This window comes from Scyliorhinus canicula, chromosome 2, assembly GCF_902713615.1.
Source record: "Scyliorhinus canicula chromosome 2, sScyCan1.1, whole genome shotgun sequence".
Lineage (NCBI taxonomy): Eukaryota > Metazoa > Chordata > Chondrichthyes > Carcharhiniformes > Scyliorhinidae > Scyliorhinus > Scyliorhinus canicula.
In genome coordinates this window covers 27,711,204-27,855,382 of record NC_052147.1, presented here as the reverse complement: position 1 = coordinate 27,855,382, position 144,179 = coordinate 27,711,204, and the positions used below count along the sequence as shown (strand labels likewise).

General features: G+C 47.0%; 1 protein-coding gene across 3 annotated transcripts; it reads right to left on the bottom strand.

The window, feature by feature from the left end:
• Positions 1-22,598: 22,598 nt before the first annotated feature.
• galcb (galactosylceramidase b) lies at positions 22,599-101,406 on the bottom strand. 3 transcript variants are annotated; one of them, XM_038774754.1, is made up of 17 exons: positions 100,995-101,406; positions 99,142-99,210; positions 96,579-96,642; positions 95,333-95,446; positions 91,119-91,258; positions 87,286-87,324; positions 78,048-78,175; positions 63,315-63,470; positions 62,486-62,610; positions 57,421-57,548; positions 49,779-49,868; positions 47,432-47,521; positions 43,574-43,718; positions 40,837-41,017; positions 36,160-36,323; positions 27,486-27,562; positions 22,599-23,326 (listed from the first exon to the last, which is right to left on the bottom strand). In XM_038774754.1, the coding sequence occupies exons 1-17, from the start codon at positions 101,256-101,258 to the stop codon at positions 23,183-23,185; spliced, it is 2,118 nt and encodes a 705-aa protein (XP_038630682.1). In that variant the 5' UTR covers positions 101,259-101,406; the 3' UTR covers positions 22,599-23,182. The 3 variants fall into 3 exon arrangements, with proteins under 3 accessions (XP_038630682.1, XP_038630677.1, XP_038630688.1); XM_038774749.1 differs by lacking the exon at positions 78,048-78,175 and adding an exon at positions 71,023-71,153; XM_038774760.1 differs by lacking the exons at positions 78,048-78,175; positions 100,995-101,406 and adding exons at positions 71,023-71,153; positions 100,937-100,957.
• Positions 101,407-144,179: the final 42,773 nt, after the last annotated feature.

Genomic DNA, 144,179 nt, shown 5'->3' with positions numbered 1-144,179 from the left:
CACGCAAAAAACAGTGGTAGAATCACCGGGTCCGTGCTGGTCACGCGCAGGGCTGACAAGCTGCAGCCGTGCATACACTTACACCCCCCCTACACACGCACTGATTGTACCCGAAAAGATGGCGCCGCTTACCCGTCCACCCTGACCCCACAGCCCAGCTCCCGGCCACCCCCCAGCCCTGGCAGAAGCCACTCAACCAGCGGCATGACTGTTGCCGAATATGGCGATGCTGGACACTGTCCGTATGTCCTCTCTCTCTCTCCGTAGCTGCCACGCCAGGCTCACGACTGTGGCCCACGCCGGCGGGAACCTGGCCCATCGGAGGCAGAGCATCGCAGGTGAACCCGATAATGAGGTGCGAACACGGTTGTAACTGCGCGGTGTGCGTTGCAATGACGCCGATTTGGAGGGGGCGGATACATCGCGATTCGGCACAAAATCGCCGCCTGCCGTGATTTCGGTGTCAGGAGCTATTCTCTGCCCGATCGTCATTCACGATTTTGCCGTCGGGCTATAGAGAATCCCGTTACCGCTCGCAATAAACAAATACATCCCACTTGTCTTCCTAATAGAATGATAGATTGATGTGGTACATTGAGAAGGAATGGAGGAAACCTGTGTGGTTCCTGAACACTGGTGTGTGCTGCAAATACTTGGAATATTTAAAAACATTTCACTCATGAAATGGATTCATCAAGAAAAAGTAAGTCACCTTTCGGGAGAAAAGATTTGCATTGATGTGACACAAACAGACTCGGCTCCTCGAGCCTGTTCCACCATTCAATAAGACCGTGGCTGATCTAATTTTAACCTCAATTTCCATTCCTGCCGACGCCCGATAGCCACATTGCTTATCAAGAATCTGTCTACTTCTGCCTTCAAAGAAATTCAAAGACTCTGCCTCTAACACCTTTGGAAGAGAGTTCCAAAGTCTCACAAACCTCTGAGAAAAATGTTTCTCCACATCGCTATCTTAAATGGGTGACCCTAAGGGCAGCACGGTGGCACAGTGGTTAACACTGCTGCCTCACGACACCGAGGTCCCAGGTTCAATCCCAGCTCTGGGTCACTGTCTGTGTGGAGTTTGCACATTCTCCCCGTGTTTGCGTGGGTTTTGCCCCCACAATCTAAAGATATGCAGGGTAGGTGGATTGGCCACGCTAAATTGCCCCTTAATTTGAAAAAAATAATTGGTGACTCTAAATTTATTTTTAAAAAATGGGCGACCCTTTATTTTTAGTTTTGCGTTCACTCACATCCTTTCCACAGCCACCTTGACAAGTCACCTCTTACTCCCAACGGATAGAAACATGGCCTGACCAGCCTTCCCTCATAAGATAACCAGCCCATTCCACGTATTCATATGGTAAACTTTCATTGAACTGCTTCCATTGCATTTATATCTTTCCTTGAATAGGGAGGCCAGTGCTGTACACAGTGGTCCAGATGTGACTTCACCAACACCATCTATTACAAATCCAGCATTATGCAAAGGAAATTATGAGGAGGCAAGGGCGATACAGTTTAGAAATATCAGAAATCCTTTAATGGTTGGTGGAGTATTGAAAGGTTACCATATTGGCTGGACTCCAGGCAGAGGGTTCTTAGATCAATCATAAGAAGCACCCTCTCCAGAAATGATAGAATATTGGGCGTCGGAATAAGTTACGTGCTGTCATGGATAATCTATCTGCTGAAGCTCAAAGTTCAGTTTATGTGACCACCCCTTCCTTCAAGTTTCCCCATAGACTCATCAGGACTTGCGAAAGGTTTGTTTTGACTGGATAATTCCTTGTCATGCTGCTCTCAAAATCTTTTCAGATGTTTGGAAAAACATGAATTTGACCAGGTTCCAACATGCTTTTGAGTGTAGAGAAGCTAAGGATCTACTCCTTTTATTTTGACTTTGCTGAAGACTCGTCAATGATCTCGAGTGAACCATTACGTTAATGGGCCACATGCTTTCAGTGATTAAATTGCTTAATTCCTTTAGCTCAGGGGTGGGCAAACTTTTCCGTGCAAGGGCCACATTCAGAAATTCACAATTTTAAAGGGCCGCATAGTATATTAAGTAAAATAATTACTTCACCCGGTTATGATTCTGGGCGCCTCATATAGAACATAGAACAGTACAGCACAGAACAGGCACTTCGGCCCTCGATGTTGTGCCGAGCAATGATCACCCTACTCAAGTCAACATATTCACCCTATACCAGTAAGTAACTCAACAGCCCCCCCCCATTAACCTTAAAAAGATAATTAAAAATTAAAAAAAAAAGATTAAAATTTTTTTTTTATTTTTTAAATGACTTGGTGGGCCGCATAAAGACCTTTGGCGGGCCGCATGCGGCCCGCGGGCTGTAGTTTGCCCACCCCTGCTTTAGCCTGTCATCCAAATTAGTTCCAACAAATTTAAAAACCTGGGGCCTGTCATTGTCAGAGCAGTTGTATGTTTCAAAATGTTCATTCTGGTGATGATAGTCATTTTGCACACCGACTGTGTAAACGTCCCTTAAATCGCTGAATTCATACGAACCATTTAAACTATCACTACCTAGTTCATTCAGAAAACTAAATATACATCATTTAAAATTTATTTCCTCCATAAAGCTATTTATCTTCTGCTGATGATCAAAACGTTATAACATTTTATCACATACTCACATTTTATCTGCCAACCACGTAAGTAATAAATAACATTTTAATATCGTGGTTTATAATAATCTTTTGGTCATCTACTTTCTTTATAAAACCCTGATAGAAAACGCCTGTTTAAAGTGAGGACTGTTTCCTTTTCATGGATGATACTCATGTACTTGTTGTTGCAGGACAGGTTGGATGTGCGTTAACGCAGAAAAATATTTTAATTGCCAACATTTCGCTTGAATGCGGCTGTTTAACTTGTTCACCACTTTTACTTACCACCAAACAAGATTGCTGGTTCCACAAACCATGACAAAGTCCATGAATAAAATCAAATATTAACTAAAAACAACCACCGGAATGCGTATGGTCTCTGTTAGTGCAACAAAAAAATATCCAGTAGATGGCATATCCCAGACACCATACTTATCAGACGAGGTTAACTTGCAAAAAGGAGTCACCTGTGATTGAAGTACTGTTTTGGAGAAATTGGGTAACTACAAAAAGAATTATCCGAGCGTTCATTCTTTCGTAAGCAATCTGTAATATCCCGCATGGGACCTGCAGGGTGGGAATGCTTGTCTTCCCGGGGTGGGGGGGGGGGGGGGGGGGGGGGGGGGGGGTGGTTCGGGGTGGATCAGGGCTGACTTACCCAGGCTGCCCTGAGGAGATCGTGCAGCTTCTTCCTGCACTTTCGTTTATAAATTTAGAGTACCCAATTCATTTTTTCCAATTAAGGGGCAATTTAGCGTGGCCGATCTACCTAGCTTGCACATCTTTGGGTTGTGGGGGCGAAACCCACGCAAACACGGGGAGAATGTGCAAACTCCGCACAGACAGTGACCCAGAGCCGGGATTGAACCTGGGACCTCGGCGCCGTGAGGCTGCAGGGCTAACCCACTGTGCCACCGTGCTGCCCTTCCTGCACTTCTGCCCAGTGCGAGGCCTACAGCACTCATGGCTCTGCTACCTGCACCCAGGCTCGGTTGACATCCGTGGGTGGCAGCCTCCTTCCCGGTCTGGGAAAGGGCGTCCCGCCTCTCCTCCATGACATGCAGCAGTGTCTCGAGCTCTGCATTGGCGAACCTCAGGGCCACTCTTCATGATGGCATCTTCTTGGCTGGAATGAGAGTGTGTGGGGAATGGAGTGCTTATATGCAGCTCCAGCTTGCCAGGCTCTCGAGTGCCAATCCCGCCAGCAGGGAATCCACTTCAGTGTCGGTTGGAATTGCACTATTTCCACATGGTGCATGTCTTGAATTTCTCCAGGACCGGCACCACTATTGGGATCGTAGAACACCACCGATTCATTCCCAGCGTCAGCTCTTAGACCCCAGACAGAGAATCCAGCCCTGAGAGTTTCAATACCAATGGATGGCACAGTATGTAGTTCTGCTGCCTCAAAGCACCAGGGACCCAGGTTCAATTCTCGCCTTGGGTGACTGTGTGGCGTTTACACATTTTCCCGGTGTTGGCGTGGGTTTCCTCCGGGTGCTCCGGTTTCCTCCCATAGTCCAAAGATGTGCAGGGTAGGTGAATTGGCCATGTTAAATTGCCCATTAATGTTAAAAGATGTGAAGGCTAAGTGGGGTTATGGGGATGGGGAGGGGGGGGGGGGTGGAGTGGGCGTAGGTAGGGTGCTCTTTCAGGGCGTCAGTGCAGACTCGATGGACCAAATGGCCTCTTTCTGCAATGTAGGGATTCTCATTGAAAGTGAGGTAAGGCGACTTCCGGTTGCGGCTATGCCTGGGTAGGTAGCACGGTCGGCAGCTCCCGCCGATAATGGACTTTTGGGCCCTTTTCAGCGGCATTTGCTTGACGATTCCCTGTGTGGGAAGGTAGCAGTGAGGGTCCCCTAGCACTGTATGAAGTGGACCAGGAGCGGAGCGGTCAAAAAAGTGGCTTTAGAGCAGAGAGGAGAACGGGCGCGAAAAAGATGGCGGCAGGCAGGGACCAGGCAGCGTGGGCCCAGTGGTCTCGGGAGCAGCAGGAGTTCCTAAAAAGCTGCTTTGCTGACTTGAAGGCGGAGATGCTGGCCCCTTTGAAGGCGTTGATTGAAAGGTTGGTGGAGACCCAGAAGTTGCAGGGGACGGAGATTAAGGAGGTGCAGCAGAAGGTCTCTGACAACGAGGACGAGATTCTAGGCCTGACGGTTAAAGTAGAAGCGCATGTGGCGCATCACAGAAAATGGCAGGAGAAGCTGGAGGACCTGAAGAACAGTCCAAGGAGGCAGAACCTGCGGATTCTGGGTCTCCCTGAAGGTGTGGAGGGGTCGGATGCTGGGGCGTATGTGACCACGATGCTGAGCATGCTGATGGGTGCGGGGACTTCCCGAAGCCCCTGGAGCTGGAGGGAGCGCACAGAGTCCTGTCAAGGAGGCCGCGGGCGAACGAACCGCCGATGGTGGTGAGGTTTCACCATTTCAGCGACAGGGAGTGTGTCCTGCGATGGGCAAAGAAGGAGAGGAACAGCAGGTGGGAGAATACTGAGATCCGTATCTACCAGGACTGGAGTGCAGAGCTGGCCAAGAAGCGGGCAGGATTCAACCGGGCTAAGGCGATCCTCCACGGGAAGGGGATGAAGTTCAGGCTGTTACAGCCGGTGAGACTGTGGGTCACATACAAGGACCGACACCACCGTTTTGATACGCCGGATGAGGCGTGGACTTTTATCAAAAACGCGAAGCTGGACTTGAATTAATGGTTTGCAGTATGTCATGTGGGATGTTGGTGAGGGAGTGGGGGCGATGCCTGCCGAGTGGGATTTATTTCTTTTTTTTCCCTGAAGCGGGGGGGGGGGGGACGGGACGGAACTGTGTTTGCATTGGTCTATGTGGGGTGCGGGGGGGGGTACTTTCAATACCCCACTTTGGTGAGGGGAGGGTGGGTGATTTGGATGGGAAATCCAAAAGGGGATCGGAGGCAGAGGCGGGAGCAGCCGGGGTCAGCATGAGTCAGCTGACTTGTGGGAGTGCAATGGGGGGGGGGTAGGGGGGTTAAGCAGTTGTTTGGCCAGGGAAGGGGGGGAGTTGGGGGGGTGGATCTGGGGTTGCTGCTGTGCTGATTGAGGGAGAGTTGACGGTAAGAGGGAGAGTTGGGGTGGGGAGCCTCTGCCTGGGGGGCTGGAGTGTGCGGGAGTCATGGGCACATGGCTGGCCTGAAAAAGGAGATGGCTAGTCGGTGGGGGGGGGGGTTAGCTCCCCGATCTGGCTGATCACGTGGAACGTGAGAGGCATAAATGTGCCGGTCAAGAGGGCCCGGGTGGTGCTGGTGAATGTGTATGCCCCAAACTGGGACGATGCAGGGTTCATGAAGCGGACGTTGAGTTGGATCCCGGATCTAGAGGCAGGTAGTTTGATAATGGGGGGGGGGGGGAATTCAAACGGTTCTGGACCTGACACTAGATCGGTCTAGAATGAGGTTGGGTAAGAGACCGGCAGCGGCTAAGGTTTTGAGGGCGTTTATGAACCAGATGGGGGGAGTGGATCCGTGGAGATTTGATAGGCCAAGGGCGAGTGAGATTTCCTTCTTCTCTCATGTACACAAGGCTTACTCGCAGATGGACTTTTTCGTGGTAAACAGGGCGGTAATTCCGAGAGTGGAGGGGGTGGAGTACTCGGCCATTGCGATCTCGGACCATGCCCCACACTGGGTGGACCTGAAGATGGGGGAGGAAAGAGGTCAGTGCCCATTGTGGCAAATGGACGTGGGACTACTGGCGGATGAGGAGGTCTGTGGTCGGGTCCGTGGGTGTATCCGAAGATATGTGGAGGCCAATGATAATGGGGAGGTGTCGGTGAGTGTGGTCTGGGAGGCGCTGAAGGCGGTGGTCGGGGGGGGGGAGTTAATTTCAATCAGGGCCCACCCAGAGAAGAGGGGGAGGATGGAGAGGGAGAGATTGGTGGGGGAGATACTGAGGGTGGATAGGAGATATGCGGAATCCCCGGAGGAGGGGCTGTTGAAGGAGCGCCGGAGCCTCTAGACGCAGTTTGACTTGCTAACCACGGGGAAGGCTGAGGCCCAGTTGAGGAAGCTACAAGGAGCAGTATATGAGTATGGGGAGAAGGCAAGCCGGATGTTGGCACATCAGCTGCGGAAGAGGGAGGCGGCCAGGGAGATTGGGGGAATTAGAGATAGGAGGGGGAACACGGTGCGGAGTCCAACTAAAAGAAACGAGGTCTTTAAGGAAGATCTCGGAGCTGTTGGGCCCGCTGTTGCTGAGAATCTTTAACAAGGCCAAGGAAAAGGGGATCCTCCCCCCCCCCGACGATGTCGCAGGCTTTGATCTCGCTTATCCTCAAGCGTGATAAGGACCCGTTGCAATGCAGCTCCTATAGGCCAATTTCGCTTCTCAATGTAGCTGCTAAACTGTTGGCCAAGATCCTGGCCACTAGGATTGAGGATTTTGTCCCGGGAGTGATTCATGAGGATCAGGCGGGGTTTGTGAAGGGCAGGCAGCTGATTGTGAATGTGCGAAGGCTCCTGAACGTGGTCATGATGCACTCGGAGGGGGGGGGACGCAGAAGTGGTAGCAGCAATGGACGCGGAGAAAGCCTTCGATCAAGTGGAGTGGGAGTACTTGTGGGAGGTGTTAGGCAGGTTTGGGTTTGGGGAGGAATTCATAGGATGGGTCAAATTGTTGTACTAGGCCCCGGTAGTGACTGTTTTGACGAACCGGCTGTGGTCAGAGTATTTCAGGTTATATCGTGGAATGAGGCAGGGGTGCCCTTTGTCCCCCCTGCTGTTTGCACTGCCGATTGAGCTGCTGGCCATAGTGTTGAGGGAGTCCCGGGGGGAGGGAGGAACACCGCGTTTCACTGTATGCGGATGACCTGCTTTTGTATATTGCAGATCAGGTGGAGGGGATGGGGGAGGTTATGCAGATTCTGAGGGATTTTGGAAACTTCTCGGATACAAGTTAAATGTGGGGAAAAGCGAGCTTTTTGTGGTGCATGCGAGGGGCCAGGAAAAGAGATTGGGGGAGCTACCGCTTAAGATGGTGGAGAGGAGCTTTTGCCATTTGGGCATACAGGTGGCTAAGAGTTGGGATGCCCTGCACAAGCTCAATCTAGCGCGCCTGGTGGATCAGATGGAGGAGGACTTTAAGAGGTGGGATGTGTTACCACTCTTCCTGGCGGGTAGGATGCAGTTCGTAAAAATGACGGTTCTCCCTAGGTTCCTGTTCGCCTTCCAGTGCCTGCCTGTTCTCATCCCCAAGTCCTTCTATAAGCGGGTAAATAGGATAATTACGGGATTTGTGTGGGCAAATAAGACCCCGCGGGTTAAGAGGCTGTTCTTGGAGCGCAGTCGTGAGGGGGGTGGGTTGGCACTGCCGAACTTGCGCAGCTATTACTGGGCAGCGAATGTGTCTATGATTCGGAAATGGGTAATGGAGCAAGAGGGGGGCGGCGTGGAAACGGCTAGAAGCGTCGTCCTGTATAGGCACTAGCTTGGGGGCACTGGTGACGGCACCGTTGGTGCTTCCACCGACGCGGTACACCACGAGCTTGGTGGCGGCGGCGACATTGAGGATCTGGGGGCAGTGGAGACACCATAGGGGGGAGGTGGGGGCCTCAGTTTGGACCCCGATATGGAACAATCATAGGTTCGTTCCAGGTAGGATAGATGGTGGGTTCCTAAGTTGGTATAGGGCAGGAATCAAAAGAATGGGGGACTTGTTTATTGATGGTACCTTTGCCAGTCAGAGGGCGCTGGAAGAGAAATTTGGGCTACCCCAGGGGAATACCTTTAGGTGCATGCAGGTTCGGGCGCTCGTGAAAAAGCAGGTGCGGGAATTCCCACGGCTGCCTGCTCGGAGAATACAGGATAGGGTGGTCTCGGGCGTGTGGGTTGGGTTGGCAAGATATCGGAAATATACCAGGAGCTGCAGGTGGCAGAGGAGATCTCGGTGGAAGAGCTGAAAGGAAAGTGGAGGAGGAGCTGGGCGAGGAGCTGCATGTGGGCCTGTGGGCTGACGCCCTGGGCATGGTCAATTCCTCCTCATCTTACGCCAGGCTTAGCCTGATTCAGTTTAAAGTGGTGCATCGGGCGCATATGACAGGGGCGAGAATGAGTAAGTTTTTTGGGGTAGAGGACAGGTGTGTGAGGTGTTCAGGGAGCCCAGCTAATCATGATCATTTGTTCTGGGCGAGCCCGGCGCTTACGGAATTTTGGAAGGGTTTTGCAAAGGCCATGTCCAAGGTCTTGGACACTTGGGTAAAACCAAGCTGGGGATAGCGATATTTGGGGTATCGGAAGATCCGGGAGTGCCGGAGTCGAAAGAGGCCGGAGTTCTGGCCTTTGCCTCCTTGGTAGCCCGGAGAAGGCTCTTGTTAATGTGGAGGGACGTGAATCCCCCCCCAGCGTGGAGGCTTGGATCAGTGACATGGCGGGATTTCTCAGGTTGGAGAAGATAAAGTTTGCCTTGCGAGGGTCTCTGCAGGGGTTCTCCAGGCGGTGGCAACCGTTCCTTGACTTTCTCGCGGAACGATAGGTCGAGGTCAGCAGCAGCAGCAACCCGGGGTGAGGGGGATTGGGGGGGGATGGGTGGGCTGTTTTCACATTATTAGATAGGGGCAGATGCCCTATTTTGTTTTGTAAAAAATTTTTGAAAAATTTGGGTAAGGCTATGAAGGAACTAATGGGAAAAATAGTGGCTAGTATTCAACACAATTGTGTTCATGCCAGAAAGGGGGTGGAATAAAGGCTAGCATGTGGAGATATTGGTGGGAGGTTAACCGTGGAATATTTGCCAGTTAAGTTAAAAACAATTCTTACTCATCCAGTATTAATGCGAAATAGGCAGTTAGACAGTACATCAGTGTTCTGGAGTTGGGATGGAGGCAGGGAGGTTGAAGATAAGTAGAACAATAAACTAATTTAATTTCATTCTTTCAGAGGAACTACATGGTCTATGTGCATAAAGCCCTAAATTGTGCTTTTAAATAAATGAGACATAGATTTTGATAGAATAAAAAATGATTTAACTCGATCACTTTTCTCAATTCTTTTGTATTCATCATGGGATGTGGGTGTCGCAGGCTGTATCTTTATTCAGTATCTTTATTCTAAAATATTGTTACAAAATTAGGGTCTTGCTTTAGTTAGTCTCTCTTCCACCAGTTCCAGCCATGCGTGGTCTGAATGGCTTTTGTTTAACGGTGCATCCATATTGTCCAACATCTAACTGTACAGTCGTGTAACGCAGGAGTGTAACAATGGTATCCTCTTGCGATTCGAATCAGGTCTTTGTCCACCAACATTCCTCGTCAATCTCGTTGAAGATGGACTAAGAAAATACTTGGTGGCATGATACCAAATATAATCTGTGAAGGTGCTTTGTTTCACAGCAAATGAACATACAATGACAGTGATAATCAGGTTAATTTAAGTCAATCAGTTTAATTTTCCTTCACATAATACAAAATTATGAACATGCTACGCTCCTCCACATTACTTGGTTGCCTTCAGCAATTAACTTCCAACTATTCTTGGGGGCAACTCTTGACATCGGGCATGATAAAGATTTGCATTAAAACTATAATGATGCACATGTTTTGCCAATTTAATTCAACATTATAAGTGGTCATCGTTAAATATACATGAATCTATGTCTAGTAGTCAAAATGTGCCAAGATGCGGATATGCTTGTTTTTCTTTGTCTTGAAACAGAATACATATCCATCATTTGATCTCCTCTGGTAAATTGCCTGGTTCAGGCGTGCATTCTTTATAGGTAATAATCAATAGTTACAGTAACATCTTGCAGATACCTTAAACTTATGCTGAGGAATTAAAGATGAGTATTGAACAAGGCTGCTAAATCTGAGTTGCCACCAGTTTTATTACTGGTGAATGTTATGATGAAATTACAGATTTATAAGGATAATTGCGAAGAGGCTTATGATAATGATCAATTTTAGGTCATGATGTAAAACACAAAATTGGTGAATCCTGCATTTTACTTTAGTATAAGATTTGTACATGCAATGCTTAAACATCTATGCAAGAAATGTGTTAAAACACAACTTCTGTTGTGGGCTGCATGTGAAAACAAATTATATTGACATGAATCCTATTGTTACTGGGATCTGTGCTTTCAAATACCTATTAAATCTTGCATGTAAGAGATGTATATTTATGTTGCATTTTAATCAGATCACAAAACATTTCACATACAGTCAATTACTCCAAGTACAATAATGTAGCAGGTACTGCAGTTTTTAAATGTGAACGGGGTCCCATAGATGCCATAAACTGAATAATCTTGTTTTATTTTGGTGCTGCTGACTGAAGAAGCAATATTGCCCACGACTGCTTGTTCTTCTTTAAGCGGAATCTTCAATATTCATCAGGACAAGCAGGTGGGCCCTCAGGTTATTTTTGCTCTTCAAAAGGTGGCACCTCCAAACCTCCAGTCGACCTTCAGCATCACCTCAGTGTCAGCCGAGCCTGTTGCGTGGCGGCTGAGTCACTTGTTACAAGTAATAATTTGTTCAGCGTTTCATCGATTATTTGGATAAGTGTTATATACTTCAGCACTTACAATCTTTCTCACCAAAGAATTTATTCTCTGTTGGCAACCGCATTGCATTATCTTTCCTCACGAGGGCCCATAGGCAACTGAAAACATTGTCTACACCTGACCATATTAGGGCTGCTCGGGCCTCACAGAACCTGCACAGGAGTCTTGAATGCAGGACTAGTAAAACCAGGGTACAGAGGCTAGAAGTATATTTTCAGACGTTCTGTAGAAATTGTAACAGTTTATCAGGTGCGAGCTAACTTTTAATTAGTGTACTCATATTCACAGAGCTAATGGTGAAGAAAAGACTAGCATTTATATAACGCCTTTCATGATCACAGAGCGTCGTGAGTGCATTCAGTTAATGAAGCATTGTTGAAAATTTTGCAGCACTGTTACAATGTGGGAAATACAGCAGCTCACTTTACACAGCAAGGTCCGACTGACAACAATGAAATAATGACCAGATAATCTGTTTTGGCAAACCCCCTGATGTTTTCTTTTTACAAAATAGTTCCATGGGACTTTCTCTGTTCACCTGAGGGTGCAAGGGACCAGAGTTAAACAACTCTTCCACGTACTGCCCATCCAGAATTATTGTGATGGATGAGCCAGCTGAAATCCTTAGCGTGGAACCTGAACCCGTATCCTTCAGACTCGCGGGCAAGAATGCTACCAACTGAACCAAGGCTGACATCAGAAGTTGTGGAAGCAGGTTTAGAGTTATAGTCATAGCTGTTTACAGCATGGAAACAGGCCCTTCGGCCCAGCTTGTCCATGCCGCCCGGTTTCTATCACTAAGCTAGTCCCACTTGCCCGCATTTGGCCCATAACCCTCTATACCCACCCTGCCCATGTAACTGTCGAACTGCTTTTTAAAAGACAAAATCATACCCACCTCTACCACTGCCTCTGGCAGCCCGTTCCAGATGCTCACCACCCTCTGTGTGAATACATTTCCCCCTCTGGTCTCTTTTGTATCTCTCCCCTCTCACCTTAAACCTAGGCCCTCTAGTTCTGGACTCCTCTACCGTTGGGAAAATATGTCAGCTATCTATCTTATCTATGCTCCTCATTATTTTATAGACCTCTATACATTCACTACTAAGCCTCCTACGCTCCATGGAAAATAGTCCCAGCCTATCCAGCTTTTCCTTATAACTCAGACCACCAAGTTCTGGTACCATCCTCGTAAGTTTCTTCTGCACTCTTTCTGGTTTAACAATATCCTTCCTATAATAGGGTGGCCAGAACTGAACACAGTATTCCATGTGTGGTTTTACCAATGTCTTGCACAACTTCACCAAGACGTCCCAACTCCTGTGTTCAATATTCTGACCAATAAAACCTGGCATGCTGAATGCCTTCTTCACCACCCTGTCCACCTGCAACTCCACTTTCAGGGAGCTATGAACGTGTACTCCTCGATCGCTTCGTTCTGTAACTCTCCCCGACTCCCTACCATTAACTGAGTAGGTCATACTCTGTTACAATCTTATATAACCTTCTTGACCATCCACCATGCCACCAATCTTGGTGTCACCTGCAAACTTATGAACCATGCCGCCTACATTCTCATCCAAATAATTTATATACATCACAAATAACAGTGGACCCAGCACGGATCCCTGAGGCACACCGCTGGTCACAGGCCTACAGTTTGAAAAACAACCCTTTTGACTTTGGGCGCCAGGCCTATTTTGTATCCAATTGGCTACCTCGCTCTGGATTCCGTGAGATTTAACCTTATGCAACAACCTACCATGCGGTACCTTGTAAAGACCTTGCTAAAGTCCATGTAGACAATGTCGACCACACTGCCCTCATCTGCCTTCTTGGTTATCCCTTCAAAAAGCTCAATCAAATTCGTGACATACGATTTTCCCTAACTAGCCCTTGCCTGTCTAAATGCCATATGCATGTTTCAGAAATTCCTTTTTCAAGCAATCAATTCATGTGGAATAATATATTGCCGCCATTTTTTAATCATCGATCGTGATATCAACCAAAATAGCTCAATTATATTATTCCTGTTTGTAACTCTTAGCTCTGGGTGCATCACCGACAGATGAGGGAACATTTTGAAACGTATTGATTAAATGCTAAATAACCTTGCTCTTTTAGTTAAATATTGATGCGAGATGATGTCTATATTTCTTCCATTTTGCAACCTGGTTAACCCATATGTAGACAGAGCTGTAGATCATGGAGGAACTCGTCAACTGGAATCAAATATATCCCAAGATCTCAAAAATGTGGTAATTAACTTCCCCTCTCCTTCCTTCCTGTCGTGCAACACAGGGTTCACTTACTAAAAGCACAAAGAGTTAGCCTGTTTCTAAAGTCCTCCAATATCACTCAGCCACAGTTTAATGCAAAGGAATAAATGCTTTTGAATCATCAGTCAATTTTCATCGAGGATTGCTTTTATTCATGTCCAAGATGAACAGACTCAGAATCCAATACACTGCGAATCATATACAATTAAACTTATGTCCTATGAAACTTGTTGAAAATTGGGAACTGTTAGTCTAATCCATAGTGAAACAATGTGAGGTGAATATGTAAATACATCTCATGGGATGTCCGGTGATGTCATGTAACAGCACGAAAAGTGGCTTTCGGCAGAGCCTTTGTTTTTGATCCTTTTAACCTGTCCTTTTGGGGGTTTCTTGGTGTCCAAGCACAATTTGTTGAGTGGGTGGACTCTTTCCTGATGGAGGCATATTTAAAACGTTGCCGAAGAAGCTCAATGAGAAAATGACTCAGGAGAGAAGCCCGTTGAAAGAGGTTGGAGGGAAGATGGCCGCCGCACCCATTACACAAGACACATTGGCCATGGTGATGGCGCAGGAGCTGGAAGAATTAGGCAAGCAGATGGATCGGCTGTACGAGCGGCAGGGCCAGGAAATAAAGGAATCTTTTAAAGCCACTGTTGAAGAGGCTGTGGGCCCGACTCGTGCACAGCTGGTGAGGACCTTGAATGTGGTGAAAGTGCAAGGCGAGGGCTTGTCACAGCATGAGGACTGATCATCTCGTTGGTGGCCGAGTTGCTGCTTGTGGCGGAGAGAAACAACGGCCTCAAGGATCTCGAGAACAGGTCAAGGTGGTTAAACATTAGGTTGGGGCGGCTGCCGGAGAGAGTGAAGGGCTCGGAGCCGAACCAGTATTTTTCGGAGATGTTCTCTCGACTGGTGAAGGGGTTGGACAGAGCTCATCAGGTTTCACCGCTATCAAAGGAGGGTCTTGGAGTGGGCGAAAAGGATCTGGAACATTGATTGGGATGGGCACACAGTGTGGCTATACTAGGACATTGGGACAGAGCTGGCGAAGAGGCAGCCTTCAACAGGGCTAAGGCAGTGTTTTACAGCAAGGGCGTGCAATTTGGGGTGATGTACCCAGAACGGTTGCTGATCATAATGGACTCAAAAAACTACTTTATCAACATGCCGGAGCAGACGGAGGCCTTCATCAGAGAGAAGACTTTGGGGCCAGTGTGAGGAGGACTGTAAGGTTCTGTACATGGAGGGGGGGAGGGCGGGAGGGGGAGGGTTGGTGCAATGTACTTATTCCATTGTGTTATGGTTTTTGCTCTGTTGGGGATGGAGGTGGTAATAAAAAGGGATTGTTTTGTTTACTTTGGAGGGAAAAGAGGATTGTTGATGTTGTTGGGGCTTGGGCATGTCAGTGGAGGGAGTGGATCAGGAGGGATGGAGGGGTTGTTTTTGAGGGGATATTGGAGGGGGGCCCTGGGTGAGGGGCACTTTGCTAGTGATGAGGAGCAGGGGGGCTAGTGAATGGAATGGAGGGGGGGTGGGCCAGTTTGGGCGGGGTGCAATGCATCTAGCTGTTTGTTTGTGTGGTAAGAGGAGGAGGTATATGGGCGCTAGGCAGTCTGTGGGCCTGGAATGGGGGGGAAAACAATGGGGGGGGGGGGGGGGGGAGAACAAAATGTGGGCTTTTACTTTGTCTCCCCTGAGGGATGGGGATGATGGCTAAAAAGAGTACCCTACTTAAGTTCATGCCGCCACCCTATCCCCATAACCCAGTAACCACACCTAACCTTTTGGATACTATGGGGCAAGTTAGCACGGCCAATCTGCACATCTTTGGGAGGAAACCGGAGTACACGAAGGAAACCCACGCAGACACAGGGAGAAAGTGCAAACTCCACACAGTCACCCGAGGCCGGAATTGAACCCGGGTCCTTGGAGCTGTGAGCCAGCTGTGCTAGATTCACCACCCTCTGGCTGAAGAAATTCCTCCTCATCTCTGTTTTAAAGGATCATCCCTTTAGTCTGAGATGGTGTCCTCTGATTCGGGTTTTTTCCTACAAGTGAAAACTCTCCACATCCACTCTATCCAGGCCTTGCAGTATCCTGTAAGTTTCAATAAGATCCCCCCTCATTCTTCTAAACTCCAACGAGTACAGACCCAGAGCCCTCAACCGTTCTTCATACGACAAGCTCTTTATTCCAGGGATCATTATTGTGAACCTCCTCTGGACCCTTTCTAAGGCCATCACATCCTTCCTTAGATACGGGGCCCAAAACTGCTGTCAATACTCCATTACATTACACTTGGTCCCCAACTCCAGATCATGGGCGGGATTCTCCGACCCCACGCAGCGTCGGAGAATCGGCGGGCAGCGGCGTTATTTCCGCTCCCGCAGGGTTTTTAAATCTCCCACCGGCCAAAAACAGGCGTTGTGCAAATCCCGCCGGCAGCCTCTGAAAACAGCTGGCGCCGGCGGGATTTCATTTTTTTTTAGTGTCCACAAATCTCCGGCCCGGATGGGCCGAAGTCCCGCTGACGTGGCCACGGGTCACGTCGGCGAAAATCACAGTTGCTTTAAAACGGCGTCAACCATTAATGATGGTTGACGCCGTTCAGTGTCGGGGGGTTTGGTTGTGGCATCGGGGGGGGGGGGGGGTGGGTTGCGGCATCGGGGGGGGGGGTGGGTTGCGGCATCGGGGGGGGGGGGGAGTGTGTTGCAGCATCGGGGGGGTGGGTTGCGGCATCGGGGGGGGGTGGGTTGCGGCATCGGGGGGGGGTTGCGGCATCGGGGGGTGGGTTGCGGCATCGGGGGGGCAATCGGGGGGGTTGCGGCATCGGGGGGGGTGGGTTGCGGCATCGGGGGGTGGGTTGCGGCATCGGGGGGTGGGTTGCGGCATCGGGGGGTGGGTTGCGGCATCGGGGGGGGGTTGCGGCATCGGGGGGTGGGTTGCGGCATCGGGGGGGTTTGGGGGCAGCGGCGTGCAGAGAGGGGGGCTACGGATGCCCTGGGCCAACGCACCGTCGCCCCCCCCTCTGAACGCCGCTGCCCCCTACCCCAACCACCCCCCCCTCACCACCCCTACCTCCCTCCAACGCCCCTACCCCCCTCCCCACCACCCCTACCTCCCTCCCCACCACCCCTACCCCCTCCAACGAGGAGGAAGGAAGGGGGGGAGGAGGAAGGAAGGGGGGAGGAGGAGAGGGGGGGAGGGGGAAGGAAGGGGGGAGGAGGAAGGAGGGGGGAGGAGGAAGGAAGGAAGGAGGGGGGAGGAGGAAGGAAGGAAGGAGGGGGGAGGAGGAGGAAGGAAGGGGGGAGGAGGAGGAGGAAGGAAGGGGAGGAGGAGGAAGGAAGGGGGGGAGGAGGAGAGAGGGGGGTGTGTGTGGGTACCGGCCTTCAGAGGGAGGGGGACGGGGTGTGGGTACCGGCGTTGAGGGGGGGGGACACCCGGCGTTGAGGGTGGGGGGTTGCGGCGTTGCGAGCGTTGGAGTGGGGTAGGGGTGGTGGGGAGGGGGGTAGGGGTGGTGGGGAGGGGGGTAGGGGTGGTGGGGAGGGGGGTAGGGGTGGTGGGGAGGGGGGTAGGGGTGGTGGGGAGGGAGGTAGGGGTGGTGGGGAGGGAGGTAGGGTGGTGAGGGGGGGTGGTTGGGGTAGGGGGGGTGGTTGGGGTAGGGGGCAGCGGCGTTCAGAAGGGGGGCAGCGGCGTTCAGAGGGGGGGCGACGGTGCGTTGGCCCCGGGCATCCGTCGCCCCCCCTCTCTGCACGCCGCTGCCCCCAAACCCCCCCCCCCGATGCCGCAACCCCCCCCCCCCCAAATGCCGGAACCCCCCCCCCCGCAATGCCGGAACCCCCCCCCCAAATGCCGGACCCCCCCCAAATGCCGGGTCTGTCTCTCTCCTCCTCCTCCTCCAAAAAACGCCGGGTCTCACCACTTCCGCAGCTGGTGAAACTGACGCGTATCGCGTCAGTCAGCTGCTGGCCCCTCCGGGAACGGAGAATAGCGGCCTTAAAGAAGGCCCCGACGCCGGAGTCATGTACACCGATTTTTCTCGCCGGAAATCGGCGTTACGACGGTCTGCGGAGAATCCCGCCCCATGTGGGTAAATTGTAAACAATTGCGGACCCAACACTGATCCCTGAGATACACCACTAGCCAACCAGAAGAAACACCCATTTATCCCCACTCTTTGCTGTTAGTTAACCAATCCCCTATCCATGCTAATACATTACCCGTAATGCCATGTGCCTTTGTCTTATGCAGCACCCTTTTGAGCAGCATCTTGTCAAATGCCTTTTGAAATCCAGATACACCACATCGACTAGTTCCCCCTTGTCCACCGCATTCGTAATGTCCTCTGTGGTCAATCGCAAGCACGATACCCCATCTTCCTGCCACTTGGCATTTCAATTCACCATGTTGCTCTCATACCTTTTTTTTTACACCCTTGGCCTGCTGCAATGCTCCAGTGAAGCCCAATGCAAACTGGAGGAACAGCACCTCATCTTCTGATGAGGCACTTCAGAGCTTTCTCGATTCAACACAGAGTTCAACAACTTCCCACCTGGTACTGTCTCCTCCATTGTGATCCTTTTTTTCTTCTTTTTTGCCCCAACCCCTCTCCCCACACAGGGAAAGCTTGTAACTAGTTTTTATGTTTTGCACATGTTCTGACATCAACAGATCTGCCACCTGACCATTAGGCCACTATTAGCACATGCTTTAGTCATTAGCAGTACCATCAACACTCTCCTTGTCTTGTGTCTGTGACACCTTTTTCAGATCTCTCCTGTGCTCCCACCCTCCCTGGCCTATTTTACTCCACCGCTTCCAAGGTGTAAAGTCCATCACGTTTTTAAATCTCTCTTCAATTCTGAAGAGTCACATGGGCCGGGATTCTCCCCTACCTGGCGGGGCGGGGGGTCCCGGCGGGACGGAGTGGGGTGAACCACTCCGGCGTCGGGCCTCCCCAAAAGTGCGGAATTCTCCGCACCTTTAGGGGCCAGGCCCGGGCCGGAGTGGCTCCCGCTCTGCCGGCCGACGCAAACGGCCTTTGGCGCCCCGCCAGCCGGGGCCGGCCGGCAGAAGTCCGCGCATGCGCCAGCTGACGTCATACCGGCGCATGCGCAGGGGAGGGGGTCTCTCCCGCCCCCACCATGGTGAAGGCCAATCCCGCCGGCAGCAGACGTGCTTTGATTCCCGCCGGCGAGAAAGGCCCGTCAGCGGCGGGACTTCGGCCAATCGCGGGCCGGAGAATCGCCGCCGGGGGCCCGATGACCGGCGCGATTCCTGCCCCCGCCGATTCCCGGGTGGTGGAGAATTCGGGACACAGCCGGGGTGGGATTGACGCCGGCCCCGGGCGATTCTAATTCCGCCACAGGACTCAAAACGTGAACTGTTTCTCTCCCTCCACGGATGGTTCCAGACCTGCTGAGTTTTTCCAGTATGTTGTTTTTATGTCTGTATTCCAGCATCTGCAGTATTATGCGTTTGCTATGCCCACAAAGAGGGGGATGGCATAACAAGGTAAGCACAATCCGTCAGGCAACAATATCTAGACTGAGAAGCTGGGAGTTATCAAATTGCTCAGGCAGAACTAAGTATTGTGCACTGAAATTATCAGGTGGCACCAGTTACGTAAATGATTCAGCAGTGAGCCAAATGTACATCCAACAATCAGCTCACACCCCCCCCCCCCCCCCCCCCCCCCCCCCCCCCCCCCCGCCCCTGGGAAAACAGCACTGGAAAGAACCGTGAACCATGCTGTAGACTATGCTCACCTTTCGCAAATGCCAGGGAAGCAGCAGAGCACAATGCACCCTGAAAAACTGGAGAACCATTTCTCAAGTTTGACTGCTTGTAAAACATTGCCATCTAATGCCAAGAATCCCTAATGACCTTACAGTAGGCAACACACGTTTATATAGAAAAGCAAAATATCATGGGTGGGATTCTCCAATCCCACGGCAGAGTGTCCATGCCGTCGCGTTTTAAGGCTCCCAGGACTAATTCTGGCCCCTTCAGGGGGCCAGCACGGCGCTGGAGTGGTTCGTATCGCTCCAGCTGCCGATCCCGGTGCGAACTGTGCGCCGCGGGATCCGCCCCCCCACAGGTTACACACTTACCTGGCGCGCCATGTTCACGACGGCAGCGACCAGGTGTGGTTGCTGCCGTCGTGAACAGGTCGGGAACGGCAGGCCGCTCGGCCCATCTAGGTCGGAGAATTGCGGGCCGCCGTGAAAAACGGCGGCCCGCGTTTCTCCGAGCGGCGTGTCGCAAAACCGGACACGCCATTTTGGGGGGCATGGGAGAATAGCAGGAGGTGCGGGAGCGGACCTCCCACTATTCTCCCACCCATCGTGGTTACGGAGAATCGCGCCCATTATGTCTGGATGTCTGTGAATAAATAGTTCAGGGAATGAGCCATTCACACTTAAAATGATTGTCCTGTTGGGCTACTACGAGACAGCATAACTCCTTTCCGATAGCTTGGCCTTGCAAATTACAAACCACATACATGCTTGTCCATTTTGAGTTGCTATATATGTCACTTAAAAATATTTTAAAAATGCATCCTATGGTTCTAGCTCACCGAATAAATAGTCATTTTGATATTATTAACAATAGCTGCTATCTGTAAAAATGGAGAGTGGAGTAGAGAACGGCTGATGATCTGAAATTGTTGAACTCAATGTTTAAATTACCAAGGTCAACGCACTGATTTTACATTAGCCAGTTCCAATGTTGAATAATGCTGAAAAACAGAGTTCAGAGTATGACACAAAAAAATAGAATTCAGGAACAGTAAGTGTAGGTCAAAGAATACTTTTTGTTCTTGGTATACAGGCAACAGTAGCACATTTATATTAAATATGTAGTTGATTTCCTGTAGGTTTTACACAGGAAGCTCCAGTGTATCCTGAAGCTGAAGAGAGTGGAAGATAATTGGATCAGCTGTGCAGACATTAATCAATCTCCATTCTGTTCATATTTTTATATATTTCTGTTATAATTCTATGGTCAGGTTTAGAATTGAAAATGCATGTGTAAACTTGTCACACTGTAATTACACCCGACCAGTGGTTCAACTCGCTGTGGTTGCAAGCATCTTCTGCAGGCCAAATGTTGGACAAAGAGCTGTCGTTACTGCTTTTCTTACATCTGTATAAACTCACCTCCAATATTGTGAAATTGCGATTGTTCAAGAGGTCTTCTTGTTCTGCGCACTATTTCCTTGGATCCTCACATCAATCTAACTGATCACTGGATATATGGTTGGTTTCATAGAATTATACAATTTACAGTGCAGAAGGAGGCCATTTGACCCATTGAGTCTGCACCGGCCCTTGGAAAGAGCATCCTACTTAAGCCCACTTCTCCACCTCCATCCTGTAGTCCAGCAACCCCACCTAACCTTTGGACACGGAGGTGCAATTTATCATGGCCAATCCTCCTAACCTGCACATCTTTGGACTGTGGGAGGAAACTGGAGCACCTCGACTCTAGGTCCTAGAGGAAACCCACGCTGACATGGGGAGAAAGTGCAAACTCCACACAGTCACCCGAGGCTGGAATTGAACCTGGGACCCTGGAGCTGTGAGGCAGCAATGCTAACCACTGTGCCACCGTGCCGCTCCTCGGAGAATGGAGACCAATTCCCAAAACCTCATTCTGGGCCTTCGAGGTTGCAGAGCTGCCCCTGTAGATTGGAACTTGCAACTATTATTTATGTCAGATATTTTATTTTGGTACAACAGGGTTACACTGTGGGGTTGTGGGAGGATGAGGGGTTTGGGGGGGGGGGGGGGGGGGGGTGGAGGTGGAAGTTGCGGTCTGGATGGGAGGGAATTCATTAGTGGGAGAAAGACCTGTTGGGCTACTGGACCAGACCCCAGCATTTGTTAGGGTACAGAACAAGAACCCCATTTTGTTTTTATTTGAAAAACTATGAGGAAAGGATACTTCACCCCAGGAATGATGATTCTGACCAATAGGTATCTTTTATGTTAAAACAAACTTTAATTTAAACACATAACTAACCACATTAACATCAAAGAAAATAGCTTTACAATTATCAATTAAACAGTTTTTAAACAAATGAAAGACTTGAACTTCCATCTATACCTACTACTAACTCCAATTAAGCAACCTAATGAAGTTCAAATGCCACTTATAAATAAAGTTAACAGTTTACTTGCTTTGCTATGTAAAGGCTTTATAGAGCGTTCTCTTCAACCTCACCTCCCCGGACAGGTGCTGGAATGTGGCGACTAGGGGCTTTTCACAGTAACTTCATTGAAGCCTACTCGTGACAATAAGCGATTTTCATTTCATTTCATTAATAACATTTGACAAAACTGCTGTTCAACTTAAAATCCTTCTGTCTTGTCAGTTCAAAGCCTATGGCAAACTGAAAATCTCCAGACAGACCTGGCTCCTCTCATTAATTATATAATCTGTAAGGCACTAAGATGTCATCTGACCTAGGTGCGAGGACTAAATACAACCTCATAAATTATCTACTCTTCAGGGAATCTCCAGTAATCATAACAATGTTCCATTAGCCCTCTATATGTAAACAAGTTAATGGTTATCATGATTACCTCACTTTTTTATGACTTCTTCATTACAGCAGTAGCACACACACTGTCTGGGTACCTTAACCTAGGTTCTTTAATAATATTACTGCAAAAAAAAAAAATGTACCTTAACCCAGGCTTTAAAAAACTTTACTGCAACAGAAATAAATAAAATATACATCAATCTACATTCGGCACAGGGCCCTGCTCTGACAGTCGCCAACACATCAAAAAAGTACCTAGAATTTATCTGTTATTGGCTTTAAACCTCAAACCAGTTGATACGATCCATCCCCCAACATGCAACACCTGTGGATTGCCAGGTAACTTAAATGAGTAAAATCAGGTTTAGAGGTGGCCAAGTCGGGTACTTGTGAAACGTACAGCACCAAGTTGGAGCAAGGCAGATGGGAAGGGAAATCCGAGACCCATATTGTTTGGCAATGACAAGGCTCCACCTCCCAGAAAATACAGATCCGTTGGACTGTTGGGATAATACTTGAACTACAGGTGTAAAATTAAAACATGCATTAGATCTGTAAAATCAAAACCAACAACAAGGACAAAAAATACACTGCAAGAGTTAGATCAAGGTACCTTTATTGTTTGAAGGAAAATCAGTTTTTAAAAAAGTGATTGGAAGATTGATATCTTAATTGTTGAGCTATGTTTGCATTAGAAAAAGGAAGTTGGAAATCCATAAAAAGGCCAGATTTAAAACAATAAATTAAAAATAAATTACAAGGGCTAAGATGTCAATGTGAAAAAGTGAATAAAGGAATTACAAATTCAATTTTGCAAATTGAATTCCTGGAGCAAAGAGTACCAACCCATTGTTCTGCTGAAATTCCTTCTCAGTTATACACTTCAGCCACATAGTTAAGCAGAAATGTTTGATTGAAATGGATTTTTTTTATATAAGTTGAATTCCATTAGTTACATTAGCCTGTATTTCGCAACAGTTATCAGCATTGGTTACAATATCGATATATTATACAATGTACAGTATTGAGTATCAAGTTTAGAAGCCCTCCCAAATATTTAACTGTACAATTGCGGAGAAACATACTTCAATGTCATTCATTTAAGGACTTCAAAATTATGAATGCAACAAAAATAGCTGTCTTATCACACACTTAAAGTTTGTTGGAATGGATTTATTTGCATCTAACTCGCCTGTACACGAAAGTTATCAAACTGAGCCAGCTCAAAGGTATGTGTTCCAATAGCTGCCCAGCCATTGTGCGGTTGGAGCACAAGGACACCATTCCACAGCAGATTACCATTCAATAGTCCATATGCTGAATTGCCCTAGAGGGAGAATGAAATTAAAATGTGAACTATTGCCTCCTCACGGCAAACTTATAATAGGTGTAAATACAATTTCTGGTTCATTATGAATACTGGTGATACATTTTAAATCAAACATTTGGAAAGTGAGAGTAGAATCCGACAAATGTCTAAACTTAAAAACCATGGTGATATATTTCCTGCCCAGAATAGCTCCAGATTTCTCATATCTCATTTTCATTGAACTGTTATGGCAGCATCTGCAAATGGCAGTGACAGTAAATTTGCAAATAGCTCCAGAAAATCCAATTGTTTAATTGCGTTGATTAGATAGGAACAAAGGAGGAAATACGGTATTGATAACATCTTTACGTTGGCTGCTAGATTTGCAATAGCAATTACTTAAACTGGAAGAGATGTTTTGGGAGGGGCAAATAGTAGTTGGGGGGGGGGGGGGGGGGCGAAATCATGGAGGTACTGGGAGATTTTGGGCGATTTTCAGGCTATAAGCTGAATATAGGAAAGAGCGAGATGTTTGTGATCCAGGCACGGGGGCATGAAAGGAGATAGGGTGTTGCCTTTTAAAGTGGTAGCGGGGACTTTCAGATATTTAGGGATTCAAGTGGCTAGGGGCAGCTCCACAAGTTAAATCTGGGCAAAGCGGTCGACCAAATGCAAAGGGATTTCCACAGATGGCCCATGCTCCCTCTGACACTGGCGGGAAAGGTCCAGACGGTGAAGATGACAATCCTCCCAAGACTGCTTTTCTTTTTTCAATGCCTTCCGATTTTTATCCCAAAGGTTTTTCTTCGAAAAAATAAACGAGGCTTGGAGGGCCGAAGGGCCTGTTCCTGTGCTGTACTTTTCTTTGTTCTTTGTTCTGGGCATGTCCAAAGTTGAGGGGATTCTGGCAGGGATTTGTGGACGTTATGTCAGAAGTCCTGGAAGGGAGGATAACCCCGAGTTCAGAACTGGCAATATTTGGGGTATCGGATGATCGATGTCCTGGCCTTCTCCTCCCTGGTGGCCCAGAGATGGATTTTGCTGGGCTGGAGGGACTGGAGCCCCCAAAGTCAGGCGTGTGGAAAGTCAGGCGTGTGGAAAGTCAGGCGTGTGGAAAGTCAGGCGTGTGGAAAGTCAGGCGTGTGGAAAGTCAGGCGTGTGGAAAGTCAGGCGTGTGGAAAGTCAGGCGTGTGGAAAGTCAGGCGTGTGGAAAGTCAGGCGTGTGGAAAGTCAGGCGTGTGGAAAGTCAGGCGTGTGGAAAGTCAGGCGTGTGGAAAGTCAGGCGTGTGGAAAGTCAGGCGTGTGGAAAGTCAGGCGTGTGGAAAGTCAGGCGTGTGGAAAGTCAGGCGTGTGGAAAGTCAGGCGTGTGGAAAGTCAGGCGTGTGGAAAGTCAGGCGTGTGGAAAGTCAGGCGTGTGGAAAGTCAGGCGTGTGGAAAGTCAGGCGTGTGGAAAGTCAGGCGTGTGGAAAGTCAGGCGTGTGGAAAGTCAGGCGTGTGGAAAGTCAGGCGTGTGGAAAGTCAGGCGTGTGGAAAGTCAGGCGTGTGGAAAGTCAGGCGTGTGGAAAGTCAGGCGTGTGGAAAGTCAGGCGTGTGGAAAGTCAGGCGTGTGGAAAGTCAGGCGTGTGGAAAGTCAGGCGTGTGGAAAGTCAGGCGTGTGGAAAGTCAGGCGTGTGGAAAGTCAGGCGTGTGGAAAGTCAGGCGTGTGGAAAGTCAGGCGTGTGGAAAGTCAGGCGTGTGGAAAGTCAGGCGTGTGGAAAGTCAGGCGTGTGGAAAGTCAGGCGTGTGGAAAGTCAGGCGTGTGGAAAGTCAGGCGTGTGGAAAGTCAGGCGTGTGGAAAGTCAGGCGTGTGGAAAGTCAGGCGTGTGGAAAGTCAGGCGTGTGGAAAGTCAGGCGTGTGGAAAGTCAGGCGTGTGGAAAGTCAGGCGTGTGGAAAGTCAGGCGTGTGGAAAGTCAGGCGTGTGGAAAGTCAGGCGTGTGGAAAGTCAGGCGTGTGGAAAGTCAGGCGTGTGGAAAGTCAGGCGTGTGGAAAGTCAGGCGTGTGGAAAGTCAGGCGTTGTGGAAAGTCAGGTGTGTGGAAAGTCAGGCGTGTGGAAAGTCAGGCGTGTGGAAAGTCAGGCGTGTGGAAAGTCAGGCGTGTGGAAAGTCAGGCCGTGTGGAAATAAAAGTCAGGCGCTGTTGGGAAAGTCAGGCGTGTGGAAGTCAGGCGTGTGGAAAGTCAGGCGTGTGGAAAGTCAGGCGTGTGGAAAGTCAGGCGTGTGGAAAGTCAGGCGTGTGGAAAGTCAGGCGTGTGGAAAGTCAGGCGTGTGGAAAGTCAGGCGTGTGGAAAGTCAGGCGTGTGGAAAGTCAGGCGTGTGGAAAGTCAGGCGTGTGGAAAGTCAGGCGTGTGGAAAGTCAGGCGTGTGGAAAGTCAGGCGTGTGGAAAGTCAGGCGTGTGGAAAGTCAGGCGTGTGGAAAGTCAGGCGTGTGGAAAGTCAGGCGTGTGGAAAGTCAGGCGTGTGGAAAGTCAGGCGTGTGGAAAGTCAGGCGTGTGGAAAGTCAGGCGTGTGGAAAGTCAGGCGTGTGGAAAGTCAGGCGTGTGGAAAGTCAGGCGTGTGGAAAGTCAGGCGTGTGGAAAGTCAGGCGTGTGGAAAGTCAGGCGTGTGGAAAGTCAGGCGTGTGGAAAGTCAGGCGTGTGGAAAGTCAGGCGTGTGGAAAGTCAGGCGTGTGGAAAGTCAGGCGTGTGGAAAGTCAGGCGTGTGGAAAGTCAGGCGTGTGGAAAGTCAGGCGTGTGGAAAGTCAGGCGTGTGGAAAGTCAGGCGTGTGGAAAGTCAGGCGCGTGGAAAGTCAGGCGCGTGGAAAGTCAGGCGCGTGGAAAGTCAGGCGCGTGGAAAGTCAGGCGCGTGGAAAGTCAGGCGCGTGGAAAGTCAGGCGCGTGGAAAGTCAGGCGCGTGGAAAGTCAGGCGCGTGGAAAGTCAGGCGCGTGGAAAGTCAGGCGCGTGGAAAGTCAGGCGCGTGGAAAGTCAGGCGCGTGGAAAGTCAGGCGCGTGGAAAGTCAGGCGCGTGGAAAGTCAGGCGCGTGGAAAGTCAGGCGCGTGGAAAGTCAGGCGCGTGGAAAGTCAGGCGCGTGGAAAGTCAGGCGTGTGGAAAGTCAGGCGTGTGGAAAGTCAGGCGTGTGGAAAGTCAGGCGTGTGGAAAGTCAGGCGTGTGGAAAGTCAGGCGTGTGGAAAGTCAGGCGTGTGGAAAGTCAGGCGTGTGGAAAGTCAGGCGTGTGGAAAGTCAGGCGTGTGGGTCAGCGATATGGCAGGGTTTCTCAGCCTGGAAAAAAATCAAGTTCACTTTGAGAGGATCAACTCAGGGGTTCGCCCAGAGATGGCAGCCGTTCATCCACTTCTTCAAAGAAAACTGAACGTCATCAGTAAGGGGGGGGAAAGAAAATAGAAGTTATGGCAGTGTTAGATAAGGACAGGGAACTCAGTATACATGTAATTAGGGAATAGGGCGTGGGCAGGAGGGGACATTGTTTTTTAGCTTTTATGTGTGCGTCGGCCCACGCGGGTGTTTCTTTTAAGAAATGTTAATGTGTTAAACTGTGAAAATTACAAATGTTTCAATAAAATATTTTCTAAAAAAAACAACTTTATTTTAAAACCTTCTCTCTTCCCTCTCTGCAATTTATGAATCACATAAGATACTGCAAAATTGAACAAATTAAAATGGTCTTGTGCATGATAGCAACCATGGAAGTCAAGCAAAATATTTTGTGTTAGCAATCCTGCCATTTTGACAAAACAATTCCCTTAACAATTATTACATTTGGCTGCTTAGAAATGTTAAAGCCTTAATCTTCTTCATTGCAAATACAAACGTGGTTATTAGATTGCCAGTTTAGAAGCAGAGAAGCGGTTATTGAATGTCAATATTGAGAGTGACAAGCTAAGAGTGTTAAAGTCGCTTAACAATGGTGAACCACCTCTGAATACTAAATATATGGGCCTGATGTTACTAAGATTGAGCAACTGCTTAAAGATAATTCTTAAGGATTGGAACTAAAAAAAAAATTCTGTATTCTGCTCATCAGCCAGTCACCAGAAATTTCCTGGGTTTAATTTTCCTTTGAAAGACAAATAAAATTTGAAGTTGTGGATATGATGCAGAACTCCATAAAGGAACAAGCTAATTTTTAAAAAACCTATATTACCTGAATACTAAGGGTGAGAGTATGCCATGTTCCTGCACGTGTACCCGACAGACCTGAAGCCAACACTATTTGACCAGCTGCAAGATAAAAGTCATATGTTAACTACCGTCAAGAATGCAGCAACTGCCAGTTATCAGCAGCACATTAGTCTCAAGACAGTTCTGAGACTCCAGTTTTGTTTTTAAAAAATATTTCATGCTAAACATTTCCAATAATGCTCATAGAAAAGTCTTTAGGTCGGGATGCAGATCGTTAGAATGAAAAGGGACTAATTCCCATTTTTCTCTTCATTAAAGGTCAAGAATACAATGGCACATTTTACTCCCATGCTTTTGTTAGTGGATCATTGTTAATGGAGGGGTAATAAAGGCACTATTTTTTGTTAAAAAGGAAATCCATTGCTTTAGTTCATTACCAGTCAGCAGCAATCGAACATAACATGGGACATAGTTTCTCAGTCGTTTAGAAATATCCTTTTACGAGACTTCCGGTTGCAGCTATGTGGAGCTAAGCCGCACGTTCGGCAGCTCCCGCTAGAAATGGACTTTTGGGCTCTTTTTAGGGCCCCCAGCAGTGCTTGATCGACGATTCCCGACGTGGGAAGGGGTCTGCAGTAGATCCCCAGGGTTCTATGGTCCGGACCAGGAGTGGGGCGAGCAGAAAAGCGGTGGCAGCGCCTCTGGAAAAGCGGGGGAAGGAAAACAAAATGGCGGCCAGCGGAGCCCTCGAGGAGTGAGGCAGTGGGCGAAGGAGCAGAAGGAGACTCTTCAGTGCTGCTTTCAGGAGCTTAAGGTGGAGCTTCTGGAGTCGCTGAAGACTACCGCCGGTAAGCTGCTGGAGACTCAGGCAGCCCAGGGGGCCGCAATCTGGGAGCTGCAGCAGCAGGCCTCCGAAAGAGAGGACGAGGCCGCGGCCCTCGCGGGGAAGGTGGAGATGCACGAGGCACTCCATAAAAAGTGGCAGGAGTGGTTCGAGGAGATGGAGAACCGGTCGAGGCGGAAAAATTTACGGATGCTGGGCCTCACGGAGGGGCTGGAGGGGTCGGACCTGGCGGCTTATGTGGTCGTTTTGTTGAACTCGCTGATGGGAGCTGGGGCCCCTGGAGATGGAGGGGGCCCACAGAATACTGGCCAGGAGCCCAAGCCGAATGAGCCGCCGCGGGCGGTGCTGGTGCGGTTCCACCGGTTCGTTGACAGGGAGTGCGTGCTTTGGTGGGCCAAGAAGGAGCGGAGCAGCAAGTGGGAGAAGACGGTGGTGTGGATCTACCAGGACTGGTGTGCGGAGGTGGCTAAGCGGAGGGCCGGGTACAACCGGATGAAGGCGGTGCTCCACAGACAGAGTGTGAAGTTTGGCATGTTGCAGCCGGCGCGTCTGTGGGTCACCTACAAGGACCGTCACCATTATTTCGAGTCCCCGGAGGAAGCGTGGGCCTTTGTGCAGGCCGAGAAATTGGACTCAAACTGAGGGTCAGGGATGGGGGTTTTGTATGTAAATGTGACTGTGTTTATTTTTTGGAGGGCAGGTTCTCTGTTTCATGCAGGATGTGTGTTGGCTTCAGGGTGGGTGGGGCAATATCTTTTTGTATGGGTCTGGTGGACGGGTTCGGGCAGGGAGGTAAACTGGGAGTGCGGGGAGCTGGTGGTGGGGACCGGCAAGGGGAGTTGCCCTAGAGGAGGCGGGGTTGGGCAGGGCAAAAGCGTGGGCTTTCCTCTTGTTTCCCGCGCTGCGGGGTGATGGGGGCGGGGTCGGGGCTTAGAAGTGCGGGCCTTTGCTTGTTTTTATTTTCCCGCGCAAAAGCGGGAGGGAGGAGGGCCTGCTGATGGGCACGGGAGGTGGAGTAGTCCCACGTGGGGAGGGGTCGGTGGTGTGGCGGGGGTCGCCGGGGTCAGCAGAAGTTAGCTGGCTCACGGGAGCGCTATGGAGGGGGGGGGGGGGGGGGGGGGGGGGGGGGGGGGGGGGGGGTACCGGGTTGCTGCTGAAATGGCCAGGAAGGAGCTGGAGTATGCAGGGGGTGCTGGGGGGTTGCCGCCGTGGGGAACAGGCTGAGCGGGGGGCGCTGGCCAGTCGCGGGCAGGGGATGGGTTATGGCTAGTTGGCAAGGGAGGGGGGCAAGGAGCCCTCTGATCCGGCTGATAACTTGGAATGTGAGGGGGCTGAACGGGCCGGTCAAGCGGGCCCGGGTATTTGCGCACCTGAAGGGGCTGAAGGCGGATGTGGCCATTCTCCAGGAGACGCACCTGAAGGTGGTGGACCAGGTTCGACTGAGGAAGGGATGGGTTGGCCAAGTATTTCATTCAGGGCTGGATGCAAAGAATCGGGGGGGGTGGCGATCTGGTGGGAAAGAGGGTGTCGTTTGAGGCGTCAAATGTGGTGGCTGACAGTGGCGGGAGGTATGTGATGGTGAGTGGTAAGCTGCAGGGGGAGCGGGTGGTGCTGGTGAATGTTTACGCCCCGAACTGGGACGATGCGGGGTTTATGCGGCGCATGTTGGGCCGCATTCCGGATCTGGAGGCGGGGGGCCTGATCATGGGGGGGGGGGGGGGGGGGGGACTTCAATACGGTACGGGATCCCCCATTGGATCGATCCAGGTCCCGGACGGGTAGGAGGCCGGCGGCGGCTAAGGTGTTGAGGGGGTTTATGGATCAGATGGGAGAAGTGGATCCCTGGAGGTTTGCGAGGCCAAGGACCAGGGAGTACTCGTTTTTCTCCCATGTGCATAAGGCCTATTCCAGGATTGATTTTTTTGTCCTGAGCAGGGGGCTGGTTTCGAGGGTGGAGGATGCTGAATACTGTGCCATAGCCATTTCGGATCATGCCCCGCACTGGGTGGACCTCGGGCTGGAGGAGGACGGGGACCAGCACCTGCTCTGGCGCTTGGAGGTGGGGCTGCTGGCAGACGAGGAGGTGGCCGGGAGGGTTCGGGGGTGTATTGAGAGGTACCTTGAGGCCAACGATAACGGGGAGGTCCAATTGGGGACAGTTTGGGAGGCATTAAAGGCGGTGATTAGAGTTGATTTCCATCCGAACCCATAGGGAGAGGGGAGAGCAGAGAGAGAGGGAGAGATTGGTGGGGGAGATGGTGAGGGTGGACAGGAGATATGCAGAGGCTCCGGAGGAGGGATTGCTGGGGGAGTGGCGTAGCCTTCAGGCCAGGTTCGATCTATTGACCACCAGAAAGGCGGAAGCTCAGTGGAGGAAAGCACAGGGAGCGGTGTATGAATACGGGGAGAAGGCGAGTAGGATGCTGGCACATCAGCTCTGAAAGAGAGACGCGGCCAGGGAGATTGAGGGAGTGAAGGATAGAGATGGGAAGGTGGTGCGGAGGGGGGGGGGGTAGACGTTAATGGGGTCTTTAGGGACTTTTATGGGGAATTGTACCGGTCTGAACCCCTGGTGGGTGGGGGGGGGGGGGGGGGGGAGAGAGAGAGAGAGAGAGAGAGAGAGAGAGAGAGAGAGAGAGAGAGAGAGAGATAGAAATGGGGCGTTTCTTGGACAAGCTGAGATTTCCGAAGGTGGAGGCGGGGCAGGTGGAGGGACTGGGGGCGCCGATTGAGCTGGAGGAGCTGGTCACTGGGATTGGCAGCATGCAGTCGGGGAAGGCGCCGGGGCCGGATGGGTTTCCGGCCGAATTCTATAAAATGTATGCGGACCTGTTGGGCCCCCTGTTGGTTCGGACCTTTAACGAGGTAAGGGAGGGGGGGGGGGGGGGGGCTTTGTCCCCAACTATGTCACGGGCGCTGATTTCCTTGATCCTTAAGCGGGACAAGGACCCCCTGCAGTGTGGGTCATATAGGCCGATCTCGCTGCTAAATGTAGACGCCAAGCTGTTAGCGAAGATCTTAGCTACAAGGATAGAGGATTGTGTGCCGGGGGTCATTCACGAGGACCAGACGGGGTTTGTAAAGGGAAGCCAGTTGAATACCAACATACGAAGGCTTCTGAATGTCATTATGATGCCGGCTGTGGAAGGGGAGGCAGAGATAGTGGTGGCATTAGACGCGGAGAAGGCCTTTGATAGGGTTGAGTGGGGGTATCTGTGGGAGATGTTGGAAAGGTTTGAGTTTGGGGAGGGGTTTGTCCGTTGGGTGAGGCTGCTCTATGAGGCCCCGAATGCGAGTGTAGCCACGAATAGGAGGAGGTCGGAGTACTTTCGGCTGCACCGGGGGATGAGACAGGGGTGTCCCCTGTCCCCTTGCTCTTTGCGTTGGCAATTGAGCCCCTGGCCATGGTGCTGAGGGAGTCGGGGAACTGGAGGGGCCTGGTGCGGGGTGGGGAGGAGCATAGAGTGTCGCTTTATGCGGACGACCTGTTGCTGTATGTGGCGGACCCGGTGGGGGGAATGTCGGAGGTGATGAGGATTCTCAGCGAATTTGGGGGCTTTTCTGGGTATAAGCTCAAACTGGGTAAGAGCGAGCTGTTCGTTGTGCACCCAGGGGATCAGGAGGAGGGGATTGGTAGACTCCCACTGAAGCAGGCAGGGAGGAGATTTAGGTATCTGGGAGTCCAGGTGGCTAGGAGCTGGGGGGCCCTGCACAAGCTTAACCTCACAAGGCTGGTGGAGCAAATGGAGGAGTTTAAAAGGTGGGATATGCTACCGCTGTCGCTGGCGGGTAGGATGCAGTCCGTCAAGATGACGGTGCTCCCGAGGTTTTTGTTCCCGTTCCAGTGCCTCCCCATCCCTATCCCGAAGATCTTTTTTTAGGAGGGTCAACAGGAGCATCACGGGGTTTGTATGGGCATACGGGACCCCGAGGGCGAGAAGGGTGTTTTTGGAGCAGGGCAGGGATTGGGGGGGGGGGGGGGGGGGGCTGGCGCTGCCCAACCTGTGTGGGTATTACTGGGCTGCCAACGCAGCAATGGTGCATAAGTGGGTAATGGATGGGGAGGGGGCTGCACGGAAGAGGATGGAGATGGCGTCCTGTGTGAATATGAGCCTGGAGGCGCTGGTAACAGCGCAGTTGCCGCTCCCTCCAACGAGGTATACTACGGGTCCGGTGGTGGTGGCTACCCTGAAAATTTGGGGGCAATGGAGACGGCATAGGGGGGAGGTGGGGGACTCGATGGAGTCCCCGATACGGGGGAATCACCTGTTTGTCCCGGGGAGCGTCGATGAGGGGTTTCGTAGCTGGCACAGGGCAGGTATAATGAGGTTGAGGGACCTGTTTGTAGATGGGAGGTTTGCGAGCCTGGGTGAGTTGGAGGGGAAGTTTGGGCTTCCCCCGGGGAACATGTTTAGGTACATGCAGGTTAGGGCGTTTGCTAGGCGGCAAGTGGCGGGGTTCCCTGTGTTGCCCCCGTGGGGGGTTCGGGGCAGGGAAGATTTTGGACGTGTACCATGTTATGCAGGAGGTGGATGAGGCCTCGGTGGAGGAGCTGCAGGGTAAATGGGAAGAGGAGCTGGGTGAGGAGATTGAGGGGGGGACGTGGGCGGATGCCCTGGAAAGGGTGAATTCCTCCTCTTCTTGTGCGAGGCTTAGCCTCAAACAGTTCAAAGTGCTGCACAGGGCTCATATGACCGGGACGAGCATGAGCAGGTTCTTTGGGGGCAAGGATAGGTGTACTAGGTGCTCGGGGAGCCCAGCAAACCATGCCCATATGTTCTGGGCATGCCCAGCGTTGGGGGACTTTTGGAAGGGGGTAGCAAGCACGGTGTCGAGGGTGGTAGGATCCAGGGTTGAGCCAGGCTGGGGACTCGCGATATTTGGGGTAGCAGTGGAGCCGGGACTGCAGGAGGCGAAAGAGGCCGGTGTTCTGGCCTTTGCGTCCCTAGTAGCCCGGAGTAGGATTTTGCTTCAGTGGAAGGATGCGAGGCCCCCAAGCGTGGAGGCCTGGATCAATGACATGGCGGGGTTCATTAAGTTGGAGAGGGTGAGATTCGCCCTGAGAGGGTCGGTGCAAGGGTTCTTTAGGGGCAGCCTTTCCTGGTGGAACGGTAGGGAAATAGGCGGGCAGCAGCAGCAACTGGGGGGGGGGGGATTTGGTTCGGTGGGAGGGAGAATTGTGTACAGGGGTTTGTTGGATGTGGAGGGGGCGTTATCTCTCTCCTTTTTGTTGTTTTCTTTTGTTTGTTTTTGTAGTTGCTGGGTGGGGGGGGGGTTGGTTTTTGTTCTTTGGTTTTTACTATGGTTGTTTGGTTAATATTGTTTAGTTGTTTATATTTTGTGAAAATCTTAATAAAAATTAATTTAAAAAAAGAAATATCCTTTTACCTCTCAAGTTAACGTCTAATCAAACTCTGACCGAGGAAGCAAATGCATGTAGTCCCAGATATTTTACGAGTTTTAAAATAAATTGTGTGAGTGAGAGATCCCTTGAACAGTTGTGCCCCTAGGCAAATAAAATTATAGGCAACAATAGTGGCTGATGACGTAAATGGAAACATTTCAAGGTTGTAAGTAGGTCGTGTGAAAGGTTGTGAGAAAACTTCAGCGGTGGGATTCTTTGTTTCTGAGACTAAGTGTTGACGTATTGTAAGCTGTCAAAGGGACAGTGGAGAACTTCAAAAGAACATAGAAAAGTTGCTGGAGTGGGCAGATATATGACAGATGAAGTTTAATGTGGCAAGTGTTAGGTGCTGCATTTTGGTAGGAAGAACATGGAGAAACAATACAAGATAAGGGGTAAAATATTTGTAAAAGTGCAGGAGCAGAGGGACCCGAGTGCATAACTACATAGATCAATGAAGGTGGCAGAACAGATAGAAAAGCAGTTAATAAAGCACATCATATTCTGGGCTTTGTTGACAGGGGCATAGAGTACAGGCACAAGGGAATCATCCTATACAGACAGTAATCAGACCTCATCATGACTGCTCTGCAAGGTTCTGGGCACCACATTATAGGAAGGATGTGAATGCAATGGAGAGAGTGCAGAAGAGGTTTACAAGAATGATGCCAGGGATCAGAAACTTCAGTAATGAGGATAGATCGGAAAAGTTGGGACTGTTCTCCTTGGAGAGAAAGCAGTGAAGAGGAGATTTGATAGAGATGTTCAAAATCATGAAGGGGCTGGACAGGGCAGATAGGGAGAAAGCGCTCCCGCGTGTAAAAGGATCAAGAGCGAAAGAGCACAGTTTTAAAGGTGATTTGTAAAAGGAGCAAATGTGATGTGACAAAAACCTTTTTCACACGAGTGGTTTGGTCTGGAATGACTGCCTGAAAGTGTGGTGGAGGCAGGTTCAATCGAGGCATTCAAGAGGGCAATAGATGAATATCTGAACAGAAACAACGTGCAAGGGTATGGGGAAAAGGGAGGGGAATAGCATCAAATCATGATGCTCATTTGGAGAACCAGTGCAGACACAATGGGCCAAATGGCCTCCTTCTGTGGCTGTAACAATTCTGCTAATGAAAGCTGCTGAATTCGGGGCATCTAATTTTTCTATAGATCTTGTTTAACAACAGATCCATCATCTGAACTTTACAAACATCAAAGAGACCTTTATTTAAATTAACCTCTGGAGTTTGAGAAAAATAAAAAAAGCACCCAGAAGATAGGAAACAATAATAATGTGTCTGAAAATAAAACAAGAGAGTTACAGGTGGACAAAAAAAAGGATCACGTGAACATTAAAGTGTGAATAAAACCTAATCAATATCCACAACATTAATACCCTACCTTTACTTCAGATATGCTGCTGGGCCTGCTTTGCACTGCTAGTATTTTCTGAGTTGTTCTTTTAAAGTTTTTTGGGGGGAACTGGAACTGATGATAATAATAATAATCATCGCTTATTGTCACAGAAAGAAAAGATGTCCAAGATGGCTATGAATAAAAATAGCCTGAAATGGCAAATTAGGGTGAAAAAAATATCCTTGCCTCTTGACAGCAGGCATCTTGTTACAAAAACTCAGAATATTGTGTTGTTCTGAATGGATTATGGCTTATTCATTTGTGCCATGGATATGGTGATACAGAAAAAAAGGTTGTTGAACTGAAAAAAAAGAGTTGAAGGATTTTTAAACTTTAGGAGCCACAAACAGGAGAACGCTCCGACTGAACTACAAATGGAACTCCCCGATCTTCAATGTGACACGAAGCTGAAGGAAGGGTTTGCAAGGGTGAAAATCCAGGAGTTTTATGGCTACTTGGGAGAGAATTATATCCAAATGAAATTGTATGCCTCAAAAATACCATTACCTTTTGGCACAACATAAATTTTGTGAGAGCAGCTTTTTCATTAATGGATAGTAACAAATCCAAACTGTTTTAATTTGACCGACAAATCTTTGAACGCTATACTAAAAGCTGCTTCCACTCAATCCTTGGAACTGGACACCGAGAAGTTGGTGATGGAAAATCGCAGTCAGGTGTCTGGTGCAGACAGATCAACTTAATAGTTAATTTGTTACATTTGTCATCGATTCTTTCTTTGATAGTTAAATATTTCTTAATTTTATTTGCAATTCCAGAGCTATTGTAATGCACATACTCAGTGTGTTAAAGGTCTTAACTAGAATATCTGGGTCTCATGATCTACATCTTTGACGATAATTCTTGTAAAACAGCGTCGGGCACGCTACTGCTTGCCAAGAAATCTGGCCCTTTGCATCACTGGGGTTTGATATCCCCGATTCATGGAAGGAGGGTGTATGAACAGGGAAGCAATTTTCTTGAATGAGGTGATGAGGATTATAAACAAGCCCAACTACACCAGAAGTTAAAGTGACTTACGGAGATCATTTGTAACTTTGTACTTCCCGTTTGCAAAGATCCAGAAGAATAAGCCTGGAGCATGTCGCACATCTTGGCCTCCTTTGTTTACCCTTCCAGCAACAAACACACCTCCCGTGTTGGCTTTCTCAATGAGTACGTCACAAGTTACATTCAGGTCTTTCCTAAAAAAAAGTTGCAGTTGGCACATCAATTAAAACAAATAAGATCGCTGATTGCAGCAACACGGCAGTCAGATTTAAAGATGTGTACTTGTCATGGTTGCATCACGGGCACCAACAATTACAGTTACAGATTCTTTCTCAAGTACATGTGACAGCATTTTTTTTAAAGATCATTAATATAATTCTGGTATCACCTCAAAAATATGCAGCTTTATATAGCTGCATACATATACTTTAGTATATTCAGTGCGACACGGTAGCACAGTGGTTAGCACTGTTGCCTCACAGCTCCAGGGTCCCTGGTTCGATTCCCGACTTGGGTCACTGTCTGGGCGGAGTCTGCACATTCTCCCTGTGCCTGTGTGCTTTTCCTCTGGGCGCTCTGGTTTCCTCCCACAGTCCAAAGATGTGCAGGTTAGGTGGATTGGCCACTCTAAATTGTCTTTAGTGTCCAGAAAAGGTGGGGGTGCTGGGTTACGGGAATGGGGTTGAGGTGTGGGCTTAAGTGGGTGCTCTTTCCAAGGGCCGACTCAGTGCAGACCCGATGGGTCGAATGGTCTCTTTCTACACTGTAAATTCTGTGATTTTGTGTTTTGACAATAGCAATAAACAGAACACACATCTTTTTTAAGCATCAAAAAATCATGTTGTACATGCAATGGCAATAAATGATTATTTATTGCATTGGCTTGTTCTTCGCAGGGTATATAGGGTTACAATTAGTTACTACTCACTATTTCTGCAGGTAGCAGAGAATACATCAATTGCAAGTTAATGATTGTCGTCGTGGACAACGGGATTGTTTAATAAGGTGTCTGTTGAGTACGCAGTCATGCTTGTAACTTTGTCCATCAATGTCCCTAATGTAAGATGGGCAATGCTAATTTCCAACAAACATAATTGTCTAAATATTGTACAGAGTGTTGGATCAGGAGAGAAAAGCTATGTGAAACTCGCCAGCTTCACAGACACCTTTTCTTACCTAATTTCACAGCACTGTGCAATTTCAAAGCGCTGATGAGGATCACAGCCAGCTGGAGGGGTGGGGGCTAAAGAAGCTGGCAATCTGAGATTGGGGCACCATTTTTAAAGGGAGCACGAATCTCAAAGTTTAATTAAAGTTTAATCCCAAGGACATCTGCCACCCATCCCCAACCCCCACAGGCATTGGATGCCCTTCCCTCCCCCTGGTTGGATAAGGGGAACACCCCCTACATGCAGAAGCGGACTCCCCCAATGGAGGAGGGCAATCCACCATTCCAGTGCCCTCTGGCATTACTCCTGGCAGTGCCAAGGTGTACTGCCAGGGTGCCATGCCCATACATGACCCTCAACCCGCAGGGGCTACAGGCACCTCTGTGCCCCGGGCATGGTCATCATGACTGACTGGTGTGCCGTCACGCCACTGGGGGTGGGGAGTGGAGTTGAGGACATGACGTGGGTGTATGTTACGGCGTCAAGTCTGATAATTATGTGCTAATATATTAAAACATATGGAAATCAGGTTCATGCCTTTTCTGGGTGTGAACCTGATAACGTTACCAGCGGGGGGAGGCAGGGAAGATCTTAAAAACTGAAATGTCGCTGGCGGAAATCCAGTTTGTGGCTGCTGCTGCCATGAATTAGCGGTCGTTACAGGATTTGCAATCAATGAGCTGGACGATTCCGCCTATTGAAACAAATCAATGGGCCAATTCAATTACAAACATTGTGGGGGTTATTTACAATACTAATTTGTCAACGATATTTACGTAAAGTAATGCAGTTTTGAATCCTGCAAATGGCTATCTAAATGCAGTTTTGAGAAATACTTTCTTTCTGATGAATTACAGGCAGAAAGTAAACAGCCTGAGGCCTTTAGGCATACAAATCGAATCAGACACATTAGAATCTTTGGGCTTTATCTGTGCCACAGACCTCTTTAGTCCAACACATCTGCATCAGTCAAAAACAACCAGCTAACCATTATAATCCCATTTTCCAGCACTTGGCCCATAACCTTCTACGCCTTGGCCTCACAAGTGCACATCTTAAATGTTTAGAGGGTCTCTGCCTCCACCACCCTTTTCAGGCAGTGAGTTCCAGACTACCACCACTCGCTGGGTGAAAAGGCTTTTCCTCACATCCCTCTAAACCTCCTGCCCCTTACCTTAAATCTATGCCCCCTGGTCATTAATCCCTCCATAAAGCGGAAAAGTTTCTTCCTGTCTACTCTATCTATGCCCCTCATAATGTTATACATCACAATCATGCCCCCCCCCCCCCTCAGTCTTGTTTGCTTCACGGAAAACAGTCTATCCAATATCGCTTCATAACTAAAACTCTCCAGCCCAGGCAACATCTTTGTAAATCTCCTTTGCACCCTTTCCAGTGCTATCACATCCCTCTCATAATGTGGATTCCAGAACTGCACACATGGCTGTGGCCTAACCAACGTTTTATACAGTTCCAGCATTACCTCCCTGCTCTCAAACTCTATGTTTCAGCTAATAATGGCAAGTATTACCATGACTTCTTAACCACTTTATCCACCTGCCCTGCTACTTTAAGGGACAAGTGTACATGAACACCATCTCTAATCCTGTATTGTATTCATTTGCCTTGTCTGTGCTGCCCAAGTGCACCACCTTACTGTACTGTAGATAATGGCACCTATTATTCATCAATACCATTGTAATTCAATTGTATTACAATCACTTAACTGAGGTCCATCTGACAAATAGTATCCTCAATCCTCATTATGATGAGGCTGACTGGGGTTATTGAGCATGTAACTAACAGGATAGAGAAGGGTGAACCTCAGAGCCAGAAAGCTTTTGATAAAATACCACGTAAGAGGTTAGTATACAACATTAAAGCACACGGGACTGGGGATAAAATATAAGCATGAATGAGAATTGGTTAGCAGGCAGGAGGAATACACCCCCCCTCCCCCCCACAAAAGTGGCAGGTGGTGACTAGTGAGGGATCAGTGCTTGGACCCTATTTATTCACAAATATATATCAATGATTTGGATGAGTGAACCAAAAATAATATTTCCAAGTTTGATGATGACACGAAACTTGGTGGGATGGTGAATAGTGAGGAGGATGTTAAGAGGCTTCAAGGTATTTAGCCAAGCTAAGAGTGGGCAAATATGTGATAGATGCAGAATAATATGAATACACATGAAGTTGTCCACGTTGGATGGAGAATCAGAATGGCTGAGTATTACTTAAAAGAGGCTCTTCGGCACATCACGTCTTATCTAAGAAAGGATATACTTGCCATAGAGGGTGTGCAGCAAAGGTTCATATGAAAGCCAGTTAAGTATTCTAATTTTCTCTGAAGAAAGCACTTAACTGCCTTTGATGTGGTCCAAGAGCTGTCAATCATAGCTAGATGTGGTTAGTTTCAAGCTGGCTGCTTAAACGCCACTCAAGCATGAAGAGAAGTGAGATTAAACAATCCAGTCAGCAGGCTGTGTGCGCGAGCTGTCAAACACAGCCTAGTAAAATCAATTTCACACTTTATACGAATAAAAGCCGCGCAGATCAAAGATCGGAGGGGATTTATATCCAGCTGATGTGGTTTTCCCTTTTTAGTAATTTACAAGTGCTGCTTTCTCTGCCTGAACCAGGTGTATTGCACAGTTGGGTTCAAAAACTGATTTATTTTCACTTTCTCTGTCTGTACTGCTCTCTATCTTTCAAGCAGGTGTCTCTAGAATGGGGGGGGGGGGCTTCCTGGCAGGGGACTCTGTAAAGGGGGTTTTCTGGAAGGCCTCTGGTGCAGGTCTCTCTTATGGGAGGTATCTGGCGGGGATCTCTGTAATGGGGAGGTTTCTGGTAGGGGTCCTTTATGGGGTTCTCTGGTGGCATCTTACTTCTATGGTGGGGCGGAGGGGGGGGGGGGGAAGAGACGGTTTCTGATGGGGGGGGGTCTCTGTAAAAGCAGTCTCTGGTAGGGGGTCAGGTCACACTCATACTTGTTGGGGTGGGGGGAGGGGGGGCGGCTGGTGACCGGAAAATCCCATGGTGAAGGTGGGTGGGGGGTTGAGAAATTCTATTGTGGAGACATTGGACATTGCTATTGGGCCGCAAGCTCAAAATGAAGGCGCGATAGCGGGATTCGCGATGGAATCCCAATCATGCAATCCCAGCCGTGCATAAATCTGCATGGCAAGGGATAGTGAATCGCCACTGGATTCTCACTTCCAGCGCGAGTGGAAATCAGAGGCGATTCATCTCTGGCAGAGGAAGAATAGTCGTCCAAAGGGAGAATTCCGACCAGACAAAACTGTCCAAGTTGATAGTGGCAGATGGTTGTTAGATGAGCATATCCACTGACCCTCCATTGCACCAGGACAAGTTAATTCACTGAGATAGTGTAAGGCTTAAATAGATTGTTCAGGAATCGGAGCGCAATGAAAAGTTTAAGTGTCAACAGAATTTAACAACCAAAAAGATTATGCATGCAAAGAATGTTTTGTTCGTATTCATGTTTGGATATTTTAACAAAATGAAGCCTTACCATTTGTAGTCACCAATAATACTAATGGTTTGATCAGCATCACTTGCCCAAGTTATAGGTCTCTGCGTTACAACCTGGCGCAGGGTAAACACATGATCACCAGGATCTTGGTAGTTTATGAAGTATTCAAACACTCCTGTCTGGTCAGCAAAATTAGGTGCTTCACTGAATGGTGGAGTCTCTGAATCACAGGTAATTTGAACAAGATAAGGTTTATTTTTGAAATGCCATCCATATCAACATTCAGTATTCTAAAACCAAACTAACTTCAAGCTAATTGAAAGTGATACAATGATTGCTTGAAAGAAATTAAGAAAAACACAAAAGCACTGGCCTATGTTCTGCTGCATCTTGTATAAGTTCAAGACGCTAACCCAATACATCAGACCACTGGTCACACTTAAACAAGTGTTATTAAACTTTTAACCATCACCAACTTGTTAATGTATATGGCAAGACCCGTCTCCATGCTTAAAAACAATTTTCTGAGCTCAGCCTCCAAGTTCCATACGCGTTTCGCAGTTGGATTTAGCAGTCTTATGAAATTAATTTGAAGTAAGGAAAACTTAGACACCACTGTCGAAAATTACATTAAGATTAGTATGGCTGGAGACTACAGGCTATTTCCTCAGGTTTATTTGTTCATGAGCAGAGGGATCGTGATTAGCCTGTGTCTGGTCCCACTGAGGACTCATTTCACTGATACCAGTGTGCAGCCCAGCACCTATCACACTGCTGGCTAACTGCATATTCAACAGTGGGCTCAGCAGTATGTGTGGTTAACATGCAGTTTAGCAAATCTGCAGCTCTTGAAGGCACCTCCTCTGTGCTTACTCCTCCAAGGTGGTCGCTGAATTCCTGGTGGCAAGAGCTGCGCCCTCATGATTGCAAGGCTGTGGAGGATGCAGCAGATTATGACACCCTTGGACACCTATTCTGATGTACACTAGGGCCCTGAGCAGTCGAGGCAGCAGAACCTTTGCATCAGTGCTCTGATGGGCTGTTGCACAATATTACTTTTGGCTGCCCAAAGTTGGTATGAATGGCTGTCTGTCCCAGAGAAGTAGGTAATGTGCTGCTGTCAGGTGTGTAGGTATTTCATCAACATGATGATTGGTGTATAATTGCACACCAACAGTACATTGATGGAGTAGTAGGCAGAGAGCAATATCAGAGACCTCTCCCACCCAGGCATTGCCTTCTTCCAGATCCTTCCATCAGGCAGAAGGTACAGAAATCTGAAGACCTGCACATCCAGACATAGGAACAGCTTCTTCCCCACAGCTACAAGACTCCTCAATGATTCCCCCTCAGACTGATCTGTTCCCTGTAAGAACACTATTCACGACGGCCTATGAATCTCTTGCTCATGTATTTGCTTTGTTTCGCCCCTTGTTCTGCACTGTAACCAATCACTGTTTGTTGATGTACCATTTGTCAATGTACTCTGTTGATTATTCTTTTTGTCGACTATGTACGTACTGTGGACGTTCCCTCGGCCACAGAAAAATACTTTTCACTGTAATTCGGTACGTGACAATAAATCAAATCAAATTAAATTACACATTAAATCAGCTAAAGAGACCCTTTGATGTCATAATCTCCATATTCTGCAAGCCCATACCAGCGCACTCAAGCATGGTACACTGAGCAGGGTGCACTAGTTGTGTCCAGAAGTAGTGCACCTGCCAGCTTGATCTGCTCTAGCTTCCATAGCACTGGCTCCACTGAATTTTGCAGCCTTTGTTCCAAACCTTGGCAAGGAGAAACAGATCACATGCCAAGACCAAAGACCCTTAAACTGGAAAGAAAATAAGTTTTTCACAACTGTATCGATCCTGCAACGTTATATGAAGTGCTGGAAGAATTACATGTGTGTGTGTGCGTACTAAGGCTAGGGGCGCGATTCTCCGCTCCCCACGTCGGGTGGGAGAATCGCGGGAGGGCCGGGCGATTAATTTCACGCCCCCCTGGCGCCCCCCACGATTCTCCCACTCCCCGCTTGGAAGAATCGGCGCTCGCTGTTTTTCACGGTGAGCGGCGATTCTCTGACCCAGATGGGTTGTGCGGCCTGCCGTTCGCGACCGCTTCACGACGGCGGCAACCACACCTGGTCGCTGCCGTCGTGAACATGGGCGCCAAAGGCCCATTTGAAGCTTGTGGGGGGGCAGAGAGGGGAGTGAGCACCACGGCCGTGCTCGGGAGGGGACTGGCCCGCGATCGGTGCCCACCGATCGTCGGGCCAGCGTCTCAAATCGACTCACTCTTTCCCCTCCGCCACCCCGCAAGATCAAGCCGCTACATCTTGCGGGACAGCGGAGGGGAAGACGGCCACCGCGCATGCGCGGGTTTGAGCCGTCAGCCGTCGTGACATCAGCCGCGCATGCGCAGGTTGGAGCCGGCCAACCTGTGCATGCGCGGCTGACGTCACATAGGCGTCGCCGTCGCGTCATTCTCGGCGCGCCGCCTTGACGCAAGCGTCAAGGCCCGGCGGCTGAGAATAACTGAGCGCCGCTCCTAGCCCCCCGGGTGGGGGTGAATACGGTGAGAGGAGCGGCCTCCGAGGCCGTTGTGAAACTCGGCCGAGTTCACGACGGCCTTCACGATTTTTCCCGGGAGCGGAGAATTCCGCCCTAGGTTTTGTTGGAAATTACCAAAATATGCCGAACTCCTAAAGTGTGCAGAGTACAAAATACTTCAATGTTTCAATCGTATTTATCTTACTATGTCCACTTACCAACATTAAAATCATCGCTATACTCTTTTGGAAATGGCTTGGAGGCTGGCGGCTCAGGAAAACTGCCTCGATTTCCTGTACTGATGGTGGTTATAGTGCAAATTTCATCCAACTTCAATTGCAGTGAAAATGATCCATTGACTAGCTGTCGAATTAGAGCAATCAACTTTAAAATCAAGAATTTCACGAATTTGCAGTAAGTCTTAGAAAACAAGGATTTGGACGTTCAACTGTGTACTTATCCCGGATTCTAGAAGGTAGAATGCTGAATATTTAACAAAATAAGATCCGAAGGGAAGAATTTCCCCCCTCCACCCTCCCGCAGTGTGTTTTTTGAAGCCAGGTGTGGTGACGTCATTGGCTACCAACGGGATCTTCCGATACTCTATGGTACTTTGCATGGTTCGCCCCCTCCATCACCTAGGGGGGGGTACTTAAGGTTGACACGGCAGTGGGTCCGGATGAGATACAGCCAAGGAAATTGAAGAAAGTGAGAATGGAAATTGTAGGGATGCTGGTCATAATCTTCCAATCTTCTCTCGACTCAGGCAGGGTGACGAGGACTGGAGAATTGCAAGCATTATACTGTTGTTCAAAAAAGGCTGTAAGGATAGTCCCAGCAATTACAGGCCTGTCAGTTTAACATCTGTGGTGGACAAGCTTCTAGAAAGGGTTATTCGGTTTAGAATAGTCACATGCAAAAACATAGGCTGATTAGGGCAGCCAGCATGGATTTCTAAAGGGAAGGCATTGTTGCTAAGTTTGCAGAAGGTACAAAGATATATAGAGGAACAGGTTGTGTTGAGGAAGCAGAGAGGCTGCAGGAGGACCTGGCCTAGCTACGGGAGTGGGCAAAGAAGTGGCAGATGGAATACAATGTGAAAAAGTATGAGGTTATGCACTTTGATAGGAAGGACAGAGGTTAAGACTATTTTCTAAATGGGAAAAGGCTTCGGAAATCAGAAACACAAAGGGACTTGGCAGTCCTAATTCAGGATTCTCTTAAGGTTAACAGGTTCAGTTGACAGTTAGGAAGGTAAATGCAATGTTAGCATTCATGTCGAGAGGGCTAGAATATGAGAGCAGGGATGTACTGTTGAGGCCGTTTAAGGCTCTGGTCACATCACATTTGGAATAATATGAACGGTTTTGGGCCCCATATCTCAGGAAAGATATGCTGGCCTTGGAGAGGGTCCAGGGGAGGTTAACAAGAATGATTCCTGGAATGAAGAGCTTGTCATAGGATGAGCAGTTGAAGATTTTGGGTCTGTGCTTGATGGAGTTTAGAAGGATGAGGGGGATCTCATTGAAACTTACAGAATTGGCCTAGATAGAATGAAAGTGGAGAGGTGTTTCCACTAGCAGGAAAAAGGAGAACCTGAGAACAGATTCAGACTGAAGGGAGGATCTTCCTTTAAGACAGAGATTCTTTAAGACAGAGATTCTTTAAGACAGGGGATTCTTTAAGACAGGGGATTCTTTAAGACAGGGGATTCTTTAAGACAGGGATTCTTTAAGACAGGGATTCTTTAAGACAGGGATTCTTTAAGACAGGGATTCTTTAAGACAGGGATTCTGGGGCAGCACGCTGGCACAGTGCGTTAGTACTGCGCCCTCACGGCGCCGAGGTCCTAGGTTTGATCCCGGCTCTGGGTCACGGTCCGTGTGGAATTTGCACATTCTCCCCGTGTTTGCATGGGTTTCGCCCCCACAACCCAAAGATGTGCAGGGTAGGTGGATTGGCCACACTAAATTGCCCCTTAATTGGAAAAAATGAATTGGGTACTCTAAACTTATAAAAAAAAGACAGAGGTTCTTTAAGACAGGGATTCTTTATTAATAAGGGGATCAGGAGTTATGGGAGCAGGCAAGAGAATGGGATGAGAAACATATCAGCCATGAATGAATGGCAGAGCAGACACGATGGGCTGAATGGCCTAAAGTCTGCTCCTTTATCTTATGACTTATGGACACAAAACCTGGATATCTCGTAACTGTGAAGAGAACAGTGTAGAACCTCAAAAGGACGTAGACAAGTTGCTGGAGTGGGCAGATAGGTGGCAGATGAAGCTCAAAGTAGAGAATTAGGAGGCAATGCATTTTGTACAGAAAAACATGGATAGACGCTACAAACTAAGATAAAATTCTTAAAGGGGTGCAGGAGCAGAGGGACCGGATTACAGGGATCTGGCAGCACGGTGGCACAGTGGTTAGCACTGCTGTGTCACAGCACCAGGGACCCAGGTTCAATCCCAACGTTGGGTAATGTCCGTGTGGAGTTTGTTCATTCTCCCCACGCCTGCGTGGGTTTTCTCCGCTGCTCCAGTTTCCTCACACAGTTCAAAGATGTGCAGGTTAGGTGGATTGGCCATGCTAAATTACCTCTCAAGTGCCCAAAGAAAATAGGTTTGGTGGGGTTAAGAAGATAGGGTTGGGGCTTGGGCCTGGGTGGGGTGCTCCTTTGGAGAGCCGGTGCAGACTTGTTGGGCCACATGGGCTCTTTCTGCACTGTAGGGATTCTATGATTCTATACGTGCAGAGGTCATTGAAAGTGGAAGGACAGGTGGATAGAGCAGTTACTAAAGCATTTCTGGGCTTTATTAATAGGGGCACCCATACAAGAGCAAGGAGATTTTGCTGAACTTATATAAGACACGAGTTAGACACTAGTTCCTATCCTGGGTGCAATAGGAAGGATGTGAATGCATCGGAGAGTGAAGTGGAGGTTTAGAAGAATGTTCTCGAGTTGAGAAACTGCAGTAATGAGGATAGATTGAAGAGGTTGGGGGTGTTCTCCTCGGAGGCAAAGTCAAAGCAGATTTGATAAAGATGTTCAAAGTCAAGACAAGGCTGGACAGAATAGGTAGGGATAAACTGCTCCTGCGCATAAAAGGATTGAGAACGAGAGGGCACAGATTTAAAGTGATTTGCAACAAAACCAAATGCGCTGGGGAGAAAAACCTTTTCACACAACGAGTGGCTCGGGTTTGGAATGCACTGCTTGGAATTGTGGTTCAATCGAGGACTTGAGGGCATTGGAAGCTTATTTGAATAGAAACAGTGAGTAGATGTACGGGGAAGATGTAGGAGAATGGCACTAAGCCACAATGCTCATTTGGAGAGCAGGAATGATGGGCCGAATGGCCTCCTTATGAGCCGTAACAATTCTTTGAATCATAGAATTTACAGTGGAGGAGGAGGCCATTCGACCTATCGAGTCTGCAACGGCCCTCCGAAAGACCACCCTACTTTAGTCCAGACCTCTACACTATCCCAGTAACCCAGTAACTCCACCCAACCGTTTGTGGACACTAAAGGCAATTTAACATGGCCAATCCACCTAACCTGCACATCTTTGGACTGCGGACTGAAACCGGAGCACCCGGAGGAAACCCACCCAGACACGGAAGAAAGTGCAAACTCCGCACAGTGACCCAAGCCGGGACCCAAACCTGGGACCCTGGAGCTGTGAAGCAACTCTGCTAACCACTGTGCTATCATGCCCCCATGCTTTGTTGATTCTATCTAAATCATTCTTTTTTTAAAATAAGTTTAGAGTGTCCAATTCGTTTTTCCAATTAAGGGACAATTTAGCGTGGCCAATCCACCTACCCTGCACATCTTTAGATTGTGGGGGGGAAACCCACGCAAACACGGGGAGAATGTGCAAACTCCACACAGGCAGTGACCCAGAGCCGGGATCGAACCTGGGACCTCAGCGCTGTGAGGCAGCAGTGCTACCCACTGCACCACCGTGCTGCCCTTATGTTAATCATTCCAATATAAAACATCGTACTATAAAATTAGAATTTAAAAGTCTAGTATTAACTGTACAAGAACAGCAAACACATGAATTACCTTGATTTCATTCAGCTGCGTAAAGAAATTTGATGAATTCTTGAAAAAGTCAAATTTTGAATGCCATACTTTCAAAGTTTCAATGTGTTTCTGAAGGAACAGTTACACGTACGTTTAAATATAAATGCAAACATTCCTAAGCTTAACCATCAAAAAATGCTACAAGCGAAAAAAAGTGATACTTCTCTTCTAAAGTTGTTATTACAATCAAAAAAGTGTTATTTCTCTTTTAAAGTTGTTACTACAATCCCAACAAAACTATCTTAAAACAAGTATTCCACTCCAAATTTAATAAGCAATGTAGGCTTCGGTCACAGATTATGCCTTAGCCGTGTTAATACTATCCCAGGAGTTCACTTCTCATTGAATGGATCAGTCTCTCATTTTGCCAGTTACACCTGCATCCTAAATCAGAACCCTGACTGAAAGCCATTAGAGGTGCAAGGGACCTTGTTATAATAACATGTTTTCACAATAGCACACGCTGATCCATGTGCCTTAAATGTGGCTACAAATTCGAAACATCCCAAAATGATTCAATTTTGAGAAGTGTCAGAAACCATACAATTTTGATTCATTTAAACTAAAATACATTCGTACAAAACAAATGCACTTTGTTACATTTCCTCTTTTCATTGGTAACAGAATTGAGGAACGTTACTGGGAAGTAAGTTTCATTTCATTTACCTTCGTGAGAAACCAGCTCATTCCCAATCTGGCAAATAGACCGATTTCTTATTAGAGGAAGCGAGATTGGAACATATGAAATAGGAGCAGGAAAAAAAGAAGCCATGCAGCCCTGAATCTAACTTATAAATCCAGGCACCTGCTCTGCCGTTCAATAGGACTGTGGCTGACCTTGGACTTCACTTCTATTTTCCCACCCACTCCCTGTACCCCTTGATTCCCTGACACACTAAAAATTTATCTACCCCAACCTGAAATATATTCAATGGTGAAGCATCCAGAACCCTCTAAATTAGAGAATTCCAAAGATTATCATTTGAGTGAAGTAGTGTTTCTTCATCTCAGTCCTAAACGATTGGAAATCATGAGACTTTTTAGAATTCCCTGACCAGCGGGAACAATGTCAGCATGCACTCTATCAAGCCCTTTCAGAATTTTGTAGGGTTCAATGAGACCCTCCTCTCATTCCTAAACTCAAAGAGAACATAAATGCAATTTACTCAACCTTTTCTTATAGGACAACCCCCTCATCACAGCGATTTATTTAGTGAATCTTTGCTGCACCCGCTTCCAATGAAAGTATATCCTTTCTTAAATGTGGAGGCCAACACTGCACACAGTACTCCAGATGCAGTCTCACCAGTAGTAAGATGTTTTTACTCTTGTACTCCAATCCCCTTGTAATAAAGACCAACATGTTATTTGTCTTCCTAAAGGCTTGGTGCACCCTGCATGCTTACGTTTAGCGTTCCTTGTACAAATACACCAAAGACTCTTTGAACATCAATACGCACAAGTTTCACACCATTTAAAAATAATTTGCCTTTTCTATTCTTGCAACCAAAGTGACTAACTTCCCTATACCCCTATATTTGTGCATTCCTGTTGCTCACTCATTTAACCTGTCTGCATTTCTTTTCAGTCTCTCCTCCGCACAGCTTACCTTCCCACCTAGCTTGGTATCATTGGCAAACTTTGATATATTACTCTCTTGTCTCTTCATCCAAGTCATTAATATAGATTGTAAATAGCGGAGGGCACCAGCACTGACCCTTGCAGCACCCCACTATTCAACACTTGCCTTCTTGAAAAGCCCGGTTTATGTCCACCTGCTATTTTCCATTTGTTAATCCGCTACCCATGCTAAAATATTACTCTCAACTACATGAACCCTTATCTTGCCCATTAACCTTTCGTGTGGCCTTTTGGAAATTCAGGTATACTAATTCCACTGATTTCCCTTTACTCAGCCGACTAGTTACATCCTCAAAATTTCTAATACATTTGTCAAACAGGATTTCCCCAAGTAAAACCATGCTGATTTGTTGCGATCATACTTTACTTTTCAAAGCACCTTATTAAGACTTCCTTAATAATAGAGTCCAGCATTTTCCCAACAACTGATGGTAGACTAACTAGATTGTAGTTCACTGTATTAGAGCTATTTTTCAGTAATATTTGTGACTTTGGGCACAAGTAGATTGAATCAGAATATTGCTGTCACATTATTTTCTATCTTTCTCAAGATAATGATTTTCTACATCACTCATAACTATTATTGAAATGGTAATGACAAAGTGTAACTATAAAATAATTTCCACTCTCTCTCCCTCACATGCACAAAACAAACAACATGCATTGATTAACTATTGGTACTTACAAATGATCCTTGTAACATAAAAGTTACATTCTGCTGAGAGACATTGAAAGTTGGCAGTGTAGGCCGGATACATATTGAATGATCATGAGTCTAAATTTAGAAAAAAGACGCTTTAACATGCTGCACAATGTTAAAATGCATCAATTACATAAATGAGAAAAGGTACAGAGAAATGTCTGAACTTCAGGAGTATAAATGCAGATTTATGAAGCTATTAAAAACTCAATCACTTAATTTTTCAGTATCACAGAAACAGGACATCCAGCTCAACAATTCTCTGCACGCAGCCAAACAAGTCCATGCTAATACATATACTCGACATGAGTCTCCTACCACCCTTCTTTATTTAACCTCATCAATGTATCCTTCTACTTCTTTCTCCCTCATGTTTTTATTTAGCTTCACTTAAAAACACTTCCTCAGCTATTCCTTGTGGTACAGTTCCACATTATAACCATTGTTTGGGTAAAAGATTTCTCACCAATTCCCTGTAGGTTGTAAGAATGATTACCGTATAATTATGACTGCAGTTCTGATCTCCCCTACAAGGGCAGGCATCTTCTCTACACTCATCCACTGAAACGTATTTTGCAATCTAACATTTATAAGATCACCCCTCAGCCTTTTATTTTGGACAGAGAACCCTAGCCTGTTCAATATTTCACGGTAAGCATAGCCTTTCACAGTTCTTTCACTGTCTTCAGTGCCCCCAAAGCCTTTTTGTAATATGGAAATCAGGTTTGTTCAGAATACTATGAGCATGGTCGAAACCAAGCTTTTATATAAGTTTTATGTTTCTCTGCTTTCCAATTTGATCCATCTAGAAGATACCCACACTGTCCATTTTGCAATTTTATGTGTTTATTAATCTGTGACCCTATCTCCAGTAATGTTTCAGTTTCATTTCCTCTACTTCATTTAAACACTCATCATTCAAGGAGTGGCACGGTGGCACAGGCGTTAGCACTGCTGCCTCACAGCACCAGGGATCCAGGTTCAATTCCAACCTCGGGTGACTGTGTGGCGTTTGCACCTTCACCCAATATCTGCGTGGGCTTCCTTTAGGTGCTCCGGTTTCCTATCACAGTCCAAAGGTATGCAGGTTAGGTGGATTTGCCATGCTAAACTGACTTAGTGTCCAAAGCTGGCTATTGGGTTATAGGACAGGGGAATGGGTACAGGTAGAGTGCTCTTTAGGAGCGTACACGGTACAATCTTGGAGGGCCGAATGGCCTCCGTCTGCACTGTACAGACTATGATTCTAAGATTGTGAGATCTTCTTATTCTTTCTTAGTTCGGAGAGAAATTCAAACCACCTCAATTAGAAATCAAACAGGGACCAAACTTACTAAATGAAACAGTTAGTCAGATTTCAATCTGCAGAAAAGGCACCTGATTTTGAAGGAGCCCCTGATAATGTTTACAATTTCTACAGTGCAAAATATCTGTTTCCAGTGGCAGGCCCTCTCAAGTCTTAATTGGATTCGTTTATTGTTACGTGTACCAAGGTACAGTGAAAATCTTTTTCTGCTTGCAGTTCCATCAGATCATTTAGTACATGAAAAGAAAATACGTAACAGGGCAACACCCAAACTTTATTAACTATCTGAACTATTGCTATAGGTATCTCTAAATATGCAGGTTGCCTCCTTGTTTCCCGACGGACATTAACTTTGCCAGCACCTATTATTGTGTAGAATTAAAAATGATGTCACCATTCTAATTTAAATTCCAAGCTCAGTTTTAAAGAAGGGAAGTGAAATATGTAATCTAGTTAATAATTACAGCTCAGATTTAGGTATCCAGTGCTTTGAAGTGATTTATAACATGATACAAGAAAACGTTTGGTGATAATATTCATACAAATAAGGCATTCATAAGTATAGATAACAAAAAATTTAAATTATATTTTTATTAAAGATTTTCCATTTTACAAATAATGCAACAAACCCTCAAAACTGGTATGGTACAGTATAAATGTTACCATATACAAGAATACAGAAAAAGACAAGAGAACGCCAACACAATTGGTTCAGCTTAATCGTTAAACTTGGTGTCTCCGGCTATTTAATAAAAAAGAACATTGAGCAGATAAGGTAAGAATAGGGGAGAAGAGAATAAAGCCATGCAAACATGGCAGTGTGGCGCACAGCATCTGGTATAGCAAGTTCAAGATGGTGCTATAAAACGTATGGAGAACCAAGTCAGACATAGCCGAGCCTTTACTTTTGAGAAAAGGATCTGTATACTTTTCAGAAAGCATTAGATTTAGAATAGAGCACGCAAGTTAGGAACTCCACAGGGATACACTCCATGATCAATTATGCTAATTCTGAATTGAAGGATAATCGTCGCTAATCCATGAACAAAGGATGTTCTTCCGTGCCGCAAAAGGATAACAGCCACGCCTTTCTGGTCCCTCTCTGGAGCCAGAAATTCTTGACCATATAACTGCCCATCAGCACTGCCACTAGAGGGCTTTTATAAAGCACCTGTATCCACTTAACATAGTCCCCTCCCAATGGCTTCCTACTGCACTGTAAATTCTATGATGCTATGATTCTAACCCAAACATCTGCAGTGCATAAAATAAATAATTGCACTCTACCCGATCAAAAGCTTTCTCAGTACTTCAGGAGACTGTCACCACCTCCTGGGCTAGTGCACAGTGAATTCCAGGCCCACTTAACAGGAGTCACAACAAGAGTAAAATTAGATGTTATGTTTAAATACCTGAGGACCCTGGCTGAGCCCAATGAACTGCAGTCACCAGGTTTGTAAAGTTTAAACACAAGTAACCTTTTATTATGTACATTATTAAACTGTCAAAAATCTAACTATCTATTACCCCTTTCCTAACCCTTCCCTTTCTAACTGTGCCCATTCTCTACAGACACATACAGACAAACAACAGAGGCAAAAGGGTGGTTGAAATGTAAAGAAAATATTAAAAGAAAAGGATCTTTGATGTAGTGGAATGACTTCCAGTTAGTGTCTTTTGGAAGTTCTGCTTTCATTTTGCTACTTCTTTCTTTTAGGCATGAGATTTTCTCTGTAGATTCAGCATAATTTCAAGTTAACAGCAAAAATGTGCCAGGCACTCACTGGTTTTAGAACAATAATGTTCGGTAGCAAAAGAGAGAGAGAGAGAATGAGAGATAGACAGTTCCTTGCACTTCCGAGGTCCAAAAACTTCTGCCAAGCTGCCTCAAAAGCATCATGCAGGAACCAATCACTGACTGTTGTCAGGCAGAACACTGAGCCTGGCCATACCACAACCTGCCAGCCAGCCAATCAAACCGACTTCCTCATAAGATTCCCAAGATCCACTCAGTGCCAAAGTGTCTGATTCTCTTTTCCAATACACAAAACCTAAAACAAAATGTCCTGACAAGCAGGCTGATTCAGCTTCGGTCTTCTGCTCAAAGGCACATTCCGAATATGGATCCATGGACCAAAAATTATTAAAGAAAAAAAAAAATGGGAACAAGGGAAATAAACAGGAAGGACTCTTACAAAATCTCTATCCCACCTAACGCCTGTTTTGAAATACCGGAATAACATTCAGTAATCTCCTAACGAATACCAGCCCTTTATGAACCCAGTCTGATCGGCCTTCATGAGGAAAGGGAGTATTCCCTCCAGGCACTGTTAACACTTAAGAAAAATTTCAAATCTACATTCAGAGCAAAATTGACCTATAGGATACACACTTCTCAGGATTCTGGTCTGTCTTCAGAATTATGGAACTATTTGCTTCTTGGGAGTGTCTGCAGCAGACCTGCTTCAAATGAGTGACTATACATGCCAATCAGTGGATCCATTAGCAAGTCTTTAAATTCACATCCAAAATCATCAGTCCCTGGGGCCTGACCAGATTAAAGCTCTGGCAAGCCAAGAGCCACTTTGCCTTTAGGAATAGGAGCATTCAGGCCATCCTTTGGTTCTCAGAGATTGCTGGGAGCTTAAAAGAGAATAAGCACTTCATTAGTGTCAGTGTATCAGCAGACTGGTCGGATTTGTATAAATCGGTATAAAAAACCTTAAATGCTTTGCTGATATCCTCGGTTTTAATCCGTCTATTACTCTTGTAATCTAGAATAGAAGGAATAGCTGGAGAGTCAGCCTTCTTCCCAGTCAAACTGGCCCGTTACCTCCTTGTTTTGTTTCCAAATTCATATAACATTTATTTCACAAATGTTAAATTCCTCTCAGCCTGCTGAGTCAGCAAGGAATCCAATCCAACAACAAGCAGTTTAGGGATCCTGCCATACGCCCTCTGCGCTTCAGCCAATTTTGCTTCCAACCAATGCTGCCGCTCGAGCATTTTACACCTTTTGTTGGCAGTATGTGAAATGACTAGACCCCTAGTATAAGTCTTAAAGTTTTCCAGAGGATAGAGGGGCTCACATCAGAGAAGGAATTGACTGAGTAGAAGATTTTAGATTTAGATTTATTGTCACGTGTACCGAGGTATAGTGAAAGGTATTGTTCAGTGTACAGTCCAGGCAGATCGTTCCATACATGAAAAACATAGGACATATGATAAATACACAATTTAAAAGAGGTCAAATTCTGTCTTAAAGTAGGAGGTAAGAGAATTAACCCTGAGCAGAGACGCATCAAATCTTCACAGCCTGGTTGTCGGGGGGCTGGGGAGCACACATTCAAGTATCCCACCTCCTCGCAAACCGATGCTAGTGCCCTTGCCTGTCGGGGGGCGGGGTTGGTTTCTGGTTACTGGGAGTTTATCCATCAAGGGGCTAAGGTGACAATTGAAATCGCATCTATAAAGAAATTAGCCAATGCAAAGTCAGCAGTATCTATGAAGACTTTAGTCACAAAATCAGGGGAATAATTTGGTGGATCAAACACATTCATTACAGAGATAAATTCCCCATATAAAAGTCCCTTTGCAATCACATAACTACCCCTCTTTTCCTTCACACAATTCTCTACTTTGAAAGGCACATTTTTGTTGACTAATACTGCGACACTCAACTACTGGTTGAGAACGAGGCAAAAAAAAAAAAACAACTGCCCCACCCAGTTCCACCTCAACATTGGGTTCCTTGTCATCTAAATGAGTTTCCTGCCACAAAGCTATGTCAATTTTCTGTTCTTTAAGGAACGACAATTGTTTTTCTCTCTTAATACGATTATGTATTCCCTGTCCATTCCGGGTGCAAATTTTTAATGTTGCAAAAACCATTGCTCAATCAGCCAGAAAAAATATAGGATAAAGTTTTCGAGTCACGTTCAGGCGAGTACCAAAACATACCTCCCACATCTCCAGTCGGGCCAGAAGTACTCCAGATACAGTATAACATCTTACCCTTGGAAAAAGACTGGATACACCATTGCAGGATCCAGCTAACAATTCTTTTTAAAATAAATTTAGAGTACCCAATTCATTTTTTCCAATTAAGGGGCAATTTACCGTGGCCAATCCACCTACCCTGCACATCTTTGGGTTGTGGGGGTGAAACCCACGCAAACACGGGGAGAATGTGCAAATTCCACACGGACAGTGACTCAGAGCCGGGATTGAACCTGGGGCCTCGACCCCGTGAGGCAGCAATGCTAACCACTGCGCCACCGTGCTGCCCAGCTAACAATTCTTTAACCCAAAAATGAAAAACATACAAAAAATTTGGTACAACACTAATTCTAAGGGAACCTTCCTGAACACATGGGAGGACTTGTAGGGCTATCCCTACAACTATTCCTTCATTGCACTTAGGAGACAAACTCCCCAGAGAAGAGGAGAAAAGATATGCCAGAATGAGAATAGGAGCCAAATGCCCCTCTTGCATTTTGATGCCACACATGAGGACCTAAGTCACTCGCCCAACTCACAGCAATGGTGCTATTCATACTTACGATTAAGGAAGCATAAAGCATAGATTACCATGATAAATGTACAGATAAGATGGCGACGGATATCTATAATGCAGCTCCACTGTCATACCACCTACACAGCACATCCATTAGCTAGAAGGAGCACGCAAATGGCTGTTTTCTAGTCAAGATAAATGGAAGTCCCCAAGATTTTCAAGGGTAAAACATTCAGTACAGTACTCGATTGGTAACATATCCCTGCTAACATGATAAATAGAAACACAAGATAAATTAGGAAGCTTTGTAACCAAGGATAGAATTTGGATTTTACATTGAGTTGCAGATTGTTACTCCCAAGTTTTGGCTTCCGTGGAATTCAGATAAGCAAAGGCCCGAGCTGGATTGTTGAACGTCTTTACGGAGTTATCAGATATCACCGTCATGATTCGCAGGATAAAGCAGGGCATAATTCACTCTCGACAGCCTCGAGTCCCTTTCTAACTTCATTGAAGACTCTACGCTTCGTTGCGTTTCTGCTCACCCCCTCATTGAGTCAGGTCCCACCATGCCATGCTTCTCCCAATACTCTTTAATGGTCGCTGAAGTTATGAGAATGAAAAGTTATGGGTTGGGGAATGTTGACTGTCCCTCGGCTCAAGGATTCCAAGGGTTGCAAGCGAGCCTCAGCTCTCAGCTGAGGAAGTTGTATTTTTTATTTATTTTTAAAATTTAGATTACCCAATTATTTTTTCCGATTAAGGGGCAATTTAGCGTGGCCAATCCACCTACTCTGCACATTTTTGGGTTGTGGGGGCGAAACCCACGCAGACACGGGGAGAATGTGCAAACTCCACACGGACAGTGACCCAGAACCGGGATCGAACCTGGGACCTCAGCGCCGTGAGGCAGCTGTGCTAACCACTAGGCCACCGTGCTGCCCTAGGAAGTTGTATTTTTGACAGTCAGGATTCTCTCCTCCATTTCATCGAGCATCTTATTTGTCTTCTGCAACTCAGTGTCTTGAGCACTAAAATTCTGTGCTAACAAGGCGAGTTTATCATCACTGACTTTACTAATATTTGCAGTCATCATCTGCAATGCCTTCGAGGGTGCCGATTCAAGAGTCCTCTCAAGGATCAGATCACCATATTGAGGAGTCAGCTTCACCTGAGTTGCATCTGATTGCTTCCTTTTGTCTTAGGATTCCTCAGCATTTTGTAGCCAACACTTAGCCAGCACTCTCCTAGGGACATACTATGGAGTATTCACTCCTGGATCAGGTAAGTATGTGCTGTGTAAACAGGATAAATGAGTGGATTGAAGGATGAGTAGCGCCAGAACCCCCACGGAAACGCTGCTATTCCTGCACCTGCATCATATGATCCCAACAAAATATTTTAGATATGAAATAGAATAATCCTCTTATATATTCTAACCCAAAGTTTAAAGCAAAAGGCTCTCCATGAAAAATCTTAATATTTGTCCAGGCCACTCTTGTAGACCCAACATGTGGGGTTTGCATCACTGGACAGACACAAATACAGTGACTGAGCAGCTTCACAGAATCAGCAACATTTTGACTACAGATGCTGCCCAGCAGCTGTGACCAGCTGCTGGATTTCAAAATGGGTCAGTACATTACATTCAGCAACACTGCTCTGTCAACTCTGTGTGGAGGAAACCAATCAGAAATGGGGGGAAAAAATGGTGTGAAAGAAGATGTCTGATTATGATGTCAAAGCAATGAATATGTAAAGATTCATACAAGAATACATTATGTAACATGAGGAAATGTAGATACCATTGTTTCTACGATAATGGTGATGTTTCCCTTGCCATCAGTAAGGGCCACATAACTGCCACCCTTCTGCAAGTGACCAACAGTCTTCAGGTAATGCCATCCTGGCTGAGTGAACTGTGTGGTATGTGCTGCAAAAGACAAAAATGAATTTAGATAGCACTTCACACACTCAGCCCGGTTCCTTCAAGCTAACCAGGAAATGTGGGAGTGAACATGCTCAAATCTGACGATGCAATGAGTAACTCTTGAAAAACAGTTTTTAGTAGAATGGGCGGAATTTTCCCTTCCACTTGCCCGCCGCATATACGGTGCAGGCGTCCTGCCGTGGATTGATGGTGGGATCTTCCAGTCTTGCCACTGTTCACCCCCCCCCCCCCCCCCCCCCCCCCCCCCCCCCCGGGTGCCCAGGGAACCCATGGCCCCCCCCCCCCCCCCCCCCCCCCGGGTGCCCAGGGAACCCATGGCAGGTGGACTGGAAGATTCAGTCAGCGGGAACGGCCAGAAAATCCCTCGCATGGAATTTAGCTGCTCATTGTTAAAAGACGTTGTTCCTTTTTATTTAAATTAAACGGTGTGAAAGAATTTTGACTACAGATGCTGCCCAATCGAAAAGCTAACACATGGCTCATGCCAACAATATAAGTGTTGAAGTGACTATTGAAATTTCTCAGGGATCTGTTCTGTGGTGTCAGATTTTCAATAGGTTCATAAATGACTTGGCTGAATAGAGAGCCACTTATTCATGCTTGCTGATGACACAAGGATAGGTAGCACAGTGAATAGCACAGATGGGAGTAGAAAGTCACAAAGTCAGATTAAATAAGTGAGACTCGCTGTGGTAGGTGGAGTTCAGTGCAGCGAAATAGCGACTTGCTGATTTTGGACCCAAGAAAGATAGATTATTTTCTAAATGGTGAGAAGTTAGAAGCAAAATCTATATAGCGTGAGTTAAGGAACAAAAAACAGATCAATTACATGACTTGGTCTGCAGGTCAACAACTAGTGGGAAGGATGGAGAAGAACAAAATTGTAAGGAAATTAGTGGTGCAGAAATTTGTTATATTGTTCTTGGAAATTGAAGATAGAAGTGTCGTCAACAGAAATTTAGATGAACTGGCCAGTACAGAGGTTTGGTTAGCTAACAGAAGCAGAGAGCAAGGATAAATAGTCCATTTTCAGATTGGCGAGCTGCAACTAGTGGAGTGCCACAGGCATCAGTGCGGGGGCCTGAACTATTTACAATATGCATCAATGGCCTGGAAGAAGGGATATAGTCTATGATTGCTAAATTTGCTGATGAAATAAAGATAGGTAGGAGTGTGTTTTAAAGAGGATATAATGGATCTGCAAAGGGATATAGACAGGTTATATAAGCCGTCAAAATTTGGCAGATGGAGTTTAAATTCATGAAAATGTGAGGTTTTCCACTTCGGGAGTAAGAATAAAAAAAGCTGCATGTGACTTAAATGGAGAGATTGCAGAACTCTGCAGTACAGATGGATCTGGGTGTCCTGGTACATCAATCACAAAATGCTAGTATCCAGGAATAGCGTGATTAGGAAGGCAAATTGATGTTGTCATTCATTGCAAGAGGAATGGAATATAAAAGTAGGGATGTTTTACTAGTTTTTAAAAATAATTTTTGTCACAAGTAGGCCTACATTAACACTGTAATGAAGTTACTGTAAAAGCCCCCAGTCGCCACATTCCGGCGCCTGTTCGGGTACACTGAGGGAGAATTTTGAATGTCCAATTCACCTAACAGCACGTCTTTCGGGACTTGTGGAAGGAAACTGGAGCACCCGGAGGAAACCCACGCAAACTCCACACAGATAGTGACCCAAGCAGGAATCGAACCTGGGACCCTGGAGTTGTGAAGCAACAGTGCTAACCACTGTGCTCCCATGCTGCCCTGGTGTTGGTGAGACCACATTTGGATGACTGCGCACAATTTTGGCCTCCTTATTTAAGAAAGGAGATAAATTACATTTGCATTTCAGAGAAGATTAACTCAAATAATTCCTGGGATGAAGGGGTTATCTTATGAAAAATATTGAACAATTTGGACCTGCATTCATTTGAGTTTCGAAGAATAGAAGGTGATCTTACTGAAAAAAATATAAAATACTGAGGGGTCTCGACAGGGTGAATGCTGAGAGAATGTTAGGAGAATGTTGGGGCAACACGGTAGCACAGTGGTTAGCACAGCTCCACGGTCACAGGTTCGATTCCCAGCTTGGTCACTGTCTGTGTGGAGTCTGCACATTCTCCCTGTGTCTGCGTGGATTTCCCCCGGATGCTCCGGTTTCCTCCCATAGTCGAAAGATGTGCAGGTTAGGTGGATTGGCCATGCTAAATTGCCCTTAGGTTAGGTGGGGTTACTGGTTAAAGGGGATAGGGTGGAGGTGTGGGCTTAAGTGGGATGCTCTTTCCAAAAGCTGTGCAGACTCAATGGGCCGAATGGCCTCCTTCTGCACTGTAAATTCTATTTTCCCCTTTTGGGTGAGACTAGAACTAGAACTAGGGAACTAAATGAGAAAAAACATTTTCTGTCTGAGTGTCGTCAGTCTGTGGAGTGTTCTTCACCAGAAAATAGTGGGGAAGGTTCATTGAATATCTTTAAGACTGAGCTAGATAAATTCTTGATTGACAAGAGCAAAAATGGAAACAGTAAAGTGGAATTGAGGCCACAATTGGATCAATCATAAACTTGTCAAATGGTGGAGTAGGCTCAAGGGGCCGAATGGCCTATTCCTGCTCCTAATTTGTGTTGGGACAAGTGCAAAATACTGCAGATGCCGGAAATATAATCAGAAAATGCTGGAAATACTCAGCAGGTTAGGCAGCATCTGTGGAGAGAAACAGAGTTAATTTCTATACTATTAACAATGTTTAGGAAGCTGTATGTGTTATCAACTGCACTCTCAACCGGTTGTGCCACCTCCAATGACTTATGCAAACAGCACCCAGGAGCCTCTGCTCCTGCACCCCTTTTAGAACAGTACTGTTTATTTTATATTGGTTCTACAACTACCAGAAAGGGGAAAAGCAGGAGGCATGAGGAGGATCTAGGAGAGGCATAGAGAACAGTATTAAAAAGTTGGGGGAGAGTATAACATGAAGTGGAAATGATGGCTCAAGTTCACACTGGCAACTAAACTGTACACATGAAAGGACACGTAAATAAGGCTTATGTAACATTGATTAGGAGTATATCCTTGTCATGTCGAATGAATAGAGAAGAGACAATAGGAGAGCGTACAGAGTTAAAGTCATGAGTCCTGTACTAGGTTAAAGTTGACGGAAGAAGGTGGTGTCATTGTGGAGTATGTTGCCCATTTCATATGTAACGCAGTTATATTTCCCAAGTGTCGATCTGACTTGAATTTTGTTCTGAAACAATGGACGTGAACTTCTGTGGACTGGCAATCAGTGTCAGATTGCCACTTCGTTCCTAGTTCCCTACCTGGAAATCCAGCCGCTCCTTTCTCACCTGACCTTGTGGGCAAAAGTGTGCAGTGGTCGGCGGGGGATACCAGTACCATAGTTACCCAGGAGCTCGAAGGGGTTTTAATTCTTCTAACTTGCCCTGGGTAACTATCCTGGTAAACCAGTCAGAAGCATCCAAAGTTTGAACTTCCTGGGCAATCGCCAGTCATTCCTTACACCTGGGGAATGCTGGAAGATATCACAAAAATGCATCGGGAAATCTCCGTTGGTTATGACGCTCGGAAGCTCAGAAGTTAAAGGCCATTATCTGTACTCTCTTTTCAGATGCTGATTCGACCTATTCTGTATTTTATACATTTTTAAAATTGAGACTTTGTATTTGGCTCCTGACCAGGGATTGTGCATCAAGCACATCATAGACTAATATTTTAAAACAATGCAAAAAATTTACAAAACAATTGCATCAATTTGTAAATCAGGTATGTTGGCAGCCTGGGCTTATTTTTGAGCTAATGTTTCAGACACCATGTCAGGATAATACATGCAGACATTGACACATCAAAATCTACAATCATACGAGTTTTAGCATTGTCATATTGAAGGGTAAACTAAGTAAGCACGAGGAATAAAGTATGTTAACTGGGTTAGATGAAAAGGGTAGGATGGAGATTTAAGTAGGATATAAGCACAAGCCTAATGTGCAAAATGGTCTGTTTCTCTGCTGTAAATTCTACACAAGATATGATTAACACTAGATGTTTGTCAGATCGCCTACCCTGTGACACCATTATTTGGTATACGGAGGGCGCATGGCGCATGCTTAACTGCTCCATTATTATTTCAGCTGCTATGTGCCACTAGAAACTCTCGGTGAGCGGTGTAATGTTTGTACGTCATTTATCTTAGCCATTGATGATAAAACTCGAATAATATGATTTACATAACCAGCTTGAGTTAAAATCTGAAGAAATATAGTTTTTAAAAATAAATTTACAGTACCCAATTATTATTTTCCAATTAAGGGGCAATTTGGCTTGGCCAATCAACCTAACCTGCACATCTTTGGGTTGTGGGGATGAAACCCACATAGACACGGGGAGAATGTGCAAACTCCACACGGGCAGTGACCCAGTCCCAGTGCTAACCACTGCATCACGTGCCGTCCCTAGCAATATAGTTTTTAATATCTCATTAAATTTCTCATCTCATTATTATTTCCTCATGCCCAAATGTTTTCCCAAAATAAGTTACATGATATAAGCATGTTGAACCAGTTAATAATCACCAGCGGATGTATTTAGCTACAAGTAATAGAAATGAAAATGTATTCACCAACTTTGACTTCTGATGAAAAAGAGCATTGAAATATTTCTCTGTAGATTATGCAGAAAATGTATCAATAAATGTACTCAACTATGTTGATTCAGCTATGTGGAAAAGGTTGGGGTGGTGGCACTAGGTAAATTGCTCCTACAGAGAGCCAGCACAGGCCCAGTAAGCCGAATGGACCCCTTCTGTGCTGCAACAGTTCTGTGATTTTGTGATTAGGTTGGCTAAGCAGGATGTACAATTTTTGGACACCATGAAGTTTGAATCTTAATGAATATTTATTTACCTGTAATCCAAATAGGTGACTGCACTTCATAATGTCCACTCCATGGTTCATCTGCAGTCATCAGTCCATCCCGACCAAATGGTAATTCTTTATAGTAACCTGCCACTAAGTTCCATGCGATAGTACTAGCAGAGGAAAAGAAATGTATTTGAGACTGAATTTACCACAATCAGAGCCAAATTTACCACCACTTACGAACACGGAATAAATTTTAACCTCATGAGATATGGCCATCTCCTCTTTAGGTCTGCGTATAGGCAACATCATAGTTTGGACAGCAAGTATCACATTGATTACAACTTGAGAGCTAAATTTAACAGAGAAACATGAAAAACTAAGTTGAAAACTGCTAAACTCAGGCAATCTAAAAAATATTGAGGAAGCAGTTTACTTGTTTGGCGTCCCTGCCGTTGTGTGCAGTATCCACTTCTCCAAAACTGGCAACACTGACTGAAATTTATATGAACTGTCGCAACTCATTAAGATTACTTCAAGAGCATTACTCTCCTTGCAGTTCAGACAGGACAGTGAATGCCATGGAAACCCACCAGCTCCAAATGATATACCAAGCAAGTCTGGACATCTATTGCCTGTCCTTCAGTGTCTCTTTGGACCCCCTCCGTAATAGTATCATGGCAACACCATCACCCCAGGAACTGCAATAATTTAAGAGGCACTACTTCAAGACTACATCCGCAGACCAACTAAGGATGAACAATACCTCCAGCTTTATTAGCAGCTTTTACATCCCAAGAACAAATTTATTTCAGAATACTGCACAGAGATATGCGGTCGATTTCTATTAGCCTTATCCACGTATAGCGCTTACGAAGTTATGTTGCCATTGACATAATTCTGGTTAAGTATTCGAGCCCAGCAGCCTCCTCCAACGTTATCATTAACCGTACTGTAGTCTTCAGATGACCACAGCTTCTTCTGAGTCTTCTTAGCATTAGTGCTGGACAATGTACCAGGATAATGGGCCCTAAGATACAAAAAGAAATATTCACAATAAACCTCAAAATGTTGTATTTCATTATTCATCCACTAAAAAGAAAAGGTCAAATCTTCTCATCTGTTTTAATAGGGAAACAAACTATTTTAAAAGCAATGTTGGTCTGCTATGAAAATCATGTCCAATCCCACCAATTGCAAGTTGAGAGCTAGACTTTAACAGAGAAACATGAAAACTCTAGAAAAACTTTGAGTAATCCAAAACTTAAGCAAGCCAGAATCCAACATAGAAGAAATAAGCAAGTATGGCTCAACATACAATTTGGATTGGATTTATTACATCAAGGGCAAAAACAATCACTAGATTACTTATAATCTTGTTTCCATTTCTTTTGATTTCAGCTGTGGATAATGGGTTGTCCACCTAAGAAACTCCATGTTACGAGTCATGGGTTCTTGTGTGGCTGATGAGCCAGATCCGAGAGCCAAATCTTTGACCACACATTTGGCATGTGTTTCCAGGAGGTGGGAACGATCCTTGGATTCTAGGTCACTGGCATTCCTTTCTCAGGCTCCTTTTCCAGGCCTGCTCTTGCTATCGGGTGTCCTCGAAGAATTCTATGATCAGGCGGTTTCTCCAATGAGGTCATTTTCGAGCAAGGGCCTCCTATGCGTTGATGTTGCATTCCTTGAAGAAAGCCTTCAGGGTGTCTTTGGAGTGAATAATAGTAATATAATAAGGGCAGCACGGTAGCACAGTGGTTACCACTGTTGCTTCATAGCGCCAGGGACCCAGGTCCGACTCCCGGCTTGGGTTACTGTCTGCGCGGAATCTGCACATTCTACCAGTGTCTGCGTGGGTTTCCTCCGGGTGCTCCGGTTTCCTCTCACATGTCCCGAAAGACATGCTGGTTAGGTGAATTGGACAGTCTGAATTCTCCCTCGGGGCACCCGAACAGGCACCGGAGTGTGGCGAAGCAGAACTAGGGGACATAGCCTCAAAATAAGGGGAAGTAGATTTAGGACTGAGTTTAGGAGGAACTTCTTCACCCAAAGGGTTGTGAATCTATGGAATTCCTTGCCCAGTGAAGCAGTTCCTTCATTAAATGTTTTTAAGGTAAAGATAGATAGTTTTTTGAAGAATAAAGGGATTAAGGGTTATGGTGTTCGGGCCGGAAAGTGGAACTGAGTCCACAAAAGATCAGCCATGATCTCATTGAATGGTGGAGCAAGCTCGAGGGGCCAGATGGCCTACTCCTGCTGCTAGTTCTTATGAATCGGGGATTTTCAGAGTAACTTCATTGCAGTGTTAATGTAAGCCTACTTGTGACACTAATAAAGTTTATTATATTATAATCATCAAGAGCGTCTGTCAGTGTTGTTTTCCTCTTGGATTTCAACCAGTGGAGATTGTAAATTTTTCTGACCACCCTGCAGGTCAGGGGTTTTCAAACTCATGGTCATGACCCACAGGCAAGTATCGGGGGCGTTAGGGTGTGATTGGTCATGGGCTTTTAAAAATGCCGACCTCAAAAGATCTCTCAAGATTGCAAGCCATCCCACGCATGCGTGCCGGATCAAACCATGCGCAGGCCCAGAGCCCAGTGGGGTGGACTGCCTTCTCCTGATGTCAGTGCGCTCTCCAGCTCCATTTCCCAGCCAACGACGCTCCCACCGGAAGAGGCGGCAGAGAGTAGGTTATGCTGATGACACGTGTCCTGGGCGCAAAAGAGATTCCTCCATTTTGCAGCTGCTAGCAGTGCTGGTGTTAACTCCAGCGTCTCCGGTAAACAGCCCATGAAGAAGGTGAACACAGGAACAAAGCAGCATAAAAGGTGATTATTTGAGGTAATTGTGCCACGGTAAATCAGGATTCAAAGTTCATGTGTGTTATGCAGGGAAGCACTGGTTAATGAAAGTTTAAAACCCTCAAAACTTCAAAGACATTGGAAGCTCAAGCACGGCAAGTTTGAGGACAAACCTCTTGATTTAAGATCTCACTGCGTCTGTTGATAAAAATCATCAGTTGAAGTCATTATCAGAAATGTAACATTGAATAACAAAGCAGGTGAGATTGCGAGGACCAAGCAGGCTCACCGGTCACATTAAAGGCAAGTGAAAATGGTGGGTCACGTAGCTGACCGGTTGGTTGGTAAAAATGGGTCCTGGGCAAAAAGGTTTGAAAAAGACTGCTGTAGATATGTCCACTCCACTGGGAAGCTTGTTCTTGACAAGGTGAAGGATGGTGGTGATGCAGATGGGAGAACAGCCTGGGGTCGAAGACACAATCGCTGCTTGACTTTGGTATTGCTCACAAAGTTTTCTGTTTTATTTCAGTCAGTGAGGACTGTTGCCGACATCTTGTCGTGGAGTGTTCGGAGGATGTTGATGAATTCCTCTGGACAGCCGACCTTTGACAGGGTTTTCCATAGCATTTTCTGACTGACGAAATAAAAAGCCTTGGTCAAATCGTTGAAGACCATGTAGAGTGGTTGATGTTCCTTCTGCCATTTTTCTTGACGTTTTCGAGCAATGAAAATCATGTCTGCTGTTCCATGGTTTGGCAGGAAGCCACATGGAAGGATTTCTGGGAGAAGGTGGCTAGCAAGGATTCGGGCGATGATCTTCCCGGCAATGAAGAGTAGGCAGATTCCTTGGCAGTTCTCAGTCTTTGTCTCCTTTCTTGAAGATGGTGGTGTTGACGGCATTCTGGACGTCGTCAGGAATTTCTTCTCCTGGGCGTCGTCAGGAATTTCTTCTCTGTCCCAGATTTCCAGCAACAGCTGATGGAGACGATAGGTGATCTCTCCTCTTCCAAGTTTTAAAATCTTCGCTGGAATCCCATCCTGTACTGTGGCTTTTCCATGCCTCAAGTGATTGATGGCGGCTTCGACTTAGTTCAGGCTTGGTGGGAGCCCAAGACCATCTTTCATGGGAGTTGGGGGATTTCCTCAAACATGCCATGTTTATGCTCCATTCGTACCACCTCCCATACAGCCAGAATACATGGGGTAAACCCAAGGAAATGATCATCGACTTCAGGAAGCGTAGCACCTACGCATCTACATCAATGGCTCTGAAGTGGAGATGGTCGATAGCTTTAAGTTCCTGTGGGTCACCATCACCAACAGTCTGTCCTGGTCCACTCACATTGATGCAACAGTCAAGAAAGCCCAACAACGTCTCTACTTCCTACGGAAGCTAAAGAAATTCGGCATGTCCAAAGATGTGCAGGTTAGGTGGATTGGCCAAAATTGCCCTTAGTGTTGGGTGGGGTTACTGGGTTATGGGGTTAGGGTGGAAGTGTGCGGTTGGGTAGGGTGCACTTTCCAAGAGCCGGTGCAGACTCGATGGGCCGAATGGCCTCCTTCTGCACTGTAAATTCTATGAATCTATGTCCCTCATCTATGACTGTATCGTGGTTCAGGAGTTCTTTGAAGTGTTCTCCCCATCGAAGGTTGGTGCTTGCTCTGTCTTTCAAGGTTCTGTCCTCAGTCCGCACCGATTTGAGGCCGAGGGTGTTGGGTCCATATATTGCCTTGGTGGCACTGAAGCAGCCCTGGATGTTGTGGTTCTCGACAAGGAGTTGCAGCTTCTTAGCATTCTCAGTCCATCATTTGATTTGTCTAGTTTTTCTTTGTGTCTCTACCGTGGCTGATTGATGAGCCCTCCTCTTTGTCTTGACCACTGTCATTTTGTCAGACACGGCGAACATTGCTCTTCTTGTGGATGAGGTCTTGGATGGTGTAGTTGTTCTCGCTGAACCAGTCTTGGGTGTTTCCTGGTCTTGCAGCTGATGATGGTTACGTCACAGCCCGAGATGATGGCTATCTTCTGCTCTTTCTAGTTTTCCTCCATTCCACTAGAATGGACACTTGGAGATTTTGAAGAAGACACTGTTGAAGTTCACTAGCATGCTAGTCTCTTGAAGCTGCTCAATGTTGATCTCTTTTCTGAGCAGTTTCTTCATCTCCATTCTAGTGCAGTTTGATCGACATGGAGGAGCAGATGAGTTAGTGGTCCGTCCAGCAGTCATCTGAACTGACCATGTCTCTGGTGATGAGGGCATTCTTCTGTTCTCCAGATCGGACGGTGACAGAGTCTATCATGTGCCAGTGCTTTGATCGTGGTGTCTCCAGGAAGTCTTGAACTTGTCTTTTTTGCGCAACAGTGCATGAGTAATGACAAGCCAGTGTACCATGAAGTTGGCAAGCAGGAGAAGTCCTTTGGAGCTCCAATTTCCAATTCTTTTTTCCCCAATTTCCTTTAGAGTTTGCAGTGCGTTCCAACCCTGGTGTTGAAGTCCCCATGGAGGATGGTCATATTTTTCTTAGGAATGTTGGAGAGTATGGTGCCCAGGTTGGAATAGAAGTCTTCTTTGGACTCATCATGGCATCAAGAGTTGAGGCGTGGACACTCACAATTGTTGCCTGCTTGCTCTTGGCAAGTTGTAGATGGACAGTCATGAGGCATTCTTTGATTCCGACAGGGAGCTCAGAGAGTCAGTTGATGAATTTGTTCTTGATGGCGAACCAATTCCATGCATCCTTGGCTGATCTTCGGGATTTCCTCTGCAAAAGAAAATCTAGCCACCTCCATCTTCCCTCAGCTACTCTTTGCCTGCTCTTCAGGTCTCTTGCAGGGCAGCAATGTCATTGTTGAAGTGCTCGGGTTCAGGGGCAACAAGGGCACTTCTCCTTTCCGGTCGATTGTTTTGCTCACTACCCATGAGGGATGTACATTCCAGGTTAACTTTTTCACTGCAGGAAGGTCAGCCTGCTGGATACGGTTCTCCAGCCAGGTTGGGGATGGGAAAGACCATTTTGAGGGCACCTTTTCCAGCCTTTTCCCCGTGCAGGTTGAGCAGAGTGGATCCTGAAGAGGGCTGCTCAATTGTGAAAAAAATCTTCTAAAATACTTGCCTTTTCCCAATACAAGAGCGAGACGACTGAATCAAACTCCACTGTCTATGTGCCAGTCCGTAACTAGGGACTTGCAAATCTCACGGCCCTGTCATGGTCACCTCTCGCCACAGGCTTGCCTGTGTGCGAGGTGTGTTACTTTCCCCTCGGTAGACGCCTGGTGCAGGACATCTTTTAACATGGGCATGCCGTTACACATAGTCCTTGACAGAGGGCAAGTCCAGTTCAAATGACAAGTGAACCTCAATGACCTGGGGATCTCCCTACTGCTACAGCCTTCATCTGCCATCTCAGCTGTTGATAAGAGTATCTTCTACCAGATCCACCATTCAGACCTTGTTTTGGATTGCATTTGTCTGGTTCGTCCCCTCTAAACCTGCCAGGAGTTTAAGACTTACGATGGCATTGCTCCGGAGAGCAACAGAATGTCCCAAGTCTCCACACCATGCCAAGGTGGCAGTCCAAATTTAAGCAAGCCAGAATCCTATATAGAAGAATTAATAAGTATAGATCAACATACAATTTGGATTGGATTTACTACATTGTCACAACACTCTGGGCTATTGCATGGTCAATTCCAACCCAACTTGACCTAGAGTTAAAACACAGTTGAAATTTGATTTTATTTAAAATACCGGAGGTTCTTGGTTGAGCCTAATAAATTACAGTCACCAGGTTTGTAACTTTAAAACCGAAGTAGTTTTTATTATGTACAGTGTCATAATTAAACAGACAAAATGTAACTGGCTATCTCCTATCCTTTCCCAACACCCCCCTTCTAACACCGCACTCTCTACACACACACAGACAAAAACACGAGGGGAAGAGGTGGTGGAAAGGGAAAGAAAATATTCACAAAATTAAAAGGATAAGGTTCTTTAGTGCACGGAGATGGCTTCCAGTCAATGTCATTCTGAAGTTCAGGCTTTTGTTTTAGTATTTCATTTCTTCCATGCTCGAGATGATTTTCTCTGACAAGCTTGTCTCCCTTCTCTGTAAACTCAGCATCATTTCAAGTTCACAGCAAAGGGTGTGCGAGGCATTCACTGCTTTCAGAACAACGGAGCAATTACTTCACGTCAGCAAGCAGGAGAGAGAGAGAGAGAGAGAGAGAAAGACTGTTCCTTTCACTTCCAAGGTCAAATCACTTTTGCTAAGTTCTCTCAGAAAAACAATCAGTGACCAATGTCAGGCAGAACACAGTTCCTGGCCAAACCACTTGTTGCCAGTCAACCAATTAAACTGACTCCCTCATCAACCAGTTCCTAAGATCCACCTGGTGTTGAAGAGTCTAGCCCCTCCTCTGCCAAACACAAAGCCTGGGAACACAGGGCGAGATTCTCCCAAAACGGGAGAAATCGTAAAGCTGGCGTAAAACCCGGGCGGGTTTTACGGCAGCGCGCCCCTTCCCGACCGGGGACCGATTCTGGTCCCCGGTCGGGGCTAGCAGCCCGACGCCGTAGGCTCCGGCAAGACGGGCTTAACGAAAATCGTTAAGCCCGCTTGCCGGAGTTAGCGCCGGCTGACGCGTCATATGACGTCAGCCGCGCATGCGCAGTTTGGAAGACTCCAACCCGCGCATGCGCGGGTGACGTCATCGCGTTTTTGCGCGAAACCCGCGCATGCGCGGGCCGGGTTGCCCCTCAGCCGCCCCGCGAATGGATACTGCGGGGCGGCGGAAGGACAAGTAGTGCGCGGGCATCGGGCCCGCTGCCCGCGATCGGTGGGCACCGATCGCGGGCCCATGGCACCCTTGGCACGGCCGTGATACGGCCGTGCCAATCGGTGCCATGGTTATTAATAGCGAGTTTGTGACGCCGTTTTTACGAACGGCAAGACCAGGTGTGTTTGCCGTTCGTAAAAACGGCGGAAAGGGCTGGGACTTCGGCCCATCTAACAGCTGAGAATCGCTGCCGGCCGTAAAAAAACGGCGGCAGCGATTCGGGTCAGGACTTCGGCGGGGGGGTGGGAGAATAGCGGGAGGGCGGCAAAAATGTCGGGAAGGCCCTCCCGCTATTCTCCCACCCGTCGTGGGGGGCGGAGAATTTCACCCACAGTGTCCTGACAATGAAAATGAAATGAATGAAAATCGCTTATTGTCACGAGTAGGCTTCAATGAAGTTACTGTGAAAAGCCCCTAGTCGCCACATTCCGGCGCCTGTCCGGGGAGGCTGGTACGGGAATCGAACCGTGCTGCTGGCCTGCTTGGTCTGCTTTAAAAGCCAGTGATTTAGCTCAGTGAGCTAAAAGCAGGCTGCTTCAACTTTGAGTCTTCTGTTTAAAGGCACATCCTGACAATGAGTACACTGACAAAACACATAAAATAAAAGAACTGGGAACAAAGGAAATAAACAGGAATAACTCTAATAACATTATAGACAAAAACAATCACCAGATCACTTAGCATCCCAATTTCTTCCCATTTCAGCTGTTGCTCAGCATGTCCAGGAAGATGTAAGTAGGACTGCAGATGCATCCATTAACTGCACAAATGTGAGATAATTCAAACGTCATATTTCAAATTCCAATATCAATAAAGGGACCACCCAAGCATGAAGAGACTGACTGTATTTCTTTTTCTTCCCCAAAGTAGTATTTCATTAACGTTGTAAATCTAATAGATTTTAATACTATGTGAGAATGGAGCACATAAACGCCTACCCTATAATGTCGACCACATCATATAGTTCAGAATCCTGAAGCACAGACCAAGATATTGGTTCCCAAAGATTATCGCTGGCTATGATTTTCACCTGCTCTAGACCCATTTTGTCCATGGTGTATCTCAGCAGCTTGGAAGAAAAAGACGGAGAAAGTCATAGGAATTACTAATGTTTTATCATGCAGTTAAAGTTGAGAATAAAGAAAAGTTTCTAGGACAGAAAATCCAATTAGAAAGTGTCTGGCGATATTGGACTTCCATTTACAGCAGCATCCTCCTTTTTCAAATGTTCCAAAGATGTGGCATTTTGAACAACAATAATAGAAGTGGTGTGAAGGTGCAATGTTCCTTTTCAAATTGATTACACTGGCGGTATAATTCCCTGCACTTGCACTCACCCTTGTAATTTCAAGCAAAACTGCAAGCAGGTGCATTAGTACAAACAGCCCGAGATCAGGCATATTTCCATACGACAGAATGCTGAACACATCAGCAAAGGAACAACAGATCAATTATAGCTTTAAAAAAGATACATGCTGTGAAAGCTTTTTGTCTTGCACTCATCAGGGCAGACACAAGAATGCTAAATTTCAAATCGAACAACAATTTATACTGTATAATAAAAGGGGTGCTGACTAGTTGGCAAGTGTGCGTTGATTTGTCATAACATCATCATAGCAAATGTACCAGGTAGCTATTATTCCCCCATGTTTCTTTTTAATTTAAAAAGGGTCAATGTCTGGATATATCCTTTTTGCTTGCATTTGAATATTCATGGTGGAATTGGAACCATCCTGGATGTATTAAGAATTACGCCATCAACTAATTTAAGATTATCAGTCGAGCTCATAATGTAGCTCACTTTTCATTATGCTTGCTAGTAGGTACATATATTCATATGTAGGGACCTGTTCTCGGAGGCAAAAGGAATATATCTGGACACTGCACCTTTTATGAACAAATAAAAGCATGGAGGACAATAGCTCCCTGGAGCATTCACCCTAGCAACACCTCTAACAATTACAGCCAACTTGCCAATCAAGCAGCACCCCTTTCTCTTAAAAGTTTGGCATTCATGCATCTATCCTTTTTTAAAATAAATTTAGAGTACCCAATTATTTTTTCCAATTAAGGGGCAATTTAGCGTGGCCAATTCACCTAGCCTGCACATCTTTGGGTTGTGGGGGCGAAACCAACACAGACACGGGGAGAATGTACAAACTCCACACGGACAGTGACCCAGGGCCGGGATTCGAACCCGGGTCCTCAGCGCCGTAAGCAGCAATGCTAACCACTGTGCCACCGTGCTGCCCTTTCATGCATCTATCCTGAGGAGTGCAAGGCAGAAGGTTTCAATAGCCTGTGTCTTATTTTCTGTACTACTCTAGTTTTGTACTGCAAGTGACTAGATCAATTATGATAACGTGAAAGTTTTAAACTTGGCTGACATTGAACTGACCTCAAACTGTTGAGCTGAATTCACAAGCTGGCATTTTACAAATCTGTCAACTTTTGTCACAGCAGTTGGAACATGAAAAGGAGCAACTTACTTCTCAAAGTTGCTTGCCAAGTCAAAAATGCTTAATTACTGAGGTTGGGTTTCCAGATAGGAGAAGCTGAAATTGGACTGATGGGATTCCCACCAGTAGATTCCCTCCTGCGCAGAGCTCACCTATTAAGGCCCTTAAGCAGCCACCTTAAGGCCCATACCCAGCCTCAAAAGGTAGGGTGGGAAACAGAAAATAAAACTGGTTTCAATCTTAGATAAGAAGGGGACTGGAGGTGGGACAAGGCACCAACAAAGGCTGCCCCCCTCCTGACTGGAAGCGTCCTCCCCTCATGAATGGGACACCTCCAGGCCTACCATCACGCACACCCAGGCCTATCCCCTGTTTGAACACTCCACCCCAGCCTGTGCCCCGATTAAACACCTTCCCCCACCATGGTTGCCCCAGGGCATGACTATCCTTCCCTCCCTAGGGCCCTTTATTACTTACCTTACACCAGCTTCCAGCCACTGCAGCATTGAGCTTGGATGGAGAACTTATCAGCCAATCTGACTGACCAACAATGCCCCCCCCCCCCCCCCCCCTCAAAAGGCAGGACTTTTTTATACTTAAAACATTTATTTACAAAAGAAAAGAACCTTTTTAAACACACAATTACAGTTGCACAGATATATTTATTTCCCAACAGATTTTTTACTTAGCTAGACTTGCAAACAACCTATTCCAGGAAATGACCCCTAAAAGATACCTAAACTGTAAAACAAAAATTGTTGCTATTGGTGAGGCATTTCACAGGGCCTCTCTCTCCTTCTTACTTGACAACAGAAAACCAGGGGTTTGTAAGAGATTCTTGCCTTCTGGAACAAACAAACATTTCTCTGGGGGTTCAGAGGCTGTTAACTTCATAGGTCTATTCTCAGCAAAGCACACTCCAAAACATCACATTGTCACTCCTCCTCACACAGTTTTCAATGTTTAAGAACAAAGAACAATACAGCACAGGAACAGGCCCTTTGGCCCTCTCGGCCTGTACCGGTCATGATACCAACCTCGGTCAGAACCCTAAAGAACAAAGAACAAATAGGTTCTCACTCTTTCACCTTTAAACCCTTTATTCTCAACTTTTCTTTGGAAGTTTCCTTTCCCAAAACATAAACATCCTTGTTGTTTTTACGGCTACTACTGTTGGGAAAAATTAACATAATTGCATTGCTTTATTAATCGTCAGCGGTGGGGGGCGGGGCGGGGGGCAAAGAGGGGAGGGAGGGGTTAGGGCAATGTAGATTAGGGGGTTAGTTAGGCGAGTCCTTGTGGGAGGGGAACTGGTTTTTTGCACTATGTTGATTGTTTTTTTTCAGACCGATTAATTTTCTCCAGACCGAGGAAGCTCGCCATGTCCGATAGCCAGGCCTCCGACTTTGGGGGCTTTGAGTCCCTCCATGCTAGCAGAATTCATCGCCGGGCTACCAGGGAAGCAAAGGCCAGAACGTCGGCCTCTCTCTTCTCCGAGGTCCTGGGTCCTCAGAAACCCCAAAAAGTGCCACCTCCGGACTCATCACCACCCTTGTTTTCAGTACCCGGGACTGAACGTCTGCGAACCCCTACCGGTACCCCCTGAGTTTTGGACATGCCCAGACTGTTTTTTGCACACTGTTCTGTACTGTTGCTGTTTACTATGCCAAAATGCCTCAATAAAATTGTTTATAAAGGCAAAAAAAAAACTTACTTTTTTAGTCCAAAACGTTGTGCCGCTTGGAAAAAGATGCTGTTATATCTTGCAGGTCAGACTAACAGCAGACCAGACCAGCAGAGCAAAGTAGTCAGCAAAAAGAGGTTAATGGATGAGTTTGTCTCGTGTCTTGAAGACACCAGAGGTTGAAAAGACCAGGGCCGGGATTCTTCCCTACCCGGCGGGTCCCAGTGTGATGGAGTGGCGTGAACCACTCCGGCGCCAGGCCGCCCCAAAGGTGCGGAAGTCTCCGCACCTTTAGGGGCCTGGCCTTCACCTTGAGTGGCTAGGCCTGCACTGGAGTGGTTGGTGCTCCGCCGGCTGGCGTGGACGGCCTTTGGTGCCAGGCCAATTGGGGCCGAAGGGACTTCGCCGGCCGGCGCAAGTCCGCGCATGCGCCGGAGCATCAGCGGCTGCTGATGTCAGCCCTGCACATGCGCAGGGGTAGGGGTCACTTCCGCCACCGCCATGGTGAAGACCATGGCGATGGCGGAAGGAAAAGAGTGCCCCCACGGCACAGGCTCCCCCCTCCCCCCCGTTGATCGATGGGCCCCGATCGCGGACCAGGCCACCCCCTGGGGCCAGATCGCCTCACGCCCCCCCCCCTAGAGCCCGGAGCCCGCCTGCTCCCGCCGGTAAGGTAGGTGGTTTGATCCACGCCGACGGGAGAGGGTTGACAGTGGCGGGACTTCGGCCCATCGCGTGCCGGAGAATTGCCGAGGGGGGGGGGGGGGGGGGGGGGGGGGGGGCGCCGACCAGCGCGGCACGATTCCTGCCCCTGCCAAATCTCTTGGTGGCGGAGAATTCGGGACACGGCGGGGGTGGGATTGACTCCGGCCCCCGGCGATTCTCCGACCCCGCGGGGGGTCGGAGTATCCCGCCCCAGGTCTCAGCTGAAGTGCTGTGCCCTATACAGCTGTGGGAAGACCTCCCTACTTTTATACTCCATCTCCCTTGCAATAAAGCAAACATTCCACAAATAAGATATGGAATGAATAAACTATGATACAGCCCAATTCCCCTACTTTATAAAACACAAATAATATGCAACCTGACAGCATGATTTTTGGACTTCAATAGAAAATGTTGAGTGCAGACACATTTTTATTCTGTATGTTAAGGAGGCCTGTAATTTGCAAAATATTGCAATTATTTGTACACTGAATTGTTCATGATTGTGAAATCAATTTATTACTATATACTTTATTTTAATTTTAATGGTCTATAAATAGATCATGAACTATGATTACTTGTTTGATTTTAATCGTCATCACAATTCAGCATATGCCACTACAATGATTTTTGAATAAAGCAATTATCTCTGTAACACTTCATTTGCCTTCCTAATTACTTGCAGTACCTGCATGTTAACTTTGTGATTCTTGTACAAGGACATCCAGACCCCTCTGCACTGCAGCATTCTGCAATCTCTCTCGCCAACAATACTGTTTTTCTTTTCTTTCTGCCAAAGTTGACAACCCTAAGATTTTCCACAATGCACTTCATCTGACAATTTTCTGCTCACTCACTTAACCTAACTATATCCCTTTGCAGATCTTAGTATCTCCTCAAAACTTGCTTTCATCTTCATAACTTGCTTTCCTCGTTATTTTTGTGCATCAGCAAATGTTGCTATGATATATTCTATTCCTTCATCTCAGTCATTAACATAGAATAAAAATAGGGCAGCATGGTGGCCTAGTGGTTAGCACAACCGCCTCACGGCGCTGAGGTCCCAGGTTCGATCCCGGCTCTGGGTCACTGTCCGTATGGAGTTTGCACATTCTCCCCGTGTCTGCGTGGGTTTCGCCCCCACAACCCAAAAATGTGCGGAGTAGGTGGATTGGCCACGCTAAATTGCCCCTTAATTGGAAAATATTATTGGGTAATCTAAATTTTTAAAAAAACATAGAATAAAAATAGTTGAGGCTCCAGCACTGATCCCTGCAGTTTGTAAACCTGAAAATTACCCAATTCTTTGTTTCTTGTTTGTTAGCCACATCCTCTCTCCATGCTAATATGTCACCCTCACCACCATTTCAATGTCCTGTTTTGGATGTATTTGCTGGGGTGTTTCTAGACAGCCGCATTGGCAAGATCACGGACTATGTTCAACTGCACTTAGTGCCAAAAAATAAGCCCCCACGAGATTCTCACCATTACTGGCTCCCTCGCTGTCTGATTCCCCCGACTCGTGCCTCAGCAGCTTGCTGACCAGGGAGAGCTGCTTTAATGTGAAGGGTAGGTGGATTGGCAATGCTAAATTTCCCCTTAATTGGAAAAAAAATAATTAGGTACTCTAAAACTTAGGAAAAAAAAGAAACATAAATTTGACCTCTGCTACGAAAACCACAAGTACCTAGCTTCATGAGCTGTTGAAAATTCATCTATTTGAGGGAGTTCTGCAACAACGTGGATATCTAACTACAGTTTTGTAACCCCGTCTGAACTCAATTCAAGGATGGAAAAAGGCACTTTTTTTTCCCAGGCCTGCAACAAAGACTTCCCCACAACAAGCCAAACATGTGAACACTTTACAATTCTTGCACTTGTGGAAGTGCACTATATTCTTTAATTGCATCTTTTTTGAGTGTGTGGTGTGCAGGTGACATAACTTTTACATTTTCAGGGTGTTTGTACGAATAAATAATCCTCTTTATTAAACCCACAAATACTGCTGCTGATTCTTTCAACTGTCCACACAGACAAGGAGCTGAGAATGAACAAAACTACCTTTCTAAGAAACCATACTGATTACTGACAGTAAGGGAAGGGAATTAATATACCAGTACATCTCTCCTCCCCTGGCCCTAACAGATAGGTGACAACACGATGCAATGTTAAGTGTAATTTATTTGGGCTGTTTAGCTCAGGGCTAAATCGCTGGCTTTGAAAGCAGAACAAGCAGGCCAGCAGCATGGTTCAATTCCCGTAACAGCCTCCGCGAACAGGTGCCGGAATGTGGCGACTAGGGGCTTTTCACACTAACTTCATTGAAGCCTACTCGTGACAATAAGCGATTTTCATTTCATATATGAACCAATTATTTGTCACAAGAGCCTCTGATCTTATGCACATAAATGCTGAATGCTAAGGTTTTGTGGGATATGTGGTGCTGCAATAACAGATTAGAAAAACAGAATTAAGCCAAGAATAAGGAGGGAGAGAGATAATAATTTTGACAGGAGCTCAGGCACTGCATTTTTGCTGGCTTTGTTTTCACGTGAATCATACAATCTCGTCATTTCTTACTACTCTACCAAAATTTGAGTTTCAAAATAGGTTCTGAAGTTTCCCTTTGGAGATTCTAACCGGTTACTAATCCGTTTGACAGGCTTACAGGAATACAGTTAAAGGGCAATAGATTCACATCCATGCTGTCAGAAACTTTGGCCAACTTGGGAGAGCCATATGGGGCCAACTATTTATTTCTGCATTCGTCATGGAGTTAGGTGGGTAAACAACCAATTTTAAAATGCAACCATGAAGCCACTCCTTTAATGTTTAATCTGGTTTTCCATTTTTGATGCATGCATTGGTGTTTTTTTTTTTATCCCTTTCCATTCACCAAAAAAGAAATAGGAAAAGGAGGAATATTTTTACCACTTGGATAGAACAGGATCTTGAAAGGTACATAAAAAAAACCCCAGTTTTCTAATATTAGGAATTAAATGAGATATCCCATTTGCAAAATAGGTTTTAATTTCCATTCTGCAGAGTTTGATATAAAACTGGACCATGGGCTATATGAAAAAAAAGATTATGCAATTTAGGCCCAAAAACTTACCCTATAATTTCAACTGCACCGTTTAGATATGGGTCAACTAACATATCATTTGCGATCACCCAAGTTCCATCAGCAGCAATAATGCCAACATTCTTTAAACCAGTTTTATCCAGAGACTGGCGCAGCACCTTTGCAACAGATAAAGACAGAAAATAAAAAATCACTGGACTACATCAGAAAATACACAAAACAACCACCCTGAAATCTCACACAATGTTAACGCCAGAGCCACTTGCATGCAGGTCACTGCAGAAAGGACAATGCTAGGAAACATTTTCAGTCTTCAAATCAGTCTACTATTGAATGCTGGTAAAATATTTTGCATAAGCTAATCAAACGATATATACTCTGTAGATCTCAATAAATGTATGGGGAAAATAGCCAGGTGACCAGTTAATTTTGGACTGTGCTTTCTTTTGTAGTGAAGAGCAAGACAGGACACCACCACTGATAGAGGAGGAAAACGCCCGAGCCAGGATCCAATCTTCTGAAGCCCAACTGCTCCCGCCAACGGAGTACTGGGATTGGTCTCCACCAGTGCTGGCAATGGTGCTCAGGTGCGAGTCTCTCTCTCTCCTTAGTCATGCAAAATTATGCATGGTGGAGAGCTCAACAGATTCCGTTGGAATTCCAGTATCGGGCTGCCATTTTGAATGGAACCCTCCCCCCTCTGCGCCCCCCGCCCAAGTGGAGCCATCCTCCCTGCCACCACGGGACTAGCGGGTCACCCTCGTCCCACAGCAAGGATGACCCGACCCCCTTCCCCCAGACCACTGACTCATTCATCAGAGACCCCACTCCAATCAGAGACTCCCCTAAATTACAGTTTGGGGGGGGGGGGGGGGCGGGGGGAAGAAGAAGGGGTCTCTGGTCGGGGGTTCTGAAGGGGAGTACTGGTTGGAGAACCAACCCCAGGACCCTTGGGGGGGGACCCCCTCTGCTACCTTGCAGCAGCAGAGCGGCACTTATGTACCAATCCCAGTACTTCCTTGACCACTCCCGTCAGTTTCCTCCCCAGTAAGACTGTGCTCGGTTAATCTCACACCAAAGCCTGCCCAGAGGAGTGGCCGATTTGGGGAGTTTGGGGGAGGGGGTGCGGGGGGGTGTTGGGAAAGAGAGAGACTCAGACTTCAAGCCCATTAATTGCATGTGTGTACAGGTTTCCTTTAGTTTAATTTACATGTTCCCGCTGGTGAGGGGCGGGTAGCGCAATGCCGCCGCTGGACAGGGATTGGATCATAGGAACGGGTTTGGGGCCCCTCGGGGGCCGCACCATTCTCCACACCATCAGGATTCCCAATTGGAGCAGAGGTTAATGGAGAATTCTGGTAAATTAGAAATAGCAATTATGCAAGGCATGGAACCTAAAAGGCTGACGATTGTAGGAATAAGGAAAAAATAGAAGTCTCATAATTGCGGGAAACCAGGCTCAAAAGAAGTTTACAATGGAGATATCCTGGAACCCAGAGATAAGTGCAGCATGACATATTAGACACGACTTTTCACTGTATTTTTCAGTAGTGCGATGAAGTTTTAGTAGAGTTTCCGAATATACAACAGCTGTACTCAAAACTTTTACAGTCTTAAGTTTTTATGGTGAACTGAGTTGATGAGGAGGACATGGGTATTTTTAGCACATGGCAGCTTTAATAGAAGAGACATGGGCTCTCCATTTCAGACTAGGGAAGGTTGCAGGGCCAGAACAGCTGCTAGATGAAAAATACTTCAAGGAGGTAGCTGTGTTCCAACAAAGGCTATGGGCCCCGAAAACAACCCAGCTGCTGTGCTTGTTCCAGAACAAGCCGAACCATGGACCAGGATATTCCAGTAAAACTGTAACACTGGACCCAGCCAAGGAAGTGGACAAATTGATCAGGTGTGTTTTGGTCAGTTACCTTCCCATAAGTCTCAATCATCAGTAAAGTGCAGAAAAGTGTCATCGATAAACGTGTTCAGCAATTTGGATTCTGCCAGAAACCTTTAGTGGAATGCAGCAATAACTAGGCAATAAAAATCTCCAACAAGAGAGAATTTCATCACTGTAAATCAATGGCACTGTCAAAAAAACCCCACCACCTGTATCCTGATGGTCACCATTGACCAAACAAAAATCAACTGGGCCAGTCATACAAATACAATGGCTCCAAGAACAGTTCAAAAGCTGGATACTGTGTGGTGAGCCATTCACCTCCCGACTCTCCTTACCCTTTCCCTCAGTTACAATGCAAACTGTGCTTGTCTGGATGAATGCAGCTCAAACAATATTCAAGAGGCCTGACATCATTCAAGATAAAACAGCTTGATTGATTAGCACCCCAATTAATCATCCACCACCTTAAAACATCTGCTTCCTCCATCTCCAATGCAATGCAGCTGCAGTGCGTACTATCTGCAAGATATACAGCAGCATCTCAGCAGGGCTTCTTCGATAAGTTCATAAGATACAGGAGCAGAATTAGGCCATTCAGCCCATCGAGTCTGCTCTGCCATTCTAACATAGCTGATAAGTTTCTCATCTGCTACCTACAATGTTACAGACCAAGAGCTGGATTGTGAAATCAGCCAGAGCATCTCCTCCCTAGAACACATAACCGGTTATAGCACCTTACAAACCTACAACCCACTCCCACCTAGAAAGACAAGAGCAGTATGGGCTTCAAGTCACATACCATCCTGCCTTGAAAATATATCGCTATTCCTTCATCATTGTGAAGTCAAATTCCTGTCAGAATTCCGAACGGGACTGTGGGGTGTACCTCCACCACACAGAGTGCAGCAATTTAAAATGGCAGCTAACCACCATCTTTTGAAGGGAAATTTGAGATGGATAATAAATGCTGGCCTGGCTTTCTAGAGATACACACATAATGTGAATGAATGAATTATAAAAGTGAAATAATGGTGACATGAAGATTTGAAAGATTTTCACTGAGGGGATAAATGTGTAGCGGTTCAATGAGAAGCAGAGTTTCAACAGAAGTTTGACAAGCCATCATCAATACGAGATGTTAACACCATTTCTGTCTCCACAAACGCAGTGGAGTATTTCCAACAAACTGTCTTACTTCCAGCATCAAGTATTTTGCTGTTGTAGGGATTCAGCCATTGTTATACATAGAATGGGTCATCCCAAAATCTGGACAAGTTTAGATGATGAGCAGATGTCAACATTCATGTGTAAAAAAAGAGAACACTAGGAGATCTAGTTCCACCAACTCAGCAAATTTGTCTTTACTACAATTTCCATTTTAAACAGTTTGTTCGTCTTTAAACATAATACCAGAACACATTCTCAATTATTGGATTTCCTTTTCTCATTTATCATGATTTCCCAGCATTATCCAGTAAATTTTGTGATCCACAAAGGTTTTAGAACTTCCTAGTGATGCAGATCATCATCTGTAAGCATGACTAAGTTCAAAAGATGGCGCTATAACCAACAAATAAAGTAAAGGGCTTTGGTTAACTATTATAGCGCACTAACCGATATGTTTTGTTCGGAAAACAAAGGTAGTTTAAAGCGGTTTATATTTGCATTATTAGACATGAGGTAGTTTAATTTAATTTTTCTAGGCTTGGAAGGATAAAATTCATAGTTTGATTCATGCTGGACAAAGGTGTTTGTATGTGTGTGGATTGATTTAAGTTCCAACTGTGTTTCTATTGTGCTTGAGAAAGGACCACAGAGAGGGCAACTGGCGCCTTGCTAGATAGAGAAGCTTTTAAGTTGTAGATCAGCTAATTTGATGGCAGTTGGAGATGCAGGTTCGATTTCTGCTTGGGTCACCGTCTGTGCAGAATCTGCACGTTCTCCGTGTCTGCGTGGGTTTCCTCCGGGTGCTCCAGTTTCCTCCCAAAAGACGTGCTGTTTTGTGAATTGGACATTCTGAATTCACCCTCTGTGTACCTGAACAGGCACCGGAGTGTGGCGTCTAGGGGCTTTTCACAGTAACTTCATTGCAGTGTTAATGAAAGCCCACTTGTGACAATAAAGAGAAGCTAGTCCGTAATCGGGGGGGGGGGGGGGGGGGGGGGTCCGGAGCTGGCAGAGAGCAGGAATTAGCCGGATAGGAGATCTATTCATAGACAGGAGTTTTCCCAGTCTGAAAGCGCTGGAGGACAAGATTAAGTTGCCGCCGAGGAATGGTCTCAGATATCTGCAAGTGCGGGACTTTGAGGAAACTGGTGCTGGCTTTCCCGCTGTTGCCGCCACGGGGGATGCAGGATAGAGTAGTGTCCGGTACCTGGGTGGGGGAGGAGAAAGTGTCGGATATCTATCAGGAGTTGTTGGAGGCGGAGGAGACCCCGGTGGAGAAACTGAGGGGCAAGTGGGAGGAGGAGCTAGGTGGGGAGTTAGAGGTGGGTCTGTGTGCGGATGCCCTAAGCAGGGTTAATTCCTCCTCATCATGTGCCAGGCTCAGTCTAATACAGTTTAAAGTGGTACACCAGGCACACATGGCGGCGAGGATGAGCAAGTTTTCCGGGGTAGAAGATAGATGTGCGAGGTGTGCAGGAAGCCCAGCAACACATGTACACATGTTGTGGGCATGCCCGAAGCTTGGAGGATTCTGGTAGGGGTTTGCCAAGGCAATGTCCAAGGTGCTAGGTACGCGGGTGGTGCTGTGTCCAGAGATAGCAATCTTTGGAGTGTCAGAAGACCCGGGAGTTCAGGGAGTGAAAGAGGCCGACGTTTTGGCCTTTGCCTCCCTGGTAGCCAGGAGACGGATCCTTTTAACGTGGAGGGACTCGAAGCCCCCAAGTGTGGAGACTTGGGTCAGTGACATGGCTGAGGGGGGTCAATGCTGGGGTTCTCTCGGAGGTGGTAGCCGTTCGTCGACTTTCTCGGGGAAAGTTAATATGTCAGCCGAAGCAGCATTCTGAAGGCGGGGCGGGCGATATGGTTAAGGGCTGTACAGAAGGGGTTGGGTGGGAAATGTCTAGTTTACCATGTTGATGTTTATGCTATTATTATTTTGTTTGTTATTGTTATAAAAATTTGGCAAATTATACAATAAAAATATATTTTTTTTTAAAAAAGAGAAGCTAGTTAAGGATACAAGAGAAATGAAGAAAGTTTCCAAGAAGTCTGAGGTTAAAGGTACCAGAGCAGAGCACTGTTCAGTAAAGACAGACAGAGCTGAGAAGAAGGCTGAGATGCCAGAAAGATATCTGAAGTGATTTTCAGGTTTGTGGGATTTTACGATAGCCTGTGGAATGAAAGTTGAAATAACTTGGAAAATCGGTGGCTGGATCTCGGAGTTTGTGTAAAAGTAGTTAAGGCAAAAGGAGCCTACAAAGAGGTGGTGTAACATTCGGGACTGTATTTGTTGTTAAAAGTGGAGCAGAAGCTTGGGTTAATAGAGTCATTTGTAAAACCTGGACCGGATTTGGAAACACAAACCACTAAGGGAAAGTATTATGATGAGAGAAGTTTTTAAAAGTATGTTTTGGGAGTGGAGTTTTGAAACTCTTGCGAGATCAACATCTGGGGGGATTCCGAGAAATCCACAGACACTAACTTGTGTTCAGAGCAGAGTGCGGTATTTTACCACAATCATCTTGAGCTCATAAATGGAACTTTTTGTGTTAATGGGAGCCTCACAGTTCAAAATGCATTTTATAATCCGCGTTATTCTTTAAATCTGTGTGCATTTGGTAAGCTAAGGAGGGATAGTAAAGGAATGTTGTATAATAATCCAACTTTTCATGTTTAATAAATATTTTTTCCTTGTTGTTAAAACTAATTAGCATACCTGTTCCTCCATATTTTATTTAAAAAAAGTAAAACTTATAGTCTTTTGAGCCAGGGTTCCATTCTGGGATCTTTCTGTCCAGTTATATCAACTGGGATCGTCACACAAAAGATTAGCTGAGTCTTCCGGTGGCAGCCATGGAGTGAGTGGTCGCACATTTGGCAGCTCCCACTCAAGGTGTTTTTTTCGGACCTTTCTCCGCTTGTGGGGTGGATGTTTTGCTGGAAAACGGTGCTGAAGAGACTGGAAAAAGCTATAGTCCGCTGGTGTGGCTGGTGGATGGATCCACGGACCAGAAGTGGGTAGAGAAGAAGGGATCAGCTGGAGCAAGAGAGTCTTCGTGCACCACAGGTCAAGATGGTGGAGGGGGACTGCTCTGCCCACTCAGCAGTCGATGGAACAGCTAGTGGACTTTTTGAAAGAGAGATTCAGCCAGCAGAGGAGAGAATCCCAGGAGGACCTAGCCAAGGCGGTGCAACCGCTAAAGGTTGGAATTGACCACGTGGAAAAGAGGCTGAGAGTCTCAGGGCCAGGCGATTCGGAAAGTGAAGGAACTGCTGAGGTAGTACGAGGAACAGCTTGCCTCGTTGGCGGCCGAAGTTGGTGTGATGAGGGAGACTCAGAAGCGGTTAAAGGAGGTGGAGGACTTGGAGAATCTTTCCTAGAGACAGAAGTTATGAATCGTGGGGATGCCTGAAGTCATCGGGAGGGGGGGGGGGGGGGGGGGGGGAGTGAACAAGCACAGGGTCTTGCAGTATGCAGACAACCTCTGTTGTTGTATATTTCAGACTCATTGGGGGAAACATGAGTATCGAGGAGCAGTTTGGCCACTTTTCCAGATACAAGTTACATATGCAGAAGAGTGAGGTATTCCCGATCGAGATCAGGGGCCAGGAGAGGAGGGCGTGTGAGCTGCTGTTCAAGTTTGTGGGAGCGAGCCTCAGGTACATGGGCATCCAGGTGGCGAAGGGATGGGCACAGCTGCATAAGCTGAATCTGGCTCGGTTGGTGGAGCAAATGAAGGGAGATTGTAAGAGGTGGATACATGGGAGGAGACCCTGAGAAGGGTGAATGAGTCCTCGTCGTGTGTGAGGCTTAGACTTATCCAGTTCAAGGTAGTTCAAAGAGCTCACATGGTAGTGGCCAGGATGAGCAGGTTTTTGTGAGGGGGTAGAGGTTAGGTGTGCATGAGGAAGCCCGCAAAACATGCTCACATGGTCTGGGCAGGTCTGAAATTGAAGAGACCCTGCAGAGGTTTGTGCAAGTAATGTCGGAGTGTCGGAAATCCCAGGAGTCCAAGCGACGAGAGGTGCCGACACCCTGGCCTTTGCCTCCTTGATAGCCCGGAGAAGGATTTTGTTTGGGTGGAGGGACTCAGAGCCAAGAAACCAAGTGTACGGGTGAGCGAGCTGGCGGAGTTTCTAAGGTTGGAAAAAATCAAGTTCGTCTTGAGAGGTGGAAGCTGTTCATCGACTTCTTCAAGGAGGATTGAGGTTGAGGTGTTCGGGGGTAGGGGGAGTAAAGAGGATAAAGGGGTTAAAACGGGCAAGGCAGGACGAGAGGAGTAAGGACAGGGGGTTGGGGTGTTGCTTAGCTAGTTATTTATTATGATGTTTCTGTTTGTTCTCATCATGCTTTTGTATTTACTGTTTTTATAAATGCCTTAATAAAAATATTTTTAAAAATGATTTGCTGATTCTAAGCCAAGTTAGGGTTCTTTGTTAAGTCACAAAGCCAAATCAATATCAAATAATTATGCACTTGATTCCATTATAATTCCAAAGCAAGTACAGAACTATAATGTGATAAGTCACTTCCTTTCCTAACTGCAATACCCATTACTTAAGGCATAGATATGGTCCAATCTTTGGTCCGAGCTTTGACAAAGAGTCATCGGATTAGAAACGTTGACTCTTTTCTCTTCCTACAGATGCTGCCAGACTTGCTGAGATTTTCCAGCATTTTCCCTTTTGTTTCAGATTCCAGCATCTGCAGTAATTTGCTTTTATGAAATGGTCCAACTTGTTTTGACTTCATCATGTATGGTAGAGTTAATCAAGAGTTGTATCTGTTTAGCTATTCTGAAAGCAAGGGTCAAAACAAATAACAATAAGTTGCCTCATCCATTCCACTAATCCTCACTAAGTATTTAATGAATGAAGATTCAACAAGTTGACTTATAATATTCATGCCCATCTCTTGAAAACTCAAGTGTAATATTCCTCTCAAATTATACCAACTTATTTTTCTATATTGATTCGCAGTCAAACAAAGGAAGGAAAAATCCATGGGAAATCTAGTTTGTACAACGATAAAGAGGTTCCCCAAGTTAAAGTGGGCTGCTCATGAAGACAGCACAAACTCTGTTTATTCAAACTCAAAATTTCCCAAAAGTAAACTCTTATTAAGTCTCAAACAGCATCACGTCATTCTACGCATGAATGGCCACCATATTGAAAATTTCTCATTTGCAGAACAAAAAGCCAAATTTAGTGAGACATTTCAACATGTTACTTCGAGGTCATGAACTGAGCTTATGCGTTTCTACAAATCTAAGAAAAAAACAATCCATTCCACATGTCAATGAAGAAAAGGAAGCAAAAGCAGCGAGTGCTCGTTTGCCACCTCAAAACAGAAATGCTAGTCACAACTTTATCACATCAATGACAATTTTTCACCACACAAATTCAAAACCAATTTTATTTACTTTATAAGTGCTAAGATTGATTATATATTTTGTTTATTGAGCCTAAATATTACAATTTTAAAAAATCCTCACCAGGCAGTATCATATTAAACCTCCACCGGCAAATCTTACAACAGTTGAGTGGTGTGTTTGCTTTGTGAAGCTAATTTTCTATTCTACATTAGGTTTCAAAACCTAATGTGTTACTTATAAAAATTAAGTTGGAGATATGTATAAAAGTTTACCATCAAAAATTGGTTTCCATGAAGCCCTGTCCTTTGGTGTTTTGGATGTGCCAGAGCTACAGACTGGTGCAGGGGCAGATGTTCTCGTCTTCACCTCATTGGTAGCGCAGAGGCGGATCCCGTTGAGCTGGAGGCTAACAATGCTGCTGAATGCTTCGGTGTGGCTAGGGGATTTAATGGAGTTCTTGCACCTCAAAGAAGGTCAAGTACACCGTGAGGCCATTTATATTGCATTTCAGAGAATTGGTCACTGTTAGCTGCTAGAGGGGCGTAGAAGAAGGTATAAACAGTGGGGGGGGGGGGGGGGGGGGAAGAGAGAGAGAGAGAGAGAGAGAGAGAGAGAGAGAGAGAGAGAGAGGAGAGAGAGAGAGAGAGAGAGAGAAAGAGTAGGTGAGCAAGGGTGTTCTTGTTCCTGGATTGAGGGGTCATTTTGGGGGTTTGTGTTTAGTTTAAGGGTTGTTGTTTGTATTGTTTTGTAATTTTGTATAAAATGTTAAAACTTGAATAAAGACATCTTCAAAAAAAAATATGTTTCATATATGTTTTCCACCTACCTGGATATATTTTTTGTTATAAGCTCTCTCATTCCAAATCTGAAACACAAATGCAAACGAAGTTTAATTTACATCGATAAATTATTTTTCAAAGTCAAAATAACAAGATGTTCTTAAAAACAATGTGGTACCAAGTCTACTAACAAGAGAAACAATATTTGTTCAGAATTGCAGACAAAGCTAAAAGCATCAATGATGTACAATTAGGTGCAGTTGGCCATATCCTTTGAAACAGAATTAACATGCACAGTCATTATGCTTGACAATTGGCAATTGACCGTTTGCCCTGTATCCCTGCTGGAGTCGAATCAGACGGTAGAAAGGCTCTAGAAGTTTAAATCGCAGTCAGCATTAGACGTACCGTCTCCGACACTGACTGGAAGATCTGGACCTTTGTAATGTAAGAAATGTAGCAGCCAATTTTCACACAGCAAGCTCCCACAAATAACAATGTGGTAATGACCAGAATCTGTTTTCCTTGATGTTGATTGAGTGATAAATATTGGATCGTATAATTCCTCTCCTCTTCTTCAAAATAGTGCCATGGCATCTTTTACATTCGAGGGGCGGGAAAGAGTGTGAATCGGGCTTTGAGCTCATCGAAAGGGCGGTACCTCCAGCAATACAACACTCCTTCAACACTGCACTTATATCATTCGCAAGCTTCAAAATTGTACTTCCTCCACCCAATTGTGATCATTTACATATAAAAGGAAAAGCAATAGTCCTAATATCTACCCTCGGGGGTTCCAAATCACTGTGGCCGGAGAGATGTCTATTCATCACTAATCTCTGCCTCCTTGGTCAATTAGTCACCCAATTTACCATTGACCCTTTAATGTCATCTGATTCTATTATCTGACAAATCCACTAAGATGCACTTTATCAAATGCCATTTGAAAGTTCATATGTATGCACACCATTACTGCATGCTATCAACTCTCTATCTGAATTATATAACCAGAGAATTCATCATTACCAACAGCTTTTGAATGAAATGTGAAGTATAAACTCCATTAGCTGATAATGAAAGCCTGTGTAAATAATCGAGATTAACTGTCTTTTATGTCCCTTGTAGTTTCATGATGTACAAAATGAAAAGCGATATTCATTGATGTTTTTCTGAATTTACCCCAGGTTTTTAGGTGCAAATACGCTCCCTATCCCTCTCCCCCCCCCACCCCACCCCAAACCATTTCTGCAGAATTCCCGCCCAAAATAGATTTTATTGCTAATTTAAAATCTAAGTTTAACGATCCGTAACTGCTTTTTGTATCCACCTGCCTGGTTCATGTTTCAAAATGGCTCATTGGAACTTTGAATTACAAGTGACAGCAACTTCTATTTATATAAAGCCTGTAATGTAATAAAATGCTCCAAGGCAATTCACATGAGCATTATAAAACCAGGTAGGACACCAAACTACAGGAGGGGTTATTAGGACAGATGACAAAATGTTTGGTCAATGAAGAAGGTTCTAAGGAATGTCTTAAGGGAGGGAAGCAAAGGCAAGGGGCAGAGAAGGGTAGGGAGCATATTCCAGAGCTTGGGGGCTAGGGAACTGAAGATGTGGCCAATGATGGTGGAGCGATTAAAATTGGGATGTACAAGAGTCGAGCATTAGACATGTGCAGATATTTCAGAGGGTTGTGCTGTTCGAGAAATTACAAGAAAGGAGGGATGAGGCCATGGAAGGATCTGGAAAAAAAAAAGGAGGATTTTCAAATCAAGGCATTGCCTACGTACGTGTCAATGCAGGTCAGCCAGCACAGGTGATCGGGGGGTGGAACGCAGTGCGAGTTATGATACTGGCAGCAGAGCTGGCATAATAGAGGAATGTGGGGGATCAACCAGGGGTACGCTGGAATAGTCAAACATAGAGGCAACAAAGGCATGATTGAGGATTTCAGCAGATGATAAGTCAAGATAGGATTGAAGTGAGCGATGTTACAGAGATAGAAATAGTCAGGCTTAGTGATGGTACGAATATGAGGTTGGAAGCTCATCCCGGGGCCAAATGTGACACAAAGTTACAGACGGTCTTAATCTCATACCGTTGCAGGAAGAGGGGTGAAGTCGGTATTTTTGGAATAGAATTTGGTGTGGGACACCGAAAACAATGGCTTCAGTCTTCCTGATATTTAATTGGAAGGAAATTTTTGCTGTCCAGCACTTTTTTCCTATTATTTCATGGGATGTGGATGTCACGGCCAAAGCCTGCCTTTGTTGCCCATTCCTAATTACTCTTGAACTGAACATTGGGGAGGGCAGTTAAGAGTCAACCACATTGCTGTGGCTCTGGAGTCACATGTAGGTCAGACCAGGTAAGGATGACAGATTTCCTTCTCTAATGAACATTATTGAACCAGATGTATTTTAAGACAATCGATGATAGTTATCATGGTCTTCCAACCTCATATTCCTATCATCATCATTACTGAGGCTAGTTTTATATTCCAGATTTATTAACTGAATTTAATTCCCACCAGCTGCCGTTGTGGGAAATCAGTTATTGGATAAGCAGTCTGGTAATTTAGCAACAGTGGAGGAATTGAGAGAAGTGGTAGTGAAGCTGGGTTTGTCAGCATAAATTTGAAAACTAACGCTGAGCTTTCCGATGATGTTGGCAAGCGGAAGCATGTAGATAAGAAATAGGAGGGGGACAAGGATAGATCCTTGGGGTGCAGTTGAGGTAGTCTGGAAAGAGAAGCCACTGCAAGTACTTTTCTGATTACGATTAGATAGATAAGAAAATAACCAGGTGAGAAGAATCCAGCCCAATTGGATGACAGTGGAGAGGCGTTGGAGGAGGATGGTCTGGTCAACCATGTCAAAGATTACAGGCAGGTAACTGACAAGGGAAAGTGTACCTGTGTCACAGTCAGAAAGGATATAATTTGTGACATGTATAAGAACTGCGACAAGGACATAAACCTAATTGGAGAAATTTAAACAGGGAATTCCAGAAAGATGGGAACGAATTTGGGAGGCGGCAACACATTCAAGGATTTTGGAGAGGAAAAGGAGTTTGGAAATGCGATGGTAGTTTGCAATGATGTTGGGGTCAAAGGTTGTTTTTTTGAGGAGGGGGGTAATGATGGCATATTTAGTAGAGCGGGGCAATATCAGAACACAGAACATACAGTGCAGAGGGAGGCCATTCAGCCCATCGAGTCTGCAGCAACCCACTTAAGCCCTCAGTTCCACCCTATCCCTATAACCCAATAACCCAATAACCCCTCCTAACCTTTTTGGACACTAAGGGCAATTTAGCATGGCCAATCCACCTAACCTGCACGTCTTTGGACTGTGGAAGGAAACCGGAGCACCCGGAAGAAACCCACGCAGACACGGGGAGAACGTGCAGACTCCGCTCAGACAGTGACCCAGCGGGGAATCGAACCTAGGACCCTGGCGCTGTGAAGCCACAGTGCTATCCACTTGTGCTACCGTGCTGCCCAACACTTTCTGCTAACATGGGACATGGAGAAGTTGGGTTATCCCAAATGGTTACAGGATCAAGTGGTGGATCTTGTGGATAGGTTGAGCTCAGGGAAGGCATGAGGGGGATAGGAACATAAAGAAAAAGACGAGTTCAGGGTTAGGACGGGGGATGCATTAGAGGAAGACTGGCCAGGTGGGCTCATGGGAGACCTGACTAGATGGTATTGATCTGAATGACAAAGAACCCCATGAGTTTCCATTCACAGTGAGGGCGGAATGCATAGGAAAGGATTCATTGTTCTAACAGCTACAGCATAATCTTTAACAGATTCAACAACATTCAGTAACACAAGTCAAAAGACAATGTTTTATTAAATATTTGTACTAACCCCAACATAGTCAATATCAAGATTATGATAGACTTTGGCACCATGAATCCATAAAGCGACATAGTAGGCTGTTTTGTCTGGACAGGTATAAGGCCAGTCGTCCCCACAACCAATCCAACCAGGAAAGGCCCAAGGTAACCCTGACAAGAAAATACACATTCACTAAAAATGCAGTTGATAATTAAAGCAAAATTAAAAGTCTTTCAAGTTCATTTTGGTTGAGTTTAAGTTTTGGAATTTCTTTTGAATGTGGTGACATGTCGGGATAAATTTCCAAAGCTCCAGTCGGCCTCAATTAAGTGTGTGTTCTTCATGCTCGAGTCTAATTGACAATAGACTATGCCTTATCCTTGCCTACCATACATCCCAATTTTCAGCACATATCATGAAATACTCTTTGGTAATAGAATGCATTTTAACCATCTGCTTTACCCCCACTCAGGAGTGCGGAGCTAAACTGCAAAACCCACAATATCACTGCAGTTGTAGGGTGGCATGGTGGCATAGTGGTTAGCACTGCTGCCTCATGGCACTGAGGAACCGGGTTCGATCCAGGCCCAGGTCACTGTCCGTGTGGAGATTGCACATTCTCCCAGAGCCTGGTCTCACCCCCACAACAAAAGATGGGCAGAGTAGGAGGATTGGCCACGCTAAATTGCCCCTTAATTGGGAAAAAGAATTGGGCACCCAATTTTTTTTTTTTTTTTAAATCACTGCGGTTGTAAGCTAACTTATCCATGTTATAAAACATGGAAGCAAAGAGATCCTTGTTTTTTTTTGTGACTCAGTAACTGAGCACTGAGAGAACTCAGTCTGAGAAAAATGATCAGAAAGATCACTCACTAATTTCCTCTACCCACAGAGTTGATTGTTTCTTTGCAGCATAAGTGGCTGCATTTAGAACCAAAGAGATAACAACTAAAGTGTTAAAAATCACAAAAATAGATCAACTGGTTTTGGCATTGCCTCAATTATTTGCAGCGGTGGGGAAGGAACTGGAAGGTGTACTTTATACTGAAAAGTACTATGGCTATTTTTTTTTTTTTTTTAAAGTACGCAATTCATTTTTTACAATTAAGGAGCAATTTTAGCGTGCCCAATCCACCTACCCTGCGCATTTTTGGGTTGTGGGGGCGAAACCCACGCAGACATGGGGAGAATGTGCAAACTCCACACGGACAGTGACCCAGAGCCGGGATCGAACCTGGGACCTCGGCATCGTGAGGCCGCAGTGCTAACCAATGCGCCGCCTCGCTGCCCACTACTCTGGCTATTTTTAACCTCCTTTTATTAATTTACTCGTAATGCATACATAAAAACAAAGTATTACATAATTTATGTTGTATTTGTATTGAATATTGTCTTTCCATCATCCTTCTCTTGCAATTGCAAGTTCTCAGTTTACTGACCAGTTTCCTCTTAACCCTTTACTTTCCGCGTCAGAAAATATTTTTCTCATTTCCCGGAATAGAAATGGACACTCCAATATGTTATAAATGCTGACTAAGAGGATAAAGCATTAAAAAGCAGTAATTTTCTTAAGAACCAGGGTGTTAATTTCAATTGGGAAGACTTTGGATGGGATTTTCCAGGCCCGTTTGCTGCCAGGATTGTGCAGTGACATTGAAAGACAATGGACGTTTGGCTGGGCTGCTGATCTCCAGCGTAAGGTCCCGCACGACAGGGCAGAAAAATGTCAGCCTTTGTCACAAATATTTAAAAAATAGAGCAACTCGAGCAGCGATATTCCGTAATTTAAAATTCAAATAACTTAGAACATTCTACAATAGAAGACTTTCTCTTCTTTGTGGTCCATGGGATCATCAACTATAGAATTTTCAAATAGATGCCAATTGTCAGTTTGGTTTCACTTGAATGGTTGGGTTAGATGATGATAAGTTCAAGGCCCACCTGAGGGTATCCTGTCCATGTAGTTTGACATCTCCCCCCCACTTCAGAACCTGCCAGGGGGTGGGGTGGGGTGGGGTAAGATTCTGGCCATTGTTGTACTGTATACAAGTGGTGGAGGAAGTGAATGTTGAAGATGCTGGATGTGATGCTAATTAGACAGGCCGCTTTATCCTGGACTGTGTTGAACTTCTTGATTGTTGTTGGAACTGCACTCATTCAGGCGAGTGGAGAGTATTCCATCACATTCCTGACTTGTGCCTTGTAGATGATGGACTGGCTTTGGGGAATCAGGAGGTTGGGTTATTCACCACAGAATTTCCAGCCTATGACTTGCTCTTGTAATCACAGTATTTATATGGCTGGTCCTCAGGATGTTGAAGGTGGGAGATTCAGCAATGTAATGCTGTTAAATATCAAGAAAATTAGATTTGTTCTTGTTCATGAGAACCCCAGCCAGAATATTGTCCCGGTCTTACTGCTTCAGTAGCTGAAGAGTGGCAAATAGTGCTGAACATTGCGCAATCATCAGCAACCATGCTCACTTCTGATCTCATGATGGAGGGAAGAATGTGGTGCTTAATAAAACCTGTTGTACAGGTTCAATCGCTGTACCTGCTGAGCTGGTTCTTCAGGTCTGCCTCTTTTACTTACCCTATTGTGACATTATAATATCATTGAGTCGTGATTAGAAACACCCAGAAAACGAGGATGCTACATGAAGAGAGGGAGAGAGAGATGGAGGGAAGATCATTGGTAAAGCAGTGAAGATCGTTGATACTAGGACACTACCCTAAGACACTTCTGCAGCAGTGTCTTGGATGGACATCTAATAACAAGAACAATCTTCTTTTGTGCTCGGCAACTGGAGAAATTTCCCCGTTTTTCTTTGCTTCAGAATTGATGGGGCTCCCTGTTGCGACACTCGGTTTAGGTGCTGCCTTGATATCAATGGCAGATGCTCTCGCCTCATCTGTGGAATTCACCCATGCTTGGACCAAGGTTGTGATGAGTCTGGAGCCAAATGGTCCTGATGGATTTGAAACTGAGCATTGGTGAGCCGGTTATTGCTCAGCAGGTTCCATGTGTGTGTTCCATTGTTGCACAGTGGATGACACCTTCCATTAGTTTAGTATAGACTGAAGGTACAATAACTTAATTTATTGAGTAATTCAGACGCCAGTGTTGCAGCTGTACAGGGTTAGCTTCGCTAGGGGTGCAGCTAGCTCTGGAGCACAACTCTCCAGCATTACCGCTGGGATGTTATCAGGGCCCAATACCTTTTGCTGCATCCAGAGCCATTCAAAAACTCTTTAAAAAATATTTGCAACGAACCACTTAATTTTTTATCTTATTTTAAAACTACATGTGCATCATTAGATGTTACAGAAAGGGTTCACCAGTATCAAGAATAATCTCAGGTCACATAAATTGCATAATCCCCTAGTCACCATGCTGTGGCACCTGTTCGGGTACACAGAGGAAGAATTCAAAATGTCCAATTCACCTAACAAGCATGTCTTTCGGGACTTTTGGGGGGAAGAGAGGAAACCGACACAGACACAAGGAGAACATGCAGACTCCACGCAGACAGTGACCCAAGCCAGGAATCAAACTCGGGTCCCTGGCATTGTGAAGCAACAGTGCTAACCACTGTGCTGCCGTGCTGCCCTAATTACAAGTAAACTACAAAGGAACCCAACTTTCGATGATTATTACAGCAGAGCAGTAAGCTACAAATACTTGCCATGTACGTGGTACACTACAAGCTGTAGTCTGTTTGGCATTTATATCCTACATGGTTGTAAATGAAGGTCATGGTCATCCATGTGCCGAGCAGTCCCATTTTATGAATAAGGATGTTCACTATTATCGCTCGAAAGTAATCTAGTTTTACAAAAAATTCCAAAACCTAAAAGGCACCATATATTTAGCATATTGATAAGAAAATCTATTATGTTGAATCTGTTGTTCTCAGACAAAGTCACTTGGGATATTAACATTGACTTTAGCGTTGTTGGGTTAGGCAGAGAGAAAAAAGTGACAACATAAACAGAACAGCCAATGGGTATCCAATAGTCATTGCACGAAAGCTCTTGGCAGTTCAGAAACTGACTTAGCCAAAATAAATGACAAATAAATAGCCTCCCAACACCTATTTGGTCTAGGTTTCTACATAAAGAACTACCGCATGGGCATAGCACTGAAGTCTGCTGGCCGTCACTATCTAGACAGAATATAGAAAAAATTGATTGAATAGATTTTAGAACAAAAAGGGATAAACAATTGAGAAGGTAAATATATACCTATTAGTTTAATATTAGGATTTCTTTTCTTAGCTTCTTTCATCAGCCACCACTCATATCCACGGAAATAGTTTTCATCATTTTCATAGTGCATGTGTGAAGATTCTGTCCCATCTATTAAGTAAGAAAATTGTAAACTCATGCAAATGTTATATATTAAGTTAGTAGTCTCAATTACCAAGGTGCCAAAAACAGATGGGGGCCATAAATATGACAGATGGAAACAATTAGGTTCAATCACAGCCCCGAACATGCCCCTTAGTGAAACAGAATGCACAATAGCGATAGAGAAATCATAGCCTTCCAACTGAATAAAACTTGTTAAAATTGATCACTATTCAGAGCTCAATCAGGAATGCAAAGATAATCATTAGCTTCCCTTCCACACGAGTAACAATCTTTTTAAACTACTCCCGCCCCCACCTTTACCCTCACCTCTGACAATAAGTGTGAGGATCTAAGTGGACTTTCTTGTTACAAAGATCAAGACCATCCTATTTTCTGCCTCTGTTGCTTTCCTTACACCCTCCCCAAAGTGCCAGAAGTCCTAGCCCTGAACTGATGTCTTTCACTAGATTCTATTCCATACTTCCTGCGATGCGCTCTCCCAACTTCACTTCATGCAGAAGACCCATCTCCTGCATCCTCAATCCTATTCTAACCAAATTGTTGACCACTCAAATCTCCTTCCAGTGAAACCACCATGAAGGAAAATGATCAAGGTATAGCAGTTGAAGGAAACCCTAAACTTAAAAATTGTCACAACCTCTTTCCATGACCAATAATCTGCATCAGCCCTGTCATTTCTATTAATATTTGTAACTACCCCAGCATGTACTAATAGCAAATTACATCCTTTCCCCTGCCTCCACATTTTACTCCTCCTTCTTGCCCTCCAACGTCTCTACAACATTCTCTTCCCGATTTGTCTCTTCCCTTGCTACATCTTTCCATCTGCCTTCTTCTTCCCTCTCACTTCTACTCTAATTCAATTACTTCCCACACTTTAATACTGCTTGATCCAAATTCTACATATGGCCTTGACTACCAAAGTGAAATGCCATAGAAGATCGATGAGCGTTGCAAAAATTGAATAAACAACAATCAAACATAGGATCTCATAAACAGTTCCATACTTAGTCTTAAAGATTATACATAAAGACTTAACTATGGGGGTTAAACTACTGCAAGAATTCTTCACTGTGACCTTTCTAATTGTTTGACATTGAAAGATAAGGTTTCCTACCTGTTGTTTGTGCATCACCACCAATCTCCACTTTCAAGATATGCAAGGAGGCACCGAAGTTTGGCTGACAACAGAAGGGAGATTATATTAACAAGCGACGGCGACATTTTGGCCAAGAACAGAAACATTCATTACAATAATTAATAAAGGTAGTTGCAAAACAACTTGCATTTAGTGTCTTTAATATATAAAATAGTTTGTATAATGGAAAAAACACACCCAAGCATTGGCAAAGACATTACTAGTGACTTGAGATGGCTTTTGACAAGGTTTTTAAAAGGAAGTAAAAGAATTGGCAAAGAGATGAGGGGAAACGTACGACTCCATAAATACAAGAACACCTGTAGCTGCCAGATTAAAATTTCTCGGCAGTATAAATATGCAAGGCTACTGGTTTTCTATCTTTACAGAAAAATGAATAAAATTCATCAAGAAAAAAACAGAATCACACATTATAATATTGAATTTTACTTATTTAACTACAGTAAATCTGTGGCTTACCAAATTACAGTAATGGCTATGTTCCATCATTATACATTTAAAACTTAGTTTTTTTACCGGAAAATTATAAACACTTCAAAAGGGTGAAACATTCTAGTCAAATATCAGTCATTTTCTACAAATTCATTTACGCGTCGCTGGTTCAGCCAGCATTTATTGCCCATCCCTAGTTGCCCTTTAGAAGGCGGTGGAGAGTTGCCTTTTTGAACTACTGCAATCCCCGAGGTGTAGACACACCCACAGTGCTGTTAAGGAAGGAGTTCCAGGATTTTGACCAGCGACAGTGAAAGGAATATGAAATGAAAAATGAAAATCTCTTATTGTCACAAGTAGGTTCCAGTGAAGTGAAAAGCCCCTAGTCGCCACATTCCGGCACCTGTTCAGGGAGGCTGGTACAGGAATTTAACCGTGCTGCTGACCTGCCTTGGTCTGTTTTAAATGCCAGCTATTTAGCCCAGTGTGCTAAACCAGCCCCAATAGCGGTATATTTCCAAGTCAGGGTGGTGAGTGACATGGAGGGTAACCTCCAGGTGGTGGGGTCCCAAGTATCTGCTGCTCTTGTCCTTCTAAATGGTAGTGGTCATGGGTTTGGAAGGTGCTGCCTAAGGAACGTTGGCGAGTTCCTGCAGTGCATCTTGTAGACGGTATACACGGCTGCCATGGTTTGTCGGTGGTGGAAGGATTGAAGTTTTGTGGAAGGGGTAACAATCAAGTGGTTGCTTTGTCCTGGATGGTGTCAAGCTCCAGGAGTGCTGTTGGAGCTGCACTCGTCCAGCTAAGTGGAGAGTATTCCATTGCACACTTGATTTGTGCCTTGTAGATGGCAGACAGTCTTTATGGGGGTCAGGAGGTGAATTACTCGCTGTAGGATTCCTAGCTATTGTCCTGCTCTGGTAGCCACTGTGGCAAGTCCAGTTCAGTTTCTGATCAATGGTGACCCCAGGATGCCGATTTGTGGGGGATTCAGCGATAGTAATGGCATTAAATGTCAAGGGACACTGGTTAGATACTCTCTTGTAGGAGATCGTTATTGCCTGCCACTTGCGTGGTGTGAATGTAATATTTTAATTTTTCAATTTCTAACATGCTGAGCTCTCTTACACAGCAGGCAAAGATAAATTTAAATTTACAAAGGTGTAAATGTACAAATGCTCAAACATGGTATATGCAATGACAGCTGAAGGCAAAAGATTTTAACACACAAAGGTACAATGCAATGCTCATTTTGGAGAAATGGGATGCTTTAGGCAGTGTGCACCAAAACTCACCACTTTCTCACCACATTATTTTTTCCATGAGAGCAATTCAACTGACTTCATGGATTACATTGACAAATACCACTGGCTTTCAAAATGCAGGCCTCTTTCAAAAGAAAAGTGCACATATAGTGTTGAGATGTCCACCAATTGTTCACCAGAAGCCACTTAGCACTTGTCATACTATTGCTAACAGTTGCTCCATTGTAGGTTTGAATCAGGCAGTATCTTCTTCAATAAATTGCGAAAGTCTAAAATGTCAGGTTCTCTGTTCACCCAACCAGTCTAGATGTGTGTGCACATATACCAATAAACATGAGCAGAACACATTTAAGTGTATGGAATACATAGGTGGAACCCTTAACCACATGATTTGACACTGCACCATAGTTAACTCTGTCAAAGCAGACAAAAGCAGTATAAATACAACCTTCCTGTACCCAAAAAAAAAATGAACAATAGCATGACTATCCTTTTTTTTTAAGTGCATCTTCACATACCTGCTGTTTTTTAACCCTTTTGGGGAATAGTGGTGGTGGTGATGGGGGCAGGGGGCTAAGTGCTGGAAGCATTCCTGAGCTGATTATCAGCCCATTGAACCGCATTATGAATGCTCTTTTGGTGGCTAACGAGCCCTGGCATCTCAAACCCGGAACTTCTGGTCCAGTGATAGGGGTAATACCTCTATGCCACAAGGCTTCCTATAACTATATTTAACATTCCATTGTTAAGTATTGGGAACATAGTTCCACTCTCAATGTCAACACTAATACATTCCAATATATTAATTTGCATATAATTTCTACCTTGAATAAGTAGTCCAAGATCTGGCTGCGATATGGCTCTGGGTAGTTCACAAGAAGTCGGGAAGTTGCCTAAATAGAAAAATTGTGCAATTCTCAATGAATATTCAAAATAAAAATTGTGGCAACGCACTGCAGATAATTTAATGTCCAGCTCAGTGCAATTAGAACACACTACAGCACATAATTATCACTCAACATATAGTCAAAGTAAGCAATAACTAGGGTCAATTAAATTTAGCTGTTGTTCTGAAAGTAAAAGTGTTGTTTGTTGAAAGCTGCTTGTCCAATATTTTCCACTTTTATTTTAGATTTCAGCACTTATATTCTGCGTATTTAGGTACCATTAGCTTAGCTGCATCTAAATTTAAATTATTAAGTACTGGCTTAATAGGTATTGTCAGGATATAGGGGCCAGTGGCACATGTTTAACTGGGTTTTAATAATCCTATTTCTCTCCCATGAGAGTGTCACTTTTGAATAGACTATTGATTCTCTGCAAAATCAGTTACTGTAATCAGTTTTCTACATTGAAAACCAAACCCCATTATTTTTCCTGTCAAAATGGACAATCGCATTTTTTTCACATTATACTCTGTTGCCAGGTCTCGGTCTACTCATTTAACCTATCCATATCTCTTTGTAGCATCCTTGTTTTCACTTCACATCTTACCTATCTTTGTATAATCAGCAAATTTAGCAACCATATCTTTGGTCTCTTCTTCCAGGTAATTTATATAAATTGTAAAAGGTTCATGCCCCAGCACTGATGACCGTGTTTCACTTGTTACATCTTGTCAACTAGAAAAAGACCCATTTATGCTACCATCTGTTTCCTGTTAGCTTGCCCGTCTTGTATCATGCCAATCTGTTACTCCCTACACCATGAGCTTTTATTTTTCACAAGAATCTTTGATGTGGCACCTGATTAAATGCTTTCTGGAAATCTAAGAACAATGCGTCCATTAGGCACAGCATATGTCACTTCTTCAAAGATTGCCAATAAATTGGTTGATCATGATTGAAACTGGTAACTAACAACATAACACCTCAGATTTTGTTGCCAGCAGCATATGTATGGTATTTGCCATTCATAATGCTTATACTTACCCACAGAATTTCTGTGGGCTTTGACTGTGGTTTGCAGTTATCAGACAGTCGAAGCAGTGCTGCAGCCTCTTCAGGGGATCTGGAGAAAACATTCTAGCAAAGCTGTGGAGGGGCAGGGTTGCGACATCCCGATCTCCACGTTCAACCACACAGATGCTGTCTGAATGTTGTTCCTTAAGGGGTGAGCACTGACAGACTCCCTGCTGCTCCCACCACAAAATCCTGTCCCAATGATTTAGCCTTGCAGTGCAAGGGTAAAATATCTGAAAGAAATCTGCCCGGTGCAATTGTTTCTTTACAGCAACTGGCGAAAGAACCCGGAAACACATTTGAAAAATGAAACGCTTGTCACAAGTAAGCTTCAAATGAAGTTACTGTGAAAAGCCCCTAGTCGCAACATTCCGGCACTTGTTCGGGGAGGCTGGTACGAGAATTGAACCGTGCTGCTGCCCTGCCTTGGTCTGCTTTCAAAGCTAGCGATTTAGCCCTGTGCTAAACCAGCCCTTATTATTAAATATTAAAAATATTTTAATCCGTGAATTGGAAGCAGATTCAATGGCGTTTGGAAGAGATCTGGATAGAGGCTTGAAAGGGGGCGAAGGGGGAGCTTACAGGTCAGGGGCAGGAGAGCTGGGAAGTGGAACCAATTGGATGGGGCTAGCAGGGGCCCGCCGGGCCGAATGGCCACCTGCATTGCTGTCGCTCGACGTGAGGATCCGCTGGAGCCTCGGGTCCCAGATACTCACCCCGCCGCCGCTCAGACCGCCAATGCCGTCAAACTCCGAGCCCAGGCCTCTTTTGTCATCCAGGACGTGGACGGCGGCCCCCAGCCCGGCACTGAGGCAGGCCCAGGACAGGAGGAGGTGGAGGCGAGGCCGGGCCTGGCGCTGCAGAACTCTGGCGGCCCAAGGCGCCGCCGCCATGGTTACAGAAGTCGGCTGGCAGCCGGTCAACTGATCACAGACGTCACAATGGGCAGGGCGCGGGAGCCGGCAGTGACGGCGCTTCATTCATAAAAATCGAGGTCGAGTGGAGTAGCAATGGTGGTCAGCTCTTCAGCGCAACACCACCCATGTTGTTTCAAAGTAACACCATGCTTCCGGGTACCCGCTGCACTTCCGCATCATGCATGGAAACAGCCAATTATTGCAAACGGTTCCCACTGGTTCTTCCGTCTTCCCTGAGGAAGGAGGATGACTTTCCACCCTGGGCTTCTGAGTTGACTGATACGCCCAATTTTCAAAATGTAATGGTTCCTTGAAGGGTTGAGTAAGATGGGTTGTTTGGAGATTTGTGCGCTCTCTCCAATGCCTTGATTTCGCCTCTACGCATTCCCGACGAAGTCTCTCGCTGTGGTACCTTCCGGAATGAGTTTTCACATTTCAATCGATCACAAGCCAGAGTCCCCCCTTAGTTGGTGGGTATGTTTGACCCTTTCAGGATGCTTTGAATACATCCCGAACGAGTCTGTGCAGTCCTCCTGGGGGGGGGGGGGGGGGGGGCTCTTGCGACCAACTTTCAAGTAGAGCATTTGCTTCGTGCTTCGGAGGTCTGGTGTCAGATTATAGGTAATTTGGAGACTCCAAATTGGAGTGTAATGTGTCAAAATTTACAGATGACACTAAGATGAGTGGTAGAGCACAGTGTGCATTAGACACAGTCTGTAGTGGGATACAGATAGTTTAAGTGTGTGTGTAAAGGTCTGGCAGATGGAGTACAATGTTGGTAAATGTGAGGTCATCCATTTGGTGGAATAGCAGCAAAATGGATTTACTAAAATGAAAAAAATTGCAGCATGCTGCTGTGCAGAGGGACCTGGATAATCGCAAAAAGCTGACTTACAGGTGCAGCAGGTAATTAAGAACGCAAATGGAATTTTGTCCTTCATTGTGAAGTAAAAAACTCACCACTATTCTTAGAACTCCCCCCTATACCAAAAAGAGTCAAGATGTTCTAAATGGTGAACAGGGATTCTCATCTCTGACTCCTATGCTGACTTAGGTGGTGCTATTCGGGTCAAACTAGTGTTTCAAGTTATCCCCTGGCATAACCCATATCTTCACAGAAGATTTTATCTACTTACCACTTAGTAGCATCGATCCTGGGTCCCGCATTGCTAAGTAAGTAAAGTGATGATGAATTTCATAATCTTTATTTAAATTAATTGAGAGGAGGCTTCCACGATATGGAAAATGGTCTACTTTGAGGGGGGGGGGGGGGGGGGGGTGAATGGGGTTGGTGGTTCAGACTGTGGAGGGAGTGTGGTCGGGCTTTGAATAGAGGTGTCGGGACAGAACTGGGGGTGTGCGGTCAGGTCAGTTTGGGTCGGAGGGACAAGGGGGTATGGATCATGGGGGGGGGGGGTGGTTTGTGGGGTTAGATGAGCATCGGAGGGTCAGTCTGGAGGGGGGCTGGGTGGTTAGGCCAGGAAGGAAGCAAGGTCGGACCAGTCCGTGCGGTGGGGGGGTCGGGTTTGGTCGGGAGAACTGGTCAGTGTGGGGGATACATTGGGTGTTGTGTGTGTTTGGGACTTGGTCTGGGTTTTTAAGTAGTAACTCTGGAGTTATAAGTGATTTTTCTCCCCCTTCTACCTCTTTCAGATTAACTATCAGGGTACAACTAGTAGAACCATCAGAAATTAACCATGTAAATCGCTTCTGAAGGGTATTTCCCGGTCCAGTGCAATTGCCCGAGGCAAGTTAACGCTTCTGGACAATCGCTAGGTAAACCCTTACATGAGACCTTCCTTATATATGCGTCACTGGGGTACCCCCTAAATGTGACACTGGGGGATCAGGAAGTTATGGGCCAAGGAGTGTACCTACACATCGTGGACTGCAGCAGTTCAAGAAGGTCTGGGGTACCCCCTATATGTGACACTGGGGGACCAGGAAGTTATGGGCCAAGGAGTGTACCTACACATTGTGGACTGCAGCAGTTCAAGAAGGTGGCTCCTCCTTGAAGGAGCTTCTTGAATTACAAGAAGACTGAACCTCCATCTCCTCTATGGCAATTATGGATGGGAAATAAATGCTGGCATACCCAGTGAGGCCCGCATGAAAGATTTAAAAAACCCTGAAAATCCACATACTCCATATTGACTGTGTTGTGGAGATGTCGGCATTGGACTGGGGTGAGCACAGTAAGAGGTCATTCACCTGAGGAAGGAACAGTGCTCCGAAAGCTAGTGATTCGAAACAAACCTGATGGGCTTTAACCTGGTGTTGTAAGACCTCTTCCTGTCCATATTGACTGCATTGCCTTTTTGTTATTCTCAAAGAAATCAGCGAAGATAGTTAACGATGCCTGAACCAGAGGGGTACCAATATCCTGGGGGGGAGATTTGCTAGTGCTCTTCGGGGGGGTTTAAACTAATTCAGCAGGGGGATGGGAACCTAAATTGTAGTCCCAGTGTACAGGATGTTGAGAGTAGTGAGGTCAGGGATAGGGTTAAAAGTTCGAAAGAGGTCACCGGCAAGCAAGACGCTGGTTTGAAGTGTGTCTACTTCAACGCCAGGAGCATCCGGAATAAGGTGGGTGAGCTTGCAGCATGGGTTGGTACCTGAGATCTCGATTTTGTGGCGATTTCGGAGACATGGGTAGAGCAGGGACAGGAATGGTTGTTGCAGGTTCCAGGATTTAGATGTTTCTGTAAGAACAGAGAAGATGGTAAAAGAGGGGGGTGTGTGGCATTGTTAATCAAGGAAAGTATTACGGCGGTAGAAAGGACGTTTGAGGACTCGTCTACTGAGGTAGTATGGGCCGAGGTTAGGAACAGGAGAGGAGAGGTCACCCTGTTGGGAGTTGTCTATAGACCTCCGAATAGTTCCAGAGATGTAGAGGAAAGGATTGCAAAGATGATTGTCGACAGGAGCGAGAGTAACAGGGTAGTTGTTATGGGGGACTTTAACTTTCCCAATATTGACTGGAAATACTATAGTTTGAGTACTATAGATGGGTCAGTTTTTGTACAGTGTGTGCAGGAGGGTTTTCTGACACAGTATGTAGACAGGCCAACAAGGGGCGAGGCCACATTGAATTTGGTACTGGGTAATGAACCCGGCCAGGTGTTAGATTTAGATGTACGTGAGCACTTTGGTGATAGTGATCACAACTCGGTTATGTTTACTTTAGCAATGGGCAGGGATACGTATATACCGCAAGGCAAGAATTATAGCTGGGGGAAAGGCAATTATGATGCTATTCGGCAAGATTTAGGATGTATAGGATGGGGAAGGAAACTGCAGGGGATGGGTACAATCGAAATGTGGAGCTTTTTCAAGGAACAGCCACTGCGTGTCCTTGATAAGTATGTACCTGTCAGGCAGGGAGGAAGATGTCGAGCAAGGGAACCGTGGTTTACTAAGGAAGTTGAAGCACTTGTCAAGAGGAAGAAGAAGGCTTATGTTAGGATGAGACATGAAGGCTCAGTTAGGGCACTTGAGAGTTACAAGTTAGCCAGGAAGGACCTAAAGGGAGAGTTAAGAAGAGCGAGGAGAGGACACGAAAAGTCGTTGGCGGATAGGATCAAGGAAAACCCTAAGGCTTTCTATAGGTATATCAGGAACAAAAGAATGACTAGAATAAGATTAGGGCCAATCAAGGATAGTAGTGGAAAGTTGTGTGTGGAATCAGAGGAGATAGGGGAAGCGTTAAATGGATATTTTTCGTCAGTGTTTACACTGGAGAAAGACAATGTTGTCGAGGAGAACACTCAGGTTCAGTCGACCAGGCTAGATGGAATTGAGGTTCGAAAGGAGGCGGTGTTAGCAATTTTGGAAAATGTCAAAATAGATAAGTCCCCTGGGCCAGATGGGATGTATCCTAGGATTCTCTGGGAAGCCAGGGAGGAGATTGCAGAGCCTTTGTCCTTGATCTTTATGTCGTCTTTGTCGACAGGAATAGTGCCGGAAGACTGGAGGATAGCAAATGTTGTCCCCTTGTTCAAGAAGGGGAGTAGAGACAACCCTGGTAATTATAGACCTGTGAGCCTTACTTCGGTTGTGGGTAAAATGTTGGAAAAGGTTATAAGAGATAGGGTTTATAATCATCTTGAAAAGAGCAAGTTGATTAGCGATAGTCAACACGGTTTTGTGAAGGGTAGGTCATGCCTCACAAACCTTATTGAGTTTTTTGAGAAGGTGACCAAACAGGTGGATCAGGGTAAAGCGGTTGATGTGGTGTATATGGATTTCAGTAAGGCGTTTGATAAGGTTCCCCACTATTGCAGAAAATAAGGAAGTATGGGATTGAAGGTGATTTAGCGGTTTGGATCAGTAATTGGCTAGCTGAAAGAAGACAGAGGGTGGTGGTTGATGGCAAATGTTCATCCTGGAGTTCAGTTACTAGTGGTGTACCGCAAGGATCTGTTTTGGGGCCACTGCTGTTTGTCATTTTTATAAATGACCTGGAAGAGGGTGTAGAAGGATGGGTTAGTAAATTTGCAGATGACACGAAGGTCGGTGGAGTTGTGGATAGTGCTGAAGGATGTTATAGGATACAGAGGGACATAGATAAGCTGCAGAGCTGGGCTGAGAGGTGGCAGATGGAGTTTAATGCGGAAAAGTGTGAGGTGGTTCACTTTGGAAGGAGTAACAGGAATGCAGAGTACTGGGCTAATGGCAAGATTCTTGGTAGTGTAGATGAACAGAGAGATCTCGGCATCCAGGTACATAAATCCTTGAAAGTTGCCACCCAGGTTAATAGGGCTGTTAAGAAGGCATATGGTGTGCTAGCCTTTATCAGCAGGGGGATTGAGTTTCGGAGCCACAAGGTCATGCTGCAGCTGTACATAACTCTGGTGCGGCTGCACCTGGAGTACTGCGTGCAGTTCTGGTCACCACATTATAGGAAGGATGTGGAAGCTTTGGAAAGGGTTCAGAGGAGATTTACTAGGATGTTGCCTGGTATGGAGGGAAGGTCTTACGAGGAAAGGCTCAGGGACTTGAGGTTGCTTTCGTTAGAGAGGAGCAGGCTGAGAGGTGACTTAATAGAGACATATAAGATAGTCAGAGGGTTAGATAGGGTGGACAGTGAGAGTCTTTTTCCTCGGATGGTGATGACCAACACGAGGGGACATAGCTTTAAATTGAGGGGTGATAGATATAGGACAGATGTCAGAGGCAGTTTCTTTACTCAGAGTAGTAGGGGTGTGGAACGCCCTGCCTGCAATAGTAGTAGACTCGCCAACTTTAAGGGCATTTAAGTGGTCACTGGATAGACATATGGATGAAAATGGAATAGTGTAGGTCAGATAGGCTTCAGATGGTTTCACAGGTCGGCGCAACATCGAGGGCCGAAGGGCCCGTACTGCGCGGTAGTGTTCTATGTTCTATGTTCTATCAAGAGGGGCTTTTGAGGAGATTGATGCTGCTGGTTTAGAAAGATGGAGAGACATTCTGATGTTGCAGATCTCAATGGTATAATCACCAGGTTGTCTACAAATGCAGTTTGTCTTGACTTGTTCACTGGATGCCTTCCTACCTTTTCGAAAATGACTTGGTTCCATTCAGAACATTATTCCACACTGAAACAAATTAACTATGTAGGATTACAAACACTCACTGAAAGGGTCAAAAAGACAGAATTACACAAGCTGCTGACTTCTCACATACTGCACGGACAGAATGGATTTATTGGACTTGTGATGAGACCATCAATTCACAAGACACGTGATTGGAAGTAAACCGTGGTTTTAATAGTCTTACAACTGAGCCTGCCTGCAACGAGATGAACTGAGAGCAGGCTTACGACTGCAGTGCTTTATACTTTATAGGAGCCATGGGCGGAGCCAAGGGTGGAGCCCAGTACAAACTCCTCATCTCCCCCTATGGGCAGAGCCGCGCAACGGCTTGTATACAGAGCCCACAAGGACACAATACATGCAATACAATACAGTATGAATTACGAGGTATATAATTCACCACAGCTTGCTTTACAGGTAACTGTAAGGGGAGCAAGGTTTGCAGTAGCATCAAGAATTTGTGAATCTATTTGTGGACTTCCGACATCGCAAAAATAGTCAGTCCGATTCACAATCTAGGGAAAAGGGGGACAGGCATCTAGTGATTAGTTGCAAAAGGCAGAATGGACAGAGGAGTGTGAGGTTGCATTCCCAGTGGGATATATGAACATTGAGGGAAAGGACCATGTATGCGATGTGCTGATGGGAGGTGAGGAAGTGAATAGGGTAAGAAAATAATTATTAGAGGGAGGCGATGTGATCCTGTTTGTCGATGGGTTATGGCGGAGTGAATGGAGAGCCAAGAACAGGGCGGGTGATAGTCGAACAAGATGGGACGAAATGAAAAGTGGAATTTATTTGACGAATAACGAGAACGACGATGATGGAAAAAAAAAACCTGACATTTAAAGAGATTTTACAAAAACAATTTTTAAAAACATACACGTAGTTCAGGTAGTTCATGTGGATATAAGAACTAAGTTTCTTTTGAGGAAGAGATGAAATACACATAAATGGAAATCTGAAAGGCAGCAACATTGTTGTTTGAATTTGGAACAATTCTGAAATGTGAAAAGCATGGTGTGACTGAGGAAGATACTTTTTAAAATTATGTCATCAAAGATAAAGAACAAGCAATCAAAACACATTAATGCCTGGAAACAAATTGAAATGTTTGATTTCTGCATAAAGATATTTTAGTGGACAGCAACATTTCTCTGGGGCTGTGATTGTGATAGATTACGTGGGAGGTATCAAAAGGGGTTGGATCAAATATTTGAGGGTAAAAGATAGAGACAGGAAATCAAATGGGAATTTGCATAATGTGTGCCATTCAATGGAATATTTCAATCAGGTATTGAATTGCATTCTAGCAAAAGGAAATTACAGACGAGGACACTAAATTAATAACCTTTCTCTAGGAGATGCTTGTGTCCTTGGCTACTATGCCTTTTTTGTGCGGGGGAGCAAAATTTGACTCTGGCTGCCACCCGAGGCATCTGGACCATAGGTGGAGAGATATGTAATAACTTTGAGATCTTTTGATAAGATCACAAAGAGATCACAAATGTGTGATGTGACACTTGGGGCACTGCATAAGTGTGAAGATGAGTAATTAATGTGTGTCAGTAACAAATATGCAGGAAACTAATTCAAAATAGACCCATCTGTGGGCAGCACGGTAGCACAAGTGGATAGCCCTGTGGCTTCACAGCGCCATAGTCCCAGGTTTGATTCCCTGCTGGGTCACTGTCTGTGCGGAGTCTGCACGTTCTCCCCGTGTCTGCGTGGGTTTCCTCCGGGTGCACCGATTTCCTCCCACAGTCCAAAGACGTGCAGGTTAGGTGGATTGACCATGATAAATTGCCCAACAAAAGGTTCAGTAAGAAGTGTTACAACACCAGGTTAAAGTCCAACATGTTTGTTTCAAACACTAGCTTTCGGAGCACTGCTCCTTCCTCAGGTGAATGATTTCAGGTTCACCTTTTTGATTTCAGATTCACCTGAGGAAGGAGCAGTGCTCCGAAAACCAGTGTTTGAAACAAACATGTTGGACTTTAACCTGGTGTTGTAAGACTTATTACTGTGCTTACCCCAGTCCAACGCCGGCATCTCCACTTCAAAAAACAGATTAGGAGGGGTTATTGGGTTAAGGGGATAAGGTGGAAGTGAGGGCTGAAGTGGGTCGGTGCAGACTCGATGGGCCGAATAGCCTCGTTCTGCACTGTATGTTGTATGTTCGAAGGCTTTGGAAGTACTTGCAATTATGCATTGCAGAGCAAGTCTCAGGCAGGCACACTGCTTGACAACAACATGGCATGAAATGGTTAACAATAATTAACAATAGAGTGAAACAGCACCCTTAAATAATCCAGACTCTGACATATGCTCCAAAGAGGAACTGATTTTGAAACAATTGCGATAGAATCAAACACACCAATAACTGTCAATACAAGCAAAATTAAAGTGTAAGGGTAAATTATTTGGATTGGAATAATTAAAGGCATGGCAGTAAGTAAACATGGTGAATTTTATCCAAAAGATGGACACAGAGCTGGAGAATATTGCAACTCCATGCATGATGTTATTTTGAATAAAATTGAGTGATCTGCAGGTGGTGAGTGTCATTGAGAAAGTGGCATCACAAAATCCCTACAGTGCAGAAGGAGGCCATTTGGCCCATCGAGTCTGCACCAACCCTCCAAAATAGCATCCCACCTAGGCCTATACCCCCACCCTGTCCCCGTAACCCCACCTAGCCTTTAGACACTAAGGGGCAATTTGGCATGGCCAACCCACCTAACCACATCTTTGGATTGTGGGAGGAAACCGGAGCACCCGGAGGAAACCGGAGCACCCGGAGGAAACCCACGCACACACGGGGAGAACGTGCAAACTCCACACAGACAGTCACCCGAGGTCAGAATTGCACCTCGGTCCCTGGTGCTGCGAAGCAACGGTGCATCTAATTATTCAGAGATAACATTCAAATTACAATAGATTATGGAATGTAATGGAGTTTAACACAAATTATGGAAAGAGGATACTGAAATCTAAATAAAGTTGGATTTTCTTTTGCACAGACCACCCCATTCAAGGGCGAGAGAAAAGAAGCATCTTTGATTCTGTAGCTTTAAAATTAAGTTCTGTAATTAGTATTTGTAACTCTTCATTTCTTAAAATTTTGATATGTACGGTGTTATATTTAGCAGACCGATCACTTTAAAGCATTGTCATGTATTTAAAGGTTATAAGCAACTTTACTATTCTATTCTTTGTTTTTAAAGTAAAATAACTTATTCCAAGTAACCAGAGAGGAATAATAGCAACCTTCAAATAACGTGACCAAAACAGTCACTGATAGAATCAGTGCAGAAGGAGGCCATTCGGCCCATCGAGTCTGCACCGACCCTTGGAAAGAGCACCCTACCCAATCCCACACCTTCGCTCTATCCCCGTAACACAACCCAACCGATTTAACACCAATTAAATTAGATTTTGAGACAACGGGCTCAAGATATCAATCATGGCGGTATGACAGCATATTTCCCCCATCCTAACAAATGGGCAAGGGAGATACCTAAACATTAATTCATCTTAGCAATAAGTAACAGTAATGCATTTTAATTAGAAGGATAGTCCCATAAATAATGGGGGGGGGGGGGGGGGTGGTGGTACAGTCAAGGGACTATGGAATCCCTGAGTTTATTTGATTTGGGGGACCATGGGAAATTATATTAATAGATGACCATCACCTCGAGAAGTCTATTAGAACAATTGCAGATTGATTATGCACTCCTTAAGATAATCAATTATTAGTCCCACCTCATTGAGACCAATTAGAATGCAATTAAAATCATTGACCAGATTGATGTGGCATGTAAATAGTTAATAAGTAGCAGCTTTCACTGATCAGGTTGCGTGTTGAGTATGGATCTGAAGTTTTATTTATCGTGCCTGCTGTTCAGAAGGAAGAGATTTGTGGAGAGGAACTTAAGCTGCTAATTTGGCCTGTTTGGGTAACCAAAAGGGGGGACTGAAAGGGTTAAAAAGACCGAATGACACAACAGCTAACTACTGAATTCTCACAGGCTGCAGAGACAGAGAATGGTTGAAATGGCGTTAGCTGCCTGAGTTTCAAGTTGCCTACAGATAACGTCCAAGAATCATCAGGGAGCTTAATTAAAGGGGAGGCTTTATTCACAGTCTGCACACGGAAATTCAATTGGACATGGTGCAGCTGCATCTCTATTAAAACAAGGGACAACTGGAAGGGAGTTTTGGTCACCACTGGTCAAAGATATTCCTCGCATACCTATGTCTGGAAATTAGTAGATAAATAGAGAAAATACATACTTGGTGATATAGTTAAGTATACATGCCCAAATTGTGATTGGATAACTTGACTCATGTTAAACATTATGTAATCCGAATTATTAGTTGTGAATGGACATAGATGATTTGAAACAAATGCACTCTTTTGATTGTTAGATTTCAATTACTTGTAAGATAATTTTAAAGGTTTAATTGCCACTGTGTTCTTTTGTTTTGAGAACTGACAAGCCACATGGTGGATGTTTAGCTCCCCTGCTATAGCTTGAATAAAAGTCTTGAACTGGAACTCTGTCATCTGGTCAGTTGGGGAAGGGGGGGTGGGGCAACTGAGGTACGCTATTGTCAAACTCTTCACAACACTCACCAATTGCCTCTTTGCAGTTCAGTCCACAGGCATACACCTTTCATTTTCAAAATGTGTTAATCTTGGAATAAATAACTGAATACTATAAATGCTGAGTGTCATGTGAGAGTGCCTTTAAGAATTGGATGTTTAAGAAATGTACCTTTAAGAAATGAAGCTGATCATATTACAGAGGTAATGTACAGAGGGTGGGGGGAGCTGAGCTCACTACTGCTTTTTGGGAGTTTTAGTTTCAGTTTGTAGAAAGCTTGGGTGTGGCTGTGAGCTGCATTGCTGGTGATCTCTGCCATGAAGGACTATCTCGTAATCCTTTGGTGAAATCGGAATTGTAAAAAGGTCTCAGAATTTAATATAAATCTGATGTGCTTCCGTTTGAAGGATTTGTTAAGTGTTTTGGATGTGTAAAGGAACAGTTTGCAGGATTAAGTAGTGTATTATTTTCGGGGTTATCTTTGAAGTAAGGGGTGTTAAGAGATCCAATGTTTATTCAAAAGGTTAATTTGAGTTCATGGAATAAACATTGTTTTGTTTTAAAAGCCACGTGAATAATTGTATTACTACACCTGGGGAACAAGCCGTGTGCTTCAAAAGCAACAATCCATTAAAGGTGGGGGTTGGTTGAACACCATGATACATTTTGGGGTTCTGAATACACCTCTCCCATAACATGAGTAAGTGGTCACACCTACAATAAGCAAATAAATAACTCACAGGCTGCAACACAGTTCATAGAATGATACACCACAAATGGAGGCCACCTTGACAACGTCTTCTCAGATGACACCTTCAAGTTGTATATTTTCGGGCCTCTGAAAGTAAATTAGTTACAATTGAAATTTCATTATTGCCATTTATTTCTATTATCTGTTATTATTAGAGAGATAGACAAAAAGCAGAGATCACCCAATTGTATTACTACTTCATTCAGCAATTATGGACGGGATTTTCCAATCCTGCAGCAAAGTTCTGGCGCTGGAGTGAAAAGTAGTGCGAGCCACTCTGGCGTCAATGGGCCTCACCTGGCAGCTATCCACCCCTTCCTAGGGGGCTAGTACAGCGCCGGAGTGGTCTCCGCAGCTCCGGCGCCCGAAAGCTGGCGCAAGTTCGCGCAGGCGCCACAGCTGGCGTGAGTTTGCGTATACGCGCCACGGCCGGCGTGGGTTCGCGCATGCACGTGGTTTCCCAGCTGTGCTGGCCCCCGGGCAATATGGCGGAACCCTACAGGGGCCTGGCGCGGAGGAACATAGGCCCCCACGGAACTAGCCTGCCCGTCGATCGGCAGGCCCCGATCGTGGGCCAGACCACTGTGGAAGCTCTCCCCCCCCCGCCCCCGGGGTGGGATCCCCATGCCCCACCAGGATGGCCCCTGCAGAGAGAACTCTGAGGTCCTTCCAGGTGGGACCATACGTAAACCACACCGAGGGGGGGGGGGGGGAGGACTCGGCCGAACCCGGCGGGCACTCGGCCTGTCGAGGCCCAGAGAATCGCCTGGGGGGTGCTTTCAACGGCCCACGACCGGCGTGGCGGCGATCCCGCGGGCACCCGAAAATCGGCGCCGGAGAATCGGCGAGCCCGCGTCGGGTCGGCGTGGCGCGAGTCTCGCGCCCTCCCGGCGGTTCTCCGACCTGGCGCGGGGTCGGAGAATCCCAGCCTATGTGTCGCTCATTTGACCATTCCAGCTGAGTTGGTGGCATCAGTGAAGTATATTACTTCCTCTGATCCTTGGCCAGAGGCTGAGGTGTTGGCAGAGATCCAGTTCGGGACAAATTACATTTTTAAAAGTAGATAAAGGTTGAGATTCAAGGCACCTGTTTTAGAATAAAGCCAGCGAGTTTCCACGAGTTTTGAACAAACAAAAATAAACATTATCATACAAGGTCAGAGAGAAAAAACAATTTACAACATTATCTCACACCTGAACACTCAGGGTAGGTACGGTATGGATGTCAATGGACAGGCGAACTGCGGTGTAAGATTTTGACAATTCTACTAATTTTTTAAGTTTGTTGTTAGTTTTGTAACATCTTAGGATTCTATTCCTTAACCACTTTTTATTGGTTCAGATTCAATTTCTGCTAGTTGGGGGAACAGAAAGGCTGTTGGTTGTGGGAAACATACATTTAATTATCATACATCTTAATTTGCCTGAGTCTGTATTTAGCAGTTCTGTGTGAAGAAATGGCTAAACTTGGTTTCTCTTAGAATCACATCTTAGGTGTAAACAAATTATGCATTGGCTGAATCGATCGGTACCAGAAGGAAACCTTTATGTACTGATAAGAGATACAGCATTGTTTATGCATTGATAATCAGTACCGAGAGGATGTTGCATTTGTTTGCAATGAAATGTCAGCTTCTCGGGCGAAAGGAAGGAAGAGATGGAGCCTTATCTCAGTTCACAGCCAATGAAGCAGAGATTGCAGAAGTGGGGTGGCAGGAGATGACGTGATCCCTAAGCCAATGGAAGAGGTGAACTTGGACTATTTTCAAATAAGAGAGGAGAAATAATGAGAAGTGGAATAAAAGCTTGGAAATCTTTGTTGACACTTTAAAAAATATATATTTTTATTCTCCTTTTTCACATTTTCTCCCAAATTTACACCCACCAACAATAAACAATAATCAGTAACAAATATGTCAATCCCCATAACAACGACAACAAACCCATCCTCCCACCAAACCCCAAACATCAGCCCGCATGTTCACACAAACAAATGACAAAAAGGAATCAGGAATCACCCATAGTCAGCATTAATACACACAGCTCCCCCCCAATCCTCCCACCCACACGCCCCAACTAATGTTCGATGTTATCCAGTTCTTGAAAGTGCACAATGAATAATGCCCATGAATTGTAGAACCCCTCCATCCTTCCTCTCAGTTCAAACTTAATCTTCTGAAGAGTCAAGAATTCCAACATCTTTCCAGTAATCCTCTCACTTTGGACAGGACCATAACATATGAATGTGATTAGCGGGACCCCCCGCAACATTCACACACATCTTCTACTCCTTCAAAGAATCGGCTCATCCTCGCCCTCGTGAGGTGTGCTCTGTGTACCATCTTCAGCTGTATCAGCCCCAACCTCGCACACGAGGTGGAGGCATTTACTCTCCGGAGCACCTCACACCAGACCCCCTCCACTATAACCTCTCCCAACTCTTCCTCCCACTTTGCTTTGATCCCTTCCAGTGGTGTCTTCTCTTCCAAAATAGCTCCGTAAACCGCCGACACTACCCTGTTCTCCAGTCCCCCTGTCGTCAGCACCTCCTCTGGCAATGTGGAGGCCGGCTCCACCGGGAAGCTCTGTATCTCCTTTCTGGCAAAATCCCAAACCTGCATGTATCTAAATAATTCCCCCAGCCCATACTTTGCTTCCAGCTCCTTCAATCCTGCAAACCAACCCCTAAGAAACAAATCTTTTAGTGTCTTAATCCCCTTCTCCTCCGATTTCTGAAAATTTCCATCCCACCTCCCTGGTTCAAATCTGTGGTTCCCCTGAATCGGCATTTCCCTTGACCTTGCCCCCAAACCCGAAGTGTTGGCAAAACTGCCTCCAAATTCTCAATGAAGCTATTATTACCGGACTCCCTGAGTATTTCCCCGGGGCCATTAGGAGCGGCTCTGTTGCTAGTGCTTTCAATCCCGACCCCCTGCACAAACTCTCCTCCATTCTGAAAACCCCCTGCCTGCCTTCCCCTCTGTAGCAGCACCTTTCTAACTCTGGCCACCTTCCCTCCCCATATGAACAAAGTAATTATATCATGTATCTCTCTGAAAAAAGCCTTTGGCAGGAAAATCGGCAGGTATTGGAAAATAAACAGAAATTGCGGCAACACGTTCATTTTAACCGCCTGTACCCAACCCGCCAGTGACAGAGGGAGACCATCCCAACTACCCCCCCCCCCCCCCTCACTCCCGGCAACCTGCACCCCCAGGTACCAAAGTGAGTCCCTGCCCTACGGAAGTTGGCACAGTGTTGCCATGGCTTCTGGGCTATGACTCTTCTGGACACTGTTCAAAATCACTTCAAAGGCAGAGAAGAAAAGGCATCGCCTGCACTTGCAATGCTCAAGGACTCTGAGAAACTTGAGGGATGTGGGACATCTATGTTGTCTTCACTGCTTTGTGCATATCTAAAATCTTGCATAATTAATTCTATTTGGTTCAATAATACTAGTTGTTCATATCTTGTGGGTCAAGCACAAATGAGGATCCTGGTGTTAGAAATGAATAACTCGGACCTTAGCATTTTTAATGAGAAGGATTTTATACAATGAAACCCAAAATCCTACAGTGGCCAGACACACCACATTCCAGAGCAAACGAGAGGTGCAGCCAAGGCAGAGTCCATGCATTGCTCAACAAGCCACCCACTATGGGTCAACCAATCTCACTGAAACTTTGTCTTCCCCATGAGGGTTTCTAATCTCTACCTTTGACGATTCTGCCTTGGAATTCTCTCCAAACGTTGCTCCCACTTGGACAGCTTTAACAAAGATCCACCTTGCAAGGTTTCAACCTTCTCCCTGGATTCCCAACAACACTAGCTTACAAGCACACTTTTAGATCTATGGCCATGCCAAGCAGAACACCACTTCTCCAAAGGGGTATATTTTCCCACCAGCACCCTTTTCTTATATTTAGCTCTCTGCAGCCCTTTCTCTAATCTTCTAACTCAACTGAAGTTGGAGCTCTGTCTGTTCCTGTCTCTGTGGCACTTGGCTGGCGGACTTCCCAAAACTGATTACCTCAAAAAGACCTTATTCACTGACACTTGAACTGATCTGGTGACCTATCAAAACACTCCCAGAAGCTACCACCCTTATTACTAGACAGGAACCAATGTAACAAGGATTGGAACATCTTGCACATTAAATGTTACAGTCTCCACAGACTGCTGATTTATCACCCAGGGACACAAGGATCAATGGATTTCATGACATATTAATGATTCGAACTTGGGAACATTTCAACTCATCCATTACTCATTGCTACGGCGATGTCGTGACAGCGCAGCTGTGTTTTCCCTAAATTGCTCCATTGTAATATCACTGCAGAATGGGTTTCTAATTTCACTACACTGTACTATTGTGATCCCATTGCAGATTAGCTGTGATGTCTCTTACTGTTTGAATCAACCCTGCTCAACTGCAACACTGGCACTCCCTTTTGTCCCCAAGGAACTTGCCATTCAGACAATATTAAATAGCATTTTTAACAGTGCACAACCCAAGTCCCCGAAGGTTAAAACCATTAAAACCAGCAGATTAACATTTACATTTCAACAAATGTGGATCCTGTGAGTGAAGCGCTCACATCTGCAAATGCAATAATGGGTCAGATACAACTTTGATTAAATGGTGCTTAGAATGTATTAACTGTAGTCACACTAGCCAGCAGTTTCTCAATTAAAGTAAGTATTGAGGGAGGAATCAATGCCTAAGAGTCACATTATGGTTAAATAGACGACCCTTTTAAACAAATACCTTTTGACCATCTTATTTGATGATTGTCATGTAACAAGAAAAGGTAAATAAAATGATACTGCAAATGCATAGGCTGTACTTTACCTGTAAGTATGTATCAATACTTCCCATGAGAGTGATCTATATTGGAACCTCTGATCAGTATTATATATTAGAACATAGAACATACAGTGCAGAAGGAGGCCATTCGGCCGATCGAGTCTGCACCGACCCACTTAAGCCCTCACTTCCACCCTATCCCCGGAACCCAATTATCCCTCCGAACATTTCTTGGACACTAAGGGCAAATTAGCATAGCCAATCCACATAACCTGCACGTTTTTGGACTGTGGGAGGGAACCGGAGCACCCGGAGGAAACCCACGCAGACATGGGGAGAACAGTGACCCAGTAGGGAATTGAACCTGGGACCCTGGTGCTGTGAAGCCACAGTGCTGCCCACTATGTTCTTTAAGCATATTTATTAGAACCAATTTAATTACTTTGACTGAAGAAGGAAAGTGTATGTATGACAAGATATTGATGATTTGTAGCAGAATTTAACCTGTGCTACCGCACCAGCGGGGTTGCCCGTTCCTGAGACTAAATGTTGACGGCGGGGCAGGATTCATGGACACCGGGACCGATTCAGCTGCTGTTAAGGGGCTAGTGCCGGCGTCACGTGGAACACCATCGATTCCAATGAGAAACGGTGTCCGAATCGCCGGATTCGCAATTGACACTCAGGAGAAGCTGCAGCCGCAGATACGCACTTCACTCCCCACACACACATCATCCCAGCCAATAAGATGGCAGCAAGAAGAGTGGCCACTTGACTCACCAACGGTGAGCTTGAGACCCTCCTGAACGACATGGAGGAGAGGCCGGCCAACCTGTACCTCAACCCGAGGAGGAGGCTGCCAACCACCACTGTTCGCCGTGCCTGGGTGCAGGTGTCAGAGGCGGTCAGCGACACAAGCAACACCATCCGGACAAGCCTGCAGTGCCATAAAAACTGCACAACCTCCTCAAGACGGCCAGGGTGAGTAGGCAGCACTGTGTCCCTGGCACCAACGCCTGTCCCACACACCAGTAACCGGGGTGGATATTGGCTACGGGGGAGGAAGTGAGACCCCCTGAGTTGCGGTTCCCAGTGCCATGTGTGTGAACCCTCTAACACCACACTCACCCTCACCCCCACACCACCTTCATACCATCCCCACACCATGCTCACCCCCTACCACCCTCACCCCATACCACCCTCACTCCCACACCAACCCCACCGCCCACACCACGCTCACCCCATACCACCCTCACCCCCAAACCACCTTCACACCACCCTCACCCCCCATACCTCAACCCCACATCGCCCTCACCCCCACACCACCTTCATCCCCATCACCCCCACACCACCCCCACTACCACCTGTCCCTCGCAGTTTAATTATGCGTCTTGTCCTGTGTCTTGCAGGATCCGCTGGTGATGGAGTGGGCCCTTTTGGTGTTCCCCACCCCCAGCCACAGCCACAACCCCGGGAGCCAAGCAGCGATGACGGAACTGACATGGAGGTGACCCATATGGTCGAAACCCAGGACACCCCAGAGCTCGAGTCTGACGTTGACACTGATTTCCCGTCACTGCTGTCTCCAACACCCTCCACCATCCCAGAGACACTCACTTCGGTTGGGCACCTTAGTGAAGAGGTTCCTGGAACACTATCGGGTGCTCACCACACAGATGCTCCTGTACATCAGGTGGAGGTAGGAACTCTCGAGGGGCCGAATGGTTGAAGGGCAAGCTGACCCCAGGGACTGGCTGCCATTTAGACGGGTTTCGGGCTTCTGAAACGAACAGTCCCATCGAACGCTGAGGTGCAGTCGCACAGCCAGGGACTACATGAGGGGTTGTTGGCGAGCATCCAGCATCTGCAGGCGCAGGTAGAGGAGTCCATCCATGTGCAGCAGCAGGAGGTGGTGCTGGTCATGCATGTCACTCAGGCCAAAACTGCATGGGTGGCATCCGGGGTGGAGGCCTTGGGGGCAAAGGTTGCAGCTAACAATCAGCATGTCCAAGGCCTCGGGCTTTTTGTGCAGGCCGTGATTGAGGCCCAGGACAGGGCTGCCCTCTCACAGGCAGCCAAGTGCCAGGGTACATTGCAGCGGCGCTGCTGAGCATGGCCCAGTCACAGCGGGCCATGGCTGAACATTTCGACGACATTGCCCAGGCGCTAGTCAATGTGGCACAGATGCAGAGGGAGATGGTGCAGTTCCAGACAGAGGTGGTCCACACCTGGTGCTCCATGGCCAGGAGCAAGCAGACCCTGGCCAGGATGGCAGCGGGCCTTCAGGACTGACAGTAGTAGGTGGTGAGGGAGCCTCAAGGGATAGCTCCGACCCATGGAGTACTCTGGGGGCCACCGGACATCCTGAGGGAAGAGGAGGTAATGGAGCCTGTGCCGATGACTAATGCAGGGGAGGTGCTGGAACACCGCAACACCTCAGACTCCCCTCCCCTCCCCATCCTTCCTGTCCCTGGTGCATCTGGTGGACAGCGGGCAGAACAGGTGGTACCAGGCTGCCTGGGACACTGGAGCAGCAGCTGGGACCATCCAGGTCTGGTCGCCCCAGAAGACAGCCGCCAACAGGGACCCAGGTCACAGGGCAGGAATCGCAACAGGCCACCTCTACTCCTGATGTACCATCTGGGGATCCACCGTAGCATTCGGGCCCGTAAGGCCAGAAGGTTACACACCAGTTAGGGTGGCCCGGGTGCAGGGCACAATTTAGTGATGGCACATATCTGAATATATGTTGTCACATTAAACACCTGTTCACACTATTACAACCTACAACCTGCCTCAGTGCTCTGTCAGATGGCTGTGAGGGGTGGGCTGGTCTGGCAGACATTGGGGGTTGGGCTTGGCTTATGGACATCAGTTCAGCCAGCGCTCACCGCTCCACTGTCCCTTCCCTCACTGTCCCCATGTTCCCACCCCAGGGATGCGATGGAATTGTATGATGGAATGTCTAGCACGCATGCAGAGATCATCTACATGAACAGTGCTACCGTGGGCCGATGTCAGACCTTATCAAACGATGTGGAGCACCAAAGCTCATTGCAGAGCAGGTTGTGAACATCCTCAATCCCCTGGGGCAGACCCGCTGTTACTGCCAACCCAGGGCCTGCACTCCTGTAGTACGACAGGTCGGTATCACGGAGGGCGTTGCTGGCGAGGTGGGGGGGGGGGGGGTGTTTGGTTGGCCGAGGGTTGCGGGTGGGATGCAGTGTCCACGCCCCTGGCCAGTATCCCCCCAGGCGGTGAACCTGGAAGCGATCAGAGCATCCTGTACATGTTGGCCTTCGCGCACACGTCGGATTGCCTGCTCGGGCCCCGTGTCTTGCCCATCCTTGCCCTCCCCTGCATCCTCCTCGTCGGATGAGGACTTCTCCTCCAGCATGTTGTCCCCTCTGCTGCCGTGTTGCGGGTGACCTTCCCAGCGTCATACTGGAGGGCCCCCCCCAGAGCGGCCCAGGCACCTGAACCATATCTTCAGGAGGCTGAAGCACCGCTTGATCACGCCCCTGGTCGCTGCATAGGCTTCATTGTTGTGGAAATCCGTGTGAGTTTGTAGCATTCAGACAGGTGTCATCAGCTATGACTGCAGTGGATAACCCCTGTCGCCCAGGAGCCAACCTCCCAGCTGGGGATGTGCCTTGAATTGGCCAGGAATCGTTGTGTGCACCAGGATGAAAGTGTGATGCCCACTGCCCGGGTACAGGGCGCAGACGTGCATGATGTGCATCTGATGGTCACACACCAGCTGCATGTTCATCGAGTGGAACGCCTTTCGGTTTGTGTAGAGCGGTCTGTCATCTGCAGGTACTTGTAGGGGGACATGCATCACATTGATCACCTCTTGGACCCGGGGCTATCGGCAATGGTGACAGAACCTGCTGCCCAGACATCCTGGTAGTTCGGTCCACATTGAAATGGATGTATTGTGTTGACTGGGCATATTGGGCCTCCGCGATGGCATGGATCCACCTGTGCATCTATCTCTGTGAGATCATGGACAGGTCCCCACTCAATGCCTGGGAGGACCCCGTGGTGTAGAAGTTCAGGGCGACTATCACCTTGACAGTGTCCTCTCCTATACCCCCCATGATGCCAGGTGTGCCATGATCTGACAGATATGTTGCACTGTTCCCTGCTCAGCCAGAGTCTTCGGCATGCCCGGTCCGGCGGTGTTGCCAGTACATGCGCGGCCTCATGTGGCGCCTCCTTTGCACTTCCTCCTCAGCCTGTTGGATGGCGGCTGGCTCTCCATCCTCACCAGCAGTCTCCTGTTCTGTTGCTGCATGTTCCACTGCTGCAGCTTCCTCTTACTCGAGTAGCTCCAGCTCGCACAGCAACAGGGCATTCCCCAGGGCTGAGGCAACTAGGAGGAAGGCCATCATTGCTGGTTGAATTCCAATATCCATTGTCTGCAGGGAGTGAAAGGCCGACATGTTAACATGGTGCATACCCCTCTGCTCAACCAGGTCCAACAGGCTACATGGTGGCCCTGGTTGGCACTGCAGATTCTGCCCCTCATTTCCCCCTCCCACCCTCCTCTCTGTACCCCAGGCCCAGTTGGTGCCTGGCCCCGTACAAGCCTCTGGCCCTGGCGCCCATCCCTGCTGCCGGGGTACCTTCGGCTGGCACTACCCTTTCCAGTGGTACACTTTGCGGCCCCCGTCCAGCGACCCCACCTTTGGAGCTACTGTGGGCATTGCTCTTGGGTGGGCCGCGTGATACCCTGCCGGTGGTGCTGAACGTTTGGGGGGGGGGGGGTGTTGGTATAACGGACTGTGGGGTGTGGGAGTGGTGGGTGGCGGCACCCGTATGGTCGGTGTCACTCTGCAGAATCAGGGGCCAAATGAGTTGTCATTGGGGTGTGCAGAAAGATGGCTGTCTTGCAGGTTGCGACAATGGCGGTACCTGCCTGTTAGACGTTTAGCTCCTTTTCCACAAACACCTTTAATTTCCTTCAACAGACTCTGCACAAAACTCTCACATCACATCATCTGACACAAAGGCCACCTGAAGCCTCTTTACATAATCAGTGTCAATTATTGGATACTTAACATAAATGAGACAACTAATTGGAATGTCTCTGAACCCATTACTTAACCGTCTCCCCTTCCTTGGAGAAAAAATAATAATTAGGTGAAAATAAAATTACAAGAAACGCAAAAACACACACGCAATTCCCCCCTTCTCGTCATGAACAATATCCAAAAGTTTCTGTGAGCTAGCCCCTCAATTTGTAAAACAGTTTGTAAAACAATTGATCGCTACTGTCGACTCATTTAATTTTTGCTATTTTCCCTCTGTCCAACATCTACTTCAAACTTGCAATGTCTATCCTTAACCTTTTTTCATTGACACGTTTTGTAGAGTGCACATTCTCCCACAGGGATTTAATGTCAATGTGACATTCATTCAGTATATTACCCAAATCCCCGAATCCCAAAATTTCTGTCAATATCTCAGATATATAAAAGGCCATATCCACTGCCTCTACAAGGCTTAATGTCTCAGCAGCCAAAGTGTTTTTGATCACTCTCCTTATTTTCTTTGTTTCCCACACGAGAGGGCAACATTTGCCATTGTTCCCCAAAAGAAAAATTATAAAACCTCCTGTGCTTGAAACCCCATCACATAAATTTGCATAGGACACAGCACTATAAACTATGAGTATCAAGTGCCTAAGGTCACCTAAAACCAGGAGCCTCAGAACACACTCCTGCATTTTTAGTTTGACCAACGCTTTATTTGCTCGTATTATGCCTTCCACTTTGGGATCATTCATTTTTGTACTCAACTCTAAGACATCAAAACTCACGTCCAGCCTCGTCTAGCCACCTAACCAATTCAGATTCCCAGCCATCTTTCAGTTAAGCTACGCAGTTGCTCTTTTTCGATCTTTGAAACCATTGCACCTTTTTGTGAAACCCGGCCATGACTAATTGCTATTGGGCTGATGCTTTCCAAATATGATTGCTGACATAAAGTTGCCCCTAACTTAGTCTGTCCGATTACCAGTCCAATATATTTAAATTCACCGGAAGTCTGACTTCCAACCCTGAATTCTTTCCTGAAACCAGAGATTACAATAGCTTCTAAATCAGTGGTCCCACCCCACAAAAAATCATCGACATGCATCATAAAGATGCCAGAAAGATTTCCTTTATAGTGCCAGTAAAACATTGCCGGATCTGCTCTCAACTGGCAACAGCTTAACTTTAACAAAACTGACCTTTCCGAAAGGTACCAGACTCTAGACACATCAGGGGCTGGTTTAGCACACTGGGCTAAATCGCTGGCTTTTAAAGCAGACCAAGGCAGGCCAGCAGCATGGTTCAATTCCTGTACCAGCCTCCCCGAACAGGTGCCGGAATGTGGTGACTAGGGGCTTTTCACAGTAACTTCATTGAAGCCTACTCGTGACAATAAGCGATTTTCATTTCATTTCATTCAATCCATGTACACATTTGTTCAACTTCCAGAGTTCCCCTTCTGTGTTAGCTGCCTCTTTCGGAGGACAGAGAAAAATGTCTCTCTGGAGCTGATGCCCCTGCTAAAAGGCAGCTTTTATATCTATAGATTTGCATTCCAATGCCTTTGTGGCTCATAGAGCCAAAAAGATCTTTAAAATAACCTTTCCTGCCGGAGGTGAATCTACCCCTAAATCCTGATCTTCTACGTTTTCTTCAAATCCCCTTGCCACAAGCCAGGCCTTTGCCTTAAAAGTTCGATTCGGAAGAACCTTTTCCATGCAAATCCTCCATCTGTGGGATAGAGCTCTTTGTCCCCTATCCGATCAGAATCATAGAATTTACAATGCAGAAGGAGGCCATTCGACCCATCGAGTCTGTACTGGCTCTTGGAAAGAGCACCCTATCCAAGCCCATACCTCCACCCTATCCCCATAACCCAGGAACCCCACCCAACACTAAGGGCAATTTTGGACACTAAGGACAATTTAGCATGGCCAATCCACCTAACCTGCACATCTTTAGACTATGGGAGGAAACCAGTGCACCTGGAGGAAACCCACGCACACACTGGGAGAACGTGCAGACTCCGCACAGACAGTGACCCAAGCCGGGAATTGAACCTGGGACCCTGGAGCTGTGAAGCAATTGCGCTAATCACTATGCTACCATGCTACCCTTCTATGTGTACCCCAAATTCACTCCAACAAAGCGGTTATTGCTGTTTGACATCTTTGATAACTTTTTCATCCAATTTATTGGAAGCTACCAAAATCTCAGATGCACATAGGCTTCTACTCCTATTAGTTTTTGTAGTCTTACTCATGTTCCGAGATCTTGATGAACTACGCCTCCTCTCCAGTCTGGTATCTCGTTCTGTACTGCTACTGCTTGATCTTTCCCTTCTGCTGTGGGATGTTCTTTCAATAGTTCTTGACCATTTCCTGTGGGCCTGTTCACTGTCCGATGTACTATCTGAACAGGCACTGCGTATCTGTGCCCTCCATTTTTGAACTTCGTGTTTCCAATCCATTGTCTTGACTCCTTCCCCTGAATGCTGTACATTCAACCAATGTTTATACTTTCCAGTGGCCTTCCCTGCTCTACTAATAACAGTTGCATTCTTCCATTGACTAGACCCTTCAGGAATATATGTCACTTTTGTTCCAACTTTTGGCAGTTGTCCTTTTGGAAAAATAGCCTGTTCTAATTCATCAGAAGTGTTGTGTTCCTCTACAGAAACCCTGTCTATATCAGTTATCTGGTCCTCATAGTTCTGTAATACATTCGTACCAGATGACTCTGGTTCCTCGTCATGTCTGTCTGCTCTGTCTAAATTTGAAAATTTGTAATCTGTATCCATTATCCTTGATGAATGTACCCTAACAGTTTGATTGCCATGTTGCAAAATAATTGGTTTGCCATCTATGCTTATGATCTTCCCTGAGCCTTTCCATTCATTAAAACTGTGACTCTTATAGTATTCTATGTTTCCTTGCTAAAAAACGGTATTTGATTGCCGTACGTTATGTCTTAAAGCTCTGCAAATTCTTTCAGTGACTTCTGCTTCCAAAAAAAGCTTTTCTATAGCTATGTAATGCACTTAAATGCTCAGCAAAGGCAGAGCTAATTGTAGTCCCTTCCCAAGCTGGAGGCTGGTCATCTAAAATGGACAGAATTTGAGGTTTTCTACCAAACACTAATTCATAGGGACTATAGCCCCCAACCATCTGCAATGAATTCTTTGCATGTACCGCCCATGCTAAAGCTGAATTTAGCTTGCAGTTTGGTCTATCTGCCAAAATGTTCCAGAGCATGTCATTTATTACTGCTTGGTTTCTTTCACACACACCTTTACGAAATGGGCTTTCCACAGCCGTATTCATAACTGTGATTTTTCACGCATATCCCTAAACTCATCATTAGCAAATTCCCCCCCATTGTCCGTAAGGAATTTTGCCTGTGGGCCCATTCCTGTTCCTATCCATTTTTCCACGATTTGATCCAGAATTACTCTATTTTCTTTACTTCGTAAAATCGTTGATTGACTAAATCTGTTTGCTAAATCTACAAAGTGCAAAATAAATATATTATTGGCTTTATCCCAGATCTTAAGGTCCATGGCCACTCCGTCGTTAAAATCCCTGGCCAAAGGCAGGGTTACTATTTGTCCTGCTGGTGTCCTTCTGTACTTCCTACAAACTTTGCAGCGATCACTAACCTGTTCTATCAGTTTAGTATAGTCTTCATCCCTTACCCCTGCATCCTTTAATAACATTTTCAGCCTCCGAGGAGACAGATGTACAAATTGCCTATGCAGTTTTAATACAACAAGCTTTTTATCAGCTAAAGTCCCATTTTCAACTGCCATTAACACATCCTTAACAACTGCACTTGAAATATTATTTGTCAGTAATGGAATACAATAGTGTCCTAACTGTGTAAATTGTAAGTCCACTGTCTTTTCAAAAACTGTTGCCTTATCCTGTTCCATATCCAGTTTCATGTGTGCTTTCTTCATCGACAGTCTGCTCAGAAGCAATGGTGTCTCACTTGATACAACATCCGCGCTAATGAAATGATTCACTCCGGCAATATTGCAAGGGATCACCACTCTTTGCAGTGACTTCAGAGTATTATCATCCCCAAACCTGAAACTTGTGGAACTTTCAAATTCCTTAACCTTGTTACGATTTTCGGCATTCAAGGAGTCCAGGTAACATTTTAACCAGTCAATTCCACACACAGTAGATGTGCAGCCACTGTCCAATACAGCACAATTGAAGGATTCTGCAACCAACACCCTCATTACCGGCATAAAACTGCTTGTTAATAGGACAATGCCTTCTTTCTGGTCACTATCTTTTTCCTTTTCTGACTCTTCCATGTCATGTGTCGCTTCAAACACTATTATAACGTGTTGGGCAGTTGAAAGCATAATGGTATTGAAAGTCACATCATGCCCCGTGCATTGCTGGGGTTCATCTTCCTGTTGTAGGTTCTAACTGGGTTTCTGTCTTCATAATTTCCGGCTCCCGATCTCCTTCTATAGACTTGGAACCTGTTTGTAGCTGTGTGATTTCGCCATCCTGTTAGTAGTGTGTCTTCCATATTCTGCGTTATTGCAGACTGATCTATTTGGGTCATCAGAGCCATCAGAATCGAATGTTTCCCCCAAAACTTTTTTCAAAGCTTCTGTTATCTGATCGAATAAGGTATCCTTATCCGCAAACTGAACTCCTGTCAAAACCAGGAGCCTATCCATGTTGCTCACTCAGGCACAGTCAAGTAATTTAAAGGCCAACACAGACTGTGGAAATTCCAGGTTGTGTTTCTGCAGCCTTTTATATAGTCTGCCAAATTCCATTATATAGTCTTCCATGGAGATTTCCTCTATTTTCCGGAACCTATCAAAATCCGACCATACTTCAGACGCACTTAACAAGTCATCCTTTTTATAAATCTTATCCATATAACGTCATAGAGTCTCCAGACTTTCTTCTGAGTCTAACTCTTCCAAATCCAGCTCAGAAAACACTGCTTCGGATTTTACTGTCATAAGGTAAGGGAAGAGCCAATGCCATACCTTGTTTTCTCTTTCCCAAGGCAGTTACCTTAGTCCACATAACAACTGCACTTCTCCATTGGGCGTACAATTCCCTTTTAGAAAATAAGGGGGGGGGGGGGGGGTGGAATAGTCATATCCGGCCATCTTTATCCTAGGTTCAGCCAAAGATCCTTTTTTTTCCTTCTCACTCATTCCTTAGTTTGGTCCGGAAAAGTTGTATTTTTCAACCCTTCACATTTGCACAGCAACCATCCTCTGCTCCATTTGTTAGACGTTTAGCTGCTGTTGTATAAAGAGTCAAAGGTTCTGCTCCTTTTTCACAAACACCTTTAATTTCCTTCAACAGACTCTGCACAAAACTCTAACATCACATCACCTGACACAAAGGCCACCTGAAGCCCCTTTACATATCAGTGTCAATTATTGGATACTTAACATAAATGAGACAACTAATTGGAATGTCTCTGAACCTATTACTTAACAGGTCTCCCCTTCCTTGGAGAGAAAAAAAGTAATGAGGTGAAAACAAAATTACAAGAAACTCAAAAACACACACGCATGCACCCTATTCCCATGGAGGGTCACACCGCGCCCATGCCACCCGACCTCCTCCCCTCCCGCCGCCCAACACCAGCTAGCCCGGCCGGTGTCCAGCCCATGGCTGCTCCTCTCATCAGCCAAGGTGCCAGTTTCATGATTTTTTAAAGCTGAAGTGAACCCCATGGTCGGGAATTCCCCCCAGTGGAAGTGGATAATCGTGGAGGCCCCGGAGAATACAGAGTCAGGCCCGCTAATGATATACCAAGGGTGTTTACCGTACGTGCGGAATGGGATGTATTGAGGCCACTGTCAAGGCACTGGAGAATTGCGATGTGGCGTGAAACAGCCAGCTGCCACATTTTTGGCGTCAAAAACGATCCTCCGCTCAATCGTGTTTCCCATTTTCGGTGACGGCCGGCGGAGAATCCCGCCCAACATTTCTCCATTTCTCTGGATGAGACAGGAGCAATGAAGCGCACCCTCTGATGCACCAGTGCAGAGTAACTTGGGCACTAATTTCCACAAAGGAGGTGTTTCAAAGGGACAATTCAAGGGAGAAGGTAACTGGTGGTTCAGACATCAGGAGAGACCTGGTAGGGGTGGGGGAATCCCGATGAATGGAGGGGAGGTCCGGCTGGGAGGGCGAGGTTGTTGTTAGAGAGGGTGAGGGAGAGGGGTTCAGGAGGTTGGCCAGACTGGGAAAGGAAGCGGGGCGTCATGCTGGGAGGGGGTGGTCAGAAATGGGAGGGGGGAGGGAAGCGGGAGAGGGGGATCTGAGGTTTGACTGGGAAAGGGATAAAGGGTAGAGGGGTCGGTACCGAGAAAGAGAGGGTGGTGTCCTATGGGGAGCGGGTGGTCAGAATTCGGGGGGAGGGGAGCAGTAGAGTGGGGATGCGGTCGGACCGGGAGAAGGATTCAGGGGGTCGGTACCAGGAAAGGGAGGGGGGGGGGGGCGTCATACAGCATCTAACCGGGAGAGGGTGGATGGGGTTGGACCAGGAGAGGGAGTTGGAGGGTTGTTGGGGGATGTGGGGTTGGACAGGGAGGGGTGTGTGTGGGGTCGGACAGGGAGGGTTGTGTGTGGGGTCGGACAGGGTGAGTATGTGTGGGGTTGGACAGGGAGGGGTGTGTGTATGGGGTCGGACAGGGAGGGGTGTGTGTGGGGTCGGACAGGGTGGGGTGTGTGTGGGGTTGGACAGGGAGGGGTGTGTGTGGGGTCGGACAGGGTGAGTGTGTGTGGGGTTGGGCAGGGAGGGGTGTGTGTGGGGTCGGACAGGGAGGGTTGTGTGTGGGGGTTGGACAGGGTGGGGTGTGTGTGGGGTCGGACAGGGAGGGGTGTGTGTGGGGTCGGACAGGGAGGGGTGTGTATGGGGTCGGACAGGGAGGGGTGTGTGTGGGGTCGGACAGGGTGGGGTGTGTGTGGGGTTGGACAGGGAGGGGTGTGTGTGGGGTCGGACAGGGTGAGTGTGTGTGGGGTTGGGCAGGGAGGGGTGTGTGTGGGGTCGGACAGGGAGGGTTGTGTGTGGGGTTGGACAGGGAGGGGTGTGTGTGGGGTCGGACAGGGAGGGGTGTGTATGGGGTCGGACAGGGAGGGGTGTGTGTGGGGTCGGACAGGGAGGGGTGTGTGTGGGGTCGGACAGGGTGGGGTGTGTGTGGGGTCGGACAGGGATGGGTGTGTGGGGTCGGACAGGGTGGGGTGTGTGTGGGGTCGGACAGGGATGGGGTCTGTGTGGGGTCGGACAGGGATGGGTGTGTGTGGTGTCAGACAGGGAGGGTTGTGTGTGGGGTTGGACAGGGTGGGGTGTGTGTGGGGGTCGGACAGGGAGGGGTGTGTGTGGGGTCGGACAGGGAGGGGTGTGTATGGGGTTGGACAGGGAGGGGTGTGTGTGGGGTCGGACAGGGTGGGGTGTGTGTGGGGTTGGACAGGGAGGGGTGTGTGTGGGGTCGGACAGGGTGAGTGTGTGTGGGGTTGGGCAGGGGAGGGGTGTGTGTGGGGTTGGACAGGGAGGGTTGTGTGTGGGGTTGGACAGGGTGGGGTGTGTGTGGGGTCGGACAGGGAGGGGTGTGTGTGGGGTCGGACAGGAGGGGTGTGTGTGGGGTCGGACAGGGAGGGGTGTGTGTGGGGTCGGACAGGGTGGGGTGTGTGTGGGGTCGGACAGGGATGGGGTCTGTGTGGGGTCGGACAGGGATGGGGTGTGTGTGGTGTCAGACAGGGAGGGGTGTGTGTGGGGTTGGACAGGGTGGGGCGAACGTGGGGTCGGACAGGGAGGGGTGTGTGTGGGGTCAGACAGGGAGGGGTGTGTGGGGTCGGACAGGGTGGGGTGTGCGTGGGGTCAGACAGGGAGGGGTGTGTGTAGGGTTGGACAGGGAGGGGTGTGTGTGGGGTCGGACAGGGTGAGTGTGTGTGGGGTTGGACAGGGTGGGTGTGTGGGGTTGGACAGGGATGGGTGTGTGTGGGGTTGGACAGGGTGGGGTGTGTGTGGGGTCGGACAGGGAGGGGTGTGTGTGGGGTCGGACAGGGAGGGGTGTGTGTGGGGTCGGACAGGGAGGGGTGTGTGTGGGGTCGGACAGGGAGGGGTGTGTATGGGGTTGGACAGGGAGGGGTGTGTGTGGGGTTGGACAGGGAGGGGTGTGTGTGGTGTCAGACAGGGAGGGGTGTGTGTGGGGTCGGACAGGGAGGGGTGTGTGTGGGGCAGGATGGTGGGGTGTGTGTGGGGTTGGACAGGGTGGGGTGTCTGTGGGGTCGGACAGGGAGGGGTGTGTGGGGTCGGTGAGGGAGGGGTGTGTGTGGGGTTCGACAGGGAGGGGTGTGTGTGGGGTCAGACAGGGAGGGGTGTGTGTGGGGTCGGACAGGGATGGGTGTGTGTGGGGTTCGACAGGGAGGGGTGTGTGTGGGGTCAGACAGGGAGGGGTGTGTGTGGGGTCGGTCAGGGAGGGGTGTGGTGTGGGGGGGGTTGGACAGGGTGGGGTGTGTGTGGGGTCGGACAGGGAGGGGTGTGTGTGGGGTTGGACAGGGAGGGGTGTGTGTGGGGTCAGACAGGGATGGGTGTGTGTGGGGTCGGACAGGGAGGGGTGTGTGTGGGGTCGGACAGGGAGGGGTGTGTGTGGGGTTGGACAGGGAGGGGTGTGTGTGGGGTCGGACAGGGAGGGGTGTGTGTGGTGTCGGACAGGGAGGGGTGTGTGTGGGGTCGGACAGGGAGGGGTGTGTGGGGTCGGACAGGGTGGGGTGTGTGTGGTGTTGGACAGGGATGTGCGGGGTTTGGACAGGGAGGGGTGTGTGTGGGGTTGGACAGGGAGGGGTGTGTGTGGGGTTGGACAGGGACGGGTGTGTGCGGGGTTGGACAGGGAGGGGTGTGTGTGGGGTCGGACAGGGAGGGGTGTGTGGGGTCGGACAGGGTGGGGTGTGTGTGGTGTTGGACAGGGATGTGCGGGGTTGGACAGGGAGGGGTGTGTGTGGGGTTGGACAGGGAGGGGTGTGTGTGGGGTTGGACAGGGACGGGTGTGTGCGGGGTTGGACAGGGAGGGGTGTGTGTGGGGTTGGACAGGGAGGGGTGTGTGTGGGGTTGGACAGGGACGGGTGTGTGTGGGGTTGGACAGGGAGGGGTGTGTGGGGCAGGACGGTGGGGTGTGTGTGGGGGGGTTGGACAGGGTGGGGTGTGTGTGGGGTCAGACAGGGAGGGGTGTGTGGGGTCGGTCAGGGAGGGGTGTGTGTGGGGTCGGACAGGGTGGCGTGTGTGTGGGGTCGGACAGGGAGGGGTGTGTGTGGGGTCGGACAGGGAGGGGTGTGTGTGGGGTTGGACAGGGAGGGGTGTGTGTGGGGTTGGACAGGGAGGGGTGTGTGTGTGGGGTTGGACAGGGAGGGGTGTGTGGGGTTGGACAGGGACGGGTGTGTGTGGGGTTGGACAGGGAGGGGTGTGTGGGGCAGGACGGTGGGGTGTGTGTGGGGGGGTTGGACAGGGTGGGGTGTGTGTGGGGTCAGACAGGGAGGGGTGTGTGGGGTCGGTCAGGGAGGGGTGTGTGTGGGGTCGGACAGGGAGGGGTGTGTGTGGGGTCGGACAGGGTGGGGTGTGTGTGGGGTCGGACAGGGAGGGGTGTGTGTGGGGTCGGACAGGGAGGGGTGTGTGGTGTTGGACAGGGATGTGCGGGGTTGGACAGGGAGGGGTGTGTGTGGGGTCGGACAGGGAGGGGTGTGTGTGGGGTTAGACAGGGAGGGGTGTGTGGGGCAGGACGGTGGGGTGTGTGTGGGGGGGTTGGACAGGGTGGGGTGTGTGTGGGGTCAGACAGGGAGGGGTGTGTGGGGTCGGTCAGGGAGGGGTGTGTGTGGGGTTGGACAGGGAGGGGTGTGTGTGGTGTCAGACAGGGTGGGGTGCGTGTGGGGTCGGACAGGGAGGGGTGTGTGTGGGGTCAGACAGGGAGGGGTGTGTGTGGGGTCGGACAGGGAGGGGTGTGTGTGGTGTCGGACAGGGAGGGGTGTGTGTGGGGTTGGACAGGGATGGGTGTGTGTGGGGTCGGACAGGGAGGGGTGTGTGGTGTTGGACAGGGAGGGGTGTGTGTGGGGTTGGACAGGGATGTGTGTGTGTGGGGTCGGACAGGGAGGGGTGTGTGGTGTTGGACAGGGAGGGGTGTGTGTGGGGTTGGACAGGGAGGGGTGTGTGTGGGGTTGGACAGGGAGGGGTGTGTGTGTGGGGTTGGACAGGGAGGGGTGTGTGTGGGGTTGGACAGGGAGGGGTGTGTGTGGGGTTGGACAGGGAGGGGTGTGTGTGGGGTTGGACAGGGAGGGGTGTGTGTGGTGTCAGACAGGGAGGGGTGTGTGTGGGGTTGGTCAGGGAGGGGTGTGTGTTGGGTCGGACAGGGAGGGGTGTGTGTGGGGTTGGTCAGGGAGGGGTGTGTGTGGGGTCGGACAGGGAGGGATGTGTGTGGGGTTGGTCAGGGAGGGGTGTGTGTGGGGTCGGACAGGGAGGGGTGTGTCTGAGGTCAGATATGTTGGAGGGTTGGGCTGGGTGAGGAGGGGCTGTTCGGAGATGGGACTGGGAGAGGGAGGAGTTCGATCTGGGAGGGGGTGGTGTTGGTTCAGGAGAAGGAATGGGGATTAGGGAACGGAACTGACCAGGAATGGGTTTTGGGGGTCGGACTGGGAGGCTCAGACTGGGAGAGTGGAGGTGTGGGGTGTGTGTGGGGTCGGACAGGGATGGGGTCTGTGTGGGGTCGGACAGGGATGGGTGTGTGTGGTGTCAGACAGGGAGGGTTGTGTGTGGGGTTGGACAGGGTGGGGTGTGTGTGGGGTCGGACAGGGAGGGGTGTGTGTGGGGTCGGACAGGGAGGGGTGTGTATGGGGTCGGACAGGGAGGGGTGTGTGTGGGGTCGGACAGGGTGGGGTGTGTGTGGGGTTGGACAGGGAGGGGTGTGTGTGGGGTCGGACAGGGTGAGTGTGTGTGGGGTTGGGCAGGGAGGGGTGTGTGTGGGGTTGGACAGGGAGGGTTGTGTGTGGGGTTGGACAGGGTGGGGTGTGTGTGGGGTCGGACAGGGAGGGGTGTGTGTGGGGTCGGACAGGGAGGGGTGTGTGTGGGGTCGGACAGGGATGGGTGTGTGGGGTCGGACAGGGTGGGGTGTGTGTGGGGTCGGACAGGGATGGGGTCTGTGTGGGGTCGGACAGGGATGGGTGTGTGTGGTGTCAGACAGGGAGGGGTGTGTGTGGGGTTGGACAGGGTGGGGCGAACGTGGGGTCGGACAGGGAGGGGTGTGTGTGGGGTCAGACAGGGAGGGGTGTGTGGGGTCGGACAGGGTGGGGTGTGCGTCGGGTCAGACAGGGAGGGGTGTGTGTAGGGTTGGACAGGGAGGGGTGTGTGTGGGGGTCGGACAGGGTGAGTGTGTGTGGGGTTGGACAGGGTGGGTGTGTGGGGTTGGACAGGGATGGGTGTGTGTGGGGTTGGACAGGGTGGGGTGTGTGTGGGGTTGGACAGGGTGGGGTGTGTGTGGGGTCGGACAGGGAGGGGTGTGTGTGGGGTCGGACAGGGAGGGGTGTGTGTGGGGTCGGACAGGGAGGAGTGTGTGTGGGGTCGGACAGGGAGGGGTGTGTATGGGGTCGGACAGGGAGGGGTGTGTGTGGGGTTGGACAGGGAGGGGTGTGTGTGGTGTCAGACAGGGAGGGGTGTGTGTGGGGCAGGATGGTGGGGTGTGTGTGGGGTTGGACAGGGTGGGGTGTCTGTGGGGTCGGACAGGGAGGGGTGTGTGGGGTCGGTGAGGGAGGGGTGTGTGTGGGGTTCGACAGGGAGGGGTGTGTGTGGGGTCAGACAGGGAGGGGTGTGTGTGGGGTCGGACAGGGATGGGTGTGTGTGGGGTTCGACAGGGAGGGGTGTGTGTGGGGTCAGACAGGGAGGGGTGTGTGTGGGGTCGGTCAGGGAGGGGTGTGTGTGTGGGGGGGTTGGACAGGGTGGGGTGTGTGTGGGGTCGGACAGGGAGGGGTGTGTGTGGGGTTGGAGTGGGAGGGGTGTGTGTGGGGTCAGACAGGGATGGGTGTGTGTGGGGTCGGAGAGGGAGGGGTGTGTGTGGGGTCGGACAGGGAGGGGTGTGTGTGGGGTTGGACAGGGAGGGGTGTGTGTGGGGTCGGGCAGGGAGGGGTGTGTGTGGTGTCGGACAGGGAGGGGTGTGTGTGGGGTCGGACAGGGAGGGGTGTGTGGGGTCGGACAGGGTGGGGTGTGTGTGGTGTTGGACAGGGATGTGCGGGGTTGGACAGGGAGGGGTGTGTGTGGGGTTGGACAGGGAGGGGTGTGTGTGGGGTTGGACAGGGACGGGTGTGTGCGGGGTTGGACAGGGAGGGGTGTGTGTGGGGTCGGACAGGGAGGGGTGTGTGGGGTCGGACAGGGTGGGGTGTGTGTGGTGTTGGACAGGGATGTGCGGGGTTGGACAGGGAGGGGTGTGTGTGGGGTTGGACAGGGAGGGGTGTGTGTGGGGGTTGGACAGGGACGGGTGTGTGCGGGGTTGGACAGGGAGGGGTGTGTGTGGGGTTGGACAGGGAGGGGTGTGTGTGGGGTTGGACAGGGACGGGTGTGTGTGGGGTTGGACAGGGAGGGGTGTGTGGGGCAGGACGGTGGGGTGTGTGTGGGGGGGTTGGACAGGGTGGGGTGTGTGTGGGGTCAGACAGGGAGGGGTGTGTGGGGTCGGTCAGGGAGGGGTGTGTGTGGGGTCGGACAGGGTGGCGTGTGTGTGGGGTCGGACAGGGAGGGGTGTGTGTGGGGTCGGACAGGGAGGGGTGTGTGTGGGGTTGGACAGGGAGGGGTGTGTGTGGGGTTGGACAGGGAGGGGTGTGTGTGTGGGGTTGAACAGGGAGGGGTGTGTGTGGGGTTGGACAGGGACGGGTGTGTGTGGGGTTGGACAGGGAGGGGTGTGTGGGGCAGGACGGTGGGGTGTGTGTGGGGGGGTTGGACAGGGTGGGGTGTGTGTGGGGTCAGACAGGGAGGGGTGTGTGGGGTCGGTCAGGGAGGGGTGTGTGTGGGGTCGGACAGGGAGGGGTGTGTGTGGGGTCGGACAGGGTGGCGTGTGTGTGGGGTCGGACAGGGAGGGGTGTGTGTGGGGTCGGACAGGGAGGGGTGTGTGGTGTTGGACAGGGATGTGCGGGGTTGGACAGGGAGGGGTGTGTGTGGGGTCGGACAGGGAGGGGTGTGTGTGGGGTTAGACAGGGAGGGGTGTGTGGGGCAGGACGGTGGGGGGTGTGTGGGGGGGTTGGACAGGGTGGGGTGTGTGTGGGGTCAGACAGGGAGGGGTGTGTGGGGTCGGTCAGGGAGGGGTGTGTGTGGGGTTGGACAGGGAGGGGTGTGTGTGGTGTCAGACAGGGTGGGGTGCGTGTGGGGTCGGACAGGGAGGGGTGTGTGTGGGGTCAGACAGGGAGGGGTGTGTGTGGGGTCGGACAGGGAGGGGTGTGTGTGGTGTCGGACAGGGAGGGGTGTGTGTGGGGTTGGACAGGGATGGGTGTGTGTGGGGTCGGACAGGGAGGGGTGTGTGGTGTTGGACAGGGAGGGGTGTGTGTGGGGTTGGACAGGGATGTGTGTGTGTGGGGTCGGACAGGGAGGGGTGTGTGGTGTTGGACAGGGAGGGGTGTGTGTGGGGTTGGACAGGGAGGGGTGTGTGTGGGGTTGGACAGGGAGGGGTGTGTGTGGGGTTGGACAGGGAGGGGTGTGTGTGGGGTTGGACAGGGAGGGGTGTGTGTGGGGTCGGACAGGGAGGGGTGTGTGTGGGGTTGGACAGGGAGGGGTGTGTGTGGTGTCAGACAGGGAGGGGTGTGTGTGGGGTTGGTCAGGGAGGGGTGTGTGTGGGGTCGGACAGGGAGGGGTGTGTGTGGGGTTGGTCAGGGAGGGGTGTGTGTGGGGTCGGACAGGGAGGGGTGTGTGTGGGGTTGGTCAGGGAGGGGTGTGTGTGGGGTCGGACAGGGAGGGGTGTGTCTGAGGTCAGATATGTTGGAGGGTTGGGCTGGGTGAGGAGGGGCTGTTCGGAGATGGGACTGGGAGAGGGAGGAGTTCGATCTGGGAGGGGGTGGTGTTGGTTCAGGAGAAGGAATGGGGATTAGGGAGTTGGGATCTGACCAGGAATGGGTTTTGGGGGTCGGACTGGGAGGCTCAGACTGGGAGAGTGGAGGTGTGGGGGGGGGGTGGGGGGGTGGGGGGGGGGGGGGGGGGGGGGGGGGGGGCGGTCAGACAGGGATGGATTAGGAGAGCGTGGGTGAGTGTTAGACCGGGAGGGATTACCCAGCGCGTCATTAGGGTACCCCCTGAATGTGTGATGTGGGGGAACCAGGACGTTATGGACCAACATCTCTTGGTCTTAAACAATAATCTTCACAGGTTTGCCAGTGGGTTATCCCTTATTCATAGTGAGGTCATGGCTCTTTCTGACAGTTTCTGTATCCAAGATATCACCTCTACCATATATACCCAGGTGTCATGCAGACGTGCTTATTTCAAAGTGATTTTTAATCACTTGGCTGGGTAATCTATAGACTTGAACTTCTAATAACCGACTCTTCAAACAACAGGCTGAAAAGGATAACTGGAAATAGCAGCCAAAAATGGTAGCCTTAGTTTGCAGCACTGTGCATTTCACATTCTATTTCATATGAGACGCCAGGCCTGCGAAGACCCCACCAGAGACGATAAACCCCTGGGTAATACGAAAGTCCCTGAGCGAAATTCTCCCATCGGGAGACTAAGTGCCGACGCCGGAGTGAAAACTGGAGCATGCGCGGTTGCTGTCCTCCCCGCGGGCGCCCCGCAAGACATGGAGGATTGATCTTGCGGGGCCGTGGAGGAAAAGAGTGCGTCCTTTAGAGAGGCCGGCCCACCGATCGGTGGGCACCGATCGCGGGCACCGATCGCGGGTCAGACCCCTACTGAGTGCCCCCCTGGTGCTCGATCCTCCCTCCCCCTCCCACAGGCCACTCACGCATTGTTCGCGCGCTGTTCACGCCGGCAGCGACCAGGTATGGTTGGCGCCGGCGTGAACCCATCGGATTGGGCAGGCCTCTCGGCCCATCCCGGCCGGAGAATCTCCGCTCGCCCGTTAGAAACGGTGAGCAGCGATTCTCCGAGCGGCCTGTCATGAAACGCGGCACGCCGTTTTGGGGGGGTGGGAGAATCACGTGCGGGTGCCAGGGCGGCATGGCGGGAATCGCCCGGCACTCCCGCGATTCTCCCACCCAGCGTGGGGGTCGGAGAATTGCGCCCCCTATCTCCTGTGCTAAGGCATTAAAACAAGAACCTGAGACTCAATTGTTGGAGATAAGACCTCCTAATCAGTTGAGCCATGAGACAATGGTAAAGCTAACTTTACCGACATGAGCTAATCCAGCTGCCTTTTCGAATACACAAACAACAGTCTTATTTGGATTCCCCGCTTCTGACAGTGGAGAAAGCAAGTCATTAGACCAACAAATCTCTTTTATGCTGCAAAGACACATTTTGCAGAAAGTTGAAGCTCAGATGCTGAAGAATTGAGGATAAGCAGAGAAGCTGTTGTTGAGCCTGCTCTCCAACCTTACCGGCAAAGTCCTGTTGGCTGATTTGGATCACCCAAAGGCATAACTATTGTAAGCTGGGGCCTTTTAAAATGAAAATTCTGCTCAACCTGACTGTCTCCAGAGGAACAACAAAATTAACTGGCTACAAATTTTAATTAAATGATCAGGTCCACCAAAGGACCTTCTGTCTAACCAGGGTGTACAGGGTGGGCCCTTTGTTCTGGGAGTGACCAATAGAAGCTACGAGAGCAAAACAATTATTTTCTCAGCTGTGGCATCTCACACCTCATTTTCAGATCCCTTGGAATCACGAAAAGCAGGAGACTCGAACATCAAAACGCATTATACTTACAGAAAATCGAACACTCATATCACACATGGGACTGTCCAGACTCATTTCAAAGGCAAACCATAGGGACGTTATTTGAATCTGACAAGCTCACCTCACCTGCAGAGTCAGTGGGTCTGCCTAGACAATGGCTTCCTGCCACCCAATATGGATGATAATTCTTTCAACAAATAATAACTGGGACGTTATCAGTATTTAAACCAATGTCAGTTCCAAACACTAGATAAATGTCCCTTTTGTAAGACAGTGTGGAGAAAGACGCTCAAATGACTGTTTTGAAATTATTATATGCTTTGAGAACTGTGTAATCCGCAGCCTGCTCTTGTAACATCAACTGGAAAAGACTCCAGTTGCTCGGTTGAGCAAATAATCAGTTACCATCTCTCAGCTCCTCCAAGCCTGTCTCTGCTGGAAGATTTCATGCTGCAGAAGTGTCTCAATCTCTGGGTACAAACCTCATCTTAAGTATCCACCTCAACTACAAAACGGACCTTCAGTTTTCAGCCAGCTGGACATTGACCGGGATTCTCCGAGCCCACACCGGGTCGGCGAATCGCCGGGGTGGGGGGGGGGGCGAGAATCCCACCATGCTGCTCCGACGCCGGACCACCGATTCTCCGGTGACTGGAGAATCGGTGGGAATTGCTCCTGCGCGATTGCCGTGGCAACGGCCGGGGGCAATTGAAAGCGCCCCCCCCCCCCCCCGCGCGGCGATTTTCCGTGCTCAGCAGGTTGAGTGCCCGTTGAGTTCCGTCGAGTCCCACCGGCGGGGCCTCGGTGTTCTGCCTGCGGGGGCTGTCCTGGTGGGGGTTTGGGGGGATCGGACACCAGGGGGGCCTCCACAGTGGCCAGGCCTGCGATCGGGAGCTACCGATTGGCGGGCGGCTCATTCCGGGAGGGGGGCCTATGTTCCCCTGCGCCAGGACCCTGTAGGGCTCCGCCATGTTGCCCAGGGCTGGGGCAAATACAGCAACCATGCGCATGCACTGGTGTGGAGACGGCCATGGCACGAATGCGCGGACCTGCGCCGACTGTGGTGCGCATGCGCGGACCCGTGCTGGCCTGGCACCGGAGCTGCGCGCAGCACTCCGGCACCGTTTTAGCCCCCGAAGAAGAGGAGAATTACTGGGCCTGGAGGCCCGTTGACGCCGGCGTCGCTCGCGCTGGTTTTCACGCTGCTGTCAACACTTGGCCGCGATATCGGTGAATCCCAGCCATGAACTCTGATAATTCCTCATTGGACTCTGTAGAAACCAACTATTTTCTATACACCTAATAGGTAAAAGATAGCTATTTAGCGTAAATATTAAGCCCCAGTTTTAAATACCCATTTTTAAATTAAGGATTTCAGCACTCATAACCTCGTAACCTTTTGATTAAAACACATAATTTATCAGAGCCACAAAAAGCCTAACACACACATAAACAGTAGAGATTAAAACAACTTTTACTGGGCAAAGATAAGAAAGCCATTGTTCTACCAAATATAATTTCAAAGACAGTTTGACACAATACCTGTGCTGTACCATTTATCAAATCAAGGACATAGCAACACCATAGCAACATTAAGGCCCTATTGTCCACAATGTGGATAATAGCAAAGTCAGCAGAAGTCCAGTTTGAACTGGATTTGATAATGCCAGAGAATCGCGTTCCATAACATGCACAAGTATTCAAACATGAAACATTTAAAACTAATGTTGCACATTGAAGATTGACAGCTAACCATCAAATTAAACTCATTTGATTCTAACCCAAACCAAATGGGATGACTTAGAGGTGCAGATAGATGGCTAAAGACTGATATGATTTTGTATAACCGTGAGGGCCCAAACATCCATCTTTATAGAACATAGAACATAGAGCATGCAGTGCAGAAGGAGGCCATTCGGCCCATCGAGTCTGCACCGACCCACTTAAATCTATCCCCGTAACCCAATAATCCCTCCCAACCTTTTGTTTGGTCACTAAGGGCAATTTAGCATGGCCAATCCACCTAACCTGCATGTCTTTGGACTGTGGGAGGAAACCGGAGCACCCGGAGGAAACCCACGCTGACAGGGGGAGAACGTGCAGTCTCCGCACAGACAGTGACCCAGCAGGGAATCGAACCTGGGACCCTGGCACTGTGAAGCCACGTGCTAATCACTTGTGCTACCGTGCTGCCCCAATTTTCAGAATCATTCTATACTTTGATCTAAACTATTCGCTGTCTCTATTTTTCTTACTTTCACTTTTCCACTCTAACTCTTGAAGTAAATGCAAGCTATTTTGTCGTAAGCAAGAAACCATTTCTGTATTATTTTAAAAGTTAAATTGTGCACAAGTTGCTTCTCTTTAAGTCTTTTTTGCTAGCCGGACTTATGAGAGAAAAAGATTTAAGTGACTCTCAATTGTTATCAAATCAAGGCAATAAACAATTTTTATTTACACCCGAGAAGTTTTAACTCAAATTTCTACTGAGTTTTAGTGTTGCAAGGCCCTCACTTAATCCGCATGGTTGATCTCTTTCAATAGGCGTAGTCGGCAGGATGGGAAGAAGCCAGCCAGGAAGAAATCAGAAGACTGAAGAAAGACCAGAAGGACGGAGGACCCAAAGAAAAATGGCTAGACTGGGGTAAGAAACATCTTTTTCACCCATTAAAAGTCTTAAAGCTGCATCAAGCAGTGCTTCGACCCCTTCGAAAGGACCTTTTTCAGACTGTGTTAATTCAATCGGGTGCCTGTCGTTGAAACTAAAATAAAACGGGACTGAAAGAATAGTCGCGGTAGTTTGCACAGATTACACATATAGTTGACGACCAAAAAATTGGGTGTAAGGTTGAGTTTATGGCGGAAATGAATCCTAAAATAGATTCAAACCTTCAAATGGTAGAGAACTACTTCCCACAACTTCAAGGGAGATCGCGCTGTTCCGGATGTCTCTATTGACGATATATTGGGTGATCTTGGATCTTTGATTTTCAGACAATTTGTTCAGAAAAATTGAATCAAAATATGACATCCCCAAAGGGCAGTGGTCCCTTGACAATATCAAGAGGGCATGGGGAAAAACCACACGCTTAAATAGAGGAAAACGTATGAAATGGTCTTTTGCAGTAATGGCACAGCTCCGCAAACATCAAGAGGCAATCGCAAAAACTAAATTCGATCATGACCTTAAGTCCACTAAAGACCAACTAGCAGCAGTTGTTGAAGAATTACGAGATGCTAAATCTAAACGTGAAAATGAAACCTTTAAAGTTCAACAACAATCATTTCAAATTGGTGAATTACAACGTAAAAGTACTGACTCAGAATCCAAACTTCAACAGTTAATATCAGAAAATTATGGTCTTAAAAGTCAAAATTGCCAGTTACTTGGGGAAAAATGTATTTTGGACAGTGACGTGGACACCATGAAATGTCATAAATTACTGACAGACAAATTAACAGCTCAAAAGCCTTCAAATCTGTCTTAAAAAAATCAGCTTAACTCTCCAAAGCAAACAGTGCCACCAACGGGAAGAGTTGAAATGCTTTTAACTAAGGTCCTAGATGTACCAGTGATTTCTAAACCAAATCCCACATTATTGCAAGCTGCTACTGACATGAAAACAATGAATACACTGATCGAAGTTCCACAGGGGGAGTATGGCCAAATTAACTTTTTGTCTGTTCCGGGTTCAAGGACCCTTTTACCCCAGAACAAATCGTTATCTTACTCTGAGACCGACAACGAAATGCTGCTGGTCCCGATCCAAAAGCCTCTCATGGCAGCTTTAATAGATTGTGAGATTTTTAAACAAGAAAAGCCTATTGGGTTGAGCAACGAGCCTCGTGGCAAACAAAGTGTAATACAACTTAACCCATTAAGCACTAAACAGCTTGGAGTTGAAGTGATAAAGACACCAGCCTGGGTTTTAAACCATTTAAAAGATCTATCAAAAACCCATTTTGTCACTGGTTTAAAACCTGGACTACCTGCAGCTTTAAAGTTCATCCTCCCCAGACCTCAGTCTGAAACCGCAACTGCTAAAAAAAGCATGCCAATCGTTGCCTCTCCTCCTCCGTTAACGACAAATCCAATCCTTGTACTCAAGTCTTGGAGGATTTCCAGAAGAGATATGAAATTCCTTTCTCCTGTTGAAGACATCCATTTTGCGAGTTTCAGATATCATGATTACAAACTGGTCTCCTATGATGAAGGCCTGCCTCCTGGCTACAGGGATACGCCCCAAGCCACGTATCGCTAAAAAGTTGCCAAGAACTATTAACTTGAGAAAACTGTCATTATTTTGAATGTTGCTTTATTAATTTTAAGAAATTAACAAATCTTGTCAGCTGTGCTACCTTTAACAGTATCGATGAATTTATGTACAGAAAACAAAGTTCACTCAGCGCAAGATTGGTTCAGTCATATATTCAATATGTTATTGTGTTCAATATTTTAAAATAAATGTTAAAAATTAGCTTGAAACTTAAAACTTCAGACAATGTGGAAGCTGTAAAAAACACACAATTTTTATTAAAAGCAAATCAATGTTCCAAGAGAACACATTGTTCTAAGACAATTGATAACGGGAATTTGGCAGCAATCCAACTTTTACTCCCAGTCCATTTGAGTGACATATTTTTTTTAAAGTTTGAGAAAGATGCGAATGGCATCATTCCAAGCTCTACGCCCCTTTTTGTTTCTGCAGGAAAATTAACCCTTTTAACAGGCTTTTGTGTATAATCCAGAAGACGTCATAGACTTGGCAATTCACATCCAATACAAAGTTTTAAAAAAACCATGATTAACCCTTTGATTACACTCTTTGGGGTTGACTTTCCAATTTGTTGGGTGGCACAGGTATTAACATCATTAAGCGACTTTTTCTATTTTGCATATTTGGACTTATCATTTACGTACTAATGTTGCTGATCAGATACTTTGGCTAATGTATGCCTCCCCATAGTGCCCACCAATCCACATGGTTCATATTTATTCATATGCACCATTAGCCAATAACATCAAAATGGAAAGTTTCTGTTGAACTATTATTTACTGCATTATTATTAATTTACTAGTGAATTATTATTAATGATTTATTACTAAATCATATACTGAACTTCAGTTATTTTACTGTATAATCATTTTATTTGTACACTAATTTATTATTATTAATTGTTTCTTACTGAGTTATGTAATCATGATATCAATTTTTCTAAATCAGTATATCAATATTTTAAGCAATACTAAGGAAAGAAAAGTTGGATCCATGCATCACATGTGAAGCACGCATATAAATATTAAGATATGTAAAATGTTTACCGTAATATTCATTCTCAGTTATTTGATTAGCTTTGTAAATGTTGTACCAGAACTAAATAAGAACACATTCCTTTACACAATTAAGATATATGCTAAGAATTTCAACATTTCCAATTGTCGGGTATGTCTCTGGAAATCATGTGAACTGATATTAATTTTTTGCGGTTATTGCTTTCTAAAACTTCTTCATCTACACCCTCCCCTCCACACCCATACTGTGTGTGTGTGTGTGTGTGTGTGTGTGTGTGTGTGTAGTGGAGTGGGAAATTGTTGATACTCCTCCTCCCTCGCTTGTTTGAATGTGAAATAAACTAACCTTCCGAGCAAATCATAATGTGAGTTTGCCGCAGATCATTAGTAAACTGGATCATGCAAACTGAGGGATTGGGAACCATGCCACCACATGCTATGTAAATAATTCAGAACACCATTTGTGTACGGGAGAGGCGATGAGAAGAAATCAATGCAGTTTGTCTATCTCTCTCCTGTTTGTAACAGAGTCTGTTTTATTATTGTTTAAAATTTAAACAAGGCAGCTTTACTCTGATTGGTCAAGGTATTGTACTGAGGAATGAAACAGTGAATGGCGGTCACTTATTTTGTTTAACTGAAAAAGTACATGTCCTTTCTGTCTGCAAAGAACAGGGCCCTATGTATCAGTATACATAACTTAGACTGTACACAGATGCACCACACTGTGAGACCTACTGGCAATCTTAAATTGCTTGTCAGCATAATTCTTAGCACACTGAGGATTATTTAGTCATAGTTAACCAATTACGGAATCACATCTAATATTGGACAAAGGTCTAGATTTTGCAAGCACGGGCTGGTTAGGTATTCTCTATACCTTGTCTATTGCAAACAAGAGAAAACATCCTGTTTGATATGATATTCTTACAGTCCCACGTGCTGTAATATTGGCCTTATTGGCAACCTTGTAAATAAACCTGGAGCCAATTTTTCACCAAGCAAGCTTGACGCTGAAATGGTGCACAATAAA

What these genes read in the sequence shown, in the direction of transcription:
- galcb (XM_038774749.1), bottom strand. Translation starts at nt 101,258, where the DNA reads ATGAAGCGCCGTCACTGCCGGCTCCCGCGCCCTGCCCATTGTGACGTC. An exon ending in GCGGTCTGAGCGGCGGCGGG is followed by an intron (nt 99,211 to 100,994) that starts GTGAGTATCTGG and finishes TTTTCTATTTAG; the next exon opens with GCAACTTCCCGACTTCTTGT. An exon ending in TTATGTTACAAGGATCATTT is followed by an intron (nt 47,522 to 49,778) that starts GTAAGTACCAAT and finishes CTGTTCCTTCAG; the next exon opens with AAACACATTGAAACTTTGAA.